We start from the raw sequence: 125,514 nt of genomic DNA, 5'->3' as shown, positions 1-125,514 counted from the left end.
AGAACTATGTTGATGTAATATCCTAACAAAATTGAATCTTCCAATCCATGAATGTAATATATTTCTCTATTTAGTCTTCTTTAATTTCTCTCACCAATAGCTTTCAGCTGCTTCATTATATGTATTCTTAAGCATGTAATGATTTTGGATATTAATCTCTATTATTTTTTATTGAATTTCATTTTCTAGCTGCTAATGGCTAGTATGGAGAAATTAAGATGACTAAATCAACGTTATAAAGGTATTTATTAGGTACAATAGACTACACCACTTTAAAATGTGTAATCCAATGCATGTTTACAAATGTATACACTAATGGAACTACTGCTACAGTCAAGATACAGGAATTTCCATAAGCCCAAAGTCTCTTGTAAACCTTTGCAGTTAATCAATCTTTCAACCCTCAGGTCTGAGGATCCACTGTCACTTTCTGGCAGTGCATTTTTAACCATTTTCTATAAATGAAATTATACCTGTGTTCTTTTGTGTCTGCCTTCTTTCATGTGTTATATTAATTTTAAAATCCATCCATGTGAGTATTTTCATCAACAGTTAATGACTTGTAATTGCTGAGTAGTATTTCTTTGTGTGGCTATACCATCTCTGTTTATACATTCACTTGTTGCTGGACATTTGTGTCATTCTAGGTTTGGGCTATTTTGAATAAAGCATCATGAGCATCCACATACAGATCATTGTGTGGATATAGTGTGTAAATTCCTAGGAGTGGAAGGACTGTCCATCTGATCTGTACATGTTTAGTCTTACAGGAAACTGTTAGCCAGATTTTCAAAGGAGTTGTACCATTTTTCATTCTCACAAGTATAAAACTTCCAAGCGCTTTATATGGGGTATTTTCCGTCTTTTTAATTTTAGCCATTCTCATGGATAAGTAATGGTATCTCATTGTTGTATTGATTGATCTCCTTGATAACTAAAGAGTTGAGCATCTTTTCATTTGCAAATTGACCATTTATGTATCTTATTTTCTGAAGTATCTACTCAAGTCTTTTCAGAAATGGTTTCATTGTGCTGTTTATCTTATCAGACTGCATTATATATACATACTACTAAAAAATCCTTTGTTGGAGATAAATATAATTTCTCCTATATTGTGGCTTCTTTTTTTTTTTTTTTTTTGAGACGGAGTCTGGCTCTGTTGCCCAGGCTGGAGTGCAGTGGCCCGATCTCAGCTCACTGCAAGCTCCGCTTCCCGTGTTTAAGCCATTCTCCTGCCTCAGCCTGCCGAGTAGCTGGGACTACAGGCGCCCAACACCTCGCCCAGCTAGTTTTTTTGTATTTTTTAGTAGAGACGGGGTTTCACCGTGTTAGCCAGGATGGTCTCAATCTCCTGACCTCGTGATCCGCCCGTCTCGGCCTCCCAAAGTGCTGGGATTACAGGCGTGAGCCACTGCGCCCGGCCTGTGGCTTCTTTTTATGTTCTCTGAATGTTACCTGTTTTGAAGATAAAGATAGATAATCATCAAAAGGTGATTATGTATATATACATATAACTATGTTCTTGTCTAAGAATCATTTATTACACATGTATGTAAGGATCTATTTCTGAATTCTCTTTTGTCTTATATTGATATATGTTCTATTTTTTCAACAATACACATTATCTTGATTTCCATAGCTGTATAGTAAATCTGGAAATAGGGAGTGAATACCTTCACCATTGTTCTTTTATAATATTGCTCTCTTATTATTATTGATCATTGACATTTTCATACAAATCAGCTTATAAATTTCTACCTAATTGCCTGTTGGAATTTTTGTTAGAATTGCATTGCATCTGGAGATCAATTTAGGTAGAACTGACTTTTTAACTATAACAGCTCTTCTGATTCATGACAAGGTTTATCTCCCCAGTAATTTAGTTTTTTTTTTTTTTAATAATTTCTCAAAGCAGTGTTTTGTAGTTTTCAGTGTAGTGGCCTTACATAAATTTTGTTGAATTTGTTTCTAAGCACATCATGTATTCAGATGTTACTTTAAATGAAATTGTATTTTTATTTTATTTTCCAAACACTCATTGCTAATATACAGAAATACAACAGACTATTTATATTAAACTTACATTCTGCAACATTGCCAAATTCACTTAATAGTTTTGGTAGATTTTTGTAGATTTCTGGAATTGTTTACATACATAATCATGATCTGTGAAGAAAGATAGCTTCAATTCTTTCTTTTCAATCTTTGCAATGTTTCTATTTATTTACTGTTCTTACTTTATCGCATTGCATAATATCTCTAGTATAATGCTGGATTGAAGAGTAACAGCAGATATTCCACGTTTTTCTCTATTTAATAGAAAGCATTCAATCTTATTAATGTTACCTGTGGGTTTTTCAAATCTGCCCTTAGCAGGGTTGGAAGTGTTGCCTTCTGTTCTTATCAAGCTGAGAGTTTTTTTTTTTAAATCCTGAAAAAAGTTTTCAATTTGCCAAATGCTTTTTCTGTGTATGTCAAGGTAATCACATGGTTTTTCTCTTTTGTCCTGATAATAGACAGAATTATATCAGTTTTTTAAATATAAAAAGATTTATTAAATCAAGCTATGGCAGTTTTAAAATAATATTTTAACTTTTAGCAATTATATTGAGATATAACTTACATGCAAAAAACTGCACATAATTAAAGTGTATAATTTTAAAAGTTTGAAGATAGTATACATCTGCAATCAGGATAGTAAATATATACAGGCATGGTGGCTCATGCTTGTAATCCCAGCACTTTGGGAGGCCAAGGCAGGTGGATAGATTGAGCTCAGGAGTTCAAGACCAGCATGGGAAACGTGGTGAAACCCCGTTTCTAAAAAATATACAAAAATTGGGCAGGCATGGTGGTATGTGCTTGTAGTCCCAGCTACTTGGGAGGCTGAGTTTGGATGATGACTTGAGCCCAGGAGACAGAGGTTGCAGTGAGCCAAGAATGTGCCACTGCACTCCAGTCTGGGTGACAGAACCAGACCCTGTCTCAAAAAAAAAAAGATAGTGGATATATCTACCACTTCCAAAGTGTCCTTGCGTCACTAATAATTCCTCCCTCACCTTTCTACCCCACCTCAGACAACTACTGGTTGGCTTTCTATCATAATAGATTAAGTTTTCTATAAATAGAATTATACACTATGTAAATTATTTTGGTTTGATTTTTAAATTCAGAATAATTATTTTGAGATGCAGCCATGTTGTCACGTGTATTAATAGATCACTCTGCTATACTGCTAATATTCCATGTGATGAATATATCACAATTTATTTTATTTATTCATCTGTTCATGGATTTGGATGGCTTCTGGTTATAAAACTAAAGCTTTTATCAACGAATCTGTATGGACATATCCTTTCCTTTCATTTGGATGAAATAGCAGTATCATGTGGTAGGTACAGATTTACTATTTTAAGAAGCTGCCAAACTGTTTATAACGTGCTTGTAAAATTTCACATTCCCATCAGCAGTGTATGAGAGTTTTTGTTTCCATACATCTTTGTCAATATGTGGAATGGTGATTCTTTTAACTTTAGTCATTTTACTTGGTATACAGTGGTTTAAATTTGCACTTGCCTAATGATTAATGATATTGAATACCTTGTCATATTGTTACGTGCCTTCCATATATCTTCTTTGCTGAATATCTCTACAAATCTTTTATTCACTTGAAAACTTGATTGTCTCTTTATTAATAAAATTTGAGAGTTCCCTTAGTGTTGCAGACAGAGGTCCTTTATCTGATCTATAATTTCCAAATATTTTCTCCTTAAATATGGCTTGTCTTTTCTTTCTCTTACCAATGTCTTTGAGGAGCAATTTTTTAAAGTGTTATTGAAGTGTATTAATGCTTCCAACTTTTGCCCATTCCATATGATGCTGGCTGTGGGTTTGTCATAGAGAGCTCTTATTATTTTGAAGTATGTTCCTTTGGTGTGTAGTTTGTTGGGAGTTTTTTTAAACATGAAGTGATGTTGAATTTTATCAAAAGCCTTTTCTGCAACTATTGAGATAATCATGTTATCAGCTTTAGTTCAATTTATGTGATGAATCATGTAATGTATGTTGAAACATCTCGCATCCCAGGAATGAAGCCTACATGCTCACGGTGCATTGGCTTTTTGATGTGCTGCCGGGTTGGATTTGCTAGTATTTTGTTGAGGAGTTTTGTGTCTATGTTCATCAGGTATATTGGCCTGAAGTTTTCTTTTTATGTTGCATGTCTCTGCCAGGTTTTCGTATCAGAATGATGCTGGCCTCCTAATATGAGTTAGGGTGGAGTCCTTCCTCCTCAAGTTTTGCAATAATTTCAGTAGAATTATTACCAGCTCTTCATTATAGAAGAATTTAGCAATGAATCCACCTGTTCCAGGCCTTTTTCTGGTTGGTTGACTTTTTATTACCAATTCAATTTCAAAACTCCTGGGGGGCGGAGCAAGATGGCCGAATAGGAACAGCTCCAGTCTCCAACTCCCAGCGAGAGTGACACAGAAGACCGGTGATTTCTGCATTTTCAACTGAGGGAGTGCCGGACAATCGGTGCTGGTCAGCTGCTGCAGCTTGACCAGCGTGAGCTGAAGCAGGGCGAGGCATCGCCTCACCTGGAAGCGCAAGGGGGAAGGAAATCCGTTTTCCTAGCCAGGGGAACTGAGACACATAACACCTGGAAAATCGGGTAACTCCCACCCCAATACTGCGCTTTAAGGAAACAGGCACACCAGGAGAATATATCCCACACCTGGCCGGGAGGGTCCCACGCCCACGGAGCCTCCCTCACTGCTAACACAGCAGTCTGCGGTGATCTATCGGCAAGGTAGCAGTGAGGCTGGGGGAGGGGCGCCCGCCATTGCTGAGGCTTAAGTAGGTAAACAAAGCCACTGGGAAGCTCGAACTGAGTGGAGCTCACAGCACCTCAAGGAAACCTGCCTGTCTCTGTAGACTCCACCTCTGGGGACAGCCCACAGCTGAGGTCCAATAGGGAAAGCAGCGGGGGCCGGTGCAGAGGCGAACGACTCTGTCTGACAGCTTTGGGGAGAGCCGTGGATCTCCCAACGCGGAGGTTGAGATCCGAGAACGGACAGACTGCCTGCTCAGGTGGGTCCCTGACCCCTGAGTAGCCTAGCTGGGAGACATCCCCCAATAGGGGCAGTCTGACACCCCACACCTCACAGGGTGGAGTCATCCCTGAGAGGAAACTTCCAAAGGAAGAATCAGACAGGTACACTCGCTGTTCAGCAATATTCTATCTTCGGCAACCTCTGCTGCTGATACCCAGGCAAACAGGGTCTGGAGTGGACCTCAAGCAATCTCCAACAGACCAACAGACAGTCCTTCTGACTGTCAGACGGAAAACTATCAAACAGGAAGGACACCTACACCAAAACCCCATCAGTACGTCACCGTCATCAAAGACCAGAGACAGATAAAACCACAAAGATGGGGAAGAAGCAGGGCAGAAAAGCTGGAAATTCAAAAAATAAGAGCGCATCTCCCCCTGCAAAGGAGCGCAGCCCATCGCCAGCAACGGATCAAAGCTGGTCAGAGAATGACTTTGACGAGATGAGAGAAGAAGGCTTCAGCCCATCAAACTTCTCAGAGCTAAAGGAGGAATTACGTACCCAGCGCAAAGAAACTAAAAATCTTGAAAAAAGAGTGGAAGAATTGACAGCTAGACTAATTAATGCAGAGAAGATCATAAACGAAATGACAGAGATGAAAACCATGACACGAGAAATACGTGACAAATGCACAAGCTTCAGTAACCGACTCGATCAACTGGAAGAAAGAGTATCAGCGATTGAGGATCAAATGAATGAAATGAAGCGAGAAGAGAAAACCAAAAGAAAAAAGAAGAAAAAGAAATGAACAAAGCCTGCAAGAAGTATGGGATTATGTAAAAAGACCAAATCTACGTCTGATTGGGGTGCCTGAAAGTGAGGGGGAAAATGGAACCAAGTTGGAAAACACTCTTCAGGATATCATCCAGGAGAACTTCCCCAACCTAGTAGGGCAGGCCAACATTCAAATTCAGGAAATACAGAGAACGCCACAAAGATACTCCTCCAGAAGAGCAACTCCAAGACACATAATTGCCAGATTCACCAAAGTTGAAATGAAGGAAAAAATCTTAAGGGCAGCCAGAGAGAAAGGTCGGGTTACCCACAAAGGGAAGCCCATCAGACTAACAGCAGATCTCTCGGCAGAAACTCTACAAGCCAGAAGAGAGTGGGGGCCAATATTCAACGTTCTTAAAGAAAAGAATTTTCAACCCAGAATTTCATATCCAGCCAAACTAAGTTTCATCAGTGAAGGAGAAAGAAAATCCTTTACAGATAAGCAAATGCTTAGAGATTTTGTCACCACCAGGCCTGCCTTACAAGAGACCCTGAAGGAAGCCCTAAACATGGAAAGGAACAACCGCTACCAGCCATTGCAAAAACATGCCAAAATGTAAAGACCATCGAGGCTAGGAAGAAACTGCATCAACTAATGAGCAAAATAACCAGTTAATATCATAATGACAGGATCAAGTTCACACATAACAATATTAACCTTAAATGTAAATGGACTAAATGCTCCAATTAAAAGACACAGACTGGCAAACTGGATAAAGAGTCAAGACCCATTAGTCTGCTGTATTCAGGAGACCCATCTCACATGCAGAGACATACATAGGCTCAAAATAAAGGGATGGAGGAAGATCTACCAAGCAAATGGAGAACAAAAAAAAGCAGGGGTTGCAATCCTAGTCTCTGATAAAACAGACTTTAAGCCATCAAAGATCAAAAGAGACAAGAAGGCCATTACATAATGGTAAAGGGATCCATTCAACAGGAAGAGCTAACTCTCCTAAATATATATGCACCCAATACAGGAGCACCCAGATTCATAAAGCAAGTCCTTAGAGACCTACAAAGAGACTTAGACTCCCATACAATAATAATGGGAGATTTCAACACTCCACTGTCAACATTAGACAGATCAACGAGACAGAAAGTTAACAAGGATATCCAGGAATTGAACTCATCTCTGCACCAAGCGGACCTAATAGACATCTATAGAACTCTCCACCCCAAATCAACAGAATATACATTCTTCTCAGCACCACATCACACTTATTCCAAAACTGACCACATAATTGGAAGTAAGCACTCCTCAGCAAATGTACAAGAACAGAAATTATAACAAACTGTCTCTCAGACCACAGTGCAATCAAACTAGAACTCAGGACTAAGAAACTCAATCAAAACCGCTCAACTACATGGAAACTGAACAACCTGCTCCTGAATGACTACTGGGTACATAACGAAATGAAAGCAGAAATAAAGATGTTCTTTGAAACCAATGAGAACAAAGTTACAACATACCAGAATCTCTGGGACACATTTAAAGCAGTGTGTAGAGGGAAATTTATAGCACTAAATGCCCACAAGAGAAAGCAGGAAAGATCTAAAATTGACACTTTAACATCACAATTAAAAGAACTAGAGAGGCAAGAGCAAACACATTCAAAAGCTAGCAGAAGGCAAGAAATAACTAAGATCACAGCAGAACTGAAGGAGATAGAGTCACAAAAAACCCTCCAAAAGATCAATGAATCCAGGAGTTGGTTTTTTGAAAAGATCAACAAAATTGACAGACCGCTAGCAAGACTAATAAGAAGAAAAGAGAGAGGAATCAAATAGATGCAATAAAAAATGATAAAGGGGATATCACCACCCACCCCACAGAAATACAAACAACCATCAGAGAATACTATAAATGCCTCTACGCAAATCAACTAGAAAATCTAGAAGAAATGGATAATTTCCTGGACACTTACACTCTCCCAAGACTGAACCAGAAGAAGTTGAATCCCTGAAGAGACCAATAACAGGCTCTGAAATTGAGGCAACAAGTAATAGCCTACCCACGAAAAAAAGTCCAGGACCAGATGGATTCACAGCTGAATTCTACCAGAGGTACAAGGAGGAGCTGGTACCATTCCTTCTGAAACTATTCCAATCAATAGAAAAAGAGGGAATCCTCCCTAACTCATTTTATGAGGCCAACATCATCCTGATACCAAAGCCTGGCAGAGACACAACAAAAAAAGAGAATTTAGACCAATATCCCTGATGAACATCGATGCCAAAATTCTCAATAAAATACTGGCAAACTGGATTCAGCAGCACATCAAAAGCTTATCCACCATGATCAAGTGGGCTTCATCCCTGGGATGCAAGGCTGGTTCAACATTCGCAAATCAATAAACGTAATCCAGCATATAAACAGAACCAAAGACAAGAACCACATGATTATCTCAATAGATGCAGAAAAGGCTTTTGACAAAATCAACAGCCCTTTATGCTAAAAACGCTCAATAAATTCGGTATTGATGGAACGTACCTCAAAATAATAAGAGCTATTTACAACAAACCCACAGCTAATATCATACTGAATGGGCAAAAACTGGAAAAATTCCCTTTGAAAACTGGCACAAGACAGGGATGCCCTCTCTCACCACTGCTATTCAACATAGTGTTGGAAGTTCTGGGTAGGGCAATCAGGCAAGAGAAAGAAATCAAGGGTATCCAGTTAGGAAAAGAAGAAGTCAAATTGTCCCTGTTTGCAGATGACATGATTGTATATTTAGAAAACCCCATCGTCTCAGCCCAAAATCTCCTTAAGCTGATAAGCAACTTCAGCAAAGTCTCAGTATACAAAATTAATGTGCAAAAATCCCAAGCATTCTTATACACCAGTAACAGACAAGCAGAGAGCCAAATCAGGAATCAACTTCCATTCACAATTGCTTCAAAGAGAATAAAATACCTAGGAATCCAGCTTACAAGGGATGTAAAGGACCGCTTCAAGGAGAACTACAAACCACTGCTCAGTGAAATCAAAGAGGACACAAACAAATGGAAGAACATACCATGCTCATGGATAGGAAGAATCAATATCGTGAAAATGGCCATACTGCCCAAGGTTATTTATAGATTCAATGCCATCCCCATCAAGCTACCAATGACTTTCTTCACAGAATTGGAAAAAACGGCTTTAAAGTTCATATGGAACCAAAAAAGAGCCCGCATTGCCAAGACAATCCTAGGTCAAAAGGACAAAGCTGGAGGCGTCACGCTACCTGACTTCAAACTATACTACAAGGCTACAGTAACCAAAACAGCATGGTACTGGTACCACAACAGAGAAATAGACCAATGGAACAGAACAGAGTTCTCAGAAATAATACCACACATCTACAGCCATCTGATCTTTGACAAACCTGACAAAAACAAGAAATGGGGAAAGGATTCCCTATTTAATAAATGGTGCTGGGAAAATTGGCTAGCCATAAGTAGAAAGCTGAAACTGGATCCTTTCCTTACCCCTTATACGAAAATTAATTCAAGATGGATTAGAGACTTAAATGTTAGACCTAATACCATAAAAACCCTAGAAGAAAATCTAGGTAGTACCATTCAGGACATAGGCATGGGCAAGGACTTCATGTCTAAAACACCAAAAGCAACGGCAGCAAAAGCCAAAATTGACAAATGGGATCTAATTAAACTAAAGAGCTTTTGCACAGCAAAAGAAACTACCATCAGAGTGAACAGGCAACCTACAGAATGGAGAAAATTTTTGCAATCTACTCATCTGACAAAGGGCTAATATCCAGAATCTACAAAGAACTCAAACAAATATACAAGAAAAAAAACAACCCCATCAAAAAGTGGGGAAAGGATATGAACAGACATTTCTCAAAAGAAGACATCCATACAGCCAACAGACACATGAAAAAATGCTCATCATCACTCGCCATCAGAGAAATGCAAATCAAAACCACAATGAGATACCATCTCACACCAGTTAGAATGGCAATCATTAGAAGTCAGGAAACAATAGATGTTGGAGAGGATGTGGAGAAATAGGAACACTTTTACACTGTTGGTGGGATTGTAAACTAGTTCAACCATTATGGAAAACAGTATGGCGATTCCTCAAGGATCTAGAACTAGATGTACCATATGACCCAGCCATCCCACTACTGGGTATATACCCAAAGGATTATAAATTACTCTACTACAAAGACACATGCACACGTATGTTTATTGCGGCACTATTCACAATAGCAAAGACTTGGAATCAACCCAAATGTCCATCTGTGACAGACTGGATTAAGAAAATGTGGCACATATACACCATGGAATACTATGCAGCCATCAAAAAGGATGAGTTTGCGTCCTTTGTAGGGACATGGATGCAGCTGGAAACCATCATTCTTAGCAAACTATCACAAGAAGAGAAAACCAAACACCGCATGTTCTCACTCATAGGTGGGAACTGAACAATGAGATCACTTGGACTCGGGAAGGGGAACATCACACACTGGGGCCTATCAGGGGGAGGGGGGAGGAGGGAGGGATTGCATTGGGGTGTTATACATGATATAAACGTTATGCACATGTACCCTAGAACTTGAAGTATAATAAAAAATAAAAAAATAAATAAATAAAAAAAAACAAAAAAACAAAACTCCTCTATTCCAGGATTTCAGTTTTCTCCTAGTTCAATCTTGGGAGAATGTATGTCTCCAGGAGTTTACTCATTTCTTCTAGTTTTGTCTTCTGGATTTGTTGAGCTTTTGTATGTACTTTCACATCTCAATTTTATTCAGTTCAGCTCTGATTTTGGTTTTCCTTTCTCGTGCTAGCTTTGGGGTTGGTTTGGTTTTCTTTTTCTAGTTCCCCTTGGTCTAATGTTAGGTTGTTAATTTTTTTCTTTGATTTTTTTCAGCACAGAGCTGTTGATTCATAGATTTTTCATCTGAGCTCTTTCTAACTTCTACAAGAATGCCCATTTTTACCATTCCTATTCAACATGGTACTGGGAGTCCTAGCCAGAGCAATCAGGCAAATGAATGAAATAAAAGGCATTGAAATACAAACAGAGGAAGTCAAACTATCTCTCTTTGTTGATGATTTAATTCTATACCTAGAACACCCCATTTTTTTGCCCAAGACTATCCTTTCCTCATTGGGTGTTATTGGCGTCACGGTCAAATGTAGTTGACTGAATGTCTTTGCCCAAAGGCTCCTAGAAATGCTAAGCAACTTCAGTAAAGTTTCAGTATATAAAATCAATGTACAAAAGTAGTAGCATTTCTATACACCAGTAACATCCAAGCTGGGAGCCAAATCAAGGATGCAATCCCATTCAAAATAGCCACAAAGAGAATAAAATGCCTAGGAATACAGCTAACCAGGGAGGTGAAAAATCTCTACAACAAGAATTGTAAAACACTGTGGAAGGAAATCAGAGACAAGACAAACATATAGAAAAACATACCATGCTCCTAGGCGAATTAATGCAGGAACAGAAAACCAAATACTGCATGTTCTCACATATAAGTAAAAACATCACTTGTGATGCACATTTAAGTTGTTTCCATATCTTGGCTATTGTGAATAATGCTGCAATGGATATGGGAGCGCAGATATCTCTAGTAGGTGCTGATCTCATTTCTTTTGGATATATACTCAGAAGAGGGATTGCTGGGTCATATTTTTAAATTTTTGAGAAAACTCCATGCTCTTCTCCATAAGGACTGTACCAGTTTACATTTCTACCACCAGTGTACAAGTGTTTCCTTTTCTACACACCCTTGCCAACATTTCTCCTTTGTCTTTTATACAGTTGCCAACCTAACAAGTGTGAGGTGATATCATGATTTTGACTTGTATCTACCTGATGATTAGTGATATTGAGCAACTTTTCATATACGTGATGCCCATCTGTTTGCTCTCTTTGGAGAAATATCTATTCAGGTCCTTTGTCCATTTTTTATTTATTCGGTGATTGAGTTCTATGAGTTCCTTATATTTTGGATTTAACCTCCTTAACAGATACATGGCTTGCAAATATTTTCTCCAAATCCATAGGCTGCCTTTTTATGTTGTTGATTGTTTCCTTTGCTGTGCAGAAGCTATTTGGTTTGATGTGGTCCCTTTTTTTTGGCAGAGTTTCATTCTTGTTGCCCAGGCTGGGGTGCAATGGCGCAATCTTGGCTTGCTGCTACCTCCACTTTCTGGGTTCAAGCGATTCTCCTGCCTCAGCCTCCTGAGTAGCTGGGATTACAGGCTTCTGCCACCACGCCTGGCTAATTTTTTGTATTTTCAGTAGAGATGGGGTTTCGTCATATTGGCCAGGCTGGTCTCATACTTCTGACCTCAGGTGATCCTGCTGCCTCGGTCTCCCAAAGTGCTGGGATTACAGGTGTAAGCCACCATGCCCAGCTGGTCCCATTTGTTTGTTTTTGCTTTTGGTGTCCTATCCCCTGCAACCCCCACCCCACCCCACAAAACAAAAGTCATCACCAAGACCAATGTCAAGGAGCCTTTCCCCTTTGTTTTCTTCTTGGAATTTTATGATTTTAAGTCTTACACGTAAGTATTTAATCCATTTTGAGTTGATTTTTGTGTGTTTTGTATGCGAGTCCAATTTCATTCTTTTGCATGTGGATACCCAATTTTCCTAACACCGTTTATTGAAGAGACTATCTTTTCCTCATTGTGTGTTATTGGGGGCATGGTCAAAAAGTAGTTGACTTTATGTACTTGAGTTTATTTCTGGGCTATCTATTCTGTTCCTGGTCGATGTGTCTATTTTAATGCCTGTCCCATACAGTCTTGATTACTATAGCTTTGTAATATAATTTGAAACTAGCTAGTATGATCCCTTCAACTCTGCTTTTCTTTCTCAGGACTGCTGTGTCTATTCTGGTTTTTTGGTGGTTCCATTCTAATTTTAGAGTTGTTTTTTTCTGTTTCTGTGAAAATGCTATTGGAATTTTGATACAGATTGTCTTGAATTTGTAGATCACTTTAGGGCAGTATGAACATTTTAACAATATATATTCTTCCATGCCATAAACATGGGATATCTTTCCATTTACTTGTACCTTCAATTTCTTTTAACAATGTTTTATAATTTTCAGTGGATAGATCTTTGCCTCCTTGGTGAAACTTATTTTTTATTTTTTTGAGATGGAGTCTCGCTCTGTCACCCAGGCTGGAGTGCAGTGGCCCGATCTCAGCTCACTGCAAGTTCCGCCTCCCGGGTTTACGCCATTCTCCTGCCTCAGTCTCCCGAGGAGCTAGGATTACAGGCACCCGCCACCTTGCCCGGCCAGTTTTTTGTATTTTTTTAGTAGAGACGGGGTTTCACCGTGTTAGCCAGGATGGTCTGGATCTCCTGACCTCGTGATCCGCCCGTCTCAGCCTCCCAAAGTGCTGGGATTATAGGCTTGATCCACCGCGCCCGGCCGGTTAAACTTATTGATGATTTTGCTCTTTTTGATATTATCATAAATAGGATTTAAAATTTTTTATTGAATCGGTCACGATTGGTGTACAGAAATGCAACTGATTTTTATTAGTTGATTTTATATCCTACAACTTTACTGAATTCATTTATTAGTTCTAACAGGGCTTTCTTGCAGAGTCTTTAGAGGTTTCTACATATAGGATCATATTATCTGCAAACAGGGATAATTTCATTTCTTCCTTTCCAGTTTGAATGCCTTTTAATTTCTTTTTCTTTCTTGGTTGCTTTTGTTAGTACTTCCAGTACTAAGTCGAATAGAAGTGGTGAGTCTGGGCATCTTTTGACTTGGACTGGATCTTAGAGGAAAAGCTTTCAGTTTTTCTTGATTGAGTATCATGTTAGCTGTGGGCTTCTCATAAGTGGCCTTTACGATGTTGAAGAAATTTTCATCTATGCCTTATTTGTTGAGAGTTTTTCTCATGAAAGGATGTTGAGGTTTGTCAACTGCTTTCTCTGGATCTACTGAGGTGATCATGTGGTTTTCATCTTTCATTCTGTATCACATTGATTTGCATATACTACACCAAACTTACACCCCAGGGATAAATTCCACTTGGTTAAGACATATATTCTTTTTGAGGTGTTGTTGAATTTGGGTTGGTAGTATTTTATTGAGGAATTTTGCATCTATGTTCATCAGAGATATTGACCTGTAGTTTTCTCTTCTTCTGGTGTCTTTGGCTTTGCTATCAGAGTGATGCTGGCTTCATAAAATGATTTTGGAAGTATTCTCTCTACCTCTATTTTTGAGACAAGCTTAAGAAGAAATGGCATTAATTCTTTTTTGAATGCTTAGTAGAGTTCAACTGTGAAGCCATTTGGTCCTGAGTCCTGGTCCTGGCTTTTGTTTTTTGGGTGGTTTATAGTTACTACTTCAATCTTTTTATTTGTTATTGGTCTGTTCAGGCTTTCTATTATTTCTTGATTGAATCTGTGTAGGTTGTATGTGTCTAGGAATGTATCCATTTTCTCTAGGTTATCCAATTTGTTGCTATTGTTTATAATAGTTCCTTATGATACTTTTTATTTATGACGCATCTGCTGAAATACCTCCACTTCATTTCTGATGCTATTTATTTGATTCTTCTCTTTTTTTCTTAGTCTAGTGAAAAGTTTGTCAATTTTGTATTTTCAAAAAATTAACTCAGTTCTGTCAATTTTTCTAGTTTTTCTATTCTTTGGTTGATTTGTTCCTGCTTTGATTTTTATTATTTCCTTCCTTTTGCTAACTGTATTTCATTATTTTCCTAGTTATTTGAGGTATAATGTTAGGTTACTTATTAGAGACCCTCTTTCTTAATGTGGCTTTCTCTTTCTTTCTTCCTTTCTTTCTCTCTCTCTCTCTTTCTTTCTCTCTCTTTCTTTTCTTTTTCTTTCTCTCTTTCTTCTCTCTCTCTCTCCCCCCCTTCCCTCCCCTCCCTCCCTCCCTCCCTCCGTCCTTCCTGCCCTTCCTTCCTCCTTCCTTCCTCCTTCCTTCCTTCCTTCCTTCCTTCCTTCCTTCCTTCCTCCTTCCTTCCTTCCTTCTTTCCTTCACAGGATCTCACTCCATTGCACAGGCTGGAGTGTAGTGGCATGATCTTGGCTCACTGCAACTTCTACCTCCTTGGTTCAAGAAATTCTCCTGCCTCAGCTTCCCTGAGTAGCTGGGATTACACGTGCATGCCACCATGCTGGGCTAATTTTTGTACATTTTGGTAGAGATGGGGTTTCACCATGTTGGTCAGGGTGGTCTCGAACTCCTGACCTAAAGTGATCTGCCTACCTTGGCCTCCCCAAAGTGCTGGGATTACATGCATGAGCCATTGTGCCCAGCCAATGTAGGCATTTATCATTATAAACTTGCCTCTTAAAGCTGTTTTTGCTGTTTCCAAAGGTTCCATTATGTTTGTTTTCATTTTTGTTTGTCTCAAGATATTTTTAAATTTCCCTTTTGATTTGTTCTTTGACCCATCAGCTGTTCAAAAGCATGTTATTTAATTTCCACTTATATGTGAAATTTTCCAGTTTTCCTTCTGTAGATTTTTTCATACTATTGTGGTCCAGAAAAATACTTGATGTGATTTCAATCATCATAAATGTGTTTATGATCCACTTTTCATTAATGTTTTAATTGATGTATAGTAGTTGTACATATTTTGGGGGTATGTGTGATAATTTGATAAATGTATATAATGTGTAATGACCAAATTAGGGTAATTAGGATATCTATCACCTCAAACTTTTATCTTTTCTTTGTGTTACACACATTCTAATTCTTTTCTTATAGCTATTTTTAAAAAATACAATAAATTATTGTTAACAGTAGTCTCCCTACTGCACTATTGAACACTAGAACTTATAGAAATAAGTTCAGTTCAACCTAACTGTATGGCACAACCTAACCTAACCTAATGTACCCATTAACCAACTTCACCCTCTCCCCACTCTTGTTCCCAGCCTCTGATACACACTAATTTTTATATATGGAATGACACGTGAATCTGATTTTTACTTATTTTTATATGCACATAGATGTCATGTCTATTTGTTTAGAGAAAAATCCTCTACCATTTGTTGAAAGTTTATACATTTTTAAATATTTTTCTTTTTCATGTTTGTCAAATATCTTTTTCTCCATATATGCATTGGTTTATTTTTGGACTGTGTATTTTGTTCCTATTTTATCAATTTTTTTTCTTTTCTTTTTTAAGACACAGTCTCATTCTGTCACTCAGGCTGGAGTGAAGTGGTGTGATCTCCACCTCCCGCGTTCAAGCGATTCTCATGCGTCAGACTCTCCAGTAGTTGGGATTACAGGAGTGTATCACCATGGCCGGCTTTTTGCACTTTTAGTAGAGATGAGGTTTCGCCATGTTGCCCAGGCTGGTCTCGAACTCGTGAGTTCAGGCAATCCACATAGAGGGATTGCCTCAGCCTCCCAAAGTGCTAGGACTACAGGCATGAGATCATATCCCAGTACCATTCTGTTTTGATTACTATAACTTTATAATAATTCTTGAAATAAGGTAGAGCTAGTCCTCCAAGTTTGTTCTTCATTTTACTAGCATTTTGATTATGCTAGTTCATATTAATTTTCGAGTCAGCTGATCACTTTCTATCAACGATGCTCACTGAGATTTTGAGCGGAATTACACTGAATTTATAGATCAAATTGGGGAAAACTAACGTAACAATATTTAAGTCTCTTGGCCCACGAACAAATAATTTCTCTCTAGTTTTTAGGTATTCATTATGTTCCCTGTGAAATATTTTGTAATTTTCAGTCAGATTTATCCCTATGTATTTTATATATTTGACACTATTGTAAGTGGTATTGCTTTTTACATTTCAATTGTGCATTGGAATTACATAAAATAGAATTGATATTTGTATATTGATCTTGTATCCTGCTAGAAACAAATGCTTTTCAGATTGAAGTCACATTTGGCAGTGACAACATCTTTGTATGTGTGTGGGAGGCGGGGGGGATCCTGCGTATTTACCAGGTGAAAAGAATATTTTTCATTTTACTTGGAGCTTTATCATCAGCCCAAGGAAGAGGAACGTCCCAATCTATATTAAGTTTTGAGGCTGGGCAGAGTGTGTACCTTGTGGACCAATGCATGTGAAATGTTCTGTTATGTTCATCAGTAGGTTTTCCTTAAGAGTGCTCATGCAGTTGATGAGGTTTCCCATGTGCATGTCTGTTTATCTGCAATGTTATCTCTTATTTTTAAATTTAGTATTCAATAATTTATCCCAGCATTATGTAGTATCAGGGACTTTGTGATGGTCTTCAATGATATATCTATCAAGTTATCATGAGTTTGTACTGGATGCTGACTATTCTTATTTCTGGTGTGATCTATAATAAAATGAGACCAAAAGCTTTTAAATAACTAATAATGTTGGGCTGAGGGGATTTCTTTGTGGGATACTCAAAGAAATACTTAGGAGACAGTAGATCCTATCACACATCTGAAGTAGGAGCCCACTCACTTCAGTACGTGAGCATCAGGACCCTGATTCTGCAGTCCCCTGCTGTATCAGCTTCATTCCCTCAAGGGAGAATGAATGGCCTTCACTTTGTTATGTCACAGTTGACACATGCAGCACATTTGAGTACCTCTTTAGTTATTGACCTAGGTTTATATCCAATCATGTCAAGTTTGCTCGCCTGGGTGACTCACAAGGTCACATTCCCAGTGGGTCAGTTGACTGTGTCACAAAAAACAAAAGCATTCATTGGTCATTATGTATCTCTCCTAAAGTTCAACCTTGATAGGCTAAAACATGGCTCACAAACAGCTTTAAAGGTGGTTTCTTAAATGATTGTCTATGGTTTACTAATGCCTAGTTACTTAAATGAATTTATCTTATACTCCAGCTTTTTATTTCTCAATGTTCTGCCTCTATGACAGAATCCAAGAGCCAGTACAAACATAGATTTAATTCCGCTGATTTATAACCAATCAACGTATATTACATATGAATCTGTACACTGGGTTGTCAGCCTTCTTCCTTCTTTTACCTGTTTCCTGTTGGATGTTAAGATGATATGGGCCGAAGGTGATGGCTCAAGCTTGTGATTCCAGTACTTTGGGAGGCTGAGGTGGGAGGATCACTGGAGTTCAGGAGTTTGAGACAAGCCTGGGCAACATAGTGAGACCTCATCTTTTTTTTTTTTTTTTTTTTTAAAAAGATGATGTAATGTTATTTGCCACTTTTATTAACATCCCTGGACTACAATTCTACCATTTCTTTTTTTAGAAAGCATATTTTATTATCATAAGATGTGCTTAAATCTTCATATTTGTGAGCATCATTAATATTATTAATAGTTAAAATCTATAATGGTCAATTCTTTGGTTAGGTCAGAGACTAAAATCTGAAAATTAGAAATTCACTATTTCTTTCAGGCATGTGTGTGCTATTGTGCTAATCCCTCACCTCTCTCAGAAAAGTCATTGTAGGCCCAAGCCAATAAGTAGACAGTCTGAGAAAGAATGAATGCAGATCCTAGAATAAATATGTAGTGCCCACTGAGTGGAGGAAAATTTTGCAAAAGTTGTTTTTCTACAGCTGTGCAATGTTCCTCTGAGCCAGTTTGTCTGCTGCTTCAAAGGCCCCAAATCATTTTTTCATCATCTTATGGCCATTGTCATAAACTCCATTCTGCCCCTGCCTATGTCACCCACCATGCAATCTGTTTCACTGCATGGCCCTAGAGGCACAGACATTTTTCCAGTTTTAAGTGTATTAAGGTTCTCTTGTTTCTGCAAGATAACGGAAGTTAGTGGTTCTCTCTGTTTTTTTGGTATTTAAGTCCATCATTAGGGTCAGTTGGGAAATATGTTTTCTCCAGAAGCTGTTAGATGCTGTTCAGTGCAATAATTTTTCACTTCTTACACTACAATTGATCCCATCTATGCATTATAGTTCCTAAAATCACTTTCTGAGAAGGCCCTTGATCACTTTTTTAAAATCGACAGCCCACCCAGTAGCATTATTACATCTTTTCTAGTTCTTAGAATGAACATCCTCACGCTCCTTCTGCTGATGTTCCAACTAACAACATGTAATCTGTGAAATGAAACAGAGGGAGGAAACCCATGCCACTCTGTGACACTCAACTATGACAGTTGGCAGCTGGGCACTCTCTGCAGAAGATTCTCCTGAGGCTGATTGATCAGAATCCTTGGGAGGTTGAAAGCCCAGCCCTATCAGAACCACCATCACAAGGCCAGGTGTGGTGGCTCACGCTGTAATCCCAGCACTGTGGGAGGCCAAGGAGGGAAGACTGCCTGAGCCCAGGAGTTCGAGACCAGCCTGGGCAACATGGCAAGACACCATCTCAAAAAAAAAAAAAAAGAAAAAAAAAAAGAAAAACACCCCACCATTTATTATCATCTCCCTTTTACCAGAATAAGCCTGTGGGTATTGGCTATTGATTTTCTCACAACCCAGGCTGAGCTGGGCACAGATACCCAGTGTAACCAGCACTGAGCTTTACTCACAAGGGCTCAGGAAATGCATTTGCTGAGCTCAACAAATTGACAATCCAAGTTATCTCGATAAGCACAGATTTTGTAGTTTAGAGAATTGAATACGGTAAGCAGAGGAACAAAACAGAATGTCATTTTAGTTTGTTTCTAAGAGTACAAAAATCATAATCACCAACCTCTTGGGAATCCCAAGGCAGAATTTTATTTCCAGATCCCCCAACATCCTCCCTACATACATGGAAGTTGCTTTACTCCTTTCTACCTTAGTTATTTGACCTATAATTAGAGGATAAAGTACAACATTCTAAAATGCTGGTAATACGGCAGACATATAATTTTATTTTTGATGTGGGTGAGAGTCTTGAAGTCTGGAAAGCATTTAAGTTATTAAAAGAGAGATCATCATCATCACTCACCATCAGAGAAATGCAAATCAAAACCACAATGAGATACCATGTCACACCAGTTAGAATGGCAATCATTAAAAAAAATCAGGAAACAACAGGTGCTGGAGAGGATGTGGAGAAATAGAAACACTTTTACACTGTTGGTAGGACTGTAAACTAGTTCAACCATTGTGGAAAACAGTGTGGTGATTCCTCAAGGATCTAGAACTAGAAATACAATTTGACCCAGACATCCCATTACTGGGGATACACCCAAAGGATTATAAGTCATGTTGCTATAAAGACACATGCACACGTATGTTTATTGTGGCACTATTCACAATAGCAAAGACTTGGAATCAACCCAAATGTCCATCAGTGACAGACTGGATTAAGAAAATGTGGCACATATACACCATGGAATACTGTGCAGCCCTAAAAAAGGATGAGTTCGTGTCCTTTGTAGGGACATGGATACAGCTTGAACCTATCATTCTCAGCAAACTATCGCAAGAACAGAAAACCAAATACCGCATGTTCTCACTCATAGGTGGGAATTGAAGAATGAGATCACTTGGACACAGGAAGGGGAGCATCACACACTGGGTCCTATTGTGGGGAGAGGGTAGGGGGGAGAGATAGCATTAGGAGATATACCTAATGTAAATGATGAGTTAATGGGTGCAGCACACCATCATGGCACATGTATATATATGTAACAAACCTGCACGTTGTGGACAGGTACCCTAGAACTTAAAGTATAATTTAAAAAAAAAAGATCATCACTGATCATTATGGCAAGGAAAAATTTAGCAGACTTATTAAACTTACCTCTGTGGGGAGGGTCCAAGATGGCCGACTAGAAGCAGCTCTGGTCTGCAGCTGCTGGTGAGAGGAAGGAGGAAGGTGGGTGATTTCTGCATTTCCAACTGAGATACCCAGTTCTTCTCATTGGGACTGACTAGATGGTTGGCATGACCCACAGAGAGTGAGAAGAAGCAGGGTATTGCTTCACCCAGGAACTGCACAGGGCAGGGGGACCTCCCTCTCCAGCCAAGGGAAGTAGTGAGGGACAGTGCTACCCACCAAGGGTACTAAGCTTTTCCCACAGATTTTTGCAATCCGCAGATCAGGAGACGCCCTCGGGAGCCTACAGCACCAGGGCCTCAAACACAAAACTGGGTCTCAAACACAAAACTGGGCAGACCAATGACAGCTGCTTTTGTTGGCGGCTGTTTGGGCAGGTGCTGAGCTGCAGGAGTTTTTTTTGTTTGTTTGTTTGTTTGTGTTTGAGATGGAGTCTCGCTCTGTTGCCCAGGCTGGAGTGCAGTGGTGCAATCTTGGCTCACTGCAAGTCTGCCTCCTGGTTCACACCATTCTCCTGCCTCAGTCTCCCAAATAGCTGGGACTACAAGTGCCCGCCACTACGCCTGGCTAATTTTTGTATTTTTAGTAGATACGGGGTTTCACCGTGTTAGCTAGGATGGTCTGGATCTCCTGACCTCATGATCCACCCGCCTCGGCCTCCCAAAGTGCTTTGATTACAGGCGTGAGTCACGGCGCTCAGCCCAGGAGTTTTTACACACTCCAGCAGCACCCAGAACTCCAGTGAGGCAGAAGAAATGTCCACTTCTGTGGAAAGGGGGCTGTAGCCAGGGAGTCAAGTGGACTCGCTCAGAGGGTCCCACTCCCACGGAGCCCCACAAGCTAAGATCCACTGGCTTGAAATCCTCGCTGATGTCAGAGCAGTCTGGAGTCCGCCTGGGACAACTCAATTCCCAGGGGAGGGGTGACCATCATTACTAAGGCTTTAGTTGGAGGTTTTCCCCTGACAGTGCTAAGGAGACTAGGAGGTTTGGACTGGGTGGAATTCCCCCACAACGCAGCAAAGTGGCTGTTGCAGATCATGGCCAGACTGCTTCCTAGGTGGGACCCGAAGCCATCCCTCCTCACCGGGCAGGGCATCCCTGCAGGAATTCCAGCAGCTACAGTTAGGGGTTTACAGACAGAACTCTTATCTCCCTGGGACAGAGCACCTGGTGGGAGGGGCAGCCATGGTCTCAGGTTCAGCAGACTTAATCTTTCCTGCCTACTGGTTCTGAAGAGACCACCTGATCCCAATGAGGGCTACTCCTCCAGTACAGCACACCAGCTCTGCTAAGACACAGTCAGTCTGCCTCCCTAAGCAGGTCCCCGATCCAATCCCGTGCTTCTTGACTGGGTTAGACCTCCCATCAGGGGTCTCCAGACACCTCATGCAGGAGAGTTCTAGCTGACAGCAATCAGGTCGATGCCACTCTGGGAAGAAGCTTCAGGAGGAAGGAGCAGACAGCAATCTTTGCTGTTCTGCAGCCTCCACTGCTGATACCCAGGTAAACAGGGTCTGGAGTGGACCCCCAGCAAACTGCAGCAGACCTGCAGAAGAGAGGCCTGACTGTTAGAAGATAAACAAACAGAAAGTAACAACAACAACAACAACAACATCAACACAAAAGACCCCACAAAAACCACATCCAAAGGTCAACAGCCTCAAAGATCACAGGTAGACAAAACCATGAAGATGAGGAAAAAACAATGCAAAAACACTGAAAATTTAAAAAGCCAGAATGCCTCTTTTGTTCCAAACGATCTCAACCCTTCTCCAGTAAGGGCACAGAACAGGGCTGAAGCTGAGACTGATTAACTGACAGAAGTAGGTTTCTGAAAGTGGGTAATAATTCATTTCACTGAGCCAAAGGATTATGTTCTAACCCAATACAAGAAGTTAAGAACCATGATAAAAGATTACAGGAGGTATTAACTAAAATAACCAGTATAGAAATGAACATAAACGACCTGATGAAGCTGAAAAATACAGCACAAGAACTTCATGATGCAAACACAAGTATCAGTAGCCAAAGCAACCAAGTGGAAGAGAAGATATCAGACCTTGAAGACTATCTTGCTGAAATAAGGCAGGCAGACAAAATTAGAGAATAAGGAATGAAAAGAAACAAGCAAAACCTATGAGAACTATGGTCCTATGTAAAAAGACTGAACCTATGACTGGAGTACCTGAAAGAGTTGGGGACAATGGAACCAAGTTGGAAAACACACTTCAGGATATCATCCAGGAGAACTTCCCCAACCTAGAAAGACAAGCCAATATTCAAACTCAGGAAATCCAGAGAACCCCAATAAGATACTCCACAAAAAGATCTACCCCAAGGCACATAATAATCAGGTTCTCCAAGGTTGAAATGAAGGAAAAAGTGTTAAGGGCAGCCAGAGAGAAAGGCCAGGTCACGTACAAAGGGAAGCCCATCAGACTAACAGCAGACCTCCCAGCATAAACTTTACAAGCCAGACAAGACTGGGGGCCAATATTCAACATTCTTAAAGAAAAGAAATGCCAACCCAGAATTTCATATCAGACCAAACTAATCTTCATAAGCAAAGGAGAAATAAAATCTTTTTGAGACAAGAAAATGCTAAGGGATTTCATCACCACCAGGTCTGCCTTGCAAGAGCTCCTGAAGGAAGCACTAAACATGGATAGGAAAATCACCTGCAAAAACACACTGAAGTACACAGACCAGTGACATGATGAAACAACTACATTGACAAGTCTGCAAAATTAACCAGCCAGTATCATGATGACAGGTTCAAATTCACACATAACAACATTAACCTTAAATGTAAATGAGCTAAATGCCCCAATTAAAAGACACAGAATGGCAAGCTGAATACAAAGCCAAGACCCATTCGGTATGCTGTATTCAAGAGACATATCTCATGTGCAAAGATGCACATAGACTCAAAGTTGAGGGATGGAGGAAAATTTACGAAGCAAATAGAAAGCAGAAAAAAAAAAGACAGTGGTTGCAATCGTAGTTTCTGACAAAATAAACTTTAAACCAACGAAGGTCAAAAAAGACAAAGAAAGGTATTACATAATGGTAAAGGGATCTATTCAACAGGAAGAGCTAACTACCCGAAATATACATGCACCCAATACAGGAGTACCCAGATTCATAAAACAAGTTCTTAAAGACCTACAAAGAGACTTACACCCCCACACAATAATAGTGGGAAACTTTAATACCCCACTGTCAATATTAGACAGATTGTCAAGACAGAAAATTTACAAACATATTCAAGACTTGAACTCAGCTCTAGACCAAGTGGACCTGATAGACATCTACAGAACTCTCCACCCCAAAACAACAGAATATACATTTTTTTTTTTTTTTGGTGTCACATGGCACTTAATCTAAAATTGATTACATAATTGGAAGTAAAACACTCCTCATCAAATGCAAAAAGAACTGAAATAATAACAGTCTCTCAGACCACAGTGCAATCCAATTAGAACTCAAGATTAAGAAGCCCACTCAAAACCACACGACTGCATGGAAATTGAACAACCTGCTCCTGAATGACTCCTGCGTGTATAATGAAATTAAATCAGAAATCAGGAAGTTCTTTGAAACCAATAGGAACAAAGAGACAATGTACCAGAATCTCTGGGGTGCAGCAAAACCAGTGTTAAGAAAGAAATTTATAGCACTAAATGCCCCATCAAAAAGCTAGAATGATCTCAAATCAATACCCTAACATTACAACTGAAAGAACTAGAGAACCAAGAGGAACCCTGCAAAAAATCAACAAATCCAGGAGCTGGATTTTGGAGAAAAAAAAAAAGTCAATAAAATAGACCACAAGCAAGACTAATAAAGAAGAAAAGAGAGAAAATTCCAATAAACACAATCAGAAATGATACAGGGGATTCATGTGCCTCAGCCTCCCAAGTAGCTGGGACTACAGGCATGCACTACCATGCCTGGCTCATTTTTTACCCTGTTGACCAGGCTGGTCTCGAACTCCTGACCTCAAGTGATCTGCCTGCCCAGCCTCCCAAATTGCTGGGACTACAGGTGTGAGCCACCATACCTGGCCTGTTTCATTAGTTTCTACTCCTGTCTTTACTATTTTCATGCTCCTTTCTTTCTGTTTATTTTCCTGTTTAGTCTCCTGGGTTTGAAGTTTAGGTCATGGGTTGGCAAACTTTGGCCTGAGGGCCCAATCTGACCTGCCACCTATTTCTGTAAACTGAATTTAATTTAACACAGCCACTTCAATTTGTTTATGTATTATCTATGGCTACAAGGGCAGAATTGAGTAACTGTGAGAGATCACATGGTTTGTGGAGCCTAAAATATTCACTCTCTGGACAGTTACAGAAAAACGTTGCTAATTCCTGGCTTAAATAATTGACTTTTTTTTTTCTTTTCTAGTATATTAATTTAAAGTTTTAATTTCCCTCTAAGTACTGCTTTCCCTACACTCAATAAATTTTGATATGTAATGTTTTCATTATGGTTCATTTCAAAATGTCCAGTTTCCATCGTGATTTCTTTTTGACCCATCAGTTATGTAGAAATATCTTGCTTAATTTACAAACATTTGGGGATTTTTCCAATTATCTTCCTGATGGTGAACTCATGTTTTAATTGCACTGCCATCAGAATGTGCTCTGTATGATTTCTGTTCTCTGAAATAAATGAATTTTGAAGTTGTATTTTGTGTACTATATATGTGTTCTATAAGATCAATTAGTTAAATGTGTTATTCAAATGTTTTAGATTATTATTAATTTTTTTGTCTGCTTTTCTTACTGGCTACTGAAAAAGGTAAATCTCTAACCATGTTTGTATCTCTAACCATGATTGCAGATTTCCCTATCACTCCTCTACATTTGCCACTTTAGCTTTATATATTTTGAAGCTGTATTATTATGTAGACACAAATATAGGATTGACCCTTTTATTATAAGATGTCCTTCCTTATTGCTTGTAATAAGAAAGAAAGTCACTGCTTCAAGTTATGGGAGGGCAAACAATGGGACAGCAAACAATGCAAGCAAAACAAAGAGAAGAAAAGTACACTGACATAAGAACTTCATTCACCCTGTTTTTTTCCTTAGATATTTAACAAATTTCAGCTTAGGTGAATAGGGTCCAAGTTACTGGACATATGGAAAATATTTGAGAAAGAAAACAAAGATGTTATTAAACTGAGGAGACAGTAAATTGCACAGCCTCTCCTATGAAGTATTTTTGCCCAATTTTTTTTTTACTAGAATCTGACCATGTCTTTAGAACTGTAGAAAATACAGGCGATGGAGGAACACGTTAAATAATACCATTAAGAAAGAATCAAACAAATCATGATTGTGGAGTATTCTATAAGACAGTTGGGCTGGGTTCTTCAAAAAGTCATTGTTGTGGGAAAAACAGTATTGGTGGTGACTGGTACTAGTCTTGATTAAGAGATAAACATAATAAGGGCAATGGGTAAATTTATTTGGATATTAGTTTGAAAAAATCTGTAAATGGCATTTTTGGGGACAATTGGGAAAATTTTAATATAGAATAAGTATTGATGGTATAGAGGTTATTTATTTGCTTGTTTGTTTGTTTATTTATTCATTTATTTTTAAAGAGACAGGACCTTGCTATGTTGCCCAGGCTGGCTTCAAACTCCTGAGCTCAAGTGATCCTCCTGCCTTAGCATCTCAAGTCATAGAGAATTATTTTTAAATTTCTAAAATATAATCATGGCATTGTGGTTACGTAAGCTAATGTCCTTGTTTTTAGGATATGTCCTAGTACTTTATGGTTAAGTGTCATCATATCTGTAACTTACTTTCAAATGGCTCAGATAGACACACACACATTTATATACATGTTTAAGTAGAATGGAGAGAGACAAAATGTAATTATGGCAAAATGTTGCATTTTATAGGTGGTGAATATATAAATGTTCATTGTGCTATCCTTTCTAGAGTTTACAGTTTTCATAATAAGTTGGCAGAAAATCAATGGGCAAAGTAAGTTCAACATTAGAAAAAAGTAAGAAAGTTTCCAATTTCATTACAAAACTACAAAAACTGGAGGGGATGTTATTAGTTTCTGATTAAGAAAATGAAAAGATGCATATAGCAACAGAACATTTTCCAGGAAATTCCATGGCAAGTCAATATTTTCTAAATTTTCAAGGGATCGTCTCTACATTTTAGAGGAGTTATTTAATTTCTTGTAGGGGTGGGTGGGAGGGGGAAAGAGAATGTTTAGACTAAAACAAACAGTGAAAGACTTACTTTTCAATTGTCTATTGATTTTACTCTATTTAGCTGCATCAATTTTGGGAACATAATATAAAGATTAGAGAGAAAAATGCTAGGATAATATAAAGATTAGAGAGAAAAGTATTAGCTATTGTAATTTGAGAATTTAAGGTAGCCAGGTACTGTGCAACAAGCCAAGCATATGGTGTTTGGGTGAGCAAAAAGAGACCCTGCTGTTATAGAATTGATAGTCTAGTAGGGAAGATAGAAATTAATTAAAAATGTATACAAATATATAGTTATAAACTGCGATTAAAAGGGAAATGTCATGGATACCTTCTAGGTTTTCAGTTTCAGAAGCTATATGAATGGTGCAGTCATTCCCTGAAAAGCGAAACACAGCATGAGAAACATATATATATTTTTTGTTGTTTCTGAATTTGAGACATTCTTAAGACATGAGAGGTTGAATGAAGGTACCTGTGTATGTCTAGAGACTTTTTTAAATTGTAACTCCACAATAATCATAAGTAGATTTCACCACTAGTGGACAGACTTTGTTCCTAAAAGGAAGGAAAATTAAATAGTGATGATCATCAAATAGCTCCATGAGAGCCTCTTGACTATAAACTATAATTAACTAGAGATTTTCCCTTGGGGATCCCTGTGCAGTAATTTAATTAATTTTACTTTATTATCTGTTTTAGCATGTTTTAACTTAATATTTAAGAAAGCTAAAATATCAAATTAATTGGCCTTTTCCCTTCCTTTGCATTCTCTAGCCGTGATATGAGTCCCACAGCTAAATATGATCAGCTTATTTTCTCAAATTTATAAAAGGAGTGGAGTGACAGGATATTCCAGAGGCGTGACTCCAAGTTTCTTAAAGTTTCTAATGTCAGTGTGTTGTAAACTGTGTGGTTTATGAATCAGCAAAACTGCTCTTGGGAATATTTTAGAAACGAAATCTTGAGGCTGGGCGCGGTGGCTCACACCTGTAATCTCAGCACTTTGGAAGGCCGAGGTAGGCGGATTATCTGAAGTCAGGAGTTCGAGACCAGCCTGACCAACATGGAGAAACTCTGTCTCTACTAAAAATACAAAATTAACCGGCGTGGTGGCGCACGCCTGTAATCTCAGCTACTCAGGAGGCTGAGGCAGGAGAATCACTTGAACCCAGGAGGCAGAGGTTGCGGTGAGCCAAGATTGTGCTATTGCACTCCAGTCTGGGCAACAAGAGTGAAACTGCGTCTCAAAAATAAAAAATAGAAATGAAATCTTGAACAGTCATTATCTGGACACTTGTTTATAAATATGAAAATGTCTTGGCTTTTTCCTTAATTTGCACAAGGTCTGTATGAAAAGATGCTATATCCATTTTCCCAAAAGGTAAACATACATATTAGACTTAAATATTGAATTTTAAGTAAAACAGAAATACAGTTTATTAATTTCTTGGTGAATTAAAATCTGCAATATTCATAAAATCTATTTATGTTTTTCCAAATGTTAATGAACAGTCATAGAAATTTGCATTTAAGTGGATTAAAATGCAATTTATAATACAGAATATAACCTAATTATATAATTAACCTAGTATAATTTCATATTAAAGAGTTAGAATATTTTGAAGCTTTTCTGAATTCTCTACTTTGTATTTTAAAAGCTAATATTTTAGTGCTTTATGTGCATTTTAAATTTATTTTTATTTTTTCACCTCTCCTTGTCATATGTGCATATTTAAAATGTTTGAAAGTATTAATAGGAAACTCATGCATTTAAAACTATAATGCATGGCAAAACAGTTGAGTTGGGGCTCCTTTTCCTTCTCTAAAATAAACAAAACAAAATAGAAAGTCCTAAATACAATTTCATGGCATCAGAATACCTCAGTCTCCTACCAGTGTTGTGAATGGAATAATTACAAGAAAGTCAGCAATGTAACCAAAGTAATTCAGAAAAATGTGTGAGCTCTTATACTTAAATTTGTGTTTAAAAAGACTGAGTTTTTCTTTTTCTCTCTATGTACTTTATACTTTACTTTCAAGCTCTGATCTACTAGAATAAAGAAAGGCTGACTGGAACTTCCCTTTACAGCCTTAAACTTACATGAATAGTATTCTTCTCTATCCCTCCTTTTTTGCCTCTATCTTTTCAATTTATGTTGAAAGAGACTAGGCCAAAGATATTTTAAGATGTCTATGTATAGCTACATTATAAAGATTAGATGCGTTCTAAAATTGTGATTTAATAAATTTAACTGTAATTATATAATTTATAATATACCAAACAACCAGTAATACATTAGATCAGTCAATTTTTCCAGTTTTTCAGGACACAGATATTTCTGCCATTTTATAAATTAAAGATTTTGAGTTACTTTAATATTTGGGGTTGTATCATACTTCTCAAGGTTATTAAAATGTAGTTAAAATCTGCTCTCACTGTAAAGTGTTAAAATTCAGAAGAATATTTGATATAATTTTTTTCCCTCTTGTTAAATGCCATGTTTGAATTTGCTGCGAAATTAGAGAAATTTAACTTTCTCAGGTTGGGATAGGGTACTTAATAAATGATTAATGATGGAATTAAGTTGTTAAATTTTCTAAAAATTGAAATGAATATAAGCGCACAATTAACATAAATTTGAGTAACCAAAGTCAATTTTTAGACAGATTATTCGTTTTTTTCTTAATAGGATTAATAGAAAGATTTGAAACATATATAATCAACTCATACAGTTTACATAAATGTGACTAATATAAAGCACGTCTTGATAAATTAGTATGTGTTAGCATGCCTCATAATTAACAAGCAATTAGAAATTAAATATGTTTATTTGAACTTCTATTCTAAAATATAGAGGAAAAAGAAATGGCAACTGGATCCCGTAATAGCCCTATAGATAATAAAAATCAGAGATTGATTTAAAAGAAATGCATACCAAAAATACTTTGAATGCTTCAGATCTACTTGAAAGTATTTTGCTATTTACTTTTTCTCTATATTTTAGAATAAAATTTATGAATAGAAATGTGGCATACAAATTGGAACTGTTATGATGTGTGTTTCATATTTCTGGATTTGGAGAAATGTTCTAGTTTTAATCGTATGTATCTTACCTTTATTTATTATTTATTTTTATCTTTCATTTATTAATAGAGATAGAAGTATTTCTGCACACAACCCAATTAACTGGAGAAAGGTTACATGAAAACATGAAAAGTCTAATCCCACTATGGCCAAAATAGGTTTGCCAACATGGGCTCGGCCGGCAAGGAGGGAAGAGAGAGAAGGGACAGGGCAGAGGCTCCTCAGGAGGCCTTTCCTCTTTAGACCTCTTTTGCGGGGTCGCCGGGGTCCTGACCTCTCGGTGCAGGCCCTCCTGGGAGGAAGGGTGGCACCAGAGTACTGGATGCTGGCATAAGAGCGCGTCTGAGCAGCTCACTCCTTGCCACATCTCCCGCGGCAGTGACTTCCGGCAGGCACTGAGTCTGCACCGCGAGAATCTCACACCCGCGAGTGCTCTTTCAAGCCTGCTGGGGAATGCGCTCCCTTTCCCCAAACGTCCCTCGGCTCCCCTGTCGACCATCCGTCCAAGCGTTCTGGGTACCCAACGCGACACGTCTGGGTACTCAACTCACGTCTGGCACCTCACCTCACACCTGGCGCCTCAGGTGTCGCGTGGCGCCTCGGCCAGAGGTCCCACAAGGTGGCGCCGCCTCTCCGTGGCGCCCGAGAGCCCGAAGGCGCGGGTGGCTTGGCCCGCGTGGGCTCCGAACTGCAGCGGCTCCGCCAGACAGTTGCAGAAGCTGGCTGACGGCCGGGACCCCCTGCTTTGCGCAGCCAGGCGTCGAGGAGGCGGCGGCGAGTGCCGCAGTGCGGGCGGGGTGGCCTAGTGGTCCCCGCAGCCTCTGGACCCAGCCATGCTGCTCTGGATGCAGGGCTTCGCGCTGGAGGCGGTGGCCTGCCAGGATGAGGATGACTACTTACGCTATGGGATCCTCTTCGAAGACCTGGACCGCAATGGGGACGGCGTGGTGGACATCATTGAGCTCCAGGAGGGGCTGAGAAACTGGAGCTCCGCGTTTGACCCGAACTCCGAGGAGGTGAGACCGGAAGGTGGCACCGGCAGCCTGGGGAGACGTGGGGCAGAGGGTTAAGCAAACCCTGCCCTTTCCAGAGCTGCTTTCAAAGGCCTTTGGAGTAAGGGTGGGGTTCTCCTCTGTGAGCTTCGTCATGCAGAATAATGCCACCCAGCGAAACATGTTCTCTGTCTTCTTAAAATAGCCACTTTCCGGCCAGGCGCGGTGTCTCAGGCCTGTAATCCCAGGATTTTGGGAGGCCCAGGCGGGTGTATCGTCTGAGGTCAGGAATTCGAGACCAGCCTGGCCAACATATTGAAACCCCGTCTCTACTAAACAAATACAAAAATTAGCCGGGCGTGGTGGCGCGCACCTGTAATCCCAGCTACTCCGGAGGCTGAGGCAGGGGAATGGCTTGAACCCGGAAGGCGGAAGTTGCAGTGAGCCGAGATCGCGCCATTGCGAGATTCCGTCTCAAAAAAAAAAAAAAAAAAAAAAAAAAAAGAAGAAAAGAAGAAAAGAAGATAAAGAAAAAGAGCCACTTTCCTTGGTGACAAAGACCTCCAGGGGGCTTTTGGGGAGATGCGGTTTCTGGTGACTCGTTCAACATTTATGGAATCAGCACACAACGCCATGGGCCATGTTAGCCTTTGTGCAGAAGTAAAGGACCATCTCTTTTCTTAGGGGTTTCTCTCCCCAGGGCAGTGTGCTTCAGGGTCGTCTCCAAACGACAGGCACAGATAAGAGCCCCAGAGCTATTCTCTTTCTGACATCTACAGCAAGGTCTACGGGAAGTCAGACCTTGATCCATGGGTGGGTTGACATTTCAGCTGATTGTTTTAGAACCTCACCTAAATTAGGAATACCTTCCTTTCTAGGCCAGTCTTGACTTGATTATTTTTAAACTATTTAGATGGAAGTTTCAGGATATCAAGAAAAAAAATTATTTTATTTCTTTTCAATGGTTAGCAGTCTTCACATGTAACTCCTGTTGAATTTTAGGAGTTACGTCTGAAGACTGTAAAGCTTTTTTATTTGAGTGTTTTTTTTTTTTTTTTTTTTGGTTGTTGCTAGAATCCAAACCATCTGGACTCCTCTTTAGTGATGCTGGGCATCTTTTCATGTGCTTAGTAGCCATGAAAAGAAGTTTGTATAACTTCTTTGGAGAAATGTCCAAGTTCTTTGCTCATTTTCAAATTAGGTGATTTTTTGTTGTTGTTGAGTTTTAGTTTTCTATATAGTTTGTGTATGAACCCCTTATTATAGATATGATTTGCAAATGTTTACTTCCATTTTATGAGTCTCCTTTTTACTTTTGATGCACAAAGTTTTAAATTTTCATGAAGTCCAATTTGTCATGTTTTGGTTGCCTGTACCTTTGATGTCATATCTAAGAAATCAATGCCAAATCCATTGTCGAGAAGCTTTTGCCCTATGCTGTCTTCTCTAAGAGTTTTATAATTTTAAGAATTGCATATAGGCCATAGATCCATTTTGAATTAATTTTTAATAGGGTCCAGTGTCATTCTTTTGCATGTGGATATTCTGTTTTCCCAGCTCCATTTGTTGGAAAAACTGTCTTTTCCCTATTGAATGGTCTTTGCACTGTTGTCAAAAATTATTTGATCACATAAGAGTTCATTTCTTGGCTCTGTATTCTATTCTATCCTACTCTATTGTATTCCATTGATGTATATGTCTGTCTTTATGTCAGTAGCACACTGTTTTAATCACTCTTGTTTTGTAGTAAGTTTTGAAATCAAAAAGTGAGTCCTCCTGCTTTGTTCTTTTTCAGAATTGTTTTGGCTATTTGGGGTCCCTTGAGATTCCATGTGAATTTTAGTACGGGTTTTTCTACTTCTGCAAATTCATCATTGGGATTTCGGTAGGGATTGCACTGAATCTGTAAATTGTTTGGGGTAGTATAGACATCTTAACAATATTAAGTCTTCCAGCCCATGAACGTGGGACATCTTTCCATTTATTTATGTTTTCTTTAATTTGTTTCAGAAATGTGTTATAGTTTTCATTGCATAAGTCTTCTACATTCTTGGTTATGTTAATTCCTAAGTGCTTTATTCTTTTGATGCTTTAATGGGGTCATTTCCTTAATTTCCTTTTTGGATTAAACGTTGTTACAGTATAGGTATAGAAATGCAACTGATTTTTTTGTGTTGACTTTGCATCTTGCTTGCCACTTTGCTGAATTTGTTTATTCTAACATTTGTGTGTGTGTGTGTGTGGTGGTGGGGGGTGGAGTCTTTAGGATTTTCTACATATAAAGTCATATAATCTGAAAAAGGGATAGTTTTACTTCTTGCTTTCCAAATTGGATGCCTTTTATTTCTTTTTCTAACCTAATTGCTCTGACTAGAACTTCCAGTACTACGCTGAATGAAGTGGTGAAAGTGGGCATGCTTGCCTATTTATAATCTTAGAGAAAAGCTTTTAGCCTTTCACTATTGTGTATGATGTTCATTGTAGGTTTTTCACATACGATTTTTATCGTATTGAGGATAGTTTTCTTGTATTCCTGGTTTGTTGAGTGCTTTTATCATGAAAGGATATTGACTTTTGTCAAGTGCTTTTACTTCATCAATTGCAATGTTTGTGTTTTTGCCATCATTCTGTTAATGTCATGTATTACACTGATTGATTTTTTAAAATTCCTCCTTGTATTCCAACAATAAATATCACTTGAGGATGGTGTATAACCTTTTTAATGTAATAAATTCAGTTTGTTATGATTTTTTTGGAGGATTCTTTTATCTGTGTTCATGAGAGATACTGGTCTGTAATTTTCTTTTCTTGTAGTGTCTTTGTATGGCTTTGGTATTGGGGGTAATGCTGGCCTCATAGGACGAATCAGATTTTAAAATTTTATTTGGAAATGTTTGAGAAGTAGTGGGGTTAGTTTTTAAATTGTAGAATTTAGCAGCAAAGCTATCAGATCCTGGACTTTTTTTTTTTTTTTTTAATTGGGAGATTCTTGATTACTGATTCAACCTCCTCATTAGTTATAGACCTATTCAGATTTTCTATTTCTTCATAATTTAGTATTGGTAGGTTTTGTGTTTCTAGGAATTTTCTATTTCATCTAGGGTATCCAATTTGTTGGCATGTAGTATACAGTACTTTCTTATAATCCTTTTTATATCCATAGAATCAGTAGTTATGTCCCCACTTTCATTTCTGACATTAGTAATTTGAGTCTTGTTTCTTTCTTTTCTCTTAGTGCATCTACCTAAAGGTTTGCCAGTTTTGTTGATCTTTTTGAAGAACTAACTTGTGATTTCGTTGTTTTTCTCTATTGTATTTATTTTCTCATTTCCTCTATATCTGTTCTAATCTTTATTTTTTTCTGCCTGCTAGTTTTGGATTTAATTTGCTCTTTTTTTTAGTTCGTTAAGTTGTGAAGTTAGGTTGCTTATTTGAGATGGTTCTTCTTCTTCTTCTTCTTTTTTTAATGTAAGCATTTATCTCTGTAAACTTCTCTCTTAGTACAACTTTTTGCCATATCTCGTAAGTTTTGGTGTCTTGTACTTTTGATTTCATTTGTCTAAAGATATTTTTTAATTTTCCTTGTTATTTTTTTCTTTGAGCCATTAGTTTTTCAAGAGTGTGTTATTTAATTTCTATCCATTAATTAATTTTCCAGTTTTCATTTTGTCATTGATTTCCGGTTTCATTCCACTGTGGTAAGAGAAGATACTTGGCATGATTTCAGTCTTTTAACATTTATTAAGACTTGTTTTGTGACCCAGAGTATGATCTTTTCTGGAGAATGTCCTGTGTGTCCCTGAGAAGAGTGTGTACTTTTTTTCCTGTTGTATAGTATATTCTGTATAAGCCTATTAGATCTAGATGGTTTATTGTGTTGTTCAAATTTTCTGTTTCCTTCCTTATCTTCTGTTTGGTTATTCTGTTCATTATTCAATGTGGGGTATTGAATTCTTCAACTAATATTGTAGAACTAACTATTTCTCCCTTCTATTCTGCCAATTTTGCTTCATATGTTTTGATGACCTGCTATATGCAAAAAAAAATTTGTAATTATTGTATCTTCTTGATGTATTGAAGCTTTTATCATTATATAATGTCCTTTATCTCATAATTTTTTTTTTTTAGTTTAAAGTCTGTTTTATCTCATATTAATATAGCTATGGCTGGTCTCTTTTGGTTACCATTTGCATGGAATATCTTTTTCATCCTTTTACTTTCAATGTATTTGTGTCTTTGGGTCTTAAGTGAATTTCTTATAAACAGCAGATAGTTGGATTATGTTTTCTCATTTTTCTGCTAATCTCTATCTTTTGATTGGAGAGTTTAATCCACTTAGGTTTAGAGTAATTAGTGATGCATTAGAGGGAAAGTGGTGGATAGTGGTGTGACCTCGGCTCACTGCAACCTCCACCTCACAGATTCAAGGGATTCTCCTGCACTGCCTCCAGAGTAGCTGGGATGACAGGCGTGTGCCACCACACCAGGTAACTTTTGTCTTTTTAGTAGAGACAGGGTTCCACAATGTTGGCCAGGCCGGTCTTGCACTCCTTACCTCAAGTGATCTGCCTGCTTCAGCCTCCCAAAGTGCTAGGATTATAGGCATGTGCCACCATGCCTGGCCTTTCATTTATTTCTGCTTTGATTTTTAATATTTCCTTTTTGTTTTTGCTAACTTTGCACTTAATTTGTTCTTTTTCTACTTACTTTAGGTGTAACATTAGGTTAATTATTTGAGATGTTTCTTCTTTTTTTATCTAGGAATTTATGCTGTAAATTTTACTTTAGAACTGCTTTTGTTGTATCCCACAAGTTTTGATATGTTGTATTTCCATTTTAGTTTGTTTCAAGATATTTTTTAAATTTCCCTTTTAATTTCTTCATTGATTCATTTGTTGTTCAGGGCATGTTGTTTAATTTCTATGTATCTGTGAATTTTCCAAAATTCCTGTTGCTATTTATTTCTGGTTTCATGGCATTGTGGTCAAAAGAGATTTGATACTATTTCAGTCTTCTTACATTTGCTGAGGCTTGTTTTGTGCCCTAACATGATCTGTCTTGGAAAATGTTCTGTGTGCCCTTAAGAAGAATGTGTATTCTGTTTTTGTTAGATGAAAGGTTTCATATTTGTCTGTTAGGTTCATTTGGTTGAAAATATTGGTCAAATCCAATCTTTCCTTACTAATTTTCTGTCTAGATGAGATACCCATTGTTGAAACTGGGGTATTGAAGCTCCTGAGTATTACCATATTGCAATCTCTCTCTCCCTCCAGATCCTATAATTTATAAATCATGGTCTGGTGTTGGGTGAGTACATATTTATAGCTCTTCTGTTGTCTTGATGAATTGAGTCCTTTATCATTATATAGTGTCTTTGTCTCTTTTTAGCGTTTTTGACTTAAAGTCTATTTTGTCTTAAATAAGTTTAGCTATCCCTGCTCTCTTTTGTTTTCCAAAATAGTTTCAATTATGCGTGTCCTTAAAAATAAGAAGAGTCTTTTGTAGGCAGCATAAAATTAAATTGTTTTTTAAAAAAAAAAAGACTTTTAAAATCCGTTTATCACTCTATAGCTTTCTATTAGGTTATTTAATACATTTACATTCAAGGTAATTTTTGATAGGTAAGGATTTCATACTGCCATTGTGTTAATTGTTTTCTGCTTGTTTTGTAGATACTTTGTTTTTCTCTCCCTCTCTTGCTATCTCCCTTTATTGTTTGATATTTTATAATTGCCATAAATGGAAAATGAGTAGATTACAAGTAAGCATGAAATAAACAAATTGAAAACAAATGAGTATTATTAAATTCTGGCTAATTATTATACAGATACTCCTCAATTTACAGTGGGGTTATGTTCTGATAAACCCATCATAAGTTAAAAATATCGTAAGTTAAAATGCATTTAATACTCTAAGAAACCCATTGTAAATTTGAGAAATTGTAAGCAAACTGTTTTAAGTTGGGGATTGTCTGTATTGTCTGATGAAGGTGAACCTGAGGCTTATATTCTGATTTTTTTCTGTAAGAAGTTGCCAGTATTGAGGCATTTTAGCACAAAATTGATATGTTATCCATGATATAATCAGAGGATTGAAAGAAAATTGTAACAGGAATGATTTCCTCACATTGTAATTTAGTATTATTTAACTATTTTCACATATGCACCATATAAACTCCACATTGGAAAATTCCTGCAGAATTAAATTGAAATCTTTTTTGTGGCATATAAATCCTTTCATGATCTCTCCCTTGCCTGCCTTATCTTCTACATTTTTCCCTTGCATTTTTTCCTTAGCAAATTGGATAAAGGATTATTATGATGATTAAATGAGTTCATTCATATAAAATGCTTAGAAGTGCTCAATAAATATTAGCTGTTACTATCATCACTATTATTATTATTATGTTTTTCTAATTAGCATATATTCTGCCTCTTTGCAAACACTGTCACCTATTCCTGGAACATCCTGTCCCATTTATTTGTACAGCTATTTTTCTCTATAAGTCTCAGCTCAAGCGCTCTTCCTCTGTGAAGGCTCTCCTGAATCTCCACAAATCTCACTGTACCTTGAATACATTCCCTTATGTCAGCTAACACTTTGTCTTTGGTTATATGCATGGTTTCTACTGGTCTGTAACTTCCTTCAGGGCAGAGACTGTATCTTCTTGTCTTTTAATCCCTAGCACCTCACCTAGTCAGACAGTGGCCGTTGCTTACAGTATTTATTTTTTTAATTCAATTAAAATGTATTAAGGGCTTATATATGCCATACTTTATGCTGGATATTGATGGTCCAAAGATGAAAAAGACATGGTCTAGAGGTAGAAGTTTACTGAAAATTGATATGCATTACAAATATTATTAATTTTTTATTTAAAAAAGCATGAGGCTCCAGTGGGACTTGAACATACACTCTCACTTTATAAGGCTAAGTCTCAGACCATTATGTGAGAGACATACTAGACATACTAGAATTCTACATAATTTTTTTCTCAGTTAACAGATTTTTTAGGTCTCCAATGGCAAAGGCTGTGTATCTGAGTGTCTTATCCCTTTCAGGTATTGGCATTAATAGTTTATCTCAGGTAAATACTTACTAATAAGATTCATAATTATTTGAAATGGCATTGTGGCTGCTTAATCTACTATTGCACAAATTAAAAAATCACTTAATATACATAGCCTGTAGCTGTGACTGAAAAGTTAGGATAATGGATGCTAATGGAAATCATAATTAGTATGAGTGAAATGTGTACATGTTAACATGGTATAGTGACTTATGATACATCTGTGCAATGAGTTTCTTCTTTTTTTGTAGATAATTTTTAAGTCTGGAGATACCAACGATGATTTAGGATTGGACTTTGGAGAATTTATGAAGTATCTTCAAGACCATGAGAAGAAAATGAGGCTGGCATTTAATAGTCTAGACAAAAATAATGATGGTATGTGTGTTTTTTAAACTACAGTTAACTTAATGTGAATATAACTGTCAGTCCAAAGGGCACTTTTAATAGCCTTTAATTTACTCTTACTATCAAAGATTTGGTTATTTCTACTAGTTGTTCGGCACTAATTGTTAAATTTCTAAGAATAATACATAAACTATATTTATTAGTAGTATAATTTCTATGTGGTTACCATCTTTTTAATAAAATAATTTTTGAGAAGCCTGTGACTTCTAAATTTAAAATTTCTTTGCTTAGTGAGTACTGTTTTCCATTTTTTTGCAATATATGAGCTAAAAGTATTATGATAATTAAAAAATGATATTTGTTATTTTTGTGATGATTATAAAAATGTATTGGTTGCAGGAAAGTTAGAAAACACGAAAAGGTCCCGAAAGAAAGTAAAGGTTACTTGTAACCCTGCTATCTAGAGACCAATTTTAACATTTTGATACATTTTAATGTTTCCTTCTAGAATTTTTTCTCTGTTTCTTTCTGCCTGCCTTTCTCTTTAAATGAAATTGCAGTCAAACTGTATGTATAGTTTGGTATCTTCCTTTTTTCTTTTAATGCTATATTGTAAGCATTTTCACTTTATTTAATATTCTTCCCTCTGGTCCTTTCAGGCATTATTCTTCCTCTTGGGACTCTCCCGGTTCATCATATGTTTATATGTGTTAAACATTAGTAGTAGAGAAGATTCTTTTTTTTTTTTTTTTGAGATGGAGTCTCGCTCTGTTGCTCAGGCTAGAGTGCAGTGGCGCGATCTCGGCTCACTGCAAGCTCTGCCTCCTGGGTTTGTGCCATTCTTCTGCCTCAGCCTCCCAAGTAGCTGGGACTACAGGTGCCCACCACCATGCCCGGGTAATTTTTTGTATTTTTAGTAGAGACGGGGTTTCACCCTGTTAGCCAGGATGGGAGAAGATTCATTTTTAATGACCCCTGCCCAATTGCCTAGAAGGATTTCCAGGCCTTATGCCAATAATGGAGGCAAGTGGATGCATGTGGGCTGGTCTACTATCAAATTCACTAGTTAGAAGGATGCAAGGCCCCATGTGAACTGACCTGGTTAACTTCTCTCACTGTATTAGTCTGTTCTCATGCTGCTAATAATGACATACTTGAGAGTAGGTAATTTATAAAGGAAAGAGGTTTAATGGACTCACAGTTCCACATGGCTGAGGAGGCCTCACAATCATGGCTGAAGGCAAATGAGGGGCAAAGTCACATCTTACATGGTGGCAGGCAGGAGAGCTTGTGCGGGGAACTCCCATTTATAAAACCATCAGATCTCATGAGACTTATTCACTACCATGAGAACAGTATGGGGGAAACTGCCCTCATGATTCAATTATCACCAACTGGCCCTGCCTCTGACACATGGGGATTATTACAATTCAAGGTGAGATTTGGGTGGGGACACAAGCCAAACCATGGTAATCACCAAGAAAGCATCTAAACCCCTGCTCTGTTCAGCCAAAATGTCCATGGAATGCTGTTGCAAATATGTGAATTTCATCATTAAAATTCTTTTTTTGCATAGAGCTTTTTGGGGATTGAGGAAATGGAGGGAAAGGAACTAACATTTACTGAACTCTCCTACTTGCCATATTTGTTCCACCTATTTTACGTTCTACATCTTACTTTCATCCCACACAATCATCACAGCAGCTACGTTTTATAGTTGAGAACTCTAAAGCTTAGGAAGGCTCAATAATTTTGCTTACATTGGGTATCCCAATAAACCACACCTCTCAGGATTCATGCCCTTTTGTTGCCATTTGCCACACTGACCTGGGCTTGGCCATTTAGCTTACTTTAGCCCTTGGAACATATGCAAATCTTGATACAAGTACTTGTACATTGGGGCTTGTCTTCCTGAGTGCTGTCTCTTGAACACTGTAAACCACCAGAAAAAAACCTAGCTGACATAGGATTCTTTTGGTGCTTCTTCACCAGCTGGAAGCCTTTGTGGCTGATGGCGCCTTTGCCCAAGTTTTGCTTATGCCCACTGGGCTTGCTCTGCCCACTTGGGCTGGCAGGCTACATTCAGCTCATGCTGCTGGCCTGGATCCCTCACCTGCTGGCTCTACAGTCAGCCCATGACTAGTCCAGGCATGCTGCCTTGAATGCCTTCCACCTTGGGCACCAGTGTCTAGATAAGGGGGATGCAGTAGCACTTGGCAACTCAGCGATGACAGCAATTGCAGAGCCCCAAGATGTGTTACAGCCTTTTGCTCGGGGAGTCCTGAGCACTGAGCCACCAGGAAACATTACAGCTTGTTTATGTTACAGCTCATTTATTCCTGCCATCCACCCACTTTGGCAAATGGGGGCCTGTCACAGCTTGTTTGGTCCCACCACCCTGCTCCAGTCATGGCTCCTGGGCTGACCCAGCCCTGCTGCTGCAGCTTCCCATCACATAAGGTGGCAGCCGATTGCTGGGGAGAAGGGTTACTGTGCTATAGCTCTGACTTGGGGAATTCTGAGGTCTGGACCCCCAGAAGGGTTGTTGCTCTTCATTCCCATAGTCTGGCAAATGGGAGCATGTCACTGCCTGTTGCTCAGAGAGCTGGCCAGGAATGTGTTATAGCCCTTTTTGCTCCTGCTGTTTGGCAGGCTCTGGGTTCTTGTCCTATAACCAAGAAGTATGAGTTTACATGGACACTGGAGAGTCAGCAAGGCAGGGCAGAATTTTATTGAGTGAAAAGAGGAAAGCTCTCAGCAGAGAGGGGACTTGAGGGCGGGTGGCCCTCTATGTGGGAGTGGGCCCGAAAGTGGGTAGTACAATGTGTGACTGAGTCTGGGGTTTTTAATGAGCTCCGAATGGGGGAGTGCATGCTGATTGGTCCATGGACAGGCCTGGAAAAAGCACTATTTCATTGGCTAAAAGGCATTGAGGAAGTTCTCGCATTAGTCGTGGACTCTGGTAGCTCACTTTTCAGACTTTGGGCTGTCTTTGGTTTGATGGTTGGGTTTCAGCGGGGACTTGTTCGTTTCTGCCTGGGAATTCGTCTGCCTCCTGCTGCTATCATAGGTACCCAGGGGGAGAGATCACATGGAGACAGCTACCCAGTTAGTCCTTAACTGTTCTATATTCTCATCTGAGGTGACAGACATGTGATTGAAGTAATCTTGGCCAGCTGCAGTGGAACCAATAGTTGATTAAATTTACATGAATGACCAAGACAAGATCAGAAAAAGAACCAACCAACTGAACCAACAAGTTTAACCAAACTCAGATTGCATATTCATAACTAAGTATAGTCTTTGTAAGCCACTAAATTTTGGGGTGGTTTGAACTTAGCAAGAGATCACTGGTACGGGAATGGAATATTTTACATTTCTCCCTGGAATTACATTGTTAGAATGGTTGCAGTCCTCCCCTCCATCTCTCTAAATACTCTTATCCCATTCAATTCATTTCAGTTCCACCTTCTCAGTGAAAGCTTACTGCATATAATTAAAGATAACACTGAATGTCCCTTTAAGCCCGTAGACCTTGATTATGTTCTGGATTGGATTACCTATTTTTTTTCTACATATTTGCCTGAATTCTAGGTTCTTTTAAGTAAAGATTACTTCATATATTTTAGTCAATTAAGCAAACAGTATTCAACCATTATATATGAGCTAGTGCACTAGGAACTATGTTAACGAAAGTCTTCAGAATCACAGTTTTGGGTGGAGTAATAAAAGACATATATAGCTATACACATAGACTATGATCATTACTATAAAAGTGATACAAGAAGAACTTAATTGTGTCCAGGCACAATTAAGGTTTGTACTGGGTTAATATATAAACAGAAATGAAAAGAAACGATTTCTTGAGCGGAGACAATAGCGTGAACAAAGGCATAGTTGGGAAATTACCAGAGAAGGTCAGAGCTGATTAAATGACATTTCCAGTTTGGCCCTGACTTACTATTTTTTTGGAACATTTCATTGATATATAACATATACTGCAAAATACATAAATTATAAATGTAAGCTCCATGAATTTTCACAAGGCAAACATGCAGCATGAAAATAGCATCTAGACTAAGAAGTAGATTATTACAAGCATGTCAGAAACATTCCTTTTTTACCCACTCCAAATCACTACCCCTCCTCTGCAGGTACCTACTGTCCTGATTTCTGATACCATATGTAAGTTTTCAATACATCTTTGTTAAATAAATATGTGTACCTTGCTCATACTGTACCTATTATTAAAATGCTTTTTGTTTCTTTGGTGGTCTCTTGTTTATCCTTCATAGGACCTCATTTGTGACTCTTATTTACTCCTTAATTTACCCTTCCATTGCATTTTATTCCTAGCTCTTCTATTAACAAACATTTAGCAGTAATTATTTTTAAAGTAATTGATGCATCTATACAAATTGGTAAACTCCTTTGGGTGTTTATTAATTTTTTGATTCCTTCACATTTAGCATAGTGATTTGCATAGTAGGTTTTCAAATTTTAAAAATTATTAAATTGAATTGAAGAGTATAGTATTTGAAGATTATAATGGTATATAAGGCAGAGGATCCTGCCTCCCCTATTGAAGAAACTTTGATTTCTAGGTTGAGTAATAGACCAGTAAACTACATTCTATGGAGCTTGAAATACTGGAGGCCCTTGAGTCATTGCAAAGAGTCTGAGATTCTATAGATGATTAATGGGCTTTGTCTATTGACCAAATAAGTAACATCTCACACATATATGTGTGTATAAAGGTATGCATAGGCAGCTGTAGTTCATAAATACAAATTAAACATGTGACTAAATTTATAGTAACTTTTTGACATTATGTATTTTTCAACTAGGAGACACTAAAGGTAATTTTTTTTTACATTAAAACATTGTCCTTATATTTAAAAATATTGGATATCCTCAACTACTTGCTTTATGCAAGAGAGGAATCAAAGTTTCTTTGGACTTGGAGAGTGATAGGATTAGATCTGTGTTTTAGAATTTCAGGAGAATATGCAATACTTAATTTTCCCTTCACAACCTCCAACATTGTGAGTGAAATGCATAGTAAGTTTATATTAAATATATTCATTGATTTGAGTTATTTAACATAGTATATGATGTGGTAAAACATATACTATGATTTAATATATAAATCATATAGATTTGATGTATATATTATCATAATATATCATAACATATCATATATCATAATATACACATCATATTATGTGTTAAATCATGAGTTTGGTGTTGTATTTTAAGTCAACTGTTTCTTTGAAAGCTTACCTTATAAAACATTGACTGGCCTTATTTTCAGGCCCATGGATCAAATCTTCAGAATTGACTTTTTCAGTTCTTTCCAAGTCAAGAATATCTTATAGACCTACAATTCCATTGGAAATGCCTGGGGCCAAATATGGTTTGAAATTTAAAATTTGGATTTTAGAAAAGTAATGCAGTACATATATGATATGGGGACTATGGGGCACCACCATGTAGTTATAAGTATGAATGCTTCTGCAGTGAAACGTGAATATTCACACTACATTAGATAAGTAATTGACTAAAATTAACCTAATATCCGTTTAAGGTAGATTTTGCCACCAAATGAAATTTGGTACCAATTTTCCAAAAAGTTTGTTAGACTTTGACCTGTGGATATGGGATTATAGGTCAAAACATATGGGCCTTATAGGTCGAAAACATATGGGCCTTTAAAGCCCTTTACATTGTAAGTATATTTGCCTTATTGTCTTTTCAGATACTTTAACTTGACATTTTTTCTTTTTTCAAGGAGTAATAGATGCTTCAGAAATAATTGCTGCTTTGAAATCTCTGGGTATGCATATTTCTGAAGTCCAGGCAAAAACAATTCTGAGCAGGTCAGTCCTTGTCTTTATTTTTAATAACTTTTTCTTGTGTTTTATACTTGATGTTAGGAACTAATTGCTATAAATGCGGCATTTCACCCCTTATTCTATAACTTGGTAAACAAACCCGCTTGTGTGTTTGCTCAATTCTATCTTACTTGAAATCTATCCCTTTCAGAGCAGCCTGCAATGTCATTTCCTAGGTTGACCATTTAAGCCGCAGAAACCAAATGAAATTACACATACTACCAGTGTAATGATTTTTCAAACTGTTCTTAAGAGGGGCCTCTGTGTATTTGTGGGAGGAGGGAAGGAGAGACAGATCAGAATGAGTTTCTGGCTTCCAACTATTGCTTGAACCAAACAGTTCTGCCTTCATTTGTTTTATGTCTTAAACTTTCAGGAAGATTTCTTTTGAAGAAGGGATTCAATGGTTGAAACCATCAAGCTCTTATATAAAGGGACAGAGACAATTTATCCTAAGGAGAAATTTTAAAAGAGCATGAGGGAGGGGGAAGTAGAGGAAGGTGGAGTTGAAAAGAAAACCTTATGTTTTCTGGACGCTTTTACTCATGCTTAATCTGCCATTGTCTCTTGTACCTGCAAAGCACAAAAGCTTGATGTAGTATGCTGGTTCTCAAACTTCCTTGGGCTTGAGAGTAAGAACTGTGAAGTGAGCACTTAGGTTAACTGTAGGATCCTCTGGAGGTGGTATATGGGTTTTCAAACCCTCTTTCAGCTAGCTCATCCCTGAAGTTACAACAGTTTGGATTTGCCCATAATGCTGCCAAGTGTCCAGTGCTTCATATGCCCTCTGCATAGAATAGATTCTGACTGGGTTAGAATGACATGTTTAATGATATCTGTGACTTTAAACAGCCTCAAGCTGTGATATTCTAGTTTTTAACAAGGATGCAAGATGTGTTTATACCTTGAGAAGAACCAGATAAATTGTGGTGTGGGAAGTGGAGGAGACAGAAGCTATATTGCCATGTAAGATACTACTCGAAAGATAATACTGTGAATTCTGGTGGTTTTATTTCTGTCTTTCCAACCCTTAGACCTTTGATTAATGAGTTTTTCTATTCTTGCTGGAATGCTGTTGGTAGTGATGGGCATTCTCTTTCCTGATCTTAAAGGGAATACTTCTAATATTTTACCATTAAAAGTGGTTTATCATCTTTGTCATGTTAAGAAAGTTCCCTTCTATTTTGTCAAGAGACTTTTAAAAATTATAAATGGGTTTAGATTTGTGAGGTGATCGTATATATCTTTCTTTAATCTGTTAATGTGGTGAATTAACTTAACAGATTTTTCTCTTTGTTGATTCATCCTTATATTCTTAGGATAAACACAACTTAAAAATATTGTGGTGGATTCAATTTGCTAAAATTTCATTCATAGCTTTTACATTTATGTTCATGGCTGAAATTGTCTTGTTCTTTTCTTTCTCTACTGTCCTAATCTGTTTTGTTTCTTAGATTACAATGACCTCATGGAGCGAGTTGTGGAGTAGTCTCTCTTTTTATAGTCTCTGTTAAGCGATTGAATGTAATTGGATTGATTGTAATACGATTTACAGTATTTATAGGGTTTTCTTTTTCCTTTCTTTTCTATAAATTTTTCTCATCTTTTTTCTTATTTTTTTTTTAGTGGTTTGTATTTATATACTTTGTTTCTTGTTAGTAGTTAGGCTTGAAATTTTACTATACAAGTTTAATTTAAAGGCTGAAGTTAAACAAAATCTTTATACCCTCTTCAAACAATAGAGTTTAGAACACTTTTAGCTCCAGTTACCCCTCTCCTAATTTATATGCTGTTTTATTCTCTTTTTAAACTGAACAAATAGGTATTGTAATTGTTATTTTATAGAGAAAATTTGATTGATGTTTTTATATTTAGCATCTTATTTACTCACGATTCTTCTTTGCATCCCACACTACTCATCCAGGATAATTTTTCTTCATGAACTGCATCCTTTGGAAATTCTTTTAGTGGAAATATATTGGTACTTAACTCTTAGTTGTTGAGCATCTGAAAGCATGTGTATTTCACTTTTGTTCTGGAAAGAGAGTTTTGCTAGATACACAGTTTTAGTTTGACAATTATTTTTACTCAGAACTTTGAGATATTATTCTACTGATTTCAGATTGCACTATTAGATGGAAGATTGGGCTAGTCTTTATATTGATCCTTGGTAAGGGATTTGTCTCTTCTCTCTGTGTTCTCTTATGATCTTTTTGTCTTTTGGGTTCTGTAGCTTTTTATCTAGTGAATAGGCCTGTCTTGCTTTCTTTTTATTAATTTTACTTCCTCAGTGTTAATGTTGTACTTCTTGAAACTATGTGTTTATGTCTTATGACAGTTTAAAAAAATTCTCAATCTTTATATTTCAAATACAGTTTCCTCTTCATTTTCTTTGTCTTTTTTTCATCTTTTCTACTTTCTTCTTTTTCTGTGCAGCATTCTGGGTAAGTCCTTCAAATATATCTTCAATTCCCCTCTTCATCTATCTCTTTTCTTCACTTAACTGTTCTACTGAGTTTATTGACAATTTTTTATAGAAGTTTTTGTCATTTGGTTCTTTTTCAGATATGTTTGATAATTTCTTATAGTTTATAATTTCTTGATTGTTTTATGATTCTATCTTTTATGTCTTAACATGAAATATATCCTGTTAATCTGTATCTTATATCTGACAGAATATTTTGGCTGTTGCTGTGGACAAAATCTAATTACATACTGTTACAAGAGGTATATTTTTAAGTAAATGGAAGTGTTAGAAGAAAAGGATGGAGAAAGCAAAACATTACAAAAATAAAAAGGGGCATTTTATAATGATTAGGGATTTTATTTACCCAGAAGATAGAATTCTAAATTTGTATAGGTTTAATAATATAGCCCAAATTTATAAATCAAGAATTAATAAATGTACAAGGAAGAATAGATAAGTAGTCAATGATTATAGTAAGAGATTTAACTCAGATTTCTCAGCATTTAATAGAACAAGTGGATGGAAAATGCCATTAAAGATTAAATATAGCAGTACCATCACCAACCGTTACCTAGAAAACATTCATAGAATATTGCACTCAAAAACTGAAGAATATGTTTCTCTTAAAGCACACGTACGACATTGATAAGAATTGCCCATACATTGGGTCATAAAGGAAATGTGAAATATTTTAATAAAGAACTGGAATCATACAGAATGTGTTTTCTTTTTTTTTTTGAGATGGAGTCTCGCTCTGTCGCCCAGGCTGGAGTGCAGTGGCCGGATCTCAGCTCACTGCAACCTCCGCCTCCCGAATTTACGCCATTCTCCTGCCTCAGCCTCCTGAGTAGCTGGGACTACAGGCTCCCGCCACCTCGCCCGTCTAGTTCCCTGTATTTTTTAGTAGAGACGGGCTTTCACCGTGTTAGTCAGGATGGTCTCGATCTCCTGACCTCGTGATCCCCCCGTCTCGGCCTCCCAAAGTGCTGGGATTACAGGCTTGAGCCACGGCGCCCGGCCACAGAATATGTTTTCTATTCATAAGTAATTAAAATAGAAATAAGCTTTCTTAAAATAAAAAAATAAGATTTTTTTAAAAAAGAAGTAACAGATAGGACAAGTTTGATAGAAACTAGAGAGTTTTGTCAATCTATGGATTTTTTTCATTGATATGACAAATGGTGTTTTATAAGCCATTACTCACAAAATTATATGTTGCTATACTGTTTTTGGAAAATTTGAAATACACTGCTGAATCGTACTCTAATTAATTATGAACTACTGATAGCAATGATTTATTCAACATTTATTTATAGAACTTCTGTAAACATCAGTCATAGCTGTAGCTACAAAAGATGCAGTTGTGAACAAGCCAAAGTCCCCACTTGAGGGTTTCAGGCTAGTAGATAATTCCAGATGATTATAATGTAGTGTCATAAGGCAAAGCAGATTGAAGCGGTACACATTGCCCACAGGTGAATTTTGTAGGGAATGTTTAGTTTACCTGAAAATGTCTTTATATAACCTTCATTTTTGAAGATTATTTTTATTGCAGTTGCAAATAGGTTGACAGTTTTTTTTTTTTTTCAGCACTTTGAAGTTATCACTAAAGATGTCTACTATTGGCCAGGCGCAGTGGCTCACGCCTGTAATCCCAGCACTTTGGGAAGCCGAGGCAGGTGGATCACCTGAGGTCAGGAGTTCAAAACCAGCCTGGCCAACATGGTGAAACCCTGTCTCTACTAAAAACACAAAAATTAGCTGGGTGTGGTGGCAGGCGCCTGTAATCTCAGCTACTCAGGAGGCTGAGGCAGGATAATTACTTGAACCTGTGAGGCGGAGGTTACAGTGAGCCTAGATCGTGCCACTGCACTCCAGCTTGTGCTTGGCGACAAGAGCCAAACTCCGTCTCAAAAATCAAACAACAACAACAACAAAAAAAATGTCTGCTATCAAGAGCTGACTCTGATGTCAGTGGTTGCTTTTTTTAGTTCCCCCTGTATGTAATGTTTCTTGCCCTCACTTCCAACTTTGCTTTCTTTTTTGAACTCCAGTATTGCTCAGCTACTGAATTTCTACAAACTCACAGTCCTTCAGTAGCTATTTTTGTCAGGCCGATGGAGTCAAGTGTAACTTAGTATTTGGCCAAAGATTCAAGGTTACCTGTATAGTTTCTGGAACACCATCCAAAATTTGACCTGAAAATTCCTGCCCTCTCAGCAGCCCTGAGCTCCAGTCTTTGTTTATTCTACCCGCCTGTTCTTTATTTAGGCTCCTGCTTGTCTATGCTACTATTTGAAGTGTCCCCAGCCAAAAATGAGAATCAATGGAGAGCTCAACTTCTCGGTTTCCTTCTCTCAAGTATCACAGCCCTGTCCTGTTTGTAGACCAATGCCTGAAAACAGTTGTTTCATATATTGTGTCCAGTTTCAGATTGGTTTACAGTGGCAATCTAAGTTCTATAGCCACTATTTTGTCTTGGCTAGAACTGGAAATTGTACTAATCTTTTTGTTGGCAGAATGGAATGTGTTTTTTAGAATTTGTATTTACAATAATGCTACCTAAAAAGCATTTCACTAATTCCACCTTTTAGTCAGACAATGAAACAACTTTAAAAAATTGAGATGCTTAAAAATTGAGTAAATCCTAAATTTTCCATGGTAAAAAGTGAGTTTTTAAATTAATAAAAGGTTGTTTTAAAGTTGATTAAAAAGCTATAAATAGGGAGAAAAGGATCAGAAGTAAAAATAATACTTGAAGAGCCAAAAGATATAAAATTACCCTTCAATCAGTTTTATTCACTTTTCATCCATTTATTCATTGATTCAACAGATATTTATTGAAGGCTAAGTGTTGAAGATACACAGATGACTTGGTCTTTCCCTTCAAAATATCATAGGAAAATATGGGAGAAATACATACAAGTAAATAATTAAAAAGCAATGTGGAATAAAATCCACTAGAGGGGCATTCTGCCAATTACCTGATCAGCACTCCTTGAAGCTATCAAGGCTATCAAAAACAAGGAAAGAGAAACTATCATAGCCAAGAGAGCCTAAGGAGATGTGATGACTAAATAGAATGTGCCATTTCAGCTGGGATCCTGAAACAAAGAGAGAACATTAGTTAAAAACTAAGAGACTCTGAATAAAGCATGGACTTTAGTGAATAATAATGTAGCAATATTGGTTCACTAATTATAACAAATGTACCATAATAATGTGAAATGTTACCAATAGGGGAAACTGAGTGTGGGGATACATGGGACTCTCTGTATTATCACCTCAATTTTTCTGAAAATCTAAAATTGCTTAAAAAATAAAATCCATTTAAATAACAATATGAAAATACAGCAATTTGATGAAGTCCAAAGGAGTGGCTCCAACAATAAATATTTAAGAAGTATTTATTTTTATAGTGGTGCTAACTTTGATATAAATGTTGCAAGCACTATTTTCTTTTTTTAAAACTTTCAGCATGGATACTGATGGGTCAATGACAGTAGACTGGGATGAATGGAAGTACTACTTTTTACTGCATCCTGCAAAAAATGTCACTGAAATTATTCATTTCTGGAAGCGTTCTACTGTAAGATTACTTTGTATTTTACTTTGTTTTTATTTTGTTCTCAATGTCATAGCTGCTATGATAATATAATCCCTACAATCCTTGCAGCCTTAGGGGCTAAACTTACAATATTTCCCCCCAATAATGTTCTGCTAATTTAACGAGGGGTATTAGTATTACGTGTATAAACATAGCAACCAGTTTCTTTGTTTGCCAAAATCTAGAACTTAACATCATAATCTACCTGTTGAAAGTGCCTACTTTGTGTTAAGAATTAATTTCCATGACATAGTATTTAGAATGTCCTAGAAAAGTGAAAAATAATATATTTTTCTTTTTTCACAGATATGCTGTATCTGATTGGGTCTTCTGTCTTAGAAAACGTAAAGTCAAATATTAGGATTTGAAAATTTTAGAACCAGAAAGGGTCAAATATTTAATAATCTACCTGCTCATGTTATATAAGCACTTGACTTGGAGTTTTAACAAGGAGATCTTGTAATTGAAGACTTTGTTTCCTTTTGCAGATCTCAGGTGTGGGGGTTAAGTTAATTATTTTTTCATGGCTTACTATTCTCATTCACCCTCCTGAGTTTTTGCCTCCTCTCCACAGAGAACATAGGGGAAGCAAAGAGTACAGGCTCTGAACTGCCTGGCCTTGAATTCCACATCTGCCACCCACTTGCTATATCAACCTCTCTGTGCATCATTTTCCTCAGTTATATAGTAGAGATAAAAATGATAAATGTTTTGAGAATTAAATTAGTACATTAGTTAGTATATTTAAAACAGGGCTGAGCACATAAGTGTTCAATACACGTTAGTTGTTATGATAGGCACTTATTCTATCTAATATGTTTCATTTCTGTTCTTGGATATTTATATATTTACATATTCTTAGGACACATGTAGTACTGTTTCACGCATGTGTTTTTGAATTGTATAGCTAGTGTTGTGTTAGAGGCCACATCTGATTTCTTACTTTATGATTTGTCCTTGACGTTATATGCTCATCTAATTTATTGCTTCTAACATACTCATAGAATGAACTTATTTCTTCTTTCTTGTCTATTCACCAAGAAATGGACATTTATTTTTTCTCCAACTTCACCCATAAAAAAATGCTTTCCTTTTATGTACTTTAGAGAATTTCACATAGTTTTGTAAGTCATAGGGAATACATTTTACAACTGCTAAGGTATCCAGTTTCAATTTTGTTTTAATTTCATGAAATATTGCCATATTTTTTTTTCCAGAATGGCTAACTGTAGCAATTCACACTCCTGCCAGAATGTATGAAGGTTCCCATTTCTTTATGTGTTGTTTATTACTTGGTATTATTCAGTTTTATAGTATTTCCTGTTCTGTTGGGCATAAAGTTGAATTTCATTGTTTTAACAGGCATCTCCTTGATTCCTGGTACATCTGAACATCTCTTCATAGGAAGATGATATTCACGTGTTCTTTTCTATGAATTGTCTGTTTATATGCTTTATCTAGTTTTTTATGGATTTTCTATCATGTCCCTAACGTTTCATAAGAGTTACATATTTATCCTAGATAGTAATCTTTGGTGTACTCAGACTTGCACATATTTTTTCTAGTATGCCATTTGTCTGTTGTTTCTTTGTTTTGTCCATGATATTCCTGGTTGAACAGAAATCTTTGATTTTTGGTTGGTAAATCCACCAAATATGTAATGGTTTACAGTTTTGGTATCTTATTTAAGAAGTACTTTCATACCTCTTGATCACAAAGATGTTCTATATCTTCTGTTAATTCTATGGTTTCTGCTTTTACATTTAGGCCTTTAATGCATCTGTTAGTTCACATTTCTATACGATTAAAAGCAGGGCTCTGATTTTATTGTTTTTATATGTAGAGGGAATTTTCTCACACATCAAGCTTCCATAAATACTTGGATATTTTCTTGAACTCTCTTTTCTGTTCCATTGTTTTGTTTTTTATGCCAGTATTGAACTGTCTTTATGACTATGGTTGTGTAGTATAATACTGACCTGGTAAATACTTCCTCTTTGTCTTCCTTCCCTCATTGATTTTTCTTATCTTAAAATAACTATTCATTTTATTTATTTTTTTCTTTTATTTATTTATTTATTTATTATACTTAAATTTCTGGGATATATGTGCAGAATGTGCAGGTTTGTTACATAGGTATACATGTGCCATGGTGGTTTGCTGCACCCATCAACCCATTACCTGGGTTTTAAGCCATGCATGCATTAGGTATTGGCCCTAATGCTCTCCCTCCCTTTCCCCCTCACCCCCTGACAGGCCCTGGTGTGTGATGTTTCCTTCCCTGTGTCCATGTGTTCTCATTGTTCAACTTCCACTTATGAGTGAGAACATGTGGTGATTGGTTTTCTGTTCCTGTGTTAGTTTGCTGAGAATGATGGGTTCCAGCTCCATCTATGTTCCTGCAAAGGACATGAACTCATTACTTTTTATGGCTGCATAGTATTCCATGGTGTATATGTGCCACATTTACTTTATCCAGTGTGTAATTGATGGGCATTTGGGTTGGTTCCAAGTCTTTGCTATTGTGAATAGTGCTGCAATAAACATATGTGTGCGTGGATATATACCCAGTAATGAGATTGATGTGTCAAATGGTATTTCTGGTTCTAGATCCTTGAGGAATCTCCACACTGTCTTCTGCAATGGTTGAACTAATTTACACTCCCACCAACAGTGTAAAAGTTTTCCTGTTTCTCCACATCCTCTCCAGCATGTTGTTTTTTAACTTTTTAATGATCGCCATTCTAACTGGCGTGAGATGCTATCTCATTGTGGTTTTGATTTGCATTTCTCTAAATCAGTGAGGATGAAATTGTTTTCATATAGGCTTGGGGTTTCCACCTTCTGAAGCCACAGCCTGAGCTGTATAATGGCCCATTTCAATCATAGCTGGAGCAGCTGGGACACAGGGTACCAGGTCTCTAGGCTGCACACAGCATGAGGACCCTGGGTCTGGCCCAGGAAGCCACTTTTTCCTTCTGGGCCTCCAGGCCGGTGATGGGAGGGGCTGCCATGAATGTCTCTGCCATGGCCTGCAGACATTTTTCCCATGGTCTTAGGGATTAACATTAGGCTCCTTGCTACTTACGCAAATTTCTGCACCTGGCTTGAATTTCTCCCCAGAAAATGGGTTTTCTTTTCTGTCACATAGTCAGGCTGCAAATTTTTCAAACTTTTATGTGCTGCTTCCCTTATAAAACTGAATGCCTTTAGTAGCACCCAAGTCACCTCTTGAATGCTTTGCTGCTTAGAAATTTCTTTCACCAGATACCCTAAATCATCTTGCTCAAGTTCAAAGTTCCAGAAATCTCTAGAGCAGGGCCAAAATGCCTCGTCTCTTTGCTAATACATAACAAGAGTCATCTTTACTCCAGTTCTCAACAAGTTCTTCATCTCCATCTGAGATCACCTCAGCCTGGACTTTATTGTCCATATCACTGTCAGCATTTTGGGCAAAGCCATTCAGCAAGTCTATAGGAAGTTCCCAGCTTTCCCACATTTTCTTGTCTTCTTCTGAGCACTCCAAACTGTTCCAATCTCTGCCTGTTACCCAGTTCCAAAGTTGCTTCCACATTTTTGGGTATCTTCAGCAATGCCTCACTCTACTGCTACCAATTTACTGTATTAGTGCTTTTTCACACTGCTGATAAAGACATACCCGAGACTGGGAAGAAAAAGAGGTTTAATGGATTTACAGTTCCGCATGGCTGGAGAGGCCTCAGAATCATGGTGGGAGGTGAAAGGCACTTCTTAAATGGCAGTGGCAAGAGAAAATGAGGAAGAAGCAAAAGTGGAAACCCCTGATAAACCCATCCAATCTTGTGAGACTTATTCAATATCACAAGAATAGCATGGGAAAGACTAGCCCCCATGATTCAACTACCTCCCCTTGGGTCCCTCCCAGAACACATGGGAATTCCGGGAGATACAATTCAAGTTGACATTTGGGTAGGGACACTGCCAAACCATATCACTGATAGTGAACATTTTTTCATATGCTTGTTGGCTGCATGTATGTCTTCTGAAAAGTGCCTGTTCATGTCCTTTGTCCACTTTTTAATGAGGTTAAAAGGTTTTTTTCTTGTAAATTTGTTTAAGTTCCTCATAGATGCTGGATATTAGACCTTTGTCAGATGTATAGTTTGCAAATACTTTTCCCATTCTGTAGGTTGTCTGTTTACTCTGTTGATAGTTTCTTTTGCTGTGCCGAAGCTCTTTAGTTTAATTAGATCCCATTTGTCAATGTTTGCTTTTGTTGCAATTCCTTTTGGTGTATTTGTCATGAAATCTTTGCCCATTCCTATGTCCAGAATGGTATTTCTTAGGTTATCTTTGAGGATTTTTGTAGTTTTATGACTTACATTTAAAATCTTTAATTCATCTCAAGTTGATTTTTGTATATGGTATAAAGAAGGGATTTAAATCTTCTGCACATGGCTAGTCAGTTATCCCAGAACCATTTATTGAATAGGGAGTCCTTTCCTCATTGCTTGTTTTTGTCAACTTTTTCAAAGATCAGGATGGTTGTAGGTGTGTATCCTTATTTCTGGGCTCTCTATTCTGTTCCCTTGGTCTATATGTCTGTTTATGTACCAGTGCCTTGCTGTTTGATTACTAGAGACCAGTAGTATAGTTTGAAGTTGGGTAACGTGATGCCTCCATCTTTGTTCTTTTTGCTTAGGATTGTCTTGACTATGTAGGCTCTTTTTTGGTTCCATATGAATTTTAAAATGGTTTTTCTCTAGTTCTGTGAAGAATGTCATTGGTAGTTTGATATTAATAGCTTTGAATCTATAAATTCTTTTGGGCAGTATAGCCATTTTAACAAGATTGATTCTTCCTATCCATGACCATGAATGTTTTTCTATTGTTTGTGTTGTCTCATTTCTTTGAGCAGTGTTTTGTAATTCTAATTGTAGAGATCTTTCACCTCCCTGGTTAGCTATATTCCTAGGTATTTTGTTCTTTTTGTGGCAATTGAGAACGTTATTGTATTACTGATTCCACTCTTGCATTGGATGCTGTTGGTTTATAGGAATGCTAGTGATTTTTGTACATTTATTCTATATCCTAAGACTTTGCCAAAGTTGTTTATTGGCTCAAGGAGCTTTTAGGCTGAGACTTTGGGGTTTTCTATATATAGAATCATGTCATCTGCAAACAGGGATAGTTTGACTTCCCCTCTTCCTATTTGGAAGTCCTTGATTTCTTTCTCTTGTCTCATTGCTCTGGCTAGGATTTCCAATACAATGTTGAATAGGAGTGGTGAGAGAGGGTATCTTTGTCTTGTGTCAGTTTTCAAGGGGTATGGTTCCAGATTTTGCCCAAACAGTATGATGTTGGCTGTAGGTTTGTCGTAGGTGGCTCTTACAATTTTAGCAGGAATAGTACCAGCTTTTCTTTGTATAAGTGCGATAATTTGTATTTTAAAGTATGTTTCTTATATGCCTAGTTTATTGAGAGTTTTTAATATGAAATGATGTTGGATTTTGTCAAATGCCTTTGCTGTATCTATTGAGACAATCGTGTGGTTTTTGTGTTTAGTTCTGTTTATATGATGAATCATATTTATTGATTTGCATATATTGAACCAACCTTGCATCCCCGGGATAAAGCCTACTTGATCATGGTGGATTAACTTTTTGATGTGCTGCTGGATTCAATTTGCAAATATATATATAGTTTTAGAGACAGAATCTCACTCTGTCACCCAGGCTGGAGTGCAGTGGTGTGATCTTGGCTTACTGCAGCCTCGTCCTCCTGGGCTCAAGCAATTTTCCTACCTCAGCCTCCTCAGTACCTTGGAACACAGGTGTGTGTCACTGTACCTGGCTATTTTTTTTTTTTTTTTTGGTGGGGGGGGTCAGTGGGTAGAGATGCGATTTTACCATGTTGTCCAGGTTGGTTTCAAATCCTTGAGCTCAAGTGATCTGCTTACATTGGCCTCCCCAGATGCTGGAATTACAGGCATGAACCACTGTGCCTGGCCATTTGCAAGTATTTTGTTAAGGATTTTTGCATCAATTTTCATCAAGGATATTGGCCTGATGTTTTCTTTTATATTGTGTCTCTGCCAGGTTTTAGTATTGGGAAGATGCTGGCTTCCTAGAATGAGTTCAGGAGGAATCCCTCTTTCTCAATTTTTTGGAAAAGTTTCAGTAAGAATGGTACCAGCTCTTCTTTGTACATCTGGTAGAATTTGACTGTGAATCCTTCTGGTCCTAGGCTTTTTTGGGGGGTTGGAGGTTAGTAAGCTATTTATTACTGCTTTGGTTTCAGTTTCAGAGCTTGTTATTGGCCTGTTCAGGGAATCCATTTCTTCCTGGTTCAGTCCTGAGTATGTGTCTCCGTCCTGGAATTTATCCATCTCTTCTAGGTTTTCTAGTTTGTGTGGATAGAAGTGTTTGTAGTAGTCTCTCGTGGTTGTTTGTATTTCTGTGGAGTCAGTGGTAACATCCCCTTGGTAATTTCTAATTGTGTTTATTTGGATCTTCTCTCTTCTGCTTTATTAGACTGACTAGTGGCCTATTTATTTTATTAATTTTTTGAAAAAACCAACCCCTGAATTTGTCGATCTTTTATATGGCTTTTTGTGTCTCAGGCTCCTTGAGTTCAGCTCTGATTTTGATTGTTTCTTGTCTTCTGCTAACTTTGGAGTTGGTTTGCTCTTGCTTCTCTTATTGCTTCTAGTTGTGATGTTAAGTGGTTAATTTGAGATCTTTGTAACTTTTTGGTGTGGGCATTTAATGCTATAAATTTCCCTCTTTTTTATTGTACTTTATGTTCTAGGGTACATGTGCACAACATGCAGGTTTGTTACATATGTATACATGTGCCATGTTGGTGTGCTGCACCCATTAACGTGTCATTTACATTAGGTATATCTCCTAATGCTATCCCTCCCCCGTCTCCCCACCCCACAACAGGCCCCTGTGTGTGATGTTCCCCTTCCTGTGTCCAAGTGTTCTCATTGTTGAGTTCCCACCTATGAGTGAGAACATGCGGTGTTTGGTTTTCTGTTCTTGCGATGGTTTGCTGAGAATGCTGGTTTCCAGCTTCATCCATGTCCCTACAAAGGACGTGAACTCATCCTTTTTATGGCTGCATAGTATTCCATGGTGTACATGTGCCACATTTTCTTAATCCAGTCTGTCATTGATGGACATTTGGGTTGGTTCCAAGTCTTTGCTGTTGTGAATAGTGCTACAATAAACATACATGTGCATGTGTCTTTATAGCAGCATGATTTATAATCCTTTGGGTATATAACCAGTAATGGGATGGCTGGGTCAAATGGTATTTCTAGTTCTAGATCCTTGAGGAATCGCCACACTGTCTTCCACAATGGTTGAACTAGTTTACAGTCCCACCAACAGTGTAAAAGTGTTCCTATTTCTCCACATCCTCTCCAGCACTTGTTGTTTCCTGACTTTTTAATGATCTCCGTTCTAACTGGTGTGAGATGGTATCTCACTGTGGTTTTGATTTGCATTTCTCTGATGGCGAGTGATGATGAGAATTTTTTCATGTGTCTGTTGGCTGCATAAATGTCTTCTTTTGAGAAGTGTCTGTTCATATCCTTTGCCCACTTTTTGATGGGGTTGTTTGTTTTTTCTTGTAAATTTGTTTGAGTTCTTTGTAGATTCTGGATATCAGCCCTTTGTCAGGTGAGTAGATTGCAAAAATTTTCTCCCGTTCTGTAGGTTGCCTGTTCACTCTGATGGTAGTTTCTTTTGCTGTGCAGAAGCTCTTTAGTTTAATTAGATCCCATTTGTCAATTTTGGCTTCTGTTGCCGGTGCTTTTGGTGTTTTAGACATGAAGTCCTTGCCCATGCCTATGTCCTGAATGGTATTGCCTAGGTTTTCTTCTAGGGTTTTTATGGTTTTAGGTCTAACATTTAAGTCTCTAATCCATCTTGAATTAATTTTCGTATAAGGAGTAAGGAAAGGATCCAGTTTCAGCTTTCTACTTATGGCTAGTCAATTTTCCCAGCACCATTTATTAAATAGGGAATCCTTTCCCCATTTCTTGTATACCACTGTTATTAACACTTCTCCTCTGGCTAAGCCTGGTTTAAATGCTCCCTCTGGAGGGGAATAGTTGCTCACACCTGTAATCCCAGCACTTTGGGAGGCCAAGATGGGAGGATTGCTTGAGCCCAGGAGTTTGAGACCAGTCTGGGCAACATGGTGAAACCCCATCTCTACTAAAATACAAGTATTAGCCAGACATGGTGGCGCATGCCTGTGGTCCTAGCTACTTGGGAGACTGAAGTGGGAGGCTCACCTGAGCCCAGGGAGGTTGAAGTTGCAGTGGGCCGTGATCACACCACTGCACTCCAGCCTGGGCAACAGAGTGAGACTCTGTCTCAAAAACACATGTATGCGCGCACGCGTGCGTGCACACACGCGCGCGCAGACACACACACATACACACATCTTATTCCCTCCATGAGTGGATGTCTGCTGAGTTCAGTCTGCTTTTCCTTTCTGCTTTAACAGGACAGCACTGGGTTTAATGCCTCACAATTGCTGTGCTCCCTCTCCCCCAGTGCCCAGAGACACTCTCCGTATCTTGCCACCACTGTTGGGGGCCTGTAGGAGGGATTTTGCCAGTGATTTTAGGCTGTGTTTTCTATCTCTTCAGTGCCTCTTTCAGTGATACGAAGCTAAAATCAGGTACTATGAGGGCTCATCTGATTTTTGGTTCTTACGAAGGTGTTTTATCTGGGTAGATGATTGTTAAATTGGTGTCGTTGCAGGCGGATGATGGGTAGAGTCTTCTGCCTTCTTGCTCTGCCTCGAGCCTCTATACTGTCTTCTGAAGACACCTTTATTTGCTACTGTTTTTATTGTACCTATTTTCTCTGTATTATAATTGTTTTTTTTCCTTTCCTGTCTCTTTCATTACTCTGTTAATTCCTAGAGAGCAGAAACTAACTTCTGCACTAAACCAGATTGCCTCAACATTGAGAAAAAAATCGATCATCTTGGCAAAAGCAAGTATGATCATTGAAAAGAAACTAAAATGCAAATGTGGTAGGAGTGTAGACTTTTAAAAAGGAAACTGACATTTGAAGAGTCAATGCAAATGATAAAGAAATTTAATCAAATCATATAAGATGCTACTCTTGAATTTTGACTTAGGTTTAAGTGGTTAAAGGAGTTTGAGAGAATTTGAAATAAAAGAGGGAATATTTATTATTTACTCCTTGCCTAGTATGTGGCAGACACTGTGGTGAGTGGCTTGGATGTGATCCCTGTACTCACGGTTTACATTTTTCATAGAACAGATTAACTAAATAGTTTGAGAATTTAAAATTAATAATTGCTCTAATTTAATTGATTTTACATTAAATCTATATGTCAATGCCTTATTAAAAATCATTTGATATAGTACAGGTGCTAAGAAAATTGTTGATCTTAGTAACAGGAAGTGGCATAAAAAAATCTTTGGATTTTTGGTCGTTGTAAAAAGTTATCCTTGGTCCTTGTAGAAAGCTATCCTTATAATTTATCAAGTGTTTACACTTTTCTTTATTGTCTAATTATTCTTCCTATTTATCAGTTAATTGACATAGGAGAGAGTATAGCTATTCCAGATGAATTTACCGAACAAGAAAAGCAGTCTGGAGATTGGTGGAAGCGTTTGGTGTCAGCAGGAATAGCTAGCGCGGTTGCACGGACATTCACAGCACCTTTAGACCGCTTGAAAGTCATGATGCAGGTTTTTTGCTCACCTTACCTACCCTTTAAGAGTTAAAGTAACTTGAAAAGTCTTTGGCAGCTTTCAAAAAAGGTTTTAAAAGTGTTTTGGCACATACTACTTCTCATTAAAATTTTACATTTTCCTGAAAATGTAAATGCTAATTTTCAATATTAAAAGATTTCTTAATTTTCTTAAATAAACTACTGTGTATTCAAATCAGTTTTTATTTTAAACAATAATAGAACCACTCTATTAGAATGTTTTCAAAAAATTAGCTAAATTTATGAAAGAAACGAGAAGCTATCATTAGACTTTGTATTGGTTATCTCTAACCCTGGCACCAACATAATAGCATGGTTCTATTCTACCATTTAATTACTAAGAATATTTCCAAAAGGCAGAAAATAAGTTGTTTACAGTTTATTATTATATTTTGTTTAATTACATTTCCTTCATTGAAAATAGATTGTCAACAGTAGTTATAAAATAGTACATGGCTTAATGTGTTAATTATCATAAATAGAATCCACAACTAAAATTTGATATTTGCTGAATACTTTCTCTGCAAGGGTATAAAAATTAGTAATCCACAACCTAATGAACTTAAATTTCAAATTAAATTTACATAAGTGGGTGTTTTACTATCTTTTGCTTTTTGGTAATGGTGACATTTTGGTAATGGATTATGAACAGTTATATAAAGTGAATTAATTGTGTAATAAGTTTAATGTCACAGGTTTAAGAACTATTTAGTTTATACTCTTGCCTCATTCTGAAAAATGATTTATCTTAATTAAGAATTAAACTTACATAAATATATCATTTATGGAAAATACAGGTTGTTAGAAGGATAACTTTTGCGGGAGAAACACTTCATTCATTAATTCCACATATATTTATTTAGGGTCAATTATGTACTAGCTGCTTTAATAGGCATTAGAGACTATAGGAAAATGTTAGATGTAGTTTTTGTCCTTAGAGAATTTACAAGCTTTCTTGGACAATAGTTAGTTAGATAGGTAATAATAAAATGTGATATAAGTGCTATCTACCCAGACAGATGATGCACATAGTACTGTGGGAGTACCAAGGGGAGTAAATACTATTTCCCCGTATGCCTAATATTTCTTACATAAATATAGGGTGAGATTCTGCTTAATGCATCCCGTGGAGATAAACCTTTAATTCAGTGGGCTAAGTGTAGGGAACATACTTTGAATGGCATTAGACGATAAGACACACAACCCACCATCCTTCTGCATGTTTGATTTCATCTGTGATCTATGTTCTTTTCAGATAGGTGACTCAGTTCAGTCAGTCCTTAGGTAAGAGCAGGAGTTGAAAATTCTGTATTGCAGGTGGAAATATAAAACAGCTTCCTCAATAACTATGCCTGTCAGAAAATTAAATAATGAAATTTAAAGGAGAAAGATACAGACATGATACAGTGCTACACAGAGATAGAGACATGTAGGGAGATGAGAAACATGGAAAGGGGACCAAGAGTAAAAATAAAGACAATGTATTTGTCTTGCGCCCGTCATATGCTAGGCACTAAAAATACAAAGATGAAGAAGCATATTTCTTATACTCCAGGACCTTACAGAGATACAAACAACATATCTACATGATGATGATGATAATATTGAAAACAGTAATTGTCAATTAATTGCACATAATTACCATGTGCAAGATAGAAAATTATATTTATGGCTATTGTAAGGACACAGGGTAGGGGTAATCAGTTATCTGAGGGCATGGAAAAGAGTCAGTGGATTAGGGACGGAGCAAATGGGGGATCTGAAAAGAGTGAAAAAAGAGAAAGGAGTAAGGGAGGTGGATAGAGAAGAGTAGGAAGAGGATGGGAGACAGAAACATAAAAAAGAAAAGGAAAATAGGGGAAAAAAGAGGAGAGAAGATGATAGATACAAGCAAGTTAGAAGTGGGGTGAGGAGAGTACTATAATGAGAAGCAAAGGAAGGAAGGGAAAGCAGGAAAGAGTCACTGCCCTTTTATGCTATTCTGGGTTGGATCTCTTGGCTTTCATTTATCCTTATATTTGACAATGAAATGGGTTCATTAGAACTTGTGCACTCTATTGATAGAGGTATTATTGTGTGAGCTTCACACAACTGAAAAAGAATTCTGTGAAATAGAGGAAGACATATGTGTTGTGGTCAGAGGCAGTTTAATATGGTTCATGAACAGAGACTTTACAGTCAGAGAGCCATGAGTTGGAATTTTTGATACTTTAATCACTTTTTCTGATCCACAGACATGTAGGTGGTTTTTACTCCTCCTTTTTTAAAGCAATTATTCATAATTTTATGAACACCACTATTTATTAATCTTTTTCATATTTAAGATTACTTGTTTTAAAAATTCCTAGTTTAAGTAATAATATGAACATTTTTAAGGCTATACATATTTTACCAAATTTTTTCTAAATTTGTTCTACCCACAGAAGAGAATGTTCATTTTGCCTTGTTCTCCCATGATTTTTCTCTTACTTTATAGGCAGGAGGGCATTTTATTAACATTTTACTTTCTTAAAAATAGCATTTTTTCTTATTATAACACACTAGAAAAATGGGAAAACACAGAAAAGGATAAAGGAAGACATGAAAATGACCTATACTCCTCATGTATGAGGCTGTTAGGGATGCTGTAACAAAGTTCCGTAAACTGACTGGCTTGAATAACAGAAACTTATTGTCTTGGTTCTGGAGGCTAGAAGTCGAAAATCAAGGTGTCGGCAGGGTTGGTTCCTTTAGAGGGGTGTGAGAGAGAATCTGTTCCAGGTCTCTTACCTTGGCTTGCAGAAGGCAGTCTTCTCTATTTCTTCACATTGTTTCCTCTCTGTGTGTGTCATGTCTCTGTGTCCAAATTTCCCTTCATAAGGATGCCAGTCAGAGTAGGGCACACACTAATGATGTCACTTTAACTTGTTAAAGACCCTGTCTCTAGGTCACATTCTGAGGGAATGAGGGTTAGGACTTCAACATACAAATTTTGGGAGACACATGTTAACCCATAACACCTTGCCACCCAGGAATATCCACTGTTGAAAGTTTGATGTTTTTTCATTTATCCTTTTCTCATTGCATATATCAATGCACTCTTTAATAATCTTGTAGTATATTTGTACCATCAACACTTCTTGTTTGTGCTAAAATTCTCTGGTAATTGAGTTATTTCTGTTTTTTTTAAGTTGTCCTTTTTCTTTGATGTGTTAGATTAAAGTATGTATTTTGGCACAAGAAAATATTAATATATCAGTTTTAGATGTCTCTGAGGGAAAATTAAAACTGTTGAAAATCATGAATTTATGCATATATGTATATTTATTTTTATTAGCAATAGCAATACCAACACCATAAAGCCAGTAAAATGAATTGAAAAGTAAATAAATGTGCTATTTATTTATAGGTTCATAGTTTAAAGTCAAGGAAAATGAGATTGATTAGTGGCCTTGAGCAATTGGTAAAAGAAGGAGGAATTTTTTCCCTTTGGCGAGGAAATGGTGTAAATGTTTTAAAAATTGCACCAGAGACGGCACTCAAGGTTGGGGCCTATGAACAGGTAAAACATTTTTGTCTGTGGAATTTTAAACAAAAATTAGATTTTAAATTCAATTTTCAAAAATTCATACTCTCATGAAAGAGAAAACTGGAGTGTGTACAAGCAGTAGTTTTCAATGTAAATATTAATGACTGTGTATTCTCATTTAATTTTTCGTGTTTTCATATCGCTATGGTTTACAAGAGAAGTTCCATAAATTACTCTATATTAAAACTGATGTCTATTAGTAGATCTTTTAATTTCAATGTCAGTGTAGGAAGTCTTCACAAAACATTTCATCATTGATTTTATCTTTGAACAATTTGAAAATTTTACAGAAATTTCAGTTCATTTGTTAATGAATAGAGGATCAACATCTTAATTTAGCCAAGTGATGAAGAGATGAAAAAAATGCATTGAATTTTAAAATTTGTTAATCTCATTTAAATTATTCACTTTGAGATGAGATATGTCTATTTTCAAATATAAGATATTAGTGTCACATAAGAGTCTAAGAGTGCTCTGGGTGCCTCTAAAGTTTTCTATCTTCACTGTAAAATCTTGTAGTAATTCTCCTTTCTTTAAACATTTTTATAGCATATAGCATTAAAGTGCTTATTTTGCAGAGTCTTGTTTATAAGGTCACCAGAACCTCAACATTTTAAGAAAATATTAAAGAATGATCATATCCTTTTCCAACCCAAACAGTTGAAAAGCAAGTAGATGGATGAGTAGGACTCTGGACTTAGTTGTAATGCATGCAAATCTTAAAAACATACATCTCTTACTTAAGTGGGGATTGGCTTACTCATTCAGCAAGTATTTCTTTTATTAACTAATTTTTCTTGAATACTTAGTGTGATCAGCTTCTTTTCTAGGTGATGGAAGGGTCATAGCAAATAAAACAAGAAACCAATCAACCAAACAAACAAACAACAAAAACCCGACTTCCTTTGTCAGAATTGTATTAGAATATAGGTAGGAGGAGACAATAACTAAAGAAGTGAAATATACGGTATGCCAGATGGTGACAATGGCTATGGGGAAAACAGAGGACAGAAATTGGAAATAGAAATTGATAACTCTTTCAAGGATTTTTGCTGTGAAGAGAAGGGAAATGCAATGGTAACTGGAGGAGGTATGGGATTAAGAGAATGTTTTTCTAGAAATTGAAGAGGCAACGTTTGTATGCTTAGGAGAATAATCCATGGGAGGGGGTACAAGTGATAATACAGGAAAGGAGAGGAGTGTTGGGAGGGGATTGTCCTTAATCTTTGAGTGGGTGAGAGGAGATGGGAGCTAATGGTCATGGACAGGTTTGGCCTTGGTGAAGCATTTTATCCATAGTTACAGAAGTGCTACTATGTGGACACAGTCATAGCAGGTTTGTGGAAGCATTTTTCCTAGTGCTTCAGTTTCTTCCATGAAATGGGAAGCAAGGACATGTTGGATGTTTGAAGAAACAGAGGGTAGGAAATAGACTTCTAGGAGAGTGGAAGAGCAAATGGATTGAGGAAACATAGTAAGATTTCTGGCAGCAAAGGTGCAGTTGAAGTCAGTAGTCATGAATTTAAAGTGATATCAGGCAGCATGTAGATCTCTAAAATCTTGTTCTCAATAGGTTTTGAACTCTGGCAGTTTCATATATCTAAATATTTATTGTGTGCCTACCATGTGCTAGCTAGGTCCCATGTCTGGGAATACATGAAAGAACAAGATAGATACTGCCTTTGGCCTTCTAGATCTTACATTCTATCAAAACTAGACGTTAAAATTTAAGAAGTGTTTATTTAAATGCAAATATCAATTTAGGCCAGGCACAGTGGCTCACATCTATAGTCCCAGCACTTTGGGAGGCTGAGATGAGAGGATCACTTGGGCCCAGGAATTCAAGACCAGCCTAGGCAACATAGTGAGATCCTGTCTCTACAAAAAATAAAAATAAAATTGGCCAGATGTGGAGGCACACTCCTGTATTCCCAGCTACTTGGGAGGCTGAGGTGGGAGGATTGCTTGGGACTAGGAGTTTGAGGCTGCAGTGAGATGTGATTGTGCAGCTGCAATTCATCCTGGGTGACAGAGTGAGACCCTGTTTCTTTAAAAAACAAAAAAGAAAACTATGTTGCAAAGTATAAAAGAAGCATACCAGTGTGTATATTCGTGATTATTACTAGGAATATGTGTGTTGTTATTTGTGAGGTAAGGCAGAGATGGAAAAAAATGGCCTGGACCGTAAATCATCAGTATGTCATCCTCACTATTTATGGTGATACACAGGTGGCATAAAGGACACTCCAGATAAATGTACTGTTTATTCCTAACAGGACTTTGGTTTCAAATTTCTTTTTTTTTTTTTTTTTTTTTGAGGCGGAGTCTCGCTCTGTCACCCAGACTGGAGTGCAGTGGCGCAATCTCGGCTCACTGCAAGCTCCGCCTCCCGGGTTCACGCCATTCTCCTGCCTCAGCCTCCCGAGTAGCTGGGACTACAGGCGCCCGCCACCTCGCCCGGCTAGTTTTTTGTATTTTTAGTAGAGACGGGGTTTCACCATGTTAGCCAGGATGGTCTCGATCTCCTGACCTCGTGATCCGCCCGTCTCGGCCTCCCAAAGTGCTGGGATTACAGGCTTGAGCCACCGCGCCCGGCCTCAAATTTCTTTCTTGTCTTCAACCCTGATGAACTGGAGTGGATCAAAATCTGCAACAAAGGACATCCTTTTCTCTATTTAGTGCCAGGCTTGACGAGAGGCAAACTGAAGGAGTCCATTTCATACTTCTGCTCCCTTAGGACCCATCCTGATTCCTGATAGCTTTCCAAGGGCACGCCACCTTATGGGGGAAAAAGAGAATGAAAGGAATGCCACAGAAGATGCAAAAACTAGAAGTTGCTGCTGCCCCATTTTATTTATTAATATAATCTCATTTGTTTCCTCACTGTCTAGAAGCCCTACCTTCTCTGGTTAACCCACTTTTCACTTCCCTAGATTTTTCCTGAGGACTCAGTTTTTTTCCTTAACCCATAGCAGAGCACCTTATCATGGGAGGAGTGTTGCATGGGGTGAGGTAAAATAAGTTGTAATATAGGTTGTATTTTACTTCTTGGACCCTATATAAAGTTCTTATCCCAGCATTATCCATACTTAACACGTCCAGTACTGCTGCTTGACAAGTATTGCTTTTCAAGTAAAAGAATTTTTTTTGTTATTCCTTAACAAGTTGTGCTTTTCCTATCTCCTTGATTTTGCTCACACTTTCTTTCTAATTGAGTTACCCTTTTTCTCCTTCTAACATATCTAAATTATTTCAAGAACTGAAGTCTTTCCCTTCCTGAGACGTAACCTATTTCGGTGTCTGCTCTTTCTGCCCTAGTATATTTATTGCTTGTACCACTTATGTAAACTAGAATTAGGTTTAGATGCATGTGACAGAAAACTCCAAACAATAGTGACTTAAATAAGACAGAAATTTCTTTCTTTCTCACAAAGTCTGAGGATAGGGAATTTAGGACTGGTATGGAAGTGCTTTGAAGGCGAAAAGAAACTCACTTGCATCCAGCTCACTGTTTACCATCTGTAGGGTATGATCCTTGTCTCCATGAGTCTGAGCTGGAACTCCGGAAATGACATATAAGTTTTATGCAACAACTAGGGGAAGAAGCAAAGAAGGGCATGTCCTCTCTAGAAAAATAGTATGCTTCTTTAGAATAGGGACCATAGCATCATTCCCAGAATAGTGCCAGCACATCACTGAGTATTACTAAGAGCCTAGTGTCCTCATTTTATAGATGTAAAAATTGAGGCAAGAGAAGATAAATTACTTGAAGTGACACATTTAGTTGGCAATACAGTCAGAGTCAGAATCCTGTCCTTGGTCCCAGTTCTCCTACTTTGGGACAATGTTTCTAATACTATGTTAGAGTACAGGTCCTCAATCAGACTGGTAGGACATATCAGTGTGGCTTTAAGTGGTTAACTGAGATTTGTTGTAAATTATGATTAATAGTAGTTGAATACCAAAGTTTATGAGTGATTTACTCAAAAGGGAGATTTTATAGGGTAATGCTTAAGGTCTGGCACTGGAACCAGGCTTTCTAAGTTCAAATCCTAGCTCTACCACTTGCTAGCTATGCAAAATACAGCAAACTTCTTAACCTCTGTGTGCTTCAGTTTTCTTACATGTTTCTTAACTTAAAATAGAAGAAATAATGATTAGGGTTGTTGTGGGAATTAAGTGAATTAACATGTATATAAAGTGCCTAGAACAATATCTGACACAAGCATTTATACGCATTTTCTATTTTTTTTTTTTTGTAATAGACAAGGCTATATCTTTAACATAATGGGCACTTTTACTTACTTGCAGCTAGGAGAGAACAGAAGGCTTTATAGTGGCATGTGTGGAATTGTACATAAAACATAACCCATGAAAATGTGTGGCAAATGTGAATGTCAACTGTCATGTGTTCAGCTGGAAAAATGTCTAAAAAAATTAACAGATATTTTAGACTGTCAGGGTCTGCAAAACCACCCCCAGGTTCAGTGATTTGCTAGGAGTACTCACAGGACTCAGTGTATAGTCACACGTGTGGCTATAATTCATTACAGTGAAAGGATACAAAGCAAAATTGCCAAAGAGAAAAGGTGCATAGGGTGAAGACCGGAGGAAACCAGATGTAAGCTTTCAAGTGTCCCGTAGAGTCACATTCCACATGCTTAAATCCTCCAGCAATGAGTTATAATAACACATGAAATGTCTATCCCATCAGAGACTTAGTGCCCAAGGTTCCACTGGGGTTAGTCACATAAGTACCCTCTGCATGGCATGTTCCAATATTTCAGATTCCCACAAGGAAAGCAGATATTCAGCTCAAATAATACTGCTTGCATAAAAAGTTTAGGCACAGCGAGCCATTCTTATCAGGGAATGATGGGAACCCTTCCCAAATCCAAGTTACCAAACACCAGCCAAGGGCCAACTTTGCAGGCAGTCTTTTCTAAAGATAGCAGTTTTAGTCCTGCTATATTAACTCTTTGCTTCACACAAACCATTTTAGAAATGTCACCACGAAGGGTAAAAAATTTTCTGGTAAACTTTTAGCTTAAAAAAAAATACTACCTAATTCTTTGGCATCAAGGGATGCTATTATTTCTTTCTTTTATTTATTTATTTTTATTATTATTTCTTATATCTTTTTTTTGCCTGTTCTTTCCCCCTACAGCTTTATTGAGGTATAACTGACAATTAAAAAGTTGTATATTTAAGGTATACAACTTGATGATTTGATATACCTGTACATTGTGAGGTAATAATCAAAATCATATACCTGTACATTGTGAGGTAATAATCAAAATCAAGCCAATTAACATACCCATCGTTTCACATCGTTACCAGCTTCTTTTTGGAAATGTGTGATGAGAACCTTTAAGATCTATTCTCTTAGCAAATTTCAAGTGTACAATACATTGTTGTTAACCATATTCACAGTGTTGCACATTAAATCTCCAGAATTGATTCACTTTGAATAACTGAAACTTTGTACCCTTTGACCAACATCTCCCCATTTCTGCCTCCTCCCAGGCCCTTGCAATCACCATTCTACCTTCTGCTTCTGTGAGTTTGACTATTTTCGATTCCACATATAAGTAAGATTGTGTAGTATTTGTCTTTCTGCATGTGGTTCATTTCACTTAGCGTAATGTCCTCCAGGTTCATCCCTGTTGTAAGTGGCAGGATTTATTTCTTTTTAAAGACTAAATAATATTCCATCGTATGGATTGTATGTATTCTGTTGTAATATTCCATTATATACCACATTTTCTTTAACCATTTATTCATCAGTGGACATTTAGGTTACCTCCATACCTTGGCTATTGTGAATAATGCTGTGAAATGAACATCAGAGTGCAATTATTCCTTTGAGATACTGATTTCATTTCCTTTGGATATATACCCAGAAGTGTGATTGCTGGATCATCAGGTTTTTTATTTTTTGAGGAATAATTTTTTGAGGAACCTATATATTGTTCTCTATATGGATATAGCAATTTATATCCCATCATGAGTGTATAAGAATTCTTTTTTAAATTCACATTCATAACACTTATTATCTCTTGTCTTTCTGATAGTAGTCCTCCTAAAAGGTGTGAGGTGATTTCTCTTTGTGGTTTTGGCTTGCATTTCCCTGTTTATTAGTGATGTTGAGCAGCTTTTCATATACTTGCTGGCCATTTGTATGTCTTCTTTGAGGAAATGTCTACTCAAGTTCTTTGTTCATTTTACAATCAGTTTCTTTTGCTATTGAGTTGCATGAGTTCCTTATCTGTTTTGCATACTAAACTCTTATCAGAAATATTATTTGCAAATATTTTCTCCCATTCTGTAGGTTGCCTTTTCACTCTGCCAGTTATTTCCTTTTCTATGCAGAAGATATTTAGTTGGATGTAATTGCTCTTGTTTATTTTTGCTTTTGCTACCTGTGCTTTGGTATCATATTTGAAAAATCATCACCCAGATGAATGTTAAGAAGCTTCTCCCCTACGTTTCCTTCTAGTAGTTGTACTGCTTTAGGCCTGATGTTTAAGTTTTTAATCCATTTTTAGTTGGTTTTTGTATATGGTGTGACATAAGGGTCTCCTTCTTCTACATGTGAATATCCAGTTTTTCCAACACTATTTATTGAAGAGACTATCTTTTCCCTATTGAGTGTTCTTGGCATCTTATCAAAGGTCAGTTGACTGTAGATAAATGGGTTTGTTTCTAGGCTTTCTCTTCTGTTCCATTGATCTAGCTGTCTGTCTTTATTACCATCCTCCTTTTGTTATTATGGCTTTATAATTAATATGTTTTGAAATTGGAAAGTGGTTATGCTCCCAGCTTTGTTCCTCTTGCTCAAGACTGATTTGTCTATTCAGGGTCTTTTGTGGTTTCATATGAATTTTAGGATTTTTTAAAAATTTCCATAGAAGGAATAACACTGAATTTTTTGGGGGATTGCATTGAATTTGTACATAGCTTTGGGTAGTATGGACATTTGAACAATGTTAATTCTTTCAATGCATGGACGTGGATGTCTTTCTATTTATCTGTGTCTTTAATTTCCTTCATCAATGTTTTATAATTTTCAGTGTACAAATCTTTAACCTCTTTGGTTAAGTTTATTCCTACATATTTTAATCTTTTGTGCTATTGTGAATGGCAAAATGATTAAAGATTATTATTTTCTTAATTTCCTTTCCATATAGTTCATTGTTTGTGTACAGAAACACTAATGAATTTTGTATGGTGATTTTTCTATCCTGAAAATTTACTGAATTTGTTTATTATAACATTTTTGGGGAGATGAGTCTTTAGAATTTTCCATATGTATGACCATGTCATCAAAAACAGAGATAATTTTACTTCTTTCTTTAGTTATGTCTTTACTTTTTCTTGCCTAATTGCTTCAACTAGGATTTCAGTACTATGTCAAAGTAGCAAGAGTGGGCATCCTTGCCTTATACTGGATGTTAGAGGGAAAGCTTTCAATTTTTTCCCATTTATTACGACGTTAACTGTGGACTTTTAATATATGGACTTTATTGTGTTGAGGTAAGTTCCATCTATGCCTATTTTGCTGAGCATTTTAATTATAAATTAATGTTAAATAATGCTGTTTCTGCATCTATTGAGATGATTATGTGTTTTTTTTTTTCCTTTCATTTTGTTATTGTGTTGTATCACTTTGATTGATTTGAGAATAGTGAACCATCTTTGCATCCCAGGGATAAATCCCACTTGGTCATCGTGTGTGATCCTTTTAATGTGCTATTGAATTCAGTTTGCTAGTACTTTATGAAGGATTTTTATATCTGTGTTCATTAGGGATATTGGCCTGTAGTTTTCTTTTTTGTGTGTTATCTTTGTTTGGTTTGGAATCAGCCTGATGCTGTCCTCATGAAATAAATTTGGGAGTGTTCCCTGTTCTTCCACTATTTGGAAGTGTTTGAGAAGGATTGGTATTAATTCTTTGAATGTTTGGTAGAAGCTGTCCATGAAGTCATCTGGCCCTTGGCTTTTCTTTGTTGCGAAGTTTTTGATTACTGATTCAATCTCCTTTTTTTAATTGGTATGTTCAGGCTTTCTATTTTTTCTTCTTTCAGTTTTGGTAGATTGTATTCTCCTAGGAATATATCAGTTTCTCTCAAGTTATTCAATCTGTTGGCATATAATTCTTATAATCCTTATCAGTCTCTTATAATCCTTATTTTTGTAACATAATGCTCCTTTTTATTTCTATTTGTATTTTATTTTTATTTTTATTATTATTTTTTGAGATGGAGTCTCGCTCTGTCTGCCAGACTGGAGTGCAAATGGCACCATTTCGGCTCACCGCTATCTCTGCCCCCTGAGTTCAAGTGATTCTCCTCCCTCAGCCTCCCGAGTAGCTGGGACTACAGGCTGGTGCTACCACGTCCAGCTAATTTTTTTTGTATTTTTAGTAGAGACAGGGTTTCACTGTGTTTGCCTCAGGTCTCGATCTCCTGAGCTCGTGATCCACCCGCCTTGGCCTCCCAAAGTGCTAGGATTACAGGCGTGAGCCACCGCGCCCAGCCACTATTTTATTTTTTTTGAGATGGAGTCTCGCTCTGTCTCCCAGGCTGGAGTGTGATGCACGGTGTTGGCTCACTGCAACCTCCACCTCCCGAGTTCAAGCAAATCTCCTGCCTCAGCCTTCTGAGTAGCTGGGATTACAGGTGCCTGCCCCGAGCCACCGCGCCCAGCCACTATTTTATTTTTTTTGAGATGGAGTCTCGCTCTGTCTCCCAGGCTGGAGTGTGATGCACGGTGTTGGCTCACTGCAACCTCCACCTCCCGAGTTCAAGCAAATCTCCTGCCTCAGCCTTCTGAGTAGCTGGGATTACAGGTGCCTGCCCCCATGCCTGGCTAATTTTTTGTGTTTTTAATAGAGATGGGGTTTCACCATGTTGGCCAGACTGGTCTGGAACTCCTGACCTCAGGTGATCCGCCCACCTTGGCCTCCCAAAGTGCTAGGATTACAGGCGTGAGCCACCAAGCCTGACCTATTTATAATTTTGGTTATTTAAGCCTTCTCTCTTTTTTTTCCTTAGTCTAGCTATGGTTTTGTCAGTTTTGTTTATCTTCAAAAACAAACAAAAAAACCAACAACTACAACAACAGCAACGCAGCTCACTGCAAGCTCCGCCTCCCGGGTTTACGCCATTCTCCTGCCTCAGCCTCCCGAGTAGCTGGGACTACAGGCGCCCGCCACCTCGCCCAGCTAGTTTTTTTTTTGTATTTTTAGTAGAGACGGGGTTTCACTGTAATCTCTCTGAGTTCCTTCTTTATGTTAATTTTGGGATTAGTTTGTTTTTCTTTTGCTAGTTTCTTCATATTAGGTTGCTTACTTGAGATATATATATATATATTTTTTTAATCCAGGCATGTAAGGCTATAAAATTCCCTCTTAGTACTACTTTTGCTGCATCCTGTAAGGTTTGATATCTTGTAGTTTGTTTGTTTGTTTCAAGATATGCTTAAAATTCCCTTTTGGTTTCCTTTTAGAAACTGGGGTTTGGCCAGGTGCGGTGGCTCTTGCCTATAATCCCAGCAGTTTGGGAGGCTGAGGCAGGCAGATCACCTGAGGTCAGGAGTTCGAGATCAGCCTACCCAACATGGCAAAACCCTGTCTCTACTAATAATACAAAAAATTAGCCGGGCGTGATGGTGGGCGCCTATAATCCCAGCTACTTGGGAGGCTGAGGCAGGAGAATTGCTTGAACCCTGGAGGTGGAGGTTGCAGTGAACCAAGATCGTGCCACTGCATTCCAGCCTGGGTGACAAGAGTGAAACTCCATCTCAAAAAAAAAAAAAAGAAAAAAAAAGAAATTGGAGTTTAAATTGGTTTTGAAACAACGTATTAGTTGTTCAAGAGTATGTTGATTAATATGCATTTATTTTTGTGAATTTTTTCATTTTCTTGTTGCTTATTATTTTCCAGTTTTGTTCCATTGTGGTCATAAAAGATACCTGGAATGACTTTAGTTTTCTTAAATATGTTAAGACTTGTTTTGTGACCTAACACGTGGTCTGTACTGGAGAATGTTTCATGTATGCTTGAGAAGAATGAGTATTCTGCTGCTGCTGTTGGGTGGTAAGTTCTATATATGGTTGTTAGTCCATTTGGTTTATTTGTTGGTTAAGTCACCTGTTTCTTTATTGATATTCTGTCTGGGGGTTCTATCCTTGACTGAAAGTGGGGTATTAAATTCCCAACTATTATTGTGTTGCTATCTTTTCCTTCGGTTTTGTCAATATTTACCTTATATATTTAGGAACTCTGATGTTGGGTGCACATATATTTATATTTGTTATATCTTCCTGTTCAATCACTCCTTTTATCATTATATAATGTCATTATTTGTCTCTGGAGATGTCTGTTTTGTCTAAGTATAGCCGTGCATGCTTTCTTTTGGTTACTATTTGCATGAACTGTCTTTTTCTATACCTTCACTTTCACCCCATATGTGTCTTTAAATATAAAGTGAGGTCAGACATGGTGGCTCACACCTGTAATCTCAGTGCTTTTGGAGACTGAGGCAGGAGGGTCACTTGAGGCTAAGAGTTCAAGACCATCCTGGATAACATAGTGAGACCCCCATCTCTACAAAAAGAAAAAAAAAAATAGCCCTTCCTATAGTCCTAGCTACTGAGGAGGCTGAGGCAAGAGGATCACTTGAGCCCAGGAGTTCGAGGCTGCAGTGAGCTATGATCATACCATTGCACTCCAGCCTGTATGACAGAGGAAGATGACCTTATCTCAAAAAGGAAAAAAAAAAACCCAACATATGTATATATATAAAGTGAGTCTCTTGTATGCATTCAGCCACTGTATGTTTCTTGATTGGTGAGTTTAATGCATTTCCCTTTAAAGTGATTTTTAATAGGTAAACACTTACTATTGCCATCTTGTTAACTGTTTTCTGTCTGTTTTGCAGTTGTTTTCTTCTTCTCTTCCTGTCTTTCTTGGTTATTTTATGATTTTTTTGCAATGATTTGCTTTGATTCTTTTCACTTTATCTTTTGTGTATCAGAGTTTTTCTTTTGTGGTTACTTTGAGACTTGCATAAAATATTTGTAATTGTAATAATCTATTTTAAGTTGATACAACTTAACTTCAGTCATATACAAAACTCTACACTTTATTTCCCTCTCTCATTTTGTGTAATAATCAGAGTTTGATAGTTTTTATATTGTACATTCATTAACAACTTTTTTAATTTTTAAAAAGTTTTAATTTTTATTTTTGAACATTTACCTTCAGGGGCACATGTGCAGGTTTGTTAAATAGGTAAATGTGTGTCATGGGGGCTTGTTGTGCAGATTATTTCATCACCCAGGTATTAATCCTAGTGTCCATTAGTTATTTTTTCTGATTGTCTCCCTCTTCCTACCTTCTACCTTCTAATAGGCCCCAGTGTGTGTGGTTCCCCTCTATGTTTCCATGTGTTCTCATCATTTAGCTCCAACTTATAAGTGAGAACATGTAGTATTTGGTTTTCTGTTCCTGCATTAGTTTCCTAAGGATAATGTCCTCTACCTCCATCCATGTTCCTGCAAAGGACATGATCTCATTATTTTTTATGGCTACACAGTATTCCATGGTGTTTATGTATATATATACCATTATAAAGAAATGTATACCATTTTCTTTATCCAGTCTATCATTGATGGGGATTTAGGTTGATTCCATGTCTTTACTATTGTGAATAGTGCTGCAATGAATTTATGTGTGCATGTGTTTTCATGATAGAATGATTTATATTCCCTTAGGTATATACCCAGTAATGGGATTGCTGGGTCAAATGACATTTCTGTCTTTAGGTCTTTGAGGAATCACCACGATGTCCTCCACAATGCTTGAACTAATTTACACTCCCACCAACAGTGTATAAGTGTTCCTTTTTCTACATAATCTTGCCGGCATCTGTTGTTTTTTGACTTTTTAATAATAGTCATTCTGACCGGTGTGAGATGGTATCTCATTGTGTTTTCATCATTTCTCTGATGATTAATAATGTTGAGTTTTTGTGTTTTTTTTATATGCTTGCTGGCCACATGTATATCTTCTTTTGAGAAGTATCTGTTCATGTCCTTTGCCCGCTTTTTTTTATAGGGTTTTTTTTTCTTGTAAATTTGTTTAAGTTCCTTATAGATGCTGGATATTAGACCTTTGTCAGATATGTAGTTTGCAAAAATTTTTCCCATGCTGTAGGTTGTTTGTTTACTCTGTTGATAGTTTATTTTGCTAACAAATTTGTATATTTTAACTGTCATATTATACTTAAAGTAATTTGTGCATCCCCATTACAATGTTACATTCATATATATTTGTCTATGTTTACCTTTTCCAGTGAGATTTATTGTTACATGTGTTTTTGCATTGCTGTTTGGCATATTTTCTTTTCATTTTGAGGAATTCTCTTAAGCATTTCTGTACAACAGGTATAGTGTTGACAAACTCCCTCAGTTTTTGTTTGCCTGGGAAATATTTTATCTCTTTTTCATTTTAAAGTGTAATTTTTCCAGGTATAGTATTATTGGTTGACAGAGTTTTTCTTCTTTAGTGCTTTGACTGTATCATTTCACACTCTGCTGTTATACATCTTTTAGCTGAGAAATTAACTAATAGTTTTATAAGGGTCACCTTATATATGATGAGTCACTTTTCTTTTGCTGCTTTCAGAATTCTCTTTGTTTTTCACCTTGGAAATTTAATTTGATCATAAAGTGTCTTAATATAGTCCTCTTTGGGTTGATCCTGTTTGGGGAATCTTTGAGTTTTGTGAACCTGGATGTCCATTTCCCTTTCAAGGTTTGGCAAGTTTTCAGCAGTTGTTTCTTTAAATAAACTCTCTACTTCTCTTTTATCTCTCTTCTCCTTCTGGAACTTCCATAATGCATATATTGATTTGCTTGATGGTGTCCCATAAATTCCATAGGATTTCTTTTTTCACTCTTTTTTCTTTTTTTCTCTTCTGGATAATTTCAAATGACCTGTCTTCAAGTTGACATATGTTTCTCTAGCTTGCTGAACTTCTTTAAAACAGTTACTTTGGGTTGTCAGGCAATTTGTGTATCTCCATTTCTTTGGTTCCAGTTACTAGAAAATTATTATATTCTTTTGGTGATGAAAAGTTTCTGTGATGTTTTCCTGTGTTCTTTATAACTTTGTGTTTGCATTTAAACATTTGAAGGAAGAGTCACCTCTTCTAGGCTTTACAGACTGGCTTTGGTGGGGAAAAACCATCACCTGCAGGTAGGTGTGAGGGTGTGGATGACTGCAGTGTGGCAGCTCTGGTTAAAGGGGAAGTAGAGTAGCATAGACTGCAGGTATCTCTATCAGCTTAGGTCCACATCAGCAAAGACTGCAGTGGTCCCTGGTGACCAAAGTTAAAAGTCTGCAGTGACAGTGAGGACTGATTAGGTCCTCTGTGGTGAAGGCTGTTGGCATGCCCTTCTCTCCTTTTCACTCACTGGGAGAAGTTGTGGTTGACAGGATCCCTCTTTGTACTAGGGTCTGGGATACAGGGGTACTCATAGTGGTGGTGGTGCCATTGTCCAGGACACATAGAGTGGCAGTGGTGCCTAGATCTGAAGTGTAGAACACACAAACTGTCTGTGTGTTATCGGAGCCTGAGGCACAAGTATGTGTGGAGCAGTGGTGGTGCTAATGTTTGGAATGCAGGCATGAGTGGAACAGTTGCAGAGCTGGGGTCTGGAGGTATGTGTGTGGAGGTGCTGGATAGTATATGGCTCTGGCCTGGACGGGGCACAGTGGCAGCACTTTCTGGTTGTGGGGCACAGAAGTGTGTACTTCAGGCAGCTGTCAGCTGAGGCCAGCACTGGCAAAGACTGTGATAGTCCTTGGTGGTGAAGGCTGCTGGGGTCTTTCTGCTCATATTTCCTCCCACCAGAGGGCAGTTATGACCTAGGAGATCTCTCTTGGTGCAGAGCTGGACTGGACTGAGAGCTAGGGTGGGACACAAGTAAAATGCTTCCTGTGTTTTCCTTTGTGATCAGTCTCAGTTTTGTGTTCCATTGGGTTGTTGCTGCTCCTTCATTGTACTCTGGAGCTCTCTCAAAGCTATTTTCATCAGTAGGTAGTTGTTTAAACATTGTTTTTGTGGGGGACTAATGTTGAGACCTTTTAGTCCACCATCTTGCTAAACATCCAGAAATCTATTATTTCTTATCTCTTAATCAGTATTGCTGGCCAGTCATCTTTTGCCTGGACTACTACCATGGATTCCCAACTAGTATCTTCATATCTCCAATCCATTTTTCACACTGCTACCAGAGTAGTCCCTTAAAAAGATAAATCTGGTTATGTCATCTCTCTACCTTAAAACCCTCCGGTGGTCACTCACTTCTCTTAATTGCAACATCTAAAATCCTTATTTTGACTAGCAAGGTGCAAAATGACTTGGCCTCTTGCCCTCTTCTTCACTTTCATTATTCTTTGCAGCCAAACTGGCTTTTTTTCCCCACTTATTCTAGTACACCATGCTTCTTTTTATTTCAGGTCCTTCTCATATGCTGTTTCCTCTACCCAACAGGAGGGAATTACAACCAATACTATTGTTAACTGTTCTCAAAGCTATACTTGATATTTGTTATCTCATTTGGCCAGTACTTTGGCTAGTTTTTTGTTTGGTGGGTAACAGGAGCTTTTATCCCTGAGGAATCTGAACTTTTAGTTGCTTTGTTCCTCTCTCTTTTTCTTTGCTATCATTACCCTGTTCACTGTTACTACTATGCAGTAAAATACCATATATATAAGTGCTCACCTGTGTATCCTTGGGCTTTACCATATCAATGAAAGGTGACCTGATTTTTACCTGCCAGCATCTAAGATCTATTTGCCTAGGGTCTTCCTCTGGCCTCTGGAGCCTGTTCTGTTTCTGGAAATGGCAGGCTAGAAATGATAAGGAATTAAGACCCCTGGGAGCAGCCTTCCCTAATAAGTGGACATTAGTAGATAAATACCCTAATGCCCTTGTTCACTTGGGTAGGATAATTCTGAAGTCTATGGTCTACATTATTTCCCAGAAGTTCTTAACAAGATTAAGCCCCAGTTGCATATCATGGCAGCTTGCTTAATAACACATACTTTATCAGCTTTCACTATTCCCTTTCTCACATCCTCAGTCCCCTACCAGTATGTTCTAGCATCACCTCCAATGTCTTGTCTCAGGGTTGTGAAGCAGGTTCATTGTGCATTGGTTACTCTTCCACTTGCATGGTTCTGGTGAGACAGAACACTCGCACAATAAGTTAAGTGAAGGAACTTTACTACTCATAGATAGGCAGCAAGGGCCGATAGTAGCCTAGAATTCATGGCAAGCCAGTCCCCCAAAGCTCAGGAAGGCCATCCAGTGTGGATGGAGTCTAGTCTACATGTGTCCCATGTTACACTGCAGATGAGGGACTCTGAAAGGCACTCAGCTCTGGGTTTCATACTCAGGGGCAACTTGGCATGTGGGCTACAGCTGTAGGATATCCTGTTTTAGGATGCTTGGTGACTGAGCCCAGGCTAATCTGGCCAGTTTCCCCATCTCAGGATGTTGCATTTCCAGCACATTCTACAGTTATTCTTGAGAACTACAAGCAAGAAAGGAAAGAGCTTGGTTGTCAAGGTCATCAAAGGACTTGTCCTGCAAGAGTCTATTAGTATTATGTCTGTTATAGTGATCTGTGATCAGTGATCTTTGAGATTATTATAGCAACATCTGATTTTTGCAGATAGTCAAGTTCTTTAGTATAATCGTATTTTCTTCTGTTGGGATACAGAAGCAGGTGACTTTCAAATATGAAGTGCCATGTTTCTTGACTCTCAATCCAGGCAAAGAAAGCTCCCTTAGCAGAGTTCTATTCCTCCCAATTTCTGCTTGTAAAGTGGCTTTGGAGAAGGCCTTGGGGCATAAATTAGAGCAGTGCTTAAGCATTGTCTCATAGATCTTCCTTAAAGCAGCAAGGAGCAAACAACACTAACCAACATTCTGAGATTTTACAAGGAGTTTTCCTAGAACTTCAGGCTCAAAAAGCACATAGTCTACCTTCAAAGTTATCACAGGAGGCAGTTCAGTCAAGCATTTCCGTAAAGCATCAAAAAGGTCATGACCTTCTGAGCCTGTAATATCTGTGTCCTGTCCTAACAATAAAGCAAGTGCCACATATTTTAGGTTCTAGTTATGGCAGCACCCTATATCCAGGAACAAATTTTTATACTTGTTAGGGTTTATTCTAAGCTATTGTACCAAAGAGATTCCAAAATACAGCAACTTAGATAAGATAGAGGCAAGTGGCCCAGGGTTAACAGTACAGCTCTGCCAACTTCAATACAATTGTCTTCAAAGGTTGTACCTGTCTTTGCCATTTCCCAGGTAGAGGTAAGACGAGTGTCTTTAAGGTGATGTCTCAGAATTTATATGTGCAACTTCCCCTCATAGCTCATTGACCAAAATTAGACACTTAGCCATATATATCTAGCTATATAATGAATATATATGTAATGAGTACTAGATATAGTATTCATTATAAAGAATGTGCTTACTAGAGCTTCTTACCATTTAGAATCTTGGATTCTAAATGGTTTTCCAGTTTTAATCTCCATGAAAATTGACTTTAGTTCCTGTGAAGCCCTATCTATAGGGTTAGATTTACATTTTCTTTTTTTTCCCACATGTGTTCTTGTGATATACTAGCTATTACTCAGGCTAAGGCATAAAATCCTTTTCGTAAAAATAAAAAAAAAAAAAGTCTCTCACATTAAGTTACTATTCCTGACTATCCAGTAACCAAACTATATTGAATGCCTTGCATATATCAAGTGTGGTGCTGAAAAGAGATAAAAGATACGATTTCTGTCTCCTTTGTGTCATTTATATGCCTCTTATGAAATAGCACATTCATAAATATGCATAAAGTGATTTAATATTGTCAACTTATTCTGCAAAAAAGGAAAGGGAGACTAAATGAAAGGGCTTTACTTATGATCTTAGATAATCAATTGCATAAAATGAAAGGAATTCTAGGTGGTGCTAATATTGGGTATCTAGTATACTTTTAAATATAATTTTATACTACTAATTCATGTTATAAATATAGAAACAATATATATCTTGTTTCACTAATATTATACATTTCAATATTTGTTATGCAGTATAAGAAATTGCTTAGTTTTGATGGTGTTCATTTAGGAATTCTTGAAAGATTTATATCTGGCTCATTGGCTGGTGTAACTGCCCAGACCTGTATTTACCCCATGGAGGTATGTATTATAAAATTCTAACTAAAGTCATACTTTTAATGCAAATTATAACTTTTTATAAATGAATCTCAGATAAGTATTTTGTACAATAAGCAGCTTTATAGGTATAGGATTAAAATCTCATATCAAGAGTGAGTTGGTGGTCAAGCACAGTAGCTCATGCCTTTAATCTCGGCGCTTTGGGAGGCCAAGGTGGGAGGATCACCTGATTCAGGAGTTTGAGACCAGCCTGGGAAACATGGTGAAACCCCATCTCTACTAAAAATACAAAAATTAGCCGGGCATGGTGGTGCACGTCTGTAAAAAAAAGAAAAGAAAAAAAAAAAGTCAGTTAGCCTCAATAGATTTTGTTGTTGTTGTTTAGGACAAAGGTATTATTGTATATGAACCAAGAAGATAAACAATTTTGTTGATTGATTGATTGATAGAATCACATATTCATTCATTGGGTAAATTTGTATTGTATACCTACTAAGTTTAAGGTATTTTGCTAGGTGCTATGCAGGATCCAGAGAAGAGTCATACAGGGATTTTTGGCCATGTAGCTTATAGTCTAGAAGGGGAAATAAAATATGCACATCAATAATAATAATATAAAATAAAAATTATAAATTATAGAAAGATCAATATAAAGTGCTATGGAAATTGAGAAGGGGAGAAATTATTTCAAGCTAGGGATTTCATGAAAGACATGAATAAAGACTGGGTGTGGTGGCTCGTGCCTCTAATCCCAGCACTTTGTGAGGGTGAGGCAAGTGGACTGTGTGAGCCCAGGAGTTCGAGACCAGCCTGGGCAACATGGTGAAACCTCATCTCTACAAAAAATACAAAAATTATTTTGTGTGTATCAGGTGTGATGGAGTGTGTTTGTAGCACCAACTACTCGGGAGGCTGAAGTAGGAGGATCACTCCTCTATCAGGAGGTGAATGTTGCAGTGAACCATGATTACACCATTGCACTCCAGCCTAGGCAACACAGTGAAAGAGACTAGAAAGATGGGAAGACCAGATGCAAGATATTGCCATCATTCAGGGAACTGATAATGAGAGTTCAAATTATGGTAGTGACTAGGGGAAATTAACTCATGATAGAGCTGTCTTGAGAACTGTCAACTCGAAAAGTGGAAAGCAGGGGAAAGGAAGAGGGCGAAGTTCTATTTGGGTCCTGTGTCTGAGTGTTTAGGAGAGTTGCATCTGAGTTACATCTTGAAAACAGGTAGAGAACGGGAGGAAGTGAACCAGACTCAGGAGAGGTGATGAGTTCAGATTTACACATATTTAAATTGAGCTGTTGATGGGACCACCAAGTTATGATTTTCAGTAGGCCATTGCAAATGTGATACTGAGACTTAAGATTTCAGGTGTTGGTGTGTCACCTGAGAGAGGTGTTATTTGAGGCCAGGAGATTGCCTCTGAAAAAAGTGGTGATTTTAAAAATGCCGAGAAGAAGACTTTTGAGAAGGCCTTAATTTAGGGAGTGAGAGGAGAAAACCATGCCAGTGAAGCAGACAGAAAAGATTTACTTGGGTAAGAGGAGAGTGCACTGCCCTGGAGAGGAGTTTTAAAAATGGGACTATCTAAAGTGTCTAGTTCCACAGAGAAGTCCATAAAACAAAAGGCTTCCTACTGACCACTCAGAGGCAGCCCCATCAAGATACACAGTTTTCTCAATCAAGACAAAGTTTATACTTAAAAAAATTTAACTTTTATTTTAGATACAAAGGGTACATGTCTTGACTGTTTTAGACAGCCATTTCTCCAAGCATGTATAAAGTACCTTTAAATTAATGGAATTAAGATGACAAGGAGTGAGACTCTATCAGGAGAATTAAATGGTGTGTAGGAATATTGATCATATACAGCCTACCAGGGCCTACTATTATCCTTATAGCTTCTGGGATTTCAATTCTTTATGAGCATAGAATGAGCCCAAGTCATATAAAATTGCAGTTTATGGGCCTCACTGTTACAATAGTTACCAGAGTATGTACTTTAAGCATATGTAGAATGTTTTATTCACACTGGTTCTTTAGTTTAACATGACCATATATGTTTTCCCTTGAAATTTGACTTTCTTTATTCTGAAGCAATAATGAATTTATTTCAGAACATGTTGCCTTTCAGCACATTAAAGGAATTTGCATGGATATATCACTCAAAGGCACCGGGATTGATCTTATTTTCCTACTTGAATAATTTTAAAATATCTCTGTACTGTATCAGTTGTTCATAAGTAAGAGCCAGTTATTGAGAAGTTACAATCATGTTTATGATTGCTTTCTTTTATGATTTCTCTGATTTGTAAACATCATGAGATAATGCAAATCCCTGGATTGCTAGATAAGATGGGTGAATCTGATCGATATATCTTTATTATATTCTTTTACATTTAGGTACTAAAGACCAGACTGGCTATAGGTAAAACTGGAGAGTATTCAGGGATTATTGATTGTGGCAAGAAGCTTCTAAAACAAGAAGGTGTCAGATCCTTTTTCAAAGGTTATACTCCTAACTTGCTAGGCATTGTACCTTATGCAGGCATAGATCTTGCTGTTTATGAGGTGAGTTTATTCTCATAATATGATGTTATATGTTAGATTTGAAAATATGGCACAACAATTTTTATTGTAGAAATATGGTTATAAATGACTTTTCATTAAAACAGCTTCTGACCAAGAGAGAATTGAATGGTTTTATCTGATTTTTCATTTTATATGTTACATATCTGGTATTCCAGTAATACTTTTATTTGGTGTTTTCTTGTGAATCAGTTTTTGGTAATAATTTTAAGTTCTGATAAAACAGTGGTTCTCAATCTTGGGTGCATATCAGAATCACCTACATATGGATCTTTAAAAAATATGAATTTTTTTTTTTTTTTTGAGATGGAGTCTTGCTCTGTCACCCAGGCTGGAGTGCAGTGGCATGATCTCGGCTCACTGCAAGCTCCACCTCCTGGGTTCACGCCATTCTCCTGCCTCAGCCTCCCGAGTAGCTGGGACTACAGGCGCCCACCACCACACCCGGCTAATTTTTTGTATTTTTAGTAGAGACGGGATTTCACTGTGTTAGCCAGGATGGTCTTGATCTCCTGACCTTGTGATCCACCTGCCTTGGCCTCCCGAAGTGCTGGGGTTACAGGCGTGAGCCACCATGCCTGGCCAAAAAAATAGGATTCTTGGGGCATATCCTGAGATATTATCATTTAATTATCCCGAGGAGACCGAGTGTGGTGGCTCAGGCATATAATTCCAGCACTTCGGGAGGTTGAGGGGGTTGGATCCCTTGAGCCCAGGAGTTTGAGACCAGCCTTGGTAACACAGTGAAATCCCATCTTGACCAAAAATACAAAAATTGTCCAGTCTCATAACTTGGTCTCAAAATAAATAAATAGATTTAAAAATTTTTTTAAATTATCCTGAAGAGAGGCCTAGGATTCAGGTTTTTTAACTGCCCGGAAAAATCTGTTGTATAAGTAAGATTGTGAAAGTTGAGATATCATCACACAGTTGTAAAAATGAGAATGGAGGACAGAAGTAATTGCGGCCTGAGGAAGAAAGGCAGGATGGAGATAGGACAAAAAAGCTGATAGTGTAATGCATAGGCAAGATGCCAGCTTACTCCCCTTTCAGCTGATCATTTTATTTCTATGGCCATACATCTGTTTCAGGAAGCGCATCTTAGCAGTATATATACCATTTTGTCATAAGAACCAAGTAAAGGTGTGTGATTAGAATAAATTCATTCTCAACACAGGAAGGGCAGTTCTCTAGATACAAGCCCAGTGGTATTTTTGGCAAGTGGTGTCATCATCATGTGAAAGACAGATAACTTCCTTTAGCACTTTTGAAAGTACACTTATATTTTTGTAGGTGTTTAAAGTATTGAATATTATAGCATGCATTTATTTTCCTTTTTGTTTTCTTGCATCTATGATCCTATTACAATAAATTTGTTGCTGCTGTTTGTGTTGGGCTGTCGTCATTCTTTGATTTCTATAGTTCAGTATCTTCTGCTTTACACATTTGCCAGATGCCATTACACATTTCTCTTTGTATTGTTACATGACTGTATTAAGTGCATACTGAGTAAAAACATTTCAAAATTTATTTTTTCAAAAGCATCAAATTACACATTTTGTAGTAATCACTACAGTGCATAATGGTTTACACATTTTGTAGTAATCACTACAGTGCATAATGGTAAAGTTGCTGTCCTTTAATAAATGAACAGTTCTGGAAGCACTTACTGATGTTTTAAATTCAATATTTCTTAATTTCTTCCAGTCACTTTTATTCAAGGAAAAGAAAATAGGGACAGAGGACTCTTAAAAGTTGAGAAAATGTGATTTTGTTAACCTAGAGTGGATTGTGCAGTCTTCCTCTCTACAATATTCTGTTGATCCCTGTGAGAATCTCCAGATTTTTGTTTGAATATAATTACAAACCAAAGAACAAGCAAAGCAAACAAACAAACAAAAAAACACCAAACCCCAAAACAAAACATAGGGGAACTCAAACTGAGGCAGTATGAATATGTTGGTTTGAAAACATTAGTGCAACCTGTCCCTAATAAGACTACAGGGATAGAGGCCAGGTACGGTGGCTCAAGCCTGTAATCCCAGCACTTTGGGAGGCCGAGGAAGGCAGATAACAAGGTCAGGAGATACAGACCATCCTGGCTAACATGGTGAAACCCCATCTCTACTAAAAATACAACAAATTTAGCCAGGTGTGGTGGCGGGCACCTGTAGTCCCAGCTACTCAGGAGGCTGAGGCAGGAGAAAGGCGTGAACCCGGGAGGCAGAGCTCACAATGAGGTGAGATTGCGCCACTGCACTCCAGCCTGGGGGACAGAGCAAGACTCCGTCTCAAAAAAAAAAAAAAAAAAAAAGACTACAGAGATAGCCCCCACCTTACTAAAACTTTATTCCACTTAGAGTTGCATAGTAGGAGGTTTTGTTTTCTATTGCATAGTAGTTGCACAGTAATATATTTACTACTCTCTTCTCTGCCAGGTTTTGAAGAATTATTGGCTAGAAAATTATTCAGAAGACTCTGTGAATCCTGGGATAATGATTTTGGTGGGATGTAGTACGTTGTCTAATACTTGCGGTCAGTTAGCCAGTTTCCCTGTGAACCTTATTAGAACTCACATGCAGGCTTCAGGTGAGTTTCTTTTCTTTAATGAATGAATAATAAGTTTAAAATTATGTTTTAAATGAGGATAAATTAATGACTTCAAAAACAAAACTGTAGAATTGATAAGCAAGAATCCCGAATTTATTATTTTACTGACTTTAGTCAGCTTTAGCTTTTTGTGCTTTTTAGATTTTATTTCCTCTCAAAGTATTGTTTGGAACTCTCCACATTTTCTTCAGTTACTAATGATCTCTTTAAGGAGTTTACAATTAGAAAGTACCATGCAGAACAATAGAAAAGATTATGCTTTTTTTCAAATAAACAGTTATTCCATATGATTGTGTAATTTTACCTTAGTTCCACTATTATCATCATATTCAGCAACTGGAACTTAATACATTTATGGAATTGAACTCAATTTTTTTTCCAATTTACTTAAGGAAGAGATATTAAGAAAAGGGAGGATATCTGTATTGTTTGTCTCAGTAAAATGTTAGGAATTTAGTATTTAAGAAAATATCACTTTTCAAGAAGGAAAAACAACCCCACACAATCCTATTGTTATCTTCTTGACTAAACTGTTTATAGTTCATGTGTTAAGTGATATTCTTTAACATTCTCTTTCTTCTTGTCTTTTTAGTTAGATTTTTGGTTTTGATTTATATTCTCCAGGTGGAATATCTCTCCATCCATCCCATTGCCCATCCTTTCCTTTCTCTATTTGTGTCAAATCCAATTCCAAATACTCCTTTGAGGTCCCTCATGAAAGACTTTCAAGTGTTGTTTAATAGAACTTTCTGTGATGATGGAAATATTTTATATTTGTGCTATTCAGTATGATAGTCACTATTCCCAAGTGAATACTTGGGATTGTTGCCAGTGCAACTGAGGCAATGAATTCTTAGTTTTATTTAATTTTAATTAATTTAAATATAAATAGCCACATGTATCCAGTGGGTACCATATTGAACAGCACAAGACATTCTACAGGTAGGGAGAGAGGTATATTCTGAAGTAATTTCAGTCTCTGTAAATTCTCATTTATCATTGGATTTTCTTAATTTATAAATATTAAATATTGAATTATGCTTTTTTCCCCCCAATTTATAGCCCTAATGGAAAAAGGAAAAACAACTTCTATGATTCGGCTCATTCAAGAAATATATACCAAAGAAGGAAAATTGGGATTTTACAGGGGTTTCACCCCAAACATCATAAAAGTGCTTCCTGCAGTAGGCATTGGCTGTGTGGCCTATGAAAAAGTGAAGTCACTTTTTGGATTAACCTAGAAGTGATATATCAAATTGTTGTCATTGCCGTAATCACTTAAATGTAAGATAATACCTGGGTTATAAAGAAATGTTATCTTGTCCTAAGAGGAAAGAAATGTCAGATAATTGTTAAAATATTTTTCCGTTATTACAAAATATATAAATTAAATAATTTTTATAACGTTCTTTAATAATTTTAAATCTTTAATATCCAAAGGATACTATTTACATTTTCTACTACTCTCCCTTGAATCCTAACTTAAAATTTGTTCTTGATTTGATTTGAATACACCATAGAGTAACATAAAACATTTGGTCAGTAATAGGAGTTTATCTTTGAAAACGTTTTTATATTTGAAAACTTATTTTTAAAAAGCTGAGTTTGAAAATGCTTTATACATGAAAAGAAAAATCAGTGCATTTAAAATTGATGTTATAGCAAATAATTCGGAGTCTGTGTCTTTTACTTAAGCAAAATGGAAAATTAGTTTCTAATTCCTTCTATCACATTTTAGATGGAATAATGATAACATCTTTCTTACATCTCTGGGCCTTTTTATTTGTAAATGTGAATACTGTTGGTTCATTTTGATTCTTGATATTGTCAGCTTATATAAGGAAGTTGGCATTGATAACAAATCCAACACTGGACAAATTTTACTTATCTTCTGGTTGAAAACTGTTCGAGTGGAAGAATTTTATATATTAAAACCATTATCTCATAGTTGTTGAAGCAATTCTTACTTCAACTTAAGAGTTGATTAAGTCAACCCTTTGATACCCTAAATATCTTCTCTTCACTTTTATTTTAAAAAATTATATTCTTTCCTGGGATTAAATAATTGTGTGGAGAGACGGTGGTAATGGGTTTATTGGACACTAACAGGCCTCAAATGAAGGATGCCTGGCTCAACCGACTGAAGTCCAGGCTTTGATTTTTAGCCTTGATGGTCCAAAAGTTTTACCTTATTAATTTCCTTTAAATGATCAGTTTTTTGGTGCTAGATTAACAAAAATTGCTCACAGGATTGAGATACAGATCACAAAGCAAACCCATTAATTTATAGTAGTGCTTAATACTTTCCATTAACCAGAGAACTTTCATCCCTTCTCCAAGGCACAGTTTCCTAGTGTCAAACTACCTTGGAAACCTAATAGTTAATAGGAAGAGTGATGTGGAATTAGAACAAAGAGAAGAAGATACTTTTGAGGAATATTTTACTCAGGCCTATCCCAGTTAAGGTGGGAAGAGTTGGGAAACTTGCATACAAAGGGAGAGGAGCTGAGAACTAAAGTAGGAGAGTGGAAAGAAGTGTGAAACTTGAGCTAAATTAAGCCACAAATCAACAGAAGAGAGAAAGGCAAATCTCATGTGAACCCTGGGAATGGGTGTGTAAGAAATTTGACTAATGGCGGTAGTTGTACAGATAGACTTTTAAAAAGCATTCCAAGTTGATGAAACAACTTGAACAGTAACATGAAAATGGAGTTCATGGAACATCAGGAAGATGGCAAGTAACCTGGTCATTTGAAAATGTATAGTGTATAGGAAGATATAGTGAGCTACAAGGCTACTGCTGTAGGTTGGCAACAGGGGCTTTCTATTATATATGCTAATAACATTCTCTAGTGTAAAAAGATAACTTTGGCAATAGAATGAGACCATTGAAAGAAGAGATAGGGCCAAGTGTGGTGGCTCACACCTGTAGACCAAATGCTCTAAGAGGCTGAGATGGGAGGATCACATGAGGCTAGGAGTTCATGACCAGCCTGGCCAACAAAGTGAGACTCTGCCTCTACAAAAGAAATATAAAAAATTAGCATGGTGGCACATGTGTGGAGTCCCAGCTACCTGGGAGGCTGAGGCAGGAGAATCACTTGAGCCCAATAGTTAGAGGCTGTAGCGAGCTATGATTGTGTCACGACACTCCAGCCTGGGCAGCAGAGCAAGAATCCATCTAGTAAAAAAAAAAAGAAATGGAGATAGTAGAGCCAAGGAGATCAATTCAGACATTATTACCATAGGTCTAGTTAGAAAATGCTGGCTTCTAAGTAAAGACTTCTCTTTAGAGTAGGTAGAAGTCTAGACTTTTTGATTATTGTATCCAAGGTCAAAGTCTAATCTGTCTTTTTTAAAATTAGAAAATTAAAATTTATTTTATTAAGTGGCTGATATGTACCAGGTACCCTTTCAAAGCACTTTTAAAGGTTCTCTTGTTTAATTCTATCAACTCTACTAGAAGGTTGAGATTATTATCCTGATTTTCAAATGAAGAAACTAAGTTCAGAGAGGTAAGTGCCCTAAGCAAATCTCCTAATATTTCCCCCTTTATGAAGGATTGTGCTCATTTCTCACCTTCAGGGCCTTCATTTTGTATAAGAGCCTGCTGTCAGCCATAATCTTGGCTGTGACTTGGATATTTTGTAAAAAACTTTAAAAATTATGATTTAGCCCATGTCCTTAGTGTGCAGCCACTCAGTACTCTTTTAGTCCAAGCCTGACTGGTACTCTTCTTGCTCTTAGATACTGAGAACGCTTGAGAGATAACCTTTATATAAAAATGGTTATCACAATGTAACATGAACACTGAGATTTGAATCTAGAATGAATCATGAAGAAATACCAGCAGTTCTTTCTAAGCATCAGAGAAGAAAATAACTGGATAATATTTTAAGGACTGTGGTGTCAGGAGTTGAGTTTAACACAGAGGCACATTTCTGCATGGCTTCTCAGATAGCACAGTTTAAAGAGCAGCCTCCCCATGGGTTACCTTGCAGGCCTCTGATACAAATTAGAAAAATTCTGTCTCATGGCCCCTGGGTTACTCTGTTTCACTCAGGCCCATCCCAATTAAGGTGGGAAGAGTTAGGAACCTTGTATACAAGGGAAGAGGACCTGAGACCTAAAGTAGGAGAGTGGAAAGAATTGTGGAACTTGAGCTAAATTAACCCAGAAACCACCAGAAGAGTGTAGTAGAATGTTATAGGATATGATTAAGATTTTTGGCTGGGAATTAAACATAAAGAAGACCATAGCAGATGTCATCTGGGAGATGGTTAGGATTAAATGCCTATTGAAATTTTTGACTCCAAGAAATCTCTGCATCTCATCCAGAAAGGTAAAAAACTCTCTGGACAAGTACAGAATCCTTTCAGGAATTTATTTGCAGTCCACAGAAGCAAAACAGTAAGCCCTCAGATCTCTAGAGTGCTGTAGTAGAGTCCCCACTTGCCTAGTTTCAGGCAGAGCCTGTGTTTCTGAAGGCACTGCTGAATGTTTTGATACTCCCACTCTGCTCAGACTGCATATTTTAAAAGTTAGTTTATTAACCCATTTATTTTAGAGAAAGCAACTGAAAAAGTCATACCATATTAGTCATAACATGCTAATGGAGGGTTATAAACCTTTGCAGAACTCAAAAAGCAACCATGAGTTCTTGTCCTAGTCTTTTTTTTTTATTTCTTTTTTTTTTTTTCTGTTGTAGCAGAATACCACAGACTGTGTTATTTATTTATTTATTTATTTATTATTTATTTATTTTTGAGATGGAGTCTTGCTATGCCACCCAGGCTGGAGTGCAGTGGTACGATCTTGGTTCACTGTAACCTCTGCCTCCCAGGTTCAAGAGATTCTCCTGTCTCAGCCTCCCCAGTAGCTGGGACTACAGATGCATGCCACTACGCCTGGCTAATTTTTGTATTTTTAGTAGAGACGAGGTTTCACCATATTGGCCAGGCTTGTCTCAAACTCCAGACCTGTGATTCGCCCACCTTGGCCTCACAAAGTGTTGGGATTACAGGTATGAGCCCCCATGCCTGGCCTTGTAATTTGTAAGAACAGAAATTTACTTGGCTTATGATTCTGAAGGCTGGGAAGTCCAAGGCTGAGGGACTGTCTCTGGTGAGGGTCATCTTGCTATGTTATAACATGGCAAAGGCATCACAGTGGTGGGTGAGAGAGAGGGAAAGAAGCAAGCCAAACATCCTCTTTTATAAGGACCCCCTCCTGTGATAATAGCATTAATCCATTTATGAGGGCAGAGCCTATCTCTCACCTTATATAAAAATCAACTCAAGATGGACAAAGACTTTAAGATGTGAAATGATAAAAATTATGGAAGACAACCTAGGAAAAAACTTCTGGACATTGCTGTAGGCAAAAAATTCATGACTAAGACCCCAAAAGCAAATGCAATTAAAATAGAAATAAGTAAATGGGACCTAAATAAATAAATGGAACCTAATTAAACTAGAAAACTTCTGTGCAGCAAAGGGAATAATCAGCAGAGTAAACACACAACCTACAGAATGGGAGAAAATATTTGCAGATTATGCATCTGACAAACGACTAATATCTGGCATCTACAAGGAACTCAAATCATTGAGAAAAAAACAAATAATCCCATCAAAAAATGGGCAAATTATATGAATAGGCATTTCTCAAAAGAAGATATGCAAATGGCTAACAAACATATTTAAAATGTTCCAGATCACTAATTATCAGGGAAATGCAAATTAAAACCTCAATGAGATACCACCTTACTCCTGCAAGAATGGGCTTTATAAAAAGTCAAAAGACAATAGATGTTGGCCTGGATGTGGTAATAAGGGAACGCTTAGACACTGCTGGTGGGAATGTAAAGTAGTGCAACCTCAATGGAAAACAGTATGGAGATTTCTTAAAGAGCTAAAAGGAGATCTATCATTTCATCCAGCAACCCCACTACTGGGTATCCACCCAAAGGAAAAGAAGTCCATTTACCAAAAAGACACCTGCATATGAATGTTTATTGCATCACAATTCACAAAGTATAGGACCAACCTGAATGCCCATCAACCAATGAATGGATAAAGAAAATATGGTATACATACACCATGGAATACTACTCAGCCATAAAATAAGAATGAAATAATGTCCTTTGCAAGAACTTGGATGGAGCTGGAGGCTATTATTCTAAGTGAAGTAACTCAGGAACTCGCAGAACCACAAGATAAGGGGTTGATAAATGAAGGCCTGGGGAAGTGGGCAGTGGGAGGGAACAGTCCTGCTCCTGATGTGGAAAACCAAATACTGTATGTTCTCACTTATAAATGGGAGCTAAGCTATGGGTACACAAAGGCATACAGAGTGATATAATGGACTTTGGAGACTCAGATGGGGAAGGATGGGAGGGGTTGAGAGATAACAAACTACGTATTGGGCACCATGTACACTTCTCAGGTGGTGGGTGCACAAAAACCTCAGACTTCACCACTATACAGTTCATCGATGTAATCAGAAATTACTTTTACCCCAAAAGCTACTGAAATAAAAAATTATTAATAAAAATATATGCAGAAATGTTAGGTTACAATTTTCATATACCTGTAGCAGGTATTTTTGTGCAGGTAAGTTTTCAATTATAAAAAAGTTGGTGCTATTGTGTTTTTTTCTCATAATACCTTCATTTAAATGCTGAGCATATTCCTTTTTGTTAGTCATAGAAGAATGAAATGGAAATTTCTGAATCAGAATTAAAAGTTTCAGTGGAGTAAGTGGGAGAAGGCAGGGTAGTTTTCCAAGCTTCATAGCTCAGGTTAACAGCTTAAAACAGCTGCCTTTGTATTGCCATATCTTGTCTGGTTCTCAGAACTCAGTCTCGCTTATGAGCTGTGGGCTTCCACGGGTTTTTTTATGGGTTACTATGACTAAGAAACACAATAATCACCTTCCAAGATGATACATTCACTTTTAGAAGTATTATTAGATTATGGGCACTTTGTGAATCTGCCCTCTCAGAGCTCCATCCCCCAGCGTTTTCTGAGCATTGTTTCTGCCTTTCTCCACTGGTGTCGTATTCAATTTTCAACTTGTTCTCAATAGTTTCTTCTCTATGTCAGGCCCTCTTCTGCAGTATATTTTGTATAGAGTCTTAGATTTTCCACTCCTGGGCTGTCTATTCTTCCCTAAGACATCTGTCACACCTCTTGTTCCTGTGTTTTTTTTTTTTTTTTTTTTTTTTAATGATTAAAACTATGGATTTAGCAGTCATCACAGATTTATGCATTTTCATTGCTAACAAAATATACCACAGTCTGTTCATCCCCACACTCAGTGATGGGCCTTTGGGTTGTTTCAAGTTTATGGATGTTTCCAGTCTGTGGCACAATGTGGCTATGGTTGTTCTTGAAAGGTGTCCTGGGGTACAGGAGCGCACCTGTCTCTGGGTTATAAAACAAGCAGTGGAATTCTAGGGTCATAGTAACCACAATACAAGCCTTTTTTAGGTAAAACATTTCTAAAGCAAAGTATGCAGATTATATAATGTACATGAACAAAGTAAAACAAATCAGTATACACGATTTGGAGTTAAATGCCAAAATCCTAATCACTATCTTTTCTGTGTACATCATCTCTGCTCCACTTATGCTGGATATTTTCCAAATTGTCATCTAGAATGACCTGGGACAGCTGGATTCAGATTCAGCAGAGAGACTCCGCCCCTCCATGAGGAGGCCTGGTTTGCACTTTCATTTCATTTTGGAGATTCTTGTACTGTAGACTCTGCAGAACCACAAGATAAGGGGTTGATAAATGAAGGCCTGGGGAGGTGGGCAGTGGGAGGGAACAGTCCTGCTCCTGATGTGGAACTTCACAGCCTAAGCCTGGAAAGACCTGGTATCAGGGAACAAGGAGGAGGGGTGAGACGCTATTTTAGGGGGAAGTACGGACAATGGAGGATGAGAGAACAGGGCAGGATATGTGGGCACAGAATAGGATCAGGAGGTGTTCCAGAGGAAGAGGCAGCCATTCTGGGGCCAGGGAAGAGAATCATATTATTCAGCTCTCCCTCCTCCCTCTCCTCAGCTCTCCTTGTATTTCTCCCTTATTGTGTCTGCTCATTCTGTTCCCCTTTCTTCTGCATCCTGGGAGGACACACAGGGCCTGTTATGGACTGAAAGTTTGTGTCTTTCTCTATTAGCTCATTTTCATACTGCTATAAAGAACTGCCCAAGACTGTATAATTTATAAAGGAAAGAGGTTTAATTGACTCACAGTTCAGCATGGCTGGAGAGGCCTCTGGAAACGTACAATCAAGGCAGAAGGTGAAGGGGAAGCAATGTACCTTCTTCACAAGGTGTCAGGAAGGAGAAGTGCGAGGCCAACGGGGAAGAGCCCCTTATAAAACCATCAGATCTCATGAGAACTCACTATCATAAGAACAGCATAAGGGAAACTGCCCCCATGATTCAACTGCCTCTACCTGGTCTCTCCCTTGACACCTGGGGATTATGGGGATTACAATTCAAGATGAGATTTGGGTGGGGACACAAAGCCTAACCATATCACTCCCCCACATACTTATATCAAAATCTTAACCCCAAAGGTAATGGTATTAGGAAGTAGGAGGTTTTGGGAGTTACAGATTATAAAAACAGTCCTCATAGATGGGATTAGGGTCCTCATAAAACAGGCCCCAGAGAGCTGCCTTGTGCCTTGTATCGTAAGAGAGAGGTGACATCTGTGATTTAGGAAAAGAGCCCTCCCTGGACACCAAATTGGTCAGTGCCTCCATCGTGTTCTTTCCAGACGCTAGAACTGAGAACAATTAATTTCTACTGTTTATAAATTGCTGAGTTCATGGTGTTTTGTGGTTTCAGCCTGGATCAGCTAAGACTGGGGATCACAGGACCCCACTTAGTAGGCTCAAACAGTAATGTTTTCATTTATTCTAAAATCAGAAGAAAAATCATCTTGTTTTGGATTAAAGAAAATCTTTTAACATACAGTCATAATGCATTCTCTTTATAACAGCACAATGGGATATATATCTTAACTCTTTGATAGGTGGAGGGGCCCAACAAGGCAAAAGTATTAGTATCTAGTGTTTTGGAACATCATAATGTGAATTGGATACTATAAAAGTCTTATTTGTAGTGATAGTAAAGATATACTCAAAAAACCAAACACAAGAGAATGAGTCAAACTTTTTAACCTTTGTCCTTAGCGGCCCCTAACTAGAAGCTTTCTTTTTCCAGGGAAGGGGTCCTACCTGGAGGGCCCAGAGTAGGTTTCTTTCAGCTCTTGCAGTTCAGCCTAAGTTTGTTTCTTTCAGCTCTTGCAGTTCAGCCTGTTTATTTCTTCTTCTTTCCATGTTGGAGGTTCTCAGAGCTCAGATGAAGAAGGTTTTCCTGAAGATTGCAGATACTGCCTCCTGTTTGAGGAGAAAGGAGGAAGAGTTGCATTATGCATCTTATCAATGACCCAGCTTTCTCCCAATCCACACAGATGAGCTGAAGTGAAATAATGATTTAAAGACGTCAGATGATCAAAGAGGTCCCAGTGGGACATGGCAGCAGTAGGGAAGCTCGTAAATGAAATGAATCAGCCCCACTACCAGACAACTATTTCCTCAGCTCTATGGGCCCTGGAAATTGCTGTGAGTGGGAGCAGTCCTACCCGCAGAAGAAGAGAAACAGCCATCAGAAGGAAGTACAGGATCCCAAAAGTAAGCAAGAAGAAAAACAGTGAGCAAATTTATTGAAACAAAGGTGTTCTAAAATTATGCTGTGTTTGCTATCTTACCTTTGAGATAAAGTGTCTCAAGATAACTCTCATCTGTCATGTACCTTCATAGGATCCCCCATAACCTCAGAATTTTTGACCACAAAGAATAAGCCTCAATATTATAGAGCTCAAAGCTGCATTTTCCCCCTGGTTTTGTTTGTCTTTTTTTTTTAATTACATAGTTAAATCACCCATTCTCTAAGAAAAAAATGAGATAATATATTGAGGACTATGAAAGTTGGCCGACTCCACTGGTCTGAAGAGAAACAGGAGTCTATTTATGCACTTAGAAAAGCTGTACATATGTCTCTGCCTCTAGGATCATGTAATAAAAAAAGTTAGCCAGGCATGGTGGTGCATGCCTGTAGTCTCAGCTACTAGGGAGGCTGAGGCAGAAGAATTGCTTGAACCCGGGAGGCAGAGGTTGCACTGAGCCAAGATCATGCCACTGCACTCCAGCCTGGGTGACAGAGCAAGACTCTTTCCCCCCACTCCCCACCAAAAAAGAAAACTGTCTTTTAAAGAGAGCAGGACTTTATATCATCTAGAAATTACACACAATAAAATTGGATAATTTAGCTCTATGAAAACAAGTTTAGCTCTATGTTATCCAAAATTGCATAATATTAGTTCTCTAAAACCCAACTGTCATACAGTTTTCATCAGGTAACATTGGTCAGTGAGAATTTCCTGTGGTTATCCTGGGAATGACCTGCAAAAAATGCTATTGACAAATAGCATATCTCTTTAATATATCTTGAATAATTTTTTCAAAGATCAAAGGAAGATCTGCTCACACAGATGAGAAAAAAAACCAGTGAAGAACTCTGGCGACTCTAAAAGCCAGAGTTTCTTCTTACCTCCAAGCATCCATACTAGCTCATCAGCAGTGGTCCTTAACCAGACTGAAATAACTGAAATGATAGACATATGATTGGAATTTGGAAGACAAGGAATCTCATCAAGATACAACAGAAGGTTGAATCACAATCCAAGGAAACCAGTAAAACAGTTGAAGAGTTGAAAGATGAAACAGCCATTTTAAAAGAGAACCAAACTGAACTTACGGAAATGAAGAATTCAATACAGGAATTTCAGAATACAATTGGAAGCATTGATAACAGAATAGACGAAGCTGGGGAAAGAATCTCAGAGCTCAAAGAACATTGCTTCAAATGAATACAGTCACACAAAAGTATATATGTGTGTACATATGGTGTATATGTATATATAATTTTGCATAATGTTGATTTGGAAAAGTAAAGGTTACGCAAGAGAAGATATGTTGTCTATTAAAAATAAGTCCACATAAGAAAAAGACTAAGCCATAACATGTAGTGATGAATGATCAAAGGAATGTTAAAATTTTACTTTATTTTTTAATCAGTTCCCCTTAATCACTCTTAAATTTTAGCATAATCAGCAATAGAAGATCCTTAGAGCTTTTGAGAAGTAATACGTAACAAATATAAAAAACAAAATACAAAAATGAAGAAGAGAATGAAATAATGCAGTGACTACACAAAATAAAACCATTAGTCTAATGCTGTGTTTTTCTAAAGGCATATATATGCGTACTTGCCACATGAAAAGGTGCTGTATTTATAAAAGCCCATAAAGGTGCTGAATATCATTAGTCAGTGGAAAATGCAAGTAGAAACAACATAAGATACCACTTTACACTCACTAGTGTAGCTATAGTAAAAAAAAAATTAAGAGAACAGCAAATTTGCTGAGAAGGCGGAGAACTGGAACCTTCCTATATTGCTGGTAAAATGTAAAATGATAGAACTACTTTGAAATCCACTTTGGCAGCTTCTTAAGAAGTTAATCGGCGGCGCACTGTGGCTCAGGCCTGTAATCCCAGCACTCTGGGAGGCCAAGACGGGCAGATCACGAGGTCAGGAGATCGAGACCATCCTGGCCAACACGGTGAAACCCTGTCTGTACTAAAAAAATTAAAAATACAAAAAATTAGCCGGGCATGGTGGCAGGCACCTGTAGTCCCAGCTACTCGGGAGGCTGAGGCAGGAGAATGGCGTGAACCTGGGAGACGGAGCTTGCAGTGAGCCGAGATTGCGCCACTACACTCCAGCCTGGGTGACAGAGTGAGACTCCATCTCAAAAAAAAAAAAAAAAGGTTAAACATAAGTTTACCATATAACCCAGATATTTCACACTTAGAAATCTGAGAGAAACAAGAACATAGGTCTACCAAAAACTTGTGCTGAAATGTTCATTGCAGTGTTATTCATGATAGCAAAACCTGGAAACAAACGTCTGTCACTGTTATATGAATAAATAAAATGTGGTATTATCTGCACAATGGAATTCTAGTCAGCAATTAACAAGCAGAGAAATCTGATACATGCTACAGCATGGATGAATCTTAAAACACTATGCTAAATGAAAGATGCTAGTCACAAAAGATGTCTATGGTCTGATGCCATTTATGTAATATGTCCAGAAAAGATGACATTTGTAGGCAGAAAATGGATTGTTTTGTTGGGGCTGCAGAAGAGAGTAGGATTCGCTACAACAGCACTGGAAAAAATTGGGAAGGTAAAGATAATGTTCTAAAAGTGTATTATGGTACTGGTTGAGACACTCTATATAAATTGAGTCACATATTTACAATGGGTCCATTTCATTATATACAAATCTGATATGAAATTAAGGACAGGAAAGTGCTAAATCAAGGGGTTGGGTGTCCTGTGATCCTGTGACGATCACTGCATGTTGAGGTGCAACAATCTGAGTCAACAGCAGATGGTTACTTAGAGCAGATGGTGACTCTGATGTCACATACTTGAGAAGGGGGTTCCTGGGCCTTCAGTCTCTGGCCCTGCAAGCTCCCGCAGAATCCAGATAATAGATGTGATAAATGAAGACAGCCTCTGCCTCTCAAGTAGTGCAAGGAGACCAGTTGTACCATATAAAGGTCTGGGGAGAGTCAGTTTGTTGGAAGAAGCTTTGCAGACATTTTGGGTGACAAAAGGAAAAAATCATGGGGAAGAAGTGAGAGCTGCAGAATGAGGGGGTTGCTCGAAGCAAAAGCTGCTCAAAAATCTTTGGTGGGATTTGAGGAGATTTGTGTCTTGTATGGTCTGACCGGGCAACCTTTTGGTTAACAGAAGGCACCAGAGAGAAAAACTGCTATAAACTTTTGCTGTATGCTAATAGTACAAAATGAGAACATACTCCCCACCCACAATACTATTTCATTGATTTCCATCTTTATCTTTGTAATTTACTTTCTTCTTACTTTAAGATTAATTTACTCTTCCCGGTTCTTGTGGTAGAAGCAGAAATCACTGATTTGAAATCATTTTAAAATTTTTATGGGCTTTTATAAATACAGGCTTTATAAGTATAGACTTTTAATGCTATAAATCCTTCTCCATTTTCATATGTTTTCACCTTCCTTCAGTTCAAAACAATTTCTAATTTCCCCTTTTAAAATTATTTTATTTCAATAACTTTTGGGGAACAGGAGGTGTTTGGTTACAGGGAGAAGTTATTTAGTGGTGATTTCCAGGACTGTGGTGCACCCATCACCTGAGCATTGTACCCAATGTATAGTCTTTTATCCCTCCCTCTTCCTTTCCCTTTCCCTGGAGTCCCCAAAGTTATTTTATTACTCGCATGCCTTTGCATCCTCATAGCTTAGCTCCAACTTATGAGTGAGAAGTAATGATGTTTGGTTTTCCATTACTGGGTTACTTCACTTAGAATAATAGTCTCCAACTCCATCCAGGTTGCTGTAAATGCCATTATTTTGTTCATTTTTATGGCTGAGTAGTATCCCATTGTATACATAAACCACATTTTCTTTTCTTTTTTTTTTTTTTGAGACGGAGTCTGGCTCTGTCACCCAGGCTGGAGTGCGGTGGCCGGATCTCAGCTCACTGCAAGCTCCGCCTCCCGGGTTCACGCCATTCTCCTGCCTCCGCCTCCCGAGTAGCTGGGACTACAGGCGCCCGCCTCGTCGCCCGGCTAGTTTTTTGTATTCTTTAGTAGAGACGGGGTTTCACCGTATTAGCCAGGATGGTCTCGATCTCCTGACCTTGTGATCTGCCCGTCTCGGCCTCCCAAAGTGCTGGGATTACAGGCTTGAGCCACCGCGCCCGGCCGCCACATTTTCTTTATACACTTGTTGATTGATGGGCATTTGAGTTGGTTCCCTATTTTTGCAATTGAAAATTTTGTTACTATAAACATGAGTGTGAAAGTATCTTTTTCATATAATGACTTCTTTTCCTCTGGCTAAACACCCAGTAGTGGGGTTGCTGGATCAAATGGTAGATCTACTTTTCGTTCTTTAAGGGATCTCCACACTGTTTTCCATAATGGTTGTACTCGTTTACATGCCCATCAACAGTGTAAAAGTGATCACTTTTCACCAAATTCAAGCCAACGTGTATAGTTTTTTGATTTTTTAAATTATGGCCATTCTTACAGGAGTAAGGTTGTATCACATTGTGGTTTTGGTTTGCATTTCCTTGATAATTAGTGATGTTGAGAGCATTTTTTCATATGTTTCCTGGTCATTTGTTTATTTTCTTTTGAGAATTGTCTATTCGTGTCCTTGGCCCACTTTTTAAAAAATTTTACTTTTAAGTTCTGGGATGCATGTGCTGAATAAGCAGGTTTGTTACATAGGTATACATGTGCCCTGGTGGTTTGCTGCACTTATCAACCCATAATCTAGATTTTAAGCCCTGCATGCATTAGGTATTTGTCCTAATGCTCTCCCTCCACTTGCCCCCAACCCCCTGTCAGGCCCTGGTGTGTGATGTTCCTCTCCCTGTGTCCATGTATTCTCATTGTTCAGCTCCTACTTACGAGTGAGAACATGCAGTGTTCGGTTTTCTGTTCCTGCATTAGTTTGCTTAGAATGATGGTTTCCAGCTTCATCCATCTCCCTGCAAAGAACATGCACTCATTCTTTTTTATGGCTGCGTAGTATTCCATGGTGTATATGTGCCACATTTTCTTTATCTAATCTATCATTGATGGACATTTGGGTGGGTTCCAAGTCTTTGCTATTGTAAATAGTGCTGCAATAAACATACATGTCAATGTGTCTTTATAGTAGAATGATTTATAATCTTTTGGGTATATACCCAGTAATGGGATTGCTGGGTCAAATGGTATTTCTGATTCCAGATCCTTGAGGAATCGCCACACTGTCTTGCACAATGGTTGAACTAATTTACACTCCCACCAACAGTGTAAAAGCGTTCCTATTTTTCCACATCCTTGCCGGCATCTGTTGTTTCCTGACTTTTTAATAATCACCATTCTAACTAACATGAGATTGTATCTCATTGTAGCTTTGATTTGCATTTCTTTTTCTTTTCTTTTCTTTGTTTTTGATGGAGTCTCGCTCTGTTGCCCAGGCTGGAGTGCAGTGGCGTGATCTCAGCTCACTGCAAGGTCTGCCTCCCAGGTTCACACCATTCTCATGCCTCAGCCTCCCGAGTAGCTGGGACTACAGGCACCCGCCACCATGCCCGGCTAATTTTTTGTATTTTTTTTAGTAGAGATGGGGTTTCACCACATTGGCCAGAATGGTCTCGATCTCTTGACCTCGTGATCTGCCTGCCTTGGCCTCCCAAAGTGCTCGGATTACAGGCATGAGCCACCACCTCCAGCCTGATTTGCATTTCTTTAATGACCAGTGATGATGAGCTTTTTTTCATATGTTTGTTGGCCATATAAATGTCTTCTTTTGACAAGCGTCTGTTCATATCCTTTGGCCACTTTTTGATGGGGTTGTTTGTTTCTTTTCTTGTAAATTTGTTTAAGTTCCTTGTAGATTCTGGATATTAGACTTTTGTCAGATGGATAGATTGCAAAAATTTTCTCACATTCTGTAGGTTGCCTATTCACTCTGATGATAGTTTTTTTGTTTGTTTGTTTGTTTGCTGAACAGAAGCTTTTAATTATATCCCATTTGTCAATTTTGGCTTTTGTTGCCATTGCTTTTGGTGTTTTAGTCATTAGGACTTTGCCCATGCCAGTGTCCTAAATGGTGTTGTGTAGGTTTTCTTTTAGAGTTTTTATGGTTTTAGGTTTCAGGTTGAAGTATTTAATCAATCTTGAGTTAATTTTTGTATGAGATGTAAGGAAAGGGTCCAGTTTCTGTTTTCTGCATATGGCTAGCCAGTTTTCCCAGTACCATTTGTTAAATAGTGAATCCTTTCCTCATTGCTTGTTTTGTCAGGTTTGTCGAAGATCAGATGGTTGTATATGTGTGGTGTTATTTCTGAGGCCTCTATGCTGTTCCATTGGTCTATATATCTGCTTTGGTACTAGTACCATGCTGTTTTGCTTATTGTAGCCTTGTGTGAAGTCACGTAGCGTGGTACCTCCAGCTTTGTTCTTTTTGCTTAGGATTGTGTTGGCTATACGGGTTCTTTTTTTGGTTCCATATAAATTTAAAGTCATTTTTTCTAATTATGTGAAGAAAGTCAATGGTAGCTTGATGGGAATAGCATTGAATCTATAAATTACTTTGGGCAGTGTGACCATGTTCATAACATTGATTCTTCCTATCCATTAACCTGGAATGTTTTTCCATTTGTTTGTGTCCTCTCTTATTTCCTTGAGCAGTGGTTTGTAGTTCTCCTTGAAGAAGTCCTTCAAGTCCCTTATAAGTTGTATTCCTAGACATTTTATTTTCTTTGTAGCAATTGTGAATGAGAGTTCATGCATGATTTGGCTCTCTGCTTGTCTATTATTGGTGTATAGGAATGCTTGTGATTTTTGCACATTGATTTTTTTATCCCAAGACTTTGTTGAAGCTGCTTATCAGCTTAAGGAGTTTTGGGGCTGAGATGATGCAGTTTTCTAAATATACAATCATGTCATCTGCAGACAGACAACTTGACTTCCTGTCTTCCTATCTGAATACTCTTTATTTCTTTCTCTTGCCTGATTGCCCTAGCCAGAACTTCCAATACTATGTTGAATAGGAGTGATGAGAGAAGGTACCCTTGTCTTGTGCTGGTTTTCAAATGGAATGCTTCCAGCTTTTGCCCACTCAGTATGATATTATTTTGAGATAGGTTCCATCAATACCTAGTTTATTGAGAGTTTTTAGCATGAAGGGGTGTTGAATTTTATTGAAGGCCTTTTCTGCATCTATTGAGATAATAATGTAGCAACGCAGCTTTTGTCATTGGTTCTGTTTATGTGAAGGATTACATTTATTGATTTGCCTATGTTGAACCAGCCTTGCATCCCAGGATGAAGCTGATTTGATCGTGGTGGATAAGCTTATTTATGTGCTGCTGGATTTGGTTTGCCAGTATTTTATTGAGGATTTTTGCATGGATGTTCATCAGGGATATTGGTCTGAAATTTTCTTTTTTTGTTGTGTCTCTGCCAGGTTTTGCTATCAGGATGATGCTGGTCTCATAAAATGCATTAGGGAGGAGTCCCTGTTTTTCTATTTTATGGAATAGTTTCAGAAGGAATAGTACCAGCTCCTCTTTGTACCTCTGGTAGTATTTGGCATGAGTCTGTCTGGCCCTGGACTTTTTTTTGTTGGTAGGCTATTATGCCTCAGTTTGCGAACTTGTTATTGGTCTATTCAGGGATTTGACTTCTTCCTGGTTTAGTCTTGAGGGGGGTGTGTATGTATCCAGGAATTTATCCATTTCTTCTAGACTTTCTGGTTTATTTGCATAGAGGTGTTTATAGTATTCTCTGATACTAGTTTGTATTTCTGTGGGATCGGTGGTGATATCCCCTTTATCATTTTTTATTGTGTCTATTTGAATCTTTTCTATTTTCTTTATTAATCTGGCTAGCAGTCTATTTTATTTATCTCAGAAAAACAGCTCCCGGATTCACTGATTTTTTGAAGGGCTTTTCGTGTCTCTATCTTCTTCAGTTCTGCTCCGGTCTTAATTATTTCTTGTCTTCTGCTAGCTTTTAAATTTGTTTGCTCTTCTCAAGTTCTTTTAATTGTGATGTTAGGGCATCGATTTTAGATCTTTTCTGCTGTCTTGTGTGGGCATTTAGTGCTATAAATTTCCCATTAAACACTGCTTTAACTGTGTTTCAGAGATTCTGGTACATTGTCTCTTTGTTCTCATTGGTTTCAAAGAACACTATTTTTGTCTTAAATTTTGTTATTTACCTGGTAGTCGTTCAGGAGCAGGTTGTTCAGTTTCCATGTGGTTTTGCTGTTTTGAGTGGGCTTCTTAATCTTGAGTTCTAATTTGATTGCACTGTGGTCTCAGAGACTTTTATGATTACTGTTCTTTTGCATTTGCTGAGGAGTGTTTTACTTCCAATTATGTGGTCAATTTTAGAATAAGTGCTACGTGCTGCTGAGAAGAATGTACATTCTGTGGTTTTGGGGTGGAGAGTTCTGTAGATGTCTATTGGGTCCACTTAGTCCAGAGCTGAGTTCAAGTGCTGAATATCCTTATTCATTTTCTGTCTCATTGATCTGTCTAATATTGACAGTGGGGTGTTAAATTCTCTCACTATTATTGTGTAGGAGTCTAAGTCTCTTTGTAGGTCTCTAAGAACTTGTTTTATGAATCTGGGTGCTCCTGTATTGGATGCATATATATTTAGGATAGTTAGCTCTTCCTGTTGAACAGATCCCTTTACCATTATGTAATGCCCTTCTTTGTCTTTTTTGATCTTTGTTCATTTAAAGTCTGTTTTATCAGAGACTAGAATTGCAACCCCTGCTTTCTTTTGCTTTTCATTTGCTTTGTAGATATTCTTCCATCCCCCCACCCCTTTTTTTTGTTTTGAGCCTATGGGTGTCTTTGCACATGGAATGGGTCTCCTGAATACAGCACACCGATGGGTCTTGACCCTTTATCTGATTTGCCAATCTGCATCTTTTAATTGGGGCATTTAGCCCATTTACATTTAAGGTTAATATTGTTATGTGTGAATTTGATTCTGTCATCATGATGCTAGCTGGTTATTTTGCACATTAGTTGATGCAGTTTCTTCATAGTGTCATTGGTCTTTATATTTCGGTGTGTTTTCATAGTGGCTGGTAATGGTTTCTCCTTTCCATATTTAGTGCTTCCTTCAGGAGCTCTTGTAAGGCAGGCCTGATGGTGACAAAATCCCTCAGCGTTTGCTTGTTGGGAAAGGATTTTATTTCTTCACTTATGAAGCTTAGCTTGGCTGGATATGAACTTCTGGGTTGAAAATCCTTTTCTCTAAGAATGTTGAATATTGGCCCCCACTCTCTTCTGGCTTGTAGGGTTTCTGCAAAGAGATCCACTGTTAGTCTGGTGGGCTTTCCTTTGTGGGTAACCCGACCTTTCTCTCTGGCTGCACTTGATATTTTTTTTGTTTGTTTTGTTTTTGAGATGGAGTCTCGCTCTGTCGCCCGGGCTGGAGTACAGTGGCCGGATCGCAGCTCACTGCAAGCTCCGCCTCCCGGGTTTACACCATTCTCCTGCCTCAGCCTCCCAAGTAGCTGGGACTACAGGCGCCCGCCATCTCGCCCGGCTAGTTTTTTTTGTATTTTTTAGTAGAGACGGGGTTTCACTGTGTTAGCCAGGATGGTCTCGATCTCCTGACCTCGTGATCCGCCCGTCTTGGCCTCCCAAAGTGCTGGGATTACAGGCTTGAGCCACCGCGCCCGGCCACTTGATATTTTTTCCTTCATTTCAACCTTGGAGAATCTGATGATTATGTGTCTTGGGGTTGCACTTCTTGAGGAGTATCTTAGTGATGTTATCTGTATTTCCTGAATTTGAATGTTGCTTAGCCCACTTTCTGATGGAATTATTTGTTTTTTCTTGCTGATTTGTTTGAGTTCCTTGTAGATTCTGGTTGTCAGTCCTTTGTCAGATGCATAGTTTGTGAAGATTTTCTCCCACTTTGTAAGTTGTCTCTTTACTCTGCTGTTTATTTTGCTGTGCAGAAGCTTTTTAGTTTAATTAAATCCCACCTATTTATCTTTGGTTCTGTTGCATTTGCTTTTGGGTCCTTGGTCATGAAGTCTTTGCCTAAGCCATTGTCTAGAAGGGTTTTTCTGATATTATCTTATAGAACTTTTATGGTTTTAGGTCTTAGATTTAAGTCTTTTATCCATCTTGAGCTGATTTTTGTGTAAGGTGAGAGATGAGGATCCAGTTTTATTCTTCTACATGTGGCTTGCCAATTTTGTCAGCACCACTTGTTGAATACGGTGTCTTTTCCCCATTTTATGTTTTTGTTTGTTTTGTCAAAGGTCAGTTGCTGTAAGTATTTGGCTTTGTTTCTGAGTTCTCTATTCTGTTTCATTGGTCTATGTGCCTATATTTATACCAGTACCATGCTGTTTTGGTGACTAAGACCTTTTAGTGTAGTTTGAAGTCAGATAATGTGATGCCTGATTTGTTTTTGTTTTGCTTCATCTTGCTTTGGCTAGGTGGGCTCTTTATGGCTCCATATGAATTTTAGGAATCTACAAGGAACTCAAATCAGCAAGAAAAAATAAACAATCCCATCAAAAAGTGGGCTAAGGACATGAATAGACAATTCTCAAAATATGTGTACAAATAGCTAACAAATGTGAAAATTGCTCAACATCACTAAATATCAGGGAAATGCAAATCAAAACCACAATGCAATACCACTTTACTCCTGCAAGCATGGCCACAAATAAAAAGTCAAAAAGTAATGGATGTTGGCCTGGATGTGGTGAAAAGGGAACATTTTTACACTGTTAGCGGGAATGTAAACTAGTTCAGCCAGTATGGAAAACAGTATGGAGATTCCTTAATGAATTAAAAGTAGATCTATCATTTGATCCAGGAATCCCACTACTGAGTATCTGCCCAGAGGAAAAGAAGTCATTATATGAAAAAGACACTTGCACATGCACGTTTATAGTGGCATAATTTGCTTATTGCAAAGATATGGAACCAGCCCAAATGTCCATCAATCAATGAGTGGATAAAGAAAATGTGATACACACACACACACACACACATACCATGGAATACTACTCAGCCACAAAAGGAATGAAATAAAGGCATTTTTTGGGGTTGGAGGCATTTTTTCTGAGTGAAGTAACTCAGGAATGGAAAATCAAATATAGTATGTTCCCACTTATAAGTGGGAGCTACGCTATGAGGACAGAAAGGCAAAATAATGATATAATGGACTTTGGGTACTCGGAGGAAAGGATGAGAAGTGGTGAGGGATAAAAGATTGCACACTGGGCATAGTGTACACTGCTCAGTTTATGGGTGCACCACAAGCTTGGAAGTAATTATTAAAGAACTTGTCCATTTAACCAAACGTCATCTGTTCCCCAAAAACCTGTTGAAATAAAAAAATAAAAAATTTTTAAAAATTAAAAAATTACACAATCTATTGCTATTATTGTTTATTGATTTTCTTTTTCTTTTCCTTTTTTTTTTTTTTTTTTAATGAGTCTTGCGCTGTTTCCCAGAATAGAGTGCAGTGGTGCAATCTCAACTCACTGCAACCTCTGGCTCCTGGGTTTAAATGATTCTTGTACCTCATCCAAGAAGTATCTGGAACTACAGGGGCACACCACCATGTCAGTGTAATGTTTGTATTTTTAGTAGAGACAGGGTTTCGCCATGTTGCCCAGGCTGGTCTCAAATTCCTGTCCTCAAGCAAGCCACCTGCTTCAGCCTCCCAAAGTGCTGGGATTATCAGCATGAGTCACTGCACAGGGCCTCAATTTTCTTTTAAAGAGTTTCAACTAATAAGAAAATGAAATGTGTATATTTGTTCACGTGTTACCATTTCTAGTGCTTGACATTGTTTTGTGGACACCCAGGTTTCCATCTCATCCCTTTTTCCTTCTGTAGAAAAGATGTCCTTTAACATTTTTGGAGCACAAGTCTGCTGGTGATGAATTCTTTCACATTTTTATATTTTTGAATGTACCTTTATTTCACCTTTGTTTTTTGAAAGCTAATTTTGCAGTGTATAGAATTCTATGTGGGCAATTTTAGTCTTTGAGTGTTTAAAGCTGTGACTTGACTCCTCTGTGTTCTTATGTGCATTGTTGCTGGTGACAGATCTGATGTCATCCTTATAATATCTTTGTTCCAGTGTAGATAAGGTGTGTTTTTCCTCTGGCTTCTTTTAAGATTTTTTTAATCATCACTGAACAATTTATGATATGCCTTGGTGTCATTTCTTCATATTTCTAGTGCTTGAGTATGTTGACTTTCTGGATCTGTAGATTTATAGTTCTTATTACATTTGGTAAGATTAGATTTTTGTTTTTTGGGGGGTTGTCTCCCCCTTTGGGACAGGATCTTGCTACATTGCCCAGGCTGTTCTCAAACTCGTGGGCTTACCTGATCCTCCTGCCTCAACCTTTTGAATAGCTGGGACCACAGACCCGTGCCACCACACCTCACCTCGCTTGGTGAGTTTTGGATTATTATTTCTTTCAAGAGTTTTTCTGCCATCACTGTGTTTGCCTTTGATGAACTCTAGTCACCTGTGTATGAGGTCAGCTAAATTGCTCCACAACTCATTGATGCTTTTCCCTTAATTTTTTTTTTTCTCAGTATTTCTTTTTGGTTACTTTTCTTTGCTATGCCTTAACATTTACAATATTTTTTCTTCATTTTCTAATTTCCTGTTAATCCCTGGCAGGACACTTCCTCTCAGATATCACAGTTTTTATTTCTTTATTTCTTTTTAGTTTTTGTAGAGATGGGGTCTTACTTTGTTTCCCAGGCTGCTCTTGAACTCCTGGGCTCAAGTGATCCTCCTGCACAGGCCTCCCAAAGTGATGGAATTGCAAGCATGAGCCGCAGCACCAAGCCCCAGTTTTTATTTCTTAATATTAGCTTGAATCTTTTTATACCTTTTTTTTTCATCTATTTAATTTGGAGGATGTATGGAATACAGTTATAAAAACTGATTTAATGATCTTTTCTGATAATTCTAATACCTGTGTCAGCTCTGAGTCAGTTTAATATGATTGATTTGTCCCTTCATTGTGGTCATTTCCCTGTTTTAGTGTGGCTCAGAAGTTTGATAGAAAACCAAACACTGCGAATTTTACTTTGTTGGTTGCTGCATATTTTTGTGTCCCTATAACTTTGAGTTTTGTTCAGGGAGGCAGTCAAGTTGCTGTCAAACAGTTTGATCATTTCAGGTCTTGCTTTTATGATTTGTTTCAAGAGGTCCACAGCAGTGCTCAGTCTAGGGGTAATTAGTTCTTACTACTGAGACAAAACCTTCCTGAGATCTCTACTCTATGCCTTGTGAATTATGAGGCCTTTCTTTTCAGTCATCTTTGGGAAATAGGCATGATTCTAGCTTCGTATGAGTTCCAGGCACTGTTCTCTCTAATCTTTTGAAATGCTTTTTCCTCTGAACCTGAGTGGCATCCTCATATGGATCAGCACTGTGCTGCATGCTGGGTCACGTTCTGCAGTTCTTTCTGATTTACTTTCCATGGTTCGCTGCACCCTGCTACTCTCTCTATGGACTTTATGCTATCTTGGCTTCCCTGGACTCTCAGCTCAGTGTCCTCGACTCAAAAGGCTCACTGAGCTCCTCTTCACTTTGCCCTTCCTGTGCCTAACTTGGAAACCCTCTAAAAGTAGTAAGTTAGAGCAATTATAGGGCTCACTTGTTTGTGGCCCTTCTTTAGGGATTACAGTCCTGTCCTGTTTTGCCTGATGTCCACAATTTTGAAAATGTTCTTTTCATGTATTTTGTCTATTTTTTTCTTTATTTTACCAGGTAGGAGAGTGAAATCCAATTCCTCTTAATTATAGAGGTTGCAGCAACCATTTAGGGGAGTTTATTCCGCCTACCACAGCCACTCACCTCAGTGAACATATTTCTGTAAGCCCTTCAGTCAGTGCTTGCCCCTCACTTCTGAAAGTAAGCCAGTTGAAAGCAACTCTGTCCAATGAGCAGCTCTGAGTGCCAACCAGTCAACACTAGCTCACTGAGGTCTGTGCCTTCAACCAGTCTCTGAACCCCACACTTTCCACAAATTCTAAGTCTACTCTGCTCAGAGAGACTGAATGATCAGCATAGCTCTCTCCCTTTAAGTAGCAATACATTCAGACTTGTGTTTATTAATGCAGAAATTATGAGGTGGTCTCTTCATTTGACAAATGCCTAATGTTACATGTATAGAACTACCTAGAAAGAAAACAGAAAGAAGAGAATGCAAGGAAGAGGGAAAACATAAAAAAAGACCATGCAAGTGCCACTGCAGAGGGATCTGAATCACAGAGAGGAGGAGAAACTCTGGGGGAGAAGACCTGAGTATCCAGCGCCTGTGAGGCTCCCTCAGAGCTGGGAGCTGCTGACATCTAAATGTGGGGAGCAGATTGAGGAGGAGCCAGAACTGAAGGTTTACAGCCTTCCAAAATGTACATGTTGAAGCCCTAACCTCAGTGGGACTTATATAGTGAAAAGGCCTTTAAGGAAGTGATTAAGATTAGTGAGGTCATAAACATGGGGCATTGATCTGATAGGATTAGTGTCCTTCTAGGAGGAAACTCAGGGAGCTTGTTCACCCCACTCCTCCTCCCACAAATCACACACAGCGAGAGAAGGCCATGTGGGGACACAGAGAGTCTGTGTGCATCTCCAAAGCGGGAAGAGAGCTCTCACTGGAATCCAATCTTGATCTTCAACATTTAGAATCTAGAACTGTGAAACAGTACATTTCTACTTTTTGGTATTTTGTGATGACGGCCTGAGCTCACTAATACAGAAGGTTTCTTAGACAGTGGCCTAGGCAGCTCCTCCCTGGGCCTTTGTGGGAGCTGCCCAAGTTTGCTCAGTGCTCAGTTTCTGTAATCTTCATCCACACCTACTCTACCCTGGTTAAGGCTGACCTTTGGCTTTAGAAAGAGAATTGGTCATAATGGTTTCATAGCTTAACTGTCCACAAGAAAAAATGACCTGACCCAAGGATCTTTGATTTTCTTTGGGAAAAGTTTGACATCTGACCTTGGACAATGGCACTCAGATTCTGCAGGGTGACCCTGTGACCTCACGTGCCCTGCACTTCCTTTTCCTGAGAGCTTTCACTGCTCTGGACTCTTCAGAGCCACAAGGCAAGGGTTTGGCTGCAGGTGAAGAACCTGAAAGAGCCCTGGAAGACCCAGTGGCAAAAAGAAGAATCCCCAGGATAAGGAATGGGAGGAAGGGTGAGAGGCTGATCTTATAGGAAGAAAGGAGGCTGGAGGATCAGAGAACTCTGTGTGTGTGTGTGTGTGTGTGTGTGTGTGCGCCCAGGATGAGGTTAGTGGAGTTCCAGAGAGACAGGGTTGCCTTTCTGGGGCTGAGAATATGGATTCCTTGGTATTCAGGCTCTGGTCCTCTTCCTCTCCTGGTCTTCCTCATCCTGCCTCCCCACTCCTCCCCTCCCCCTCATTCTGTCCTTCAGGCTGTTTGTCACCACTCCCCCTCCTCTTTCTGCTCCCCCTCCCCCATGCCCTGTCACCTCCTCTTCCTTTCACACACACAGAAGCTGAAGGAATGTTTTATGCCAGCAGGAGAATCACAATTACATTTCTGCATTGTCACGACCTGATTTGAGGAGACCAAGCAAGATGGTTCCAGCTGTAGGGTGGAGCCTCCACAGACAAACCCTGAGGCCAGGGCAGCACAAGCGTTAGGCCAAGCTCAGATATGATGCAACCAATAGTAAGGAACCACCAGTACTTTTGGTCTCTGGCTAACAACTGGCCCCCAGTTTCCCAGGAACTTGAATATTCCAGTTGCCCTGCTCCTCTGCAAGGGAGTTCCAAGGGGAAGGACCATGCTACTTTCTTGTGTCCCCTTGGGGTGGGGAGGGGGCAAGTGGACAAGGATCCCCGTCGTCCTAGGAGCTGGGGGTAGCAGGGGGCTCAGGCCAGGGCAGGTTCTAAGCAAACTACTCAGCTTCTCCATTTAGACCTAGCTGAATGTTCAGAGTAGAAGGTTAATGCGGCCCCAGACTCACCTACTCTGTTGTGGCCTTTTCATCTTTTCCATTGGTCTTTGCTTCCTATGAGGGTTCTGCCACTGAAGCCAGCCTATTGGGAAGTAAAAGCAACACTTAAAATGATCAAAGAGACCAGCATTAGTATTGGTGCAATCCTATGGTCCTCAGTGGATTACCTAGGATGCAGCCAGCACCTGGGTCACCTGGCTAGGGCCTGTCCAAAGAAAAGCTTCCCATATGCCCATTGAGACCTAGGTGAAAGTTCCAGGGACCTAGCTGCTCACCAAGAGATTGACTCTTAGATCCTCATGAGTGTCTGGAGCCTTGGTGCTGAGAGTTCTTGGTCTACACCAGGGCACTGCTCACTCTCGGGGTCCAGGGCTTTCAGTCCATGAGTCTCCGTGTCTCTAACATTGAATCCTCCTCGTTTGTTGTTCCAAAGGGCCCCTCCCACAAAGTGGGCAGACATGGAGAGTTACTAGATGCAAAAGGTAAAGCGTATGTTATGTGATTCATTATATAAAGAGAACTAAAACCAAAAACAACATGATTCTCTCAATAGATGCAGAAAAGACCTTTGATAAAATTCAACATCACTTCATGTGAAAACTCCCAACACACTAGGCACTAAAGGAACATATCTCAAAGTAATAAGAACTATTTATGACCAACCCACAGTCAGCATCATACTGAATGGGCAAGAGCTGGAAGCATTCAGCCTAAGAACTGGTAAAAGAACAAAACAATAAATTACGCTTCAACACTTTTAAAATTTGCTCTTCAAAGATGTTGGTAAGAGAATGAAAAGACAAGCCACACTTAGGGAGAAAATATTTGGAAATCGCATATCTGATAAAGGACCTCTGTGTACAACACTAAGGGAACTCTCAAACTTTATTAATAAAGAGACAAACAATCAGATTTTCAAATGAATAAAAGATTTGTAAAGGTACTTCAGCAAAGAAGATATATGGAAGGCACATAACAACATGACAAGGTATACATCATCATTAGTCATTAGGAAATGCAAATGTAAACCAAGTAAAATGGCTAAAGTTGAAAGAATCACCATTCCAAGTGTTGGCAAAGATGTACGGGAACTAAAACACTCATGCACTGCTGATGAGGTTGTGAAATGTTACAAGCACATTATAAAGCAGTGTGGCAGCATCTTAAAACAGTCAACCTGTACCTACCATATGATACTGCTATTTTCACCCAAATGAAAAGAAAAGCTATCTCCATACAACTTTGTTGATAGAAACTTTAGTTTTAAAACCAGAAGCCATCCAAACCCATTAACAGATGAATGAATAAAATAAATCGTGATATATCCATCACATGGAATATTACATTACTCAGCAGTATAGTGGAGTGATCTATTAATACACATGAAAACACGGCTACAAATCAAAATAATCATTCTGAGTGAAAAAGATATACAAAAATACCAAAATATATAATGTATAAACCAAATATGTATACATAGTATATGATTCTATTTAGAGAAAACTTGAGAAAATTTAAATTGATCTATTATAACAGAAAGTCAACCAATGGTTGTCCGAGGTAGGGGAGAAAGGTGAGGGAGGAATTACTAGGTACACAAGGACACTTTGGAAGTAGGTAGATATATTCACTATCTTTTTTTTTTTTTTGAGACAGGGTCCAGTCCTGTCACCCAGACTGGAGTGCAGAGGGAAAATCTCGGCTAACTTCAACCTCTGTCTCCTGGGCTCAAACCATCCTTGTAACTCAGCCTCCCAAGTAACAGACTACAGGCACATGTTGCCATGCATGGCTAATTTTTTTGTTTTTTTAGAGATGGGGTTTCACCATGTTTCCCATGCTGGTCTTGAAGTCCTGAGTTCAAGCAATCTGCCTCCCTTGACCTGCCAAAGTTCTGAGATTACAGGCATTCCTTTTTCAGCATTAGATTAGTGATCTTAACCAATGCAATGAAGTAAGAAAAAGTAAATAAAACATTGAAAAGATTGAAAAGGAAGAACTGAATCTGTCTGTATTAACAGATAATGATTGTGTATGTACACAATCCTAGAAATCTACAAAAATCTATAAAAATTAATAAGTGAGTTTGCAATGTTGCAGAATATAAGTTCAATATAAATAGTCTGTTGTATTTTTGTATATTACCAATGAGCATTTGGAAAGTGAAATAAAAAATACAATTTCATTTAAAGTAACATCTACATACAGGATGTGCTTAGAAATAAATTCAACAAAATTGATGTAAGGCCAGTATGCTGAAAACTACAAAACAGTGCTTTAAGAAATTATAAAAGAACTAAATTAGTTGGGATGTAAATGTTGTCAAGGATCAGAAGAGTTGTAGTTAAAAAGTCAATTTTTCCCAAATTTGATCTTTGGGATCCAATGCAATTCTAGTAAAAATTCCACAGGCATTTTGGTAGAAATTTACAATCTGATGCTACCGTTTATATGGAAATGTCAATGATCAGGTATAATAAAAAAGGAACATTATTAAAGAACAATGGTAAATGAATTCACTACCTATTTCCAGATTTACTATACAGCTATGGAAATAAAGATCATGTGTATTATTGAAAAAAATAGAACATATATCAATGGAAGAGAAGAGAGAATTCAGAAATAGATCCTTTCATATATGTTAGACTAATGATTCTTAGACATAAATATAGTTATATGTGTATATATAATCACCTTTTTGATGATTATCTTTACCTCCAAAATAGGGAACATTAAGAGAACTTAAAAAGAAGCCACAATATAGGAGATACTATATTTATCTGCCACAAAGCATTTTTTTTTTTTTTTTTTTTTTTTGTTGAGACGGAGTCTCGCTCTGTCGCCCAGGCTGGAGTGCAGTGGCCGGATCTCAGCTCACTGCAAGCTCCGCCTCCCGGGTTGACGCCATTCTCTCGCCTCAGCCTCCCGAGTAGCTGGGACTACAGGCGCCCGCCATCTCGCCCGGCTAATTTTTGTATTTTTTAGTAGAGACGGGGTTTCACCGTGTTAGCCAGGATGGTCTCGATCTCTGACCTCGTGATTCGCCCGTCTCGGCCTCCCAAAGTGCTGGGATTACAGGCTTGAGCCACCGCGCCCGGCCCACAAAGCATTTTTTTAATGGTATATATATAATGCAGTCTGATAAGATAAACAGCACAAAGGAACGATTTGGCAAAAGGCTTGAATAGATACTTCAGAAAAGAAGACACATGAATGGTCAATTAGCACAGGAAAAGATGCTCAACTCTTTAGTCATCTGGGAGATCAATCAATACAGTGCTGAGATACCATTACATATCCACAAGAACGATAAAAAGGCTGAAAATACAACATGTTGGTGAGGATCTAAAGCACTTGGAAGTCTTATACTTGTGGGAATGAAAAATGGTCTGACTCCTTTGAAAATGTGGCTAATGGTTTCTTCTAAGTTTAAACACATACAAATCAGATGGACAGTCTTTCTGTTATGGCACGTGGCGCGTTTGGGGGGGTCCTTGCTCCCAGAACTCCCAAGATGGTGGCGGGCTGCTTCTAAGATGCTGGCAAACCTTGTGTTCTCTGACCTGGGGTTCTTGGCCTCATGGATTCCAAGGAATGGATGCGGTGAGTGTTATAGCTCTACTAGAAGTGTAGGTCATGGAAGAGAACTATGGAACCCAGTGACTAGCGTTCAGCTCGATTAAGATGAATGAACCCTGGCCCTTAGCCATGCAGGAACAATGGCAAGCCTTTAGCCTGATAGGGACCGGCAATGGGCTCCTCCCTGGATCAGGAGCAAAGCGGACACCCTGCCAGATCCAGAGGGATGGAAGTTGGCGGTGGGTCTGTGATGGTGGCAAACATCAGTGGTGGATGGCAAGCGAAAGCTCAGCTCGAGCTGTAACAAACACAGCCCAGAAGATTATGCAGTTGCAAGATTTAATAGAGTGAAAACAGAGCTCCCTACAAAGAGAGGGTATCCAAAGTGGGTAGCTGTTGCTGGCTCAAATGCCTGGGTTTATATCCCGATCATTGTCCCTCCCACTGTGCTCTCAGGCAATAGATGATTGGCTATTTCTTTACCTCCTGTTTTTGCCTAATTAGCACTTTAGTGAGCTCTCTCTACTACCTGATTGGCAGGGCGTGAGCTAAGTTGCAAGCCCCGTGTTTAAAGGTGGATGTGGTCACCTTCCCAACTAGGCTTCGGGGTTCTTAGTCGGCCTAGGAAATCCAGCTAGTCCTGTCTCTCAGTTCCATTCCTAGGAATTTACATACTATGTCTGCACAATGATTTGTATGTGGATGCTTATGATACTTTATTCATAATAGCCCAAACCTGGAATGACACAAATGTCAAATAACAAGTGAATGTATAAACAAACATGGTGTAACCACACAAAGGAATACTACTCAGCAATTACAGTGTATTAACTGTTGATGAAAATACTCATATGGATGGATTTTAAAATTAATGCGAGGCATGAAAGAAGGCAGACACAAAACAACACAAGTATAATTTCATTTACAGAAAATGGTTAAAAACGCAAACTGACCTAAAGTGACACTGGCTTCTTGGGGCTGAGGGTTGAAAGAGTGATGAACTACAAAGGGTTACAAGAAACTTTGGACTTATGGAAATTCCCATATCATGATTATAGCAGTTGTCCCATTTGTGTATATATTTGTAAATATGCATTTAATTATATGTTTTAAAGTATTGTAGTCTATTGTACTTAATTTATACCTTTATAACATTGATTTAATCATCTTAATTTCTCCATACTAGCAATTACCAGATAGAAAATGAAATTCAATAAAACATAATGGAGATTAATATCGAAAATAATTACATGCTTAAGAGTACATATAATGAAGCAGATACAAAGCCCCTAAAAGCTATTAGTGATAGAAATTAAAGAAGACTAAATAGAGAAATATATATCATGTTCATGGATTGGAAGACTCAATTTTGTGAATATATCACATCAACATAATTCTGATTGAGAATTCTAGTAGAAGTTTTAGAGAAATGTAAATGCTAATTTTAAAATGTATTTCAAAATGAAATAATCTGGAATAGGCAAGTTGGTCTTGAAAAAGTTGGAAGAATTACTCTGCTAGATTTCAGAACTCATTTTAGAGCTACAATAATTTAAAAGCTATGGGAAATGTGTAACTATTCATAAATATATCAAAGTAGAAGAGTACAGATTCAAACAATATGCTCCCTATGTACAGTTATTTAAACTTTTTAGAAACAAAGACACCAATGCCCTTCACTGGGGAAATGAGAGACTTTTCAATAGAAAGTTTCTGAGTGAAATAATACTTGTTTTAAAAAGTTAATAGTAACCACCACTTTCTACCATACATTGAAATTAATCTAAGATGTGAAAGTTAGAATTAGAAACTTTCTAAAGGAAAAAATACAAAATATTTTCATGAACTTGACATAGGAAAATATTTCTTAGATCAGAAAATATTTCTTAAACTGTAGCACTGACCACAATAATAAATCAATTAAATGTACTTCATTTTTGAAAAGCTTCTGCTTATTATAGGTTAGTGATTAATAAGACAAAAGCTATCGGGCGGCCAAGAATAATGATTTGCAACATATATGCATGTTGCAAATAAATATATATTTCATATATATATATATATAAAATTAGTCTTGACTAGGTCCAACCCCTATGGTCCCCTCTCTGGCATGGGCTGAGGAAGTCCATTCTGGCCTTAAAACAGCATGGGCTGCCAAGCATTCTCAGAGAGGCTCTCAACTTCAATGCTTCACATGTACATATATGAAACAATGGACTCATTCAAAATGTGTAAATAACTCCAATAGATCACAAAGAAAACGACAAACAGCCCAGTATATCAATGAGTGGAAAAATTTGAAAATGTGCTTTACATAAGAAGATGTCTTAATGATCAATAGGCATGTGAAAACCAAAATAGATGATATCAATACACACCTGGTAGAATGGCTAAAATTTAAAAGGCTGAAAATATTAAGTGTGTGGGAATGTAGAAGCAACTGGAAATAGCCTATATTTTTCATAGAAATGTAAAATAATATAACCCTTTTGCAAAACTCTGTGTCCATTTTCAGCCTTTCACTAAGCAATTCCATCCCTAGCAATCAATACCCAGGAAAAATGAGTATGTATCTTCACAGAAAGAAGTGTACAAGAATATTTTCAGTTACTTATGCATAGTAGCCAACAAGTAAACCTGTCTACCATCACAAAAATGGATATCAAACTGTGTGATAATTATACAATAAATAGGATATTTCTAGGCCAAAACAAAAGAAATGAAAGAAAAACACAAACAAATTAGTAGCATATATATCCAACTGATTAAGAGAAGTCAAAACAAGGGCAGATACTGAATGATTTCATTGTTATGAAGCAAAAAAAGAAGCAAAATTAATCTGCTGTGGCTGCTATAGTTTCAATATTTGTCCCCTCCCAATCTCATGTTGAAATTTGATCCCCAATGTTGGAGGTGGGGCTTCATGGGAGGTGTTTGGGTCCTGGGAGTGGATCCCCCATAAATAGATTAACCCCCTCCCTGGGAGAAGGTAGTGAGTGAATTCTCACTCTATTAGTTCCCGCAAGAGCTGGTTATTAAAAAGAGCCTTGTGCTTTTGCTCTCTCCTCTCTCACCATATGATTCTTGCACACACTGGTTCCTTTTCATCTTCTGCTGTGGGGGAAAGCAGTCTCAGGCCCTCATGAAGAACAGTTGTTGGTGCCATTCTTCTTGTGCAGCCTACAGAACTATGAGCGAAATACCTCTTTTTTCTTTATAAATGACCCAGCCTCTGGTATTCCTTTCTAGCAACACAAAGGGACAAAGGGACTAAGATAGTAACAAGATTTAGAATATATTCTTCATTTGGGGATGAGTATTGACTGGCAAGGAGCACGTCAGAACTCTCTGGCATAGAATAAAACTGTTGCCTCTCTTGATCTGGATGTTATTATACAATGTACAATTATATTAAAGTCATTAATCTGTACCCTTAGGTTTTTGTAGTTTACTCCATGCAAATTACACCTTAGCAAATAGCTGGTAGCATAAAACAAAGTGACAGATAACAAACATTCAAAAAAGTAAAAATTGACAGAAGAGGTAACAAATATTCAGCAGATAAATGATAGGGATCCCTTGAGAAAAAACAAAACAAAACAAAAACAATGAAAGAGAACAAACACAAAAAAGGTTTTATTAAAAAACAGAATTTGACATTTAAAAGTTTGAAATAATATTAAAGCGACACACTGCACACTGTTTCCTTGGAAAAACAATGCAGAACCACAAACTCTGAGAGTTGCTTTAGCAAAAGTACTGTCATTCAGTTCGATCTAATGGTATAAGGTTAGCTTCGAAGGCCAAAAGAAACTAGTTTCTAATTCTTATTCTTCTCCTCACAACATTTGCGGCCTAGTAATTTTGTAATCTTTCTGAGTCTGTTTTCTCATCAGGAGCAGGACAATACCTAAGTAATATATGGTATATAGAAGTAAATATGATCTCAGGCAGTGGACATCAACCATAATTAAGTATTAAGAGTATATTTACATTGAGCTGTCCTTTATCTACTCTAAAATTGCAGACAAACAACAATTGACAAATAGATAAAATGTTCTAACATAAATATTCTTTCATTCTTTCTAGGAAGAAGTCACACATAAGTAAAAATAATTAAGAGAGGACCCACTTCATATCAAACAACCTTCCCCAAACCGTGAAACAGGTCTGCCTCCTAACACCAGAGATGAACGCAGTCTATTCCAGACACAGGGTCTTATAGGGGCTGGACCCCCTGCAGTCCTGTCTGCCTGGAATAGACTAAGAAAGTCTGCTCCAGCCTTAGAACAGCATGGGCTGCCAAGCGTTCCCACAGAGGCTCTCGACTTCAGCTCTAGATGTCTGAGGAATACGTGCATGTGGGTTGGGTTAAGGCCAGCTGAATCACATGATCAGGGCTCTCATCAGCGTCAAAGTCAGTGGAAGGATGCCAGTCCCCAGAGCTCTATTCCAAGCCATTGGATGCTCCATGGAGGGGCGGTGGTCGTATGAATACCAATCAAGAGAAATATCTGTAACAGACAAGAGGCATAAATAAACAATGTCCGTCCTCCACTAAAACCCAGGAGAGTTCTCATTCCAAAAGCGATGTCTTGAAGAAAACATAGGTACAAATCTTTGTGACTCTAGATTACACATTTCTAAGTGAAAATATAATCCATATAATGGGAGAGCTATTTGCAAATCATATACCTAACAAGGCTCCAGTATCTAGAGTATATAAAGAATTCACATAAGTGAGCAAAAAGACAAATGACCCAATTTAAAAATGGGAAAAATGTTTCAAAAGACATTTCTGTAAAGCATACATACAAATGGCCAACAAGCACATGCAGAGATGTTCAATGTTTTTCCTCATTAGGAAAATGTGAACTTAAATCAAAATGAGATACCACATCAGACCCACAAGGGTGACTTTAAAAAAACACAACATGGCCGGGCGCGGTGGCTCAAGCCTGTAATCCCAGCACTTTGGGAGGCCGAGACGGGCGGATCACGAGGTCAGGAGATCGAGACCATCCTGGCTAACACGGTGAAACCCCGTCTCTACTAAAAATACAAAAACTAGCCGGGCGAGGTGGCGGGCGCCTGTAGTCCCAGCTACTCAGGAGGCTGAGGCAGGAGAATGGCGTAAACCCGGGAGGCGGAGCTTGTAGTGAGCTGAGATCCGGCCACTGCACTCCAGCCCTGGCGACAGAGCGAGACTCCGCCTCAAAAAAAAAAAAAAAAAAAAAAAAACACAACATATGTTTGGAAAGTTACAGTGGAAATGGAATTCTCATATATTATTAGTGGGAATGTAAAATGCTGTAGCCACTGAGATTGGAAAACAGTCTGTCAGTTCCTCAAAAACTTAAACATAAAGTCATATATGATACAGCAGTTGCACTCCTAGGTATATAACCAAGAAAACTGAAATCAGATGTTCACTCAAAAACATGTACAAAAATATTCATAGCAGCATTATTCATAATAGTGAAAAAGTGGAAATGTTCCAAACCACCATCAGTTGATGAACACGTAAACAAAATGTGGTATAACTATAAAATGGAATATCATTTGGCCACAAAAAGATTGAAGTACTGATGCATGCTACAGCAAGGATGAACCTTGAGAACATTGTGATAAATAAGAGATGCAGATGCAAAAGGTGATGTTGCATTATTCCATATACAGGAAATGCCCAGAACAAGTATATAGAGAGAGAGAGAAGGTAGATTAGTGTTTGACAGGGACTGCAAAAAGGGGAAATTGGAGAGTGACTGTCAGTAAGTACAGGCATGCTTTCTGGCATTACGAAAGTATTCTGAAATTAGGTAGTGGTGATGGCTGCAAAACCTTGGGTATATAGTAAAAGATGCTGAATGGTATGCATAAAAATGGTGAATTTTGTGATATATGAATTTTACTTCAGAAGTAATAATAGCTCAAGCCTGTAATCCCAGCACTTTGGGAGGCCGAGGCGGGTGGATCACGAGGTCAGGAGATCGAGACCCTCCTGGCTAACACGGTGAAACCCCATCTCTACTAAAAATACAAAAAACTAGCCGGGCGCGGTGGCGGGCGCCTGTAGTCCCAGCTACTTGGAGGCTGAGGCGGGAGAATGGCGGGAATCCGGGAGGCGGAGCTTGCAGTGAGCCGAGATCGCGCCACTGCACTCCAGCCTGGGCGAAACAGCGAGACTCCGTCTCAAAAAAAAAAAAAAAAAAAAGAAGAAGTAATAATAATAACAACAGTAATACAGAGAGGTATCTTTCCACATCTCCATGCCCTGCATTTTTTTTTTAAAAAAAAAGCTTTTTAGGGCCAGGATCAATGGTTCACTCCTGTAATCCCAGCACTTTTGGAGGCCTAGGTGGGAGGATTGTTTGAGGCCAGAAGTTCGAGAGCAGCCCAAGCAACATAGCAAGACCTCATCACTACAAAAAATAAAAACAAATTAGCCAGAATGGTGATGTGTGCCTAGAGTTCCAGCTACTTGGGAAGTTCGGACAGGAGGATCACTTGAGCCCAAGAGTCTGAGGTAGCAGTGAGCAAGACTGATCATTGCACTTCAGCCTGAGTAACAGAATGAGACCCTGTCTCAAAAAGAGGCATGTCACATAGTAAGTGGCCAGATAGGTTGCTGACAGCATGTTGAGAGGAAATGTATTAGATGAAACAAATTAAATCCAAAACATTTTTTTGAGGCAGGGAGCAGAAATGCGGTACAGGGGAGAGAAACACCTACTTGGAAAGAACCCACCCAACTGAATTGGAAAACATGGAATGGGGCTTGTGGGAGGGAGACTCTACCTGAGATCTGGCTCCAGTACTTACAGCAAAGGGAACCTGGGTGAGTTACAGACTCTCTGTGCCTTGGTTTCTTCATCAGCAAAACAGAATCATCCCATCAACAGTAAGGTCCGTGGTATCAGAGGGTCCCCAAACGGACTGCACATCTGAGTCATGTTAACAAACACATTCCAGGCCCCACCTGAGCGCACTGAATCAGAATCCCTGGGAGGAGGACACTGGACTTGTATTTGCATCGACCTTCCCAAGTGTTTCTTACTCTGACCAACTTGGGGGTGGGAACCATTGAGCTGCATCACATCATTCCAAAGCCAGAACATGAAGGCAGAACAACATATATTCAATGCAGTCTCTTAAAGTGGAGACAATTCTTGGGGGAACCTAGAATTGAAGGAGACCTGATTTGCTGGGCTCCATCTTAACTTTATCCTGAGTACGGCAGAGACACGAGCCCTTCAGGACACATGCCTGAGGCAGTGACAGTTCAACTTTGGAACAGTGGAAGCCCTAGTTTCAAATTCAAGCTTGCTTTGAGTAGAAATTAAGTTTACGTCTTTTTGTACAGCAACAAGGCCAGTCTTCTGCAAGCCGCTCACCTTACAAGGAAAACAACAAAAATCATACTACTAAGAATTCAAACTTCAGCAGACATGGGTAAGTAAGGAAGTCTTATAAACCTGTTCTAGCCACCTAAAAAGACACCAGAAATTTAGCAATTCTTTCACATTCAGGACAGTTGTGTTCACTAGATCGGGGCACTGAGACATGAAGACCGCCTAAAAAGGGAAAACATTCCTTCCTGCCCTAGGACATCCCTGCCAACTTCAGGGAGGTGGGAACCCAGCTGCCCACTCTACAGAATGGGTTGCTTTTGTGTCTGGAAGGTGTCTTGACATTCTGGGACCTGGACCCATCTCAGGGAGCTTTGGGAAGAGCCCATATCACTGATGGAATTGGACAGTGGATGGAAATGGTTCAGCAGGATGAGGGTAAGTGGAGAAGCACGGCCAGGTCATACTGAGAGACAATGAGTGGCACTGATAGGGACAAAGATTAAGAACAAAAGTTTGTGCTTTGACTTCAGAAACTCAAACCAATAATTAATTTGCTCTTATAAGTAGTAAGAAGCATTTTTCTATTTACATGAGAATTTAATCTCAAAACAGAAGTCAGAAAAAATATTAATTCCAGGGCATAAAACCTAAACCATAGCTTATATTTCTTCATCCAAATAGAGCTAACAGTAAAATCTTCTCCATAAAATATATGTTGTAGTTATGAAAAGGCAAAGTCTTAAAGAGAATCATTGGTACTCAATAGAAGAGTGAATTAAATACAGCCAAGGGAAGACCCAGGTGTCATACTTCTCTTGTATATTCCAAAGTTCCAGTGAAATTCCAGGTAATAGAGGTTATTTCCCACACTGTTAAAGTGAGGTTGCAGACACTTCTGAATTTTGGTCCCAGTGCTGAAGGAGGGCTCACTTCTGTCCTGGAAAATGACACAGGGATGAATGCTCTTCCTGAGCATTCCTGACTCATTCTGGTCATTCTTCCAACATCACAGAAACCAAAAAAAAAAGGAATATGGCCAAATACATGATTTGCTATCCCTCTTCTTCAGGTTTCTTACCTGTTTCTTATGGATAATAACATTGCCTTAAGGATTATGATGAAAATATGATATCCAAGCATGTGTACAGTTTTGAACAAAATGCCTAGTATGAATTGGTCAATAAATAATTTTGTGACTATTTACTGAATTACATGGATTCTATAAATAATTACTGAATAATTATTGTGATTCCTTTTATTGGCAGTGCTCAAAACTCATCCTTGTGTGACCTCAAGTAAACCACGTCACTTTGTGAATCTGCAGTTTCATCATTTTTAAAATGAAGAAACTACACAGATTTTCATTCTGGCACAGAATGTCAGGTCTCTGAGACATCAGAGAGTAGATAAATTTACAGCCTTTAATACATCTCAAAGCACTGTCATTACACAGTGTAGTTGGAGGATAGTGCAGGCTACTGAGAGGAGCGCTTTCCAATGGGATTGATCCAGTCCTCCTCCCTTCACTTCCACATGAATGTTGGGTAGCCCGTGGTCACACTCATCACGCCCTCAACTCAGGCAAGTCCAGCAGCCACACTTAGGAGACCTGGGCTACAGGACAAACTCCCAAGTCCTAGCCTCACAAAACCTAGTTGAGGATGGAAGCTGAGAAAGTGAGGAGGTGGTTCGGGGGAGCACGTTCCCCTACTCAACCCTCTCATCTCAAACTCACTTTCTGCTGCACAGGAACACTGAGGATCACCAACCACACCTAACCATGAGCTTGATCTTGCCAGGTTCTGCTAGTGGAATGCAACCAGACATCAACGGTGTTAGAGCAACTATCGATAAAGATATAGATAGAGAGAGATAGAGATAGAGATAGAGATATATTCAACAATATTCTCTGAGAAGCGTTCTAGGCCCTATTCTTTTCAATATATGGGAAAACTAAAAACAACAAAATAGCATCAGGTTTGCAAGACTTCCCAAGATACATGGTCACACATGTTTTCAGAGGATATATACAAATGATTTTGATCACCTGATGCCTTGAAAAGAGCTCTTGTGGGATCAGAATGATATTCATAAGTGACAAGTATGAAATGAGTGTTCAGTGACATTAAAAAAACAAATCAACCTATACATAGAAGAAGAGCTATGGACACAGGGATGTGAAACTGGTCTTAAGTGTAATGAAAAGCCAAGATGCTGCCCCAGTAAGAGAAAATAAATGAACATAACAATGGGATGCAGCAAGAGGAATAATGATCCAAGAGAGAAAATATTTTTAAAAATGAATTATTCATTCACTTTTCAGTAGCTACAGAAAAAAATGCAGAAGACCCAGGGGAGATCACGGCAGTCTAAAAGTCTGATATTTTTCACTTGTGGAAAAGCCTTAGGATCTGATTTAACTTAGAGAAGGTGAAGTGATTTTGTGACTACCACTAAGAAAATATAAGCTTTTGGGAAACTAGCTCTACCTTGATGATTTTATACACCCAAGAGATGAACAATGAGGAACATGCTTAGATGTATTGGGAAAGAGGTGGGCCTGTAGCATTGTCACAAGGGTGCACTAATACTGAGAGTGACTGCTGAAGAAATGGTCCCCATCAGTGACCCTCAGGTGAGACCAGGGAGCCTAGTGTTTCAGCACAGGCTGGGCGATTGGAATACAGGGCTCCTAAGATTCCATGACACCCCCACCTTCTAATTCTGTTATTGCAACTGCAGACCGTTACCTGGCACGCTGG

General features: G+C 38.1%; 1 protein-coding gene and 1 pseudogene across 2 annotated transcripts in view; both read left to right on the top strand.

The window, feature by feature from the left end:
• Nucleotides 1-30,622: 30,622 nt before the first annotated feature.
• On the top strand, nt 30,623-88,088 carry LOC117075235 (calcium-binding mitochondrial carrier protein SCaMC-1-like). Its single transcript, XM_033197386.1, has 10 exons — nt 30,623-30,958; nt 38,255-38,381; nt 44,143-44,230; nt 50,190-50,301; nt 59,888-60,046; nt 63,458-63,610; nt 80,808-80,915; nt 83,309-83,476; nt 85,933-86,083; nt 87,167-88,088. The coding sequence occupies exons 1-10, from the start codon at nt 30,776-30,778 to the stop codon at nt 87,343-87,345; spliced, it is 1,428 nt and encodes a 475-aa protein (XP_033053277.1). The 5' UTR covers nt 30,623-30,775; the 3' UTR covers nt 87,346-88,088.
• Nucleotides 88,089-125,467: 37,379 nt separating this feature from the next.
• The window catches only part of LOC117074160, a 14,480-nt pseudogene continuing 14,433 nt past the window's right edge, over nt 125,468-125,514 (top strand). Inside the window, exon 1 of the transcript XR_004433522.1 lies at nt 125,468-125,514. This exon is cut by the window's right edge and continues 136 nt beyond it. The product of XR_004433522.1 is annotated as a neuroblastoma breakpoint family member 4-like (transcript).

This window comes from Trachypithecus francoisi, unplaced genomic scaffold (assembly GCF_009764315.1).
Source record: "Trachypithecus francoisi isolate TF-2019V2 unplaced genomic scaffold, Tfra_2.0 Lachesis_group5, whole genome shotgun sequence".
Classification (NCBI taxonomy): Eukaryota; Metazoa; Chordata; class Mammalia; order Primates; family Cercopithecidae; genus Trachypithecus; species Trachypithecus francoisi.
The sequence above is the reverse complement of the archived record's forward strand: the minus strand, read 5'-3'. Positions and strand labels throughout refer to the sequence as shown.

What these genes read in the sequence shown, in the direction of transcription:
- LOC117075235 (XM_033197386.1), top strand. Translation starts at nt 30,776, where the DNA reads ATGCTGCTCTGGATGCAGGGCTTCGCGCTGGAGGCGGTGGCCTGCCAG. An exon ending in ATTTCTGGAAGCGTTCTACT is followed by an intron (nt 50,302 to 59,887) that starts GTAAGATTACTT and finishes CCTATTTATCAG; the next exon opens with TTAATTGACATAGGAGAGAG. An exon ending in CCTGTATTTACCCCATGGAG is followed by an intron (nt 80,916 to 83,308) that starts GTATGTATTATA and finishes TTTTACATTTAG; the next exon opens with GTACTAAAGACCAGACTGGC.